This window comes from Staurois parvus, unplaced genomic scaffold, assembly GCF_062004578.1.
Source record: "Staurois parvus isolate SC_StPar_1 unplaced genomic scaffold, SC_StPar_1.0 ptg000445l, whole genome shotgun sequence".
NCBI classification, from domain to species: Eukaryota; Metazoa; Chordata; class Amphibia; order Anura; family Ranidae; genus Staurois; species Staurois parvus.
Genome location: NW_028318241.1, coordinates 8768587 through 8912765, shown reverse-complemented (window position 1 = coordinate 8912765; position 144179 = coordinate 8768587). Strand labels below are relative to the sequence as shown.

At 43.1% G+C, this 144179-nt stretch overlaps 1 protein-coding gene across 1 annotated transcript; it reads right to left on the bottom strand.

Annotated features, from left to right (window-relative positions):
- Positions 1 to 54721: 54721 nt before the first annotated feature.
- Positions 54722 to 127589, bottom strand: LOC149453929 (chondroitin sulfate proteoglycan 4-like). Its single transcript, XM_089688090.1, has 10 exons — positions 127366 to 127589; positions 100963 to 101126; positions 91996 to 95538; positions 89567 to 90034; positions 87201 to 87377; positions 76671 to 76869; positions 75256 to 75387; positions 71147 to 71319; positions 62794 to 62977; positions 54722 to 60613 (listed from the first exon to the last, which is right to left on the bottom strand). The coding sequence occupies exons 1-10, from the start codon at positions 127427 to 127429 to the stop codon at positions 58569 to 58571; spliced, it is 7149 nt and encodes a 2382-aa protein (XP_089544216.1). The 5' UTR covers positions 127430 to 127589; the 3' UTR covers positions 54722 to 58568.
- Positions 127590 to 144179: the final 16590 nt, after the last annotated feature.

The following is a 144179-nucleotide window of genomic DNA, read 5'->3' as shown; positions in this document are numbered from 1 at the left end:
AAAACCTAGAAAAATATTTAACTGAGGAGGTTATCAGAAATCTCTACTGAGGCTGACATTACAGGCTTCTTGTTCTAAACATGCTCATTGACTGGCTTTCACACAGAATCAGTGGCTTGTACTTGCCATCTGCCTGGAACAGGATTTCCAACTGTACTCAAACATACAGTGGAGAAAATAATTATTTGATCACCTGCAAGTTTTGTAAGTTTGCTTATTCAAAGAAATTAAGGGTCTACAATTTATATCATAGGTGTATTTTAAATGATAGAGACAGAATATAAGCCAAAAATACAGAAAAAAAAAAACACATGATACAAATTGAGTTGCAGTTATTTGATCCCCTACCAACAATAATTCTGGCTCCGACAGGCTGGCTATGTGCTCATGTGGTACACAAATTAGTTAGCACTTCTGCCTGGCAGTACTAGGGTCGCCGGTTCGAATCCCAGCCACGGCACCACCTGCCTGGAGTTTGCATGTTCTCCCTGTGCCTGCATGGGTTTCCTCCGGGTACTCCGGTTTCCTCCCACACTCCAAAGACATGCTGGTAGGTGAATTGGCTTCTGTCTAAAATTGTCCTTCGTATGTGTATGTATGAATGTAAGTTAGGGACTTTAGATTGTACACCCCTTGAGGGTTAGGGACCGATGTGAATGTACAATATATATGTAAAGCGCTGCGTAAATTGATGGCGCTATATAAGTACCTGTAATAAATAAGAAGGTGCGCCTAACAACAACTCGTTATGTGTAAAACACACTTGTCCACAGAATCTCTTTCTTGGGCACTACCATGGGCAAGACAAAAGAGCTGTCAAAGGATTTCAGGGACAAGATTGTAAACCTGCACAAGGCTGGAGCGGGCTACAAGACCATCAAGCAAGAAGCTTGGTGAGAAGGTGACAGCTGTTGGAATGGTTATTTGCAAATGGAAGAAAAACAAAATAACCATTGATCGCCCTTGGTCTGGATCTCCATGCAAGATATTGCTTCATGGGGTATGGATGACCACGAAAAAAGTGAGGGATGAGTCCAGAATTACACAGGAGTAGCTTGTGAATAATCTCAAGGCAGTTGGGACCACAGTCACTAAACAAACCATTGGTAACACAATACACCGCCATGAATTGAAATCCCGCAGTGCCCGCAAGGTTCCTTCTCCTCGAGAAGGCACATTTACAGGCTCATCTGAAGTTTGCCAATGAACATCTAAATGATTCAGAGAAGGATTGGGAGAAAGTGCTGTGGTCAGATGAGACCAAAATTGAGCTCTTTGGCATTAACTCAACTCGCTGTGTTTGGAGGAAGAAAAATGCTGACTATAACACTAATAACACCATCCCTATTATCAAGTATGGAGATGGAAACATTATGCTTTGAGGCTGTTTCTCTGCTAAAGGTACAGGCAGACTTTGCTGTATTGAGGGGCCAATGGACGGGGTCATGTATTGTAAAATCTTGGATGAGAACCTTCTTCCCTCAGCCAGAACACTGAAGATGGGTCGTGGATGGGTCTTCCAGCATGGCAATGACCCAAAACATACCGCCAAGGCAGCAAAGGAATGGCTCAAGAAGAAGCACATTAAGGTCATAAAGTGGCCTAGCCAGTCTCCAGACCTTAATCCTATAGAAAATTTATGGAAGGAGCTGAAACTTCGAGTTGACAAGCAACAGCCAAGAAACTTTAAGGGTTTTAGAAAAGATCTGCAAAGTAGAGTGGACCAAAATCCCTCCTCAGATGTGTGCAAACCTGGTAACCAACTACAAGAAACGTCTTACCTCTATGCTTGCCAACAAGGGTTTCTTCGTCAAGTACTAAGTCATGTTTTGCCTGGAGATTAAATACTTATTTTACTCACTGAACTGCAACTCAATTTTAAACATTTGTATCGTGTTTTTTCTGGATTTTTGGTAGATATTCTGTCTCTATTATTATTATTATACAGGATTTATATAGCACCAACAGTTTGCGCAGCGCTGTACAATACAAGGGAGACAGTACAATTACAATACATTTCAATACAGAAAGAATAGGGGGGGCCCTGCTCATGGAGCTTACAATCTAAAGGAAGGGGGAGGTGATACAAAAGGTGATGGCTGCGGGGGATGATCTGGCGGAGGTGATTCAAGTACAGTTCTTAGGTGGAGGTGGGGTAGGATTCCCTGAAGAAGTGAGTTTTTAAAGATCGCCTAAAGGCAGACAGGGTGGGGGCTGACTGGACATGCTGTGGTAGGGAGTTCCAGAGGATGGGAAAGGCTCTGGAGAAGTCCTGGAGGCGAGCGTGGGAGGAGGTGATGAGGGAGCTAGAGAGGAGGATATCATGGGAGGAGCGGAGTGGGCGATTTGGGCGGTATCTGTGGATGAGGTTGATGATGTAGCTAGGGGCAGTGTTGTGGATGGCTTTGTAAGCTGTGGTTAGTATTTTGAATTGTATACATTGGTGTTAGTGGAAGCCAGTGGAGGGATTGGCAGAGAGGGGCAGCGGTCGCTGATCAGTTGGAAAGGTGTATGAGGCTAGCAGCAGCATTCATAATAGACTGAAGGGGGGATAGCCTGTGTAACGGTAGACCAGTGAGGAGGGAGTTGCAGTAATCGAGGCAGGATATAACCAAGGCGTGGATAAATTGTTTTGTGGTGTCATTGGTCAGGGAGAGGTGGATTTTGGAAATGTTCCGGAGGTTGAGGCGGCAGGATTTAGCCAGTGAGTGGATGTGGGGCCCAAAGGAGAGGTCAGAGTCTAGGATTACGCCTAGCACCCTGGGATGAGGGGAAGGACTAATGGTTGTGCTGTTGATCTTAATGGTAAAGTCATGAGTGGGAGATCGGGGAGGAGGAAATATTACAAGCTCAGTTTTTGAAAGATTGAGTTTAAGGTAGTGATGTGACATCCATACTGATATGTCGCTTAGATTTGTGATAAGTGAGGAGGTTGAGGGGGTGAGCTGGGGAGTGGAGAGATAGATGTGAGTGTCATCAGCATCAGCATAGAGGTGGTATTGGAAGCCATGGGAGGTTATCAGTTGGCCCAGGGAGGAGGTATAGAGCGAGAAAAGGAGGGGCCCAAGGACAGAAGCGGAGCGGAGCAGGAGGAGTTGTATGTGACACTGAAAGTGCGCTGAGAAAGGTAAGAGGAGAACCAGGAGAGAGCAGAGTCATGGAGGCCGATGGAGTGGAGTTTACTGAGGAGGAGTGGGTGGTCAACTGTGTCAAAGGCAGCGGAAAGATCAAGGAGTATGAGTATGGAGTAATGGCCGTTGGTTTTAGCAGTTAGTAGGTCATTAGTGAGTTTTAGTAGGGCAGTTTCTGTGGAATGTTGTGGGCAGAAGCCAAACTGTTGGGGATCAAGAAGGTTGTGGTCGGTGAGGTAGCAGTTCATACGGATGTGAACAAGGCACTCGAGAAGCTTGGAGGCAAACGGGAGCAGGGAGATGGGTCTTAAGTTATTCAAACAGGTGGGGTCCAGCGAGGGTTTTTTGAGGATGGGGGTAACCAGTGCATGTTTGAGTGGGGAGGGAAAGGTGCCCATGGAGAGTGAGAGGTTGAAGATGTGGGTTAGAGAGTTTAGGATAGAGCAGGAAGGAGGCTGCAACAGTCGTGAGGGGACAGGATCCAGGGAACAGGTGGTGAAATGGGCCTTGGAAAGGAGTTCGGTAACTTCCTTGGTGGTAACAGGGTCGAAGGAGGAGAGTGTAGAGTTTGGTGTTGGGCCTGGTATGTTGGTTAGAGGAGGAAGCTTGACACTGGAGATCTCATCACGAATTGTGTCGATCTTCTTCTTGAAGTGACTAGCAATCTCCTGTGCAGTAAGTAAGTTGGTGGGTGGAGGCAGTGGGGGGTGGAGTAAGGAATTAAGGGTAGAGAAGAGTTGACGAGGATTGGATGAAAGGGTCTTGATGAGAGTGTTATAGTAGGTTTGCTTAGCAGCGTGGAGACTGGAGTTGTATTTGAGAAGAGCGGATTTGAAGAGGGTAAAGTTTTCCAGGGATTTATTTTTACGCCATGCTCGCTCAAGAGTGCGGCTGCGTCTCTTGAGACTTCTGGTGTCATCTGTTTGCCAGGGTTGTGAGGCGAGTCCAGGTTCTGTGTGTAGAAAGAGGAACAAGAGCGTCCAGGGAGGATGATAGATAGTTGTTGTAGGCAGATGTGGCCAGCTCTGGGCAGGACAGGGGTGCTATTTCATCATAGAGGCGCTCAGTAGCGGAGCGGAGAAGGTCAGGGCTGAGGTGATGGGGGTTTCTACAGGTAACGGTTTGCTGGTTGGAGGCATGGGAGGTAGGAGGCAGGGAGAGTGTGAAGCTGATAAAGTTGTGATCAGAGAAAGAAAAAGGGGTGTTAGAGAGGTTACAGGGAGTGCATAGGTGGGTGAATACAAGGTCAAGGGTGTTGCCATTGGAGTGGGTGGTGGATTGTGACCATTGTGTTAGGCTAAAAAAGGAGGTTAGGTTGAGTAGTTGAGAGGTGGCAGGGGTGTGAACACTGACTGGGATGTTAAAGTCACCGAGGATGTTGGCAAGCACCTCAGAGGAGAGAAAGTATGGTAGCCATGCTGAAAAGTCATTGAGAAAGCGTGAAACTGGGCCCAGGGACCGGTAGATGACAGCAATCCTCAGACAAACAGGAGAAAAGAGACGAATGCGGTGCACTTCAAAAGAGCGGAGGGACAGAGATGGAGGGGCAGGAAGAACCTGAAACATGCTTTGTAAGGAAAGAAGAAGTCCGACTCCGCCCCCTTTTCGTCCGCTGGGTCTGGGTGAGTGAGTCCAGAGGAGGCCGCCATGAGAGAGTGCAGCTGAGGAGACAGAGTTAGAATCCTGGAGCCAGGTTTCAGTAATAGCAAGAAGGTTGGGGGAGTGGGAGAGGAAGAGGTCATTGATAGTAGAGAGTTTTATCATTTAAAAATCATAGAGAGTCTCTATCATTTAAAATACACCTATGATAAAAATTATAGACCCTTAATTTCTTTGTAAGTGGGCAAACTTACATAATATGCAGGGGATCAAATAATGGGGATCAAATAATGATTTCCCCCACTGTAGCTGATCTGCATGACTTCCAGGACAGTAACTCAAAGTATAAAAGCCAGAATATCAGTATGACAAGGAAGCAGCAATTGCAAAAGGAGGGCAGCAATGCTCATCTTCATATTTCTCCACTAAAAGAAAGACTTGAGAAAACAAGATTTAGTAATTGGACTATCCAGAGTAGGCATTTTGTGTTTGGAAGAAATGTGAATGATAAACATTGGGCTTTGACCCATTATACAACTCTACTTATAACACATACTTCAAAGCCAATGCAATGACACGCTAATTAGAGTGTGTCCATTGGCCCACAACTACCTACATATTGAATGCTGTCAGTGCTGGGAGGTATTTCAGTCTATGCCATTTGTATAGCTGCCAAGTGTCCCGGATTCTGTCTGCCCTGCACTAATACCATGCAGTGCTAATGTCCTGCAGGATCCAGGACACTCTGCAGTGGGGGCAGCATGCTGGAAAGGTCTGCATACCAGCACTGGGTTTCCTCCAGGTACTCAGGTTTTCTCCCACACTTCAAAGAAATGCTGACAGGTTAATTGGCTCCTGTCTCAATTGGCCCTTGTCAGGAATCAAGGAATGACCAGAAAGGTGCGGACTGACACAGGGAAACGCAGGTCTCAGGTATAATATAATACAGGTTATTAGCCACCCAGATATATATATATATATAAAACGCACAGTGAACAAACTAACCTTCCACTAATCTTAGGAGGTGCAGGAACACAGGCGTAGTCAGGGCTGGAGAGGTGGAATGGTCAGGCCGGCCGTAGGGTTCTGTAACGACTGCCTGGTGGTACCTCTAGCGGTCCTCAGGGCAGGATTCCCCAGGGCGCGGAGTCTAAGTCCCAGTCTGCTATTCACCAGGGCCCCTGATGGTGGGGATGGACTTGGAGCAGACAGGAACCAGGTCGCGGCTCCTGAGTACACCTGCTAGTGATAGAGGGATCCGCCAGAGGTATGTGCAGGTACGGCTGGATCCGTGCAGGATGGATGGATGGCAGAGTAGTTAGCGTGGTCAGACGGGCCAAGTCAGCAACGTGCGGGCAGCAAGGTATCAAAGGAGCAGGCAGAGAATGGTCAAGGTCACAAGCCGGGTTCAGTAACTCACGGACAGCGCAGTACAGAGGATCAGGCAGAAGAATAGTCAGGGATGAGCCAGTAGTCAGAACAGGAGACGGTCAACAGGAATCAGGATCAGACAGGGTCGGCAACAAGGTATCTTCTCACAGGAACTAGGAACAGGATACAGGGGCACATGGGGGACATACACCAAGGCACAGAGCACAGGCCTGGTCATGCCTTATATACACCTTTCTGTAATCAGCCCCAGGTTTGGCTGATTGTGAGCTTCTGGCTGCTAAGAGCACCCGCTGGTCAGCTCTGGTACTGCAGCCCACACGGCAGGAGAGTCCCACCACCAGTGCTGAGAGCACCCGCTGGTCAGCTCTGGTACTGCAGCCCACACGGCAGGAGAGTCCCACCACCAGTGCTGAGAGCACCCGCTGGTCAGCTCTGGTACTGCAGCCCACACGGCAGGAGAGTCCCACCACCAGTGCTGAATCCATTCCTGACAGAACCCCCCCCTCAAGGAGCGGCCTCAGGACGCTCCAAACAGTCCTTAGTGGGCGAAATGTTCCACCGCCCGGGTCCGGTAACTGGCTGAATATCCTACTGCCGGAGTAAACCGGCTGGCTTGGTTTCCTGCTGGTAGACTTCTCTTTGTGTAGGAGAATCAAGGAAGGCAGATCACTGGGCACAGGATTTCCAGGAGCAGGCTGGGTATCAGTTATCGGCCAGTTTAACTGGACGTCAGGGGCTGGCATGTCGGGCTGTGTAGCGGGCAGAGGCATGTCAGCGGGCACCGAGTCATCTGGCACGACAGCGGGCACAGAGTCACCGGGCACGTCAGCGGGCACCAAGCCTTCTAGCAGAACCGCGGGTACCGGGTCACCAAGCTCGACAGCAGGCACCAAATTAACTGGCACGACAGCGGGCACTGAGTCAACTGGCATCGAGTCATCTGGCTCGACAGCGGGCACCGAGTCATCAAGCATCAAGTCATCCGGCTCGACAGCGGGCACTGCGTCAACTGGCACCGAGTCAACTGGTACGACAGCGGGCATCAAGGCAACTGGCACCGAATCATCAGGCATCAAGTCATCTGGCTCGACAGCGGGCACCGAGTCAACTGGCACCGAGTCAACTGGTACGACAGCGGGCATTGAGTCAATTGGCACGACAGCGGGCACCGAGTCAACTGGCACCGAGTCAACTGGTACGACAGCGGGCACCGAGTCAACTGGCACCGAGTCAACTGGTATGACAGCGGGCACCGAGTCAACTGGCACCGAGTCAACTGGTATGACAGCGGGCACCGAGTCATCAAGCATCAAGTCATCCGGCTCAACAGCGGGCACTGAGTCATCAAGCATCAAGTCATCCGGCTCAACAGCGGGCACTGAGTCAACTGGCACCGAGTCAACTGGTACGACAGCGGGCACCAAGTCAACTGGCACCGAATCATCAGGCATCAAGTCATCTGGCTCGACAGCGGGCACCGAGTCAACTGGTACGACAGCGGGCACCGAGTCAACTGGCACAGAGTCAACTGGCACGACAGCAGGCACCGAGTCAACCGGCATCAAGTCATCCAGCTCAACAGCGGGCACTGAGTCAACTGGCACCAAGTCAACCTGTACGACAGCAGGCACCAAGTCAACTGGCACCGAATCATCAGGCACCAAGTCATCTGGCTCGACAGCGGGTACCGAGTCAACTGGCACCAAGTCAACTGGTACGACAACGGGCACCGAGTCATCAGGCATCAAGTCATCTGGCTCAACAGCGGGCACTGAGTCAACTGGCACCGAGTCAACTGGTAGGATGGTACAGTGAGTGGGAGCAGGGTACCGACATGTGGCAGATTGCTGGGTATACTGGGCTGTCACTGGGGGGGCTGTCACTGGGGGTGCTGTCGGGAATGCAGGAAAAGAGCTTTGAGCAGAGGAATGATGAGAAACAGGACTGGTTCGTTGCAAGCTGACTGAGGCTGGGTGTAACAAGTCTGTCCATGTCTGCAGTAAGGGTTGGACAACGCTCAGCTTACACAAGGCCTGTCTGATCAAAGTTTGCACTGCGTTTATACACTTCTTTAGCACCTGTGGTGAATATGCTGAATAATGCTCCAAGAAGCAATCCGGATCATCCTCCAACAACCATACCAGTGATATTATTTGACTCGCCCTGAATGGAGGAAGAAATTCATCCCTGCTTTCAGGGGTACTAGATGAAGCCAACTCAATACAAGCCTGAATCAATGGCTGCACCTCAGAGAGCTCTAGGTCCTGACCTACTAGGGAATGAGCGACCCGTATGCACTCTAGTAGCTGATCCCTGGTATACTCCCGCAGAGTCTTATAGGCATATTCCCTGTCATCAAAGACTAGCATAGACAAATATACAACCTCATCAGGATGCATCCTTCACGACAAGTCAAGATGGCTTCCCTGTGCAGCCACTTCTGGTCAGGAAAGGCCTTGGTGTGATGTCAGGAATCAAGGAATGACCAGAAAGGTGCGGACTGACACAGGGAAACGCAGGTCTCAGGTATAATATAATACAGGTTATTAGCCACCCAGATATATATATATATATAAAACGCACAGTGAACAAACTAACCTTCCACTAATCTTAGGAGGTGCAGGAACACAGGCGTAGTCAGGGCTGGAGAGGTGGAATGGTCAGGCCGGCCGTAGGGTTCTGTAACGACTGCCTGGTGGTACCTCTAGCGGTCCTCAGGGCAGGATTCCCCAGGGCGCGGAGTCTAAGTCCCAGTCTGCTATTCACCAGGGCCCCTGATGGTGGGGATGGACTTGGAGCAGACAGGAACCAGGTCGCGGCCCCTGAGTACACCTGCTAGTGATAGAGGGATCCGCCAGAGGTATGTGCAGGTACGGCTGGATCCGTGCAGGATGGATGGATGGCAGAGTAGTTAGCGTGGTCAGACGGGCCAAGTCAGCAACGTGCGGGCAGCAAGGTATCAAAGGAGCAGGCAGAGAATGGTCAAGGTCACAAGCCGGGTTCAGTAACTCACGGACAGCGCAGTACAGAGGATCAGGCAGAAGAATAGTCAGGGATGAGCCAGTAGTCAGAACAGGAGACGGTCAACAGGAATCAGGATCAGACAGGGTCGGCAACAAGGTATCTTCTCACAGGAACTAGGAACAGGATACAGGGGCACATGGGGGACATACACCAAGGCACAGAGCACAGGCCTGGTCATGCCTTATATACACCTTTCTGTAATCAGCCCCAGGTTTGGCTGATTGTGAGCTTCTGGCTGCTAAGAGCACCCGCTGGTCAGCTCTGGTACTGCAGCCCACACGGCAGGAGAGTCCCACCACCAGTGCTGAGAGCACCCGCTGGTCAGCTCTGGTACTGCAGCCCACACGGCAGGAGAGTCCCACCACCAGTGCTGAGAGCACCCGCTGGTCAGCTCTGGTACTGCAGCCCACACGGCAGGAGAGTCCCACCACCAGTGCTGAATCCATTCCTGACAGCCCTAGTATATATACACAGTATGTATGAATGTGAGTTAGGGAACTTAGACTATAAGCTCCATGAGGGCAGGGGCTGATGTGAATGTAGAATATAAATGTAAAGCACTGTGTAAATTGAAGGCACTATATAAGTATCTGAAATAAATAAAATATGTCAAAGACATTAATACAGGACAATACAGGACACAGATGCTGGAGCTTATTTATCCTCCCACTATTAACATACTTTCACCCACTACCACTTACAGTATATTCAACCTTGTCAGTGCTCCCATGCTGCTCCTTCCTCTTTCATCAACAGCCGCAAAATACCCTATGTATAGCTCTGTCAGATGATGGTGGGAGGTCACATATGGTTGTGTCATGGAAATTTTGTATTGTTGGTCGAACTTTAAATGTGTCATATATTCGTGTTATTCATATGTCTCTCGTGTGGCTTAATTAAAGCTCTGAAGGCTGCAATTGGGCCATGCGCATGTACAATGTATGTATTACAGTACTCAGCTTGGTAATGGATGAGATGGCAGATCTGCGCTTATAGACCGGCGTGTATACCACCACGGCATTCCATGCGAATGCTGCTGTCAGTAGACCGTGGGCCTGTATCCACATATCAGCAGCATGGTACCACATGGGCTTCATAACGCAATGCGCAAGCGGTGTGAACTCCACGTGTAGGCTTATGCATATCTTACAACCCATTACTAATCTGAACTGTATCTCGGATGGATGTGTTTTAATAAAGATCGTATCGGGCCCATCCAGGTACAGACTGATATTTTTAGGGAGTGCTTGTGCAGAGAATTTTACATACCAATAGAAGCTAGTAGGACAGGAAATATGACCTCAGATGGCTCATAGGGGGGAAGGGGAGGAAGTCTGCTGACCTCAGAAGACTCATGGGGGAGGACCAGTGATAGATAATAGCAAAGGCTATGCTCCAATTGGAATGTACATCCTCTGTATAGGCAATCCCCATTGCATTGTTCGGTGGGAGGGGATTGACTTTATTCATGTGGGGGGCATGTGTGTATTTTTAATAAAACAGAGAGCTGGGTCTAAAATCAGCCCTTATGTGGATTGCAACCAGCCTTAGAGTGTCGTGTGATCATTCTAGGGTAACGGAGCTCCAATCACCCACAATTCAACAGAACCAAAGTATTTGGATGGGCAGGAATCGTGTAGTTTAGCTGCAGTCGTGGTAAGCGAGATTCGCACAGCTTTATGGGGGATTTCTGCGCATCCAACTGCGAGTACTCACGGTAAGGAGAAATTCGTTAAAGCGAATTTCCAAGACAGTTGTCACTCCCCTTCCTTTCTCTCATGACAGCATTTGGTCATGGTGATTGACCTCTAGGCTGGATCACTGCATTATAGGGTGGCCGTGACACAGGCAGAAGTCAGGAATATTAAAGAGAACAAGGTGATATAAAAGAGTGGTCTCCAAACTACAGACCTTTGCTAACCTTTATCTAGCCCTTGGAGCACTATTCCTCTCACTGATACAAGCCACTGTTAGTCCCATGGATACCAACAGTTGGGCATAATTCCTGTCACTGACACCAACAATTGGGCACTATTCCTCCCATTGACATCGATGGTGGGGCACTATTCTGCCCAATGACACCAATGATGGGGCACTATTCCTCTCCCTCTAAAACAAACAATAGGGCACTATTCCTGCACTGACACCAATGATTCATTGTTTACTCCTAATGGGACATTTTTTACCCAACTGGCCAAAGTCTGTCTCCTTCTAAAGTCTGAAGGACAGTATACTGGCCCATTGTTTAGAAACATTAGGGAGTCATTTACATTATTACAATAACATAACAAGATGCTAAAACCAAAAAATTTGCTTGCACGTTGATTGACTAATGATTAGATCACTTTAATATAAGGGGTTCATATATGGCCAGGCAGAGTTTTAATATGGTTTTAGGATGTTTGATAATAAGTGTTAGATAATAAATGTTAACCTTTTAGTATCCAACAAACTTATAGCTTGACTGTTTAATTTGATGGTAATTAAATACAATAATGATACATTGAATACTATTAGGAAGAAACCTGCAATTTAATAACATTAAGTGGCTGTTGTTTTTATGGAATTCTAGTTTGGTGTATCAAAATCACTAGATAGAGAGAAAACAGGTGGCGCACACACCTAGTGCATTATCCAAGGTTTATTGTAGGAATGAAATAATAAAAACATACTCGCAGACAAAGCATGTATCTAAAAAGCATAGAAAAATGACAATGACCACAACGGCGGGCAAGGTGTTCTCACTGTCAGTGCGGTCAAATGGCTGAGCTAGGGTCTTTCTTTCCATACATCATACATCAGCATCAGAGGTTGGTCATCAGCTCTGAGGAAAGGGATTCGTCCCCGAAACGCGTCAGCATTTTGACCGCACTGACAGTCAGAAGACCTTGCCCGCCGTTGTGGTCATTGTCATTTTTCTATGCTTTTTAGATACATGCTTCGTCTGTGAGTATGTTTTTATTATTTCATTCCTACAATAAAACTTGGATAATGCACTAGGTGTGTGCGCCACCTGTTTTCTCTTTATCCAGTGGCTGATTTCCCCATCTGAGGAGGGCTGCACCCCTAGAACATTTCCTCTGGTTGTCGCTGTCCTGGTACCCTTGGCTTCCCTTTTGGCTGTGCATATCCTGAGGCGCTGGAGAGTACATACGATATCAAAATCACTAATCTGCACTTATAGGAATCTTATCATTAAAAAAATTGCTGAAAACCTAATGGGGAAAACACTAATTAAAAATGGGCAAGAGCAGTAGGGGAAAGCTGAGAAGGGGAGTACTAGCAGGTCAGAGGGTGGGCTTTAAAAAGACAGTATCTTTCAAGCAAAACTGTGCATAAAGGAAATTTAAGGAAAAAAACAAGCAGAGCATAAGGATGCAGGCACCATGTGGCACCCATTCTTACCTTTACCTTGGTCCTGTAGCAGCAGCATCCACCAAAAGCCCATGCAAATATCTGGCATAGGACAGTATCCCAGCAGGCAAATGCTGGGCCCAAGTATTGGGCAAGTAGTGACCTTCTCATATACTTTATTTTCAACACTACTAAATAGCAGTTAAAAAAAAAGTACTTATGCCCCGTACACACTATAATAAAATCAGACAAACGTATTCGTCCGACGAGCAATCATGCAATTTTCTGGCGGTCTGTACATCATTTTCGACAGCCGATTCCGATCTTACGAACAAAAATTAACGATAGTGCAAACATCAACATTTTTGACGTTTGGGAACAGAACGAACGATTTTCGTTTAATGTGTACAGTTTTCGTACGAGAAGAATTGGATACAAAAGACCACGCATAATCGGAAGCTGCTTATGTCCCGGAAGAACCTGAAGAAAAACACCACGGAATATTCATAGCATTACATCCATTAATGTCATTAAGCAGTTTTCTTCACCCAACCCCCCCAAAAAAAAAAAAACAACATTACATATGTCACTGCATCACAATGAATGTGTGTGCTTGCATGTTGTTGTAAAAATAAAACCACAAATAAAAATTATATGTTTTCAACAAATATGGCACCGAAAGGCGTGGCTACAGGGTCACACGTACATTACAAAATTTCCACAGATACGCTACAACGTTCGTACGCAATGTCTTTATATCGTACAATATTCTCATGCATAAAAGCACATCCCTTTCGATCAGCAGCGTACAATCGATGATAACCAGACGATCGTTCATCCGATTTTCTTTTTTTTCCAAAAAAATTTTTTATTAGAAGAAAGAAGGCATAACAGTGCATATACAGTTATGGATGCAAATCTGGACACAACATAGCATTTTGCCTCCCGTTTCGCATACGGGTCAAAGCTTAAAAGGCAATACAGATCAGTACGGTATAAGACATTATGACAACATGATATTACAATCCAGTAAATATACAGAGTACAGGAGATAAGCAAGGAGATAGATTGTCTCCTGACCTATGAGCAGGATTCTATATCAAGGGAGCGTGAAGCGTGGAATGTTAAGTAAGAACAGCACATGATGCAGCTTTAATTCTGTTTCGTGTGTCCATGAATTGGATATGTGGGTTATGTGGAACATAGCACACCTGTTTGAAAGTCGATGATCTGTGTCGTTTATGATCTAAAAATGATAGGAGTTGAATACAGGTGTGAACTAAAGATCGGACAGAGAGGAGGTTAAATAGAAGAGGGTATGTAGTGTAGTATAGTGGTAAAGGTAAGTGTATACTATAGAAAGGAAGGGGAGAGAGAGAGAGAAAAAAAAAAGGGGGTGTGTGGGAGGGGAGGGCTTTGGGTAAGGTGAAATGGGGAAGTGGAGTGTATACTTGCGGATAACTGGCTCACGTCATGTTGAGAGTATCGCACTAGAAATATAGACCTATAGCTCAAGACGTGGTGTGTATCAAAACAGTCAACAGGGTAAAACGTGGATTGAGAGTCCAAGAGAATAAGCCGTGGTGAAAGACCAAGGCACGTCCAGACGTGTATCCAAAAGGTATCTCGGAAAACAGGGTACTTCCCAGCAGGGGTGGACTGACCATTTGGAAACTCGGGCACTGCCCGAGGGCCTGGGGTCAGTAAGGGGCCCCATGAGATGCCCCTGGTACCTTTTTCATAGGCTTTTTTTGAGTTTGGGCAAGGACACAGGGGCCCCATGATCCCCTATTGCCCGGGGGCCCCATGAGTTGTCAGTCCGCCCCTGCTCCCCAGTGTCATAATATGTCCAATCATTCAGTCCTGTACTAGTATGTGGTAAGTAGGGGTGGTTTTAAAATGCCTCCAACAAGCCCAGGTTACCCTGAATCTCTCGGGATGTTCCTTAGCAACAGAGATCAATTCCTCCATTTCCTCAATTTTATTGATCCTAGCAAACCATTCACGGATAGTGGGAATACGTGTTGAGCGCCAATGGACTGGGACACACTGTTTTGCAGCGTTAACCATATGCATGGCGAGTGATTTACGATATGTCTGGAATGGAAGGGAGGAGTGGTGCAGCAGGAATTGTGCAGGGGGAGAAGTCTAGATCCGATTTTCTGATAGTGTGTATGGGGCAATAGATGCTCTGCAGCATAAACACTTTTTTACAGATTTAAATAGCTTAAGCCCAAATTTGCACACACAAATGGGACATATCTCCTTGTGGGCTGGAAGACAATCACAGATAATGATGCATTACCAATACCACCACAGTTTTTTGTTGTTGCATGAAATGCACTTTAACCATTACTAATGTAAAACAGGTATTTAATGTTATCACTCTCAAAACAATTTTTGGGTTCCTCAATTGATAAAGTTTCAGATACAAGCCAAGAAAATGTCTGATCTAAACAAACAGGGATGAATTGAATGTGTGCGATGCAGTATCAGATTATATTTGGCATCTTTCTCTTGTACACTGCTGCTGTCAACATACATTGTGTGTTCTGTCATCACAATGCCTTTTCTATAGATAAACAGCTCTTACCATATCTTACATCCTGTCTAGACTACTGGAACACCCTTCTCTGTGCGGTTTTACTGAAGAGACTAGACCTTTTCATATATATAATGAAGACTGATGCCACTCTAGAAATGGAACTCCAGCCGAAGCATTTTTTTTTTTGGTTTGGTATGAGAAAGGGTTGGCTTATATTGCTGCCTGTACCCCTGCTTGGAAAATATCCCCTCAGATTTTATTCCAGGCACAATAGTCATCGACATAGGAAAGAGGAAATCACCTTAATGGTGACAGCAAAGTTAAAAAAAAAAAATTATCTCAACATCGGGTTTTAGCCTGGGTTCACATATATATGGTGGGGTATATTGCATGTGATTTGCACAGGAAATGCACCGAATTCCTGTGCAAATCACATGCGATTTGTGTGCAGTGTGATTGGAGCCATACATTTTGCATGGCTCTAATCGCACCGCACCAAGAACGTGCAGGACCCTTTTTCGGGTACGCACTAGAATCAGATCGCATGGGTATTCACACCTATGCAATCTGATTCTGCACATCGCACCACGTTTTGCGGACCGCTTTCGGGGTGTTGTTAACTTAACATACACACCCGCAGCGGTTCACATGAACAGAGTGCGATTCTGATGCGGTGCAGAATTCGCAAAGAAAATGCTGCAAATTCCTCACCGCATCAGTGTGAACCAGGGCTCAAAGTGTATGAAAACCTTCACCTTGTAAAACCCATTCAGTTTAAAATAGAAATGAAAGTCAAAACTATTGAGTATACATATTTAAAAAAAAAAAAAGAAAACCGTATAAATACAGAGCTCAGCATAAATGAGTACACCCCAACAGATGTATCAGAAAACCTTTACTTTCTGAATCAACATTTCCTATGGGACACTATACTACAAAATACTCCCATAAATGTCGGCCATTGATTACAAACAAGATTTGTTAATTTGCACACACAAAAAACATTTTTTTCCTAACAAATTTAAGACCATGTTGCAAAAATGAATACACCCCAATGAAAGTCTTAGGAGCAAAGCTAAATTTTAGGCAACAAAATCCTAATTAATAAGAATTCAACTACAGGTGTGTCTAATTATTCATTAAACAGGTATCCAGCAGACAGTGGATTATAAAAGAAAAACCTCTCCCCGTTTCATGCTGTTAGCAATGGCACCACATGGAAGAGAAATGTCACAAAATCTGAGAAAGGAAATCATTTCTTTACACGAGAAAAGTGAAGGTTACAAGGTCAGCAAAGCTTTACTTATCAGTCAGAATACTGTAGTAAAAGTGATACCAAAATTTAACAAAGATGGAATTTCAACTGTCCACAGAAGTTAACACCTCCACAGGAGCGTCTTCTGATGAGAAGGGTTGAAGAAATCGAAATGCAAGTTCACTGCAATTAGCTAAAGAAGTAGAAAGTCAAACTGGGGTGATTGTTTCTTGTGACACAATACGGCATACACTGCAGAGGAAAGGCATGCATGGGTGTTGTCCATGAAGGAAGTCTCTCCTAAAGCCCATGCACAAAAAAACCCTCCTAGAATTTGCCAGGGCCCATGCTGAAAAAAAAGACTACTGGGGCTCTATACTCTGGAGTGATGAGACCAAGATAAATGGTTTTGGAACAGATGGCTTAAAAACTGTATGGTGTTGCAAATGTGAGGAGTACAAAAGAAAAATTCATGGTGCCTACAGTGAAACATGGTGGTGGCAGTGTCCTCCTGTGGGGCTGCTGGTGTCAGGGAGCTGCATTTCATTGATGGTATCATGAATTCACAGATATACTGCTCTATATTGTAAGAGTAGATGATTCAGTAGCCAAGTACGTCTCCTGATCTGAACCCAGTCGAACATCTATGGGAAATTCTGAAGAGACAAGTTGAGCACCACTCTCCATCCAGCATCCAGGCTCTAAAAGAGTTCGTTCTTGCAGAATGGAGAAAGATAGATGTTGCAATATGTCACCAATTTGTTCATTCCATGCCTAGAAGACTTGGTGCTGTCCTTACAAATCATGGAGGTCATACAAAATACCAGATCAGTGGTGTCCTGAGGCAGGTGCGGGGGGTGCGTGCCGCACCGGGTGACACCGACTGCTTGGTGTGACACTGGACCCACTCCATGGAAAGGTAAGTTGTAAAGCAAGCCAACGATCCCTGCAGGAAAGATCCGATCCAGATTTCTTTATAACTTACCTTTTCGTGGAACAGGTCCGTTGTCCCCCCGTATAGGTTGAATGCCGACGATCCTCGCAGAATGGATCGGATCTGCAGACTGGGGAGCATAATGGATTGGACTCCAGTCTCCGATCCATTATGCTCAACCCGCAGATCCGAACCATCCTGCGGGGATCGTCGGCATTCAACCTATATGGGGGGACACCGGACCAGCTCCACAAAAAGGTAAGTTGTAAAGAAAGCCAACAATCCCCGCAGGATGGATCGAATCTGCGGATTGAGCATAATGGATCGGAGTCCAATCCATTATGCTCAATCCACAGATCCGATCCATTCTGCGGGGATCGTCTAAGGGGGTGTCACCAATTGTTATCATATTCGAGCGAAACCAACCCTAGGGATGCCTCTATACCAGATGTAGTAGTTTGTGTTGTGGAGTGGATTCATTTTTGCGTAATACTGAAGATTTTGTAATCTAAGTTATTTTATTAATCTTACTTTCATGTAATGAGCTAAAGCTAAACAAGTGTTCTATAAAACTCAGTTTTGTCAAAATTTTGGAAATTGTTCTTGCTCATTGAGATATTGATTAAAATATTACTTTTCAAAAGGGGTGTACTTATTTATGCTGAGCACTGTACCTTTCTTTCCTTTTTTTATAAGATATCACATACTCTATGTTTTGAGCTGCATAAGAGCTAGGGGAGAAGAAACAGCAGCACACTGAACTTCCCAGTAAATAGCTGAGCGGGGGGTTATCAGCAGAAATCTGATCATTGGATTAGCTCCCAGAAGAGCCATAAACCTGACCATGCTGTGCTCTCATGCCTAGTGTGCAAGCAAAGGGACTGGTAGTAACACCAGGGATTTCACACACAAAAAGCAATACAAAGAGAATCTTTTTTCATACCATACAAGTACATGGTACAGCAGAAACATATCAGGAATAACAAATGTTCGGTATACAAATTCTTTAAAAATTAAACCAATATACAGGTGTGGACCTGACAGCGGGAGGTCATACACACAATCCTGTGGCTGCAGCCACCAGGATTGTATCTAAAACTGACAAGCAGACTCCTGCCTCTCAGGTGGAAGCAGTTGGGTGTCTGCTCTGCCGCCTGATTGGTACCGGCGCCCCCCCGCCATGTATTCTGGGCTCTGCTTGCTCATCTGTGGAACCTGGGCTGACATGGCGGTCCTGGCAGGTGGAGGGGAGGGTGTGTCCACTCTCCTCCCCTTCTTACTGTGACCCCAAAGTGACATGTATAACATCACTTGTAGGCCACCCCTATCACTTTCATGGCTAGCACAGCTGAGAAGCAATGTATTGCCATGCAATATGCATGGCAATACATTGGGTGGAGCCCAGAGGAGACATGCAGGGTCTCTTAGACCCTGCATGTCTCATTAAAGAGAACCTTTCACCAAAAATCATCACATAGGGGTCGTTGTCCCCTATGTGATCAAAATAAAGCTAAGCAAAAAAAAAAAAAAAATTACACCTAAGCACAGAAATTTACCCCTCCCAAAAAAAGTTTTGAGGCCCCCCCACATACGAACGTAAACGCATGCATTAGGGGCGCCTATGCGTGAAAACGTTGATTGCAATACACGTTACATATTGCCACGCAAGACGGAGTGAAAGCAATAATTTCAGCACCAGACCTCCTCCGTTACACTAAGTTGATGACCTAGAGGGGATTTTTGAAGCGTTGCCTATAGAAAATACAGTGTACTGAAATTTGTCAGCATTTCTCAAGGCGCACACATGTTGGGTATCTATTTACTCGGTGCAACCTCCTCTTTTATATTTTACTAAAAATGTGGGTAATTTATTGCATTTGATTGCCCTAAAATTCACTTTGTGTTTTTTTGCATTTCCTAGACCTTTGCGGTAATATCACATGACATAAACAATTGAAACTACCACTATTTTATTCTCTAGGGAGTCTGTTTTCAGAAACCATATAATGTTTGGGGGTTTTGTGTAATCTTCAGGCCTGAAATAATTTTTTTAACCAGGTGTGAAAAAAAGGCTCTGGCAGCGAAAGGGTTAAAGGAGAGAAGGGGATTCCATAGTGTAATAATACCCAAAACCAAATCTTTAATATAGAAATGTGTTGGGCGGGGCTGAACACGTGACATCATCATGGACGCTGGTGGGAGACCCAGCAGTGCATACACTGTGTCATGCTGCTGTACCTACACACATTGTAAGTGTATTTACCTAATTAAAGAAGCAGTTTTGGGTATTACTACACTATGGCATCACCTTCTCTTCTGTAATCCCTTTTTGCTGAGTGCATCCATTTAGGATTTTGGATTCAGACCTTTGGGGCCAGAGTGTATGGTGCTGCAAGGCAATACATGATCTCTTTTGGGAATTTATTGTAAGGAGCCTATTTGACCTTTTGGTGGAGTGGTCTGGTGGCACCTTCCTTTCTCGTGGCACTACGTTCGGGTTTACCTCACCAAGAAGCTTGTTACCTTTGGGGACTTCTCTCATGAATTTGGAATATCTATATTTTTATATCACCTCACTATAATCATTTTTATGCATTGGAGAGTAATTTGCTGAATTTTGGACTTTTATTTATTCATGATTAAATATGTTTTCACTTTTTTGTTGCACTGATTCTTATGAATTGCACATTGCTAATTTCATGCATGTGAATTGTGGATGAATTGGAGTATTTATCACTTTTAGATTTATTTTATGTTGGTTAATTAGCGGTTGATATTTTAAAGGGGCAGCACACCTGTGTATTGGTTTAACCAGGGACTTTCCTCCTTTTCGGATGGATGTCATATGACTTCCTCCCGGTCTTGCCACACATGTGCGCCCCCGGGGGCATACAATGCAGCAATCGGAGGTAAGCTGTGTCCCTCAGACACAGCGATCAGGTAAAGGAGCCAATGAAAGTCCAATCATAGCATATCAAAAATGTTAACAAAGGCCGGAAACTTGCTGTTACCGTCCTCTTCTCCTCACACACAGGTCCCGTGTGAGGAGGAGAACCCAGGAACAGAGAGTTACCTATTTAACCCCTTACATACTGGGCCCTGATTACTGTAAAGCCTGTCACAGCAGCCATCAGTGTATCTGTCAGTGCATCAAATCAGTGTACCTGTCAGCGCATCCATCAGTGCAGCCTAATCAATGTACCTGTCACCACAGTCATCAGTGCTGCCTAATCAGTGTACCTGTCACAAAGCCCCCATCATTACTGCCAATCAGCAGTTTACCCGTCATCCAGATGCCCATCAGCAGTTTACCTATCCAGGTATCACCAGAGCCGCTATATCCAAAAAATGTGAGGTGGAATTTCAAATCCTCAGTATGACAGATGCAGAGGGAACTCTCACCATCTGATGTATCGGTGACCGAATCGGAGGAGAATGAAGTCCCACCTAAAAGAAAACAACCATCTGAAGACCAGGCAACCACCAGCAGTGCCATACACCCAAATGGTGAATCAGCAAACATCAACAGCGCTAAACCCCTGGATGAAAGGCCCAGTACTAGTACTGGAGTATCACATCAGTCCCCAAGAATTAGGGCCCAGATGCCCTGGCAAACCCATTATGCCTGCCTTCAAGCTCAGGATTAGCTCCCCCTTTTCACCGCACAGCCAGGTGCAGGCCAACACTGAAAATGTTTCAGAAATTGCTTAATTGATTTATCCCTGATAATTTACTTCAATTAACTGTGGACCAGACTAATCTTTTTGCCCAGCAATATACTGCAAACAACTCCAATTCCTGCTATGCCCGTACGTTTGAATGGAGCCGTCTCACAGTGGAGGAGTTTAAATTATTTTTGAGAGAGTTGCACATCCTGCCCACTATCCACAATGACACATTATATACCGTATTTTTCGCTCCATAAGACGCACCTGACCATAAGACGCACCTAGGTTTTAGAGGCAGAAAACAGGAAAAAAAATTCTGAACTAATGGACTGCAGACATAGTACAGGAGATGACCAGAGACTGTGGACACAGTACAGGAGATGACCAGAGACTGCGGCCACAGTTCAGGGGATGACCAGAGACTGCGGCCACAGTGCAGGAGATGACCAGAGACTGCGGACACAGTGCAGGAGATGACCAGAGACTGCGGTCACAGTGCAGGGGATGACCAGAGACTGCGGACACAGTACAGGGATGACCAGAGACTGCGGACACAGTACAGGGATGACCAGAGACTGCGGACAGCACAGGGATGACCAGAGACTGTGGATAGTACAGGGGATGACTGCTGACCTTTGGGGAGGGGGGGGAGCGGGTACCTGAATTTGACAGATGCCCGCTCTCACTTCCGCGGAGTTGTTCTTTCATCTTACCTGTTCCTCTATCCAGCCGCGCGCTGTCTTCCCGGCTTCTGTAATGGCGCTCGGCATGACAGCCGGGTGCCCAGTGCACATGAGCGAGAAGCACTTGCGCTTTGTGATTGGTCCGGCGGCTTCTGGGATCTGTCATGTGTCCCAGGTGCCGCCTTACCATTCACAAAAAGCACCGCTTCCTGCGCATGCGCACTTGGCACCCGGCTGTCATGCCCACACTACAGAAGCCGGGAAGACCGCGCCGCTGGATAGAGGAACGGGTAAGATGAAAGAACAACTCCACGGAAGTGGGAGCGGGTATCTGTCAAATTCAGGTACCCGCTCCCCCCCCTCCCCAAAGGTCAGCAGTCATCTCTATAAGGTCCCGCTGTAGAGCTGAGCGGCCGGCCCGGTATTCTGACACGGCGGCAGTGGAAATACCGGACCGGCCGCTCCATATTCGCTCCATAAGACGCACTGACATTTTCCCCCCTTTTTTTGGGGGAAAAAAGTGCGTCTTATGGTGCGAAAAATACGGTAATCGGCTCATGAGGGTTGGATGTAAATGATAAGATGCTACAGCCCTTTTTATCAACAAGAAAGTCCCTATACTGGTATAAAAAAGTTGCAAAGTATCTTTTCCATTTGGACATTTATAATGCGCATGTCACCTATTAAAATTCAAAGGAAAAACCCACCTTCCTCAAATTTATAGAAGATGTCACCATTGCCCTGATCTACCAGCAAGAATCTCCACCAGAAAGCATTTGCTCTGATTATCACTGTTCAACAGGTAAAACGTTTTGAGCATAAAATTAGCTAATCTTACATAATTTTGGGGTGCTGAAAACGAAAATGACCCTAAAAAATGTTGATTGGCTCTAGTTTCCATGATATATTCACCCATCTAATGACGTAAGCCATTCAAAATTATGATGCAACTTCAGCTGCATGTTGCGCAATTGATACTGGTGACCAATAGAAAATTGCATGTATACTGAGATGATGCAATATTAGCCTTTAATTGTATCACTTCACTGTATAAAAGCTGCAGTATCTGTAGCTGATTGTAGTTCGACAGCGTCTTTACATTTCGTTTTATGCTTATATAGGCTACTCAGTAATGCCTCGAACTTGTGTGAATAAAGCAGATAATTTCTGCTATATCTGCGGTGAAATAACTTTTATCTCACAAAAAAGGAGGATAACAGGAATGATTAAGAAAGCCTACAACTTGTATTTTGGCTGCAAGATAGGAGACCAGGACAAGAGCTGGGCACCACATATATGCTGCAATTCTTGTGGGACGGCACTGGAGCAATGGTTGAATGGAAAAAAGGCATCTATGCCTTTCGCTGTGCCAATGATTTGGAGAGAGCCAACAGATCATGTTAGTAATTGTTACTTTTGTATGGTGCCTCCAATTGTAAAAGGGCTAAATAAGAAGAAAAAGTTATCTGTGCACTATCCAAATATTCCATCGGCAATACGTCCAGTTCCTCATGGAGAGGGGCTACCAATTCCTAAAGCACCAGAATCCTTCGTGGTTGAGTCAAGTGAGGAAGAACCTGAAGCGTGTAGTCACGTGCAGTTGTAAGAGATAGCCCTTTCCTCGAATACAAGAGAAAAGCCAAGAGAAGCAAAACCGACACAAACTGAAGACAAAACTAGTGAGAATCCTAAGTATTAAAATGATTCAACTTAGCTTATGGCTATAATTTTTCTTGGTAATCCTATGCAATATATTATGCCATTTAGGCTTTGTTATGTAGTCAATATCACTTGCTTTATATTTATGGAAAGACATCTATCTATATAATTATTGTGCATTATGTAGTCATTACGCCTATAGTAGAAAACTTTCCGTTTACAGAAAAACTAGAGCCAATTGACAAATTTCATTGTTATATTTGAACTCAAAATGTGAAATTCATTAAGAAATGGATCCTTTTGTTTCCAAAACTGGCAAAAAATAAAAATTTGTTGAACAGTGTTATGTGAGTAGACTTCTTGAGTGACATTTTCCAGAGAACAATCCACCCACAGAAACAGGTCGGAGATGCCCAAAAAAAATGTTGGGTATAAAGCAGAGGGGGGATTAGGCAAAACACCAGTTATCATTGGGTCTATGCATCGGGTACTGCATCCGATGTTACTACAAGTCACAAAAATATTAGGTATAGTGCCCATATTTCTAATAGTCTGCCATTTACCCTAATATCTGTGCTGATCATTTGCCTGCTGCCTCGATTGACCACACCTCTGCCTCCCACCTGAATGGGCCCTGGCCTGTGTGGTTATTTCCTGTCATCTTGGGCCTACCCTGGCTACAGGGTCACAACCCACAGATTGACTGGAGTTCTGGTAGTTTTAAGTTCCTGTCATCATATTGCAAGAAACAATGCATGTCAGGATTATCTCTAGCACCTGCCACCTTTCTGTGTATGGACTTTCTGTGTAGTCCAGAATACTTACCATGAGTTCTTGGACATTTTCAGTAAATGTGGGCAGATATCCTTCCCTTACACAGGTCTTATAATTGTCCTAATGAGCTCCTTCCTGGAGCTGAAATTCCCTTTGGACGCCTCTTTCCCGTCTGATAGTGAACTAGGGAATTTGAAGGAGTTGGTATATCAATTAAAATCTCTAGAAGGGATTCATCCATCCTTCTACCTCACCAGCCACTGCAGGTATTTTATTGTGGGAAAAAAAAAATAATTCCCTTCTGCCCTGTGTGGACTATCGTGACTTGAATAAAATCACAGTAAAGAAACACTATCCTCTTCCCTTGGTACCTGAGCTTTTCCAAAGACCTAAATCTGCAACTATTTTTATAAAACTGTACTTGAGAGGGGTCTATAATTTGGTCTGCATTGAAGAAGGCAATGAGTGGAAGACTGCATTTTGTATTCGATTTGGCCATTTTGAGTACTTGGTCATGCTGTTTGGCCTATGCAACGCACCAGCCAGTACTTCATTAATGACATTTTCAGAGACTTCCTAGACATCTTCTTCATTGAAGAAACCTAAAGAACCCTAACACATATAAGCCTAATAGGATTTTGAAGGTAGCACACCAAGATTAAATATAAAAAGTTACATGTTTATTGTACAAAAATTCTATCAAAAAACATTTTAAACCATAGCAATCTAGCAATGTAGGTGTTTCAAAAGAGATTAGCAAACAGAGTTATAAGATGATCATGTTCATACAGATGACTCCAACGCATTTCACAGGAACAAAGCCTGCTTCTTCAAGAACTAATACAGAGTTCTATAAATAGTAAGCAAAGTTAAAAATCAGAAAAAAAATGTATATTCAAATATTCACCACATACATACATGAGCAAGTAAATATATTTACATAGTCATACAAATATATCAAGACAGAGTTGATACTGTTACCTGTCATGAATGCATTAGCCGCACATAGTCTGGACCAGAGAGTCAAAACCACAACCACTGTCTGACAAGAGTGCCACCCAACCATAGGGGTTTGAAAGGGAAACATAATATGTCCCTTAAATAAAAAGGAAAAAAATCAACATAATATATGGGAAACCACTGTGATATGAAGGTCGCCATACATATTTAACCCTCTATTATCTATCAGCCCAGGGGGTCCAAAGATGTAAAAAAGCATGTAAGCAAAAAATGTATCTGAAAAAGGGAAAAAAAAAAAAAAAAGTCCAAAAAGATCATGTATATATCTGAAAAGGGTTAGTTTAAAGTAGCCCATCCCATAGAATATCAAGCTTGTCTTATTGTTAGGTGGCGTAAAGAGTTTACAAGCTACACCCCTCCTCTCCAGATTTTTTTTTTTAATATAATGTTTGTACAATAAACATGTAACTTTTTATATATAATCTTAGTGTTGTACCTTCAAATTCCTATTAGGCTTATATGTGTTAGGGTTCTTTAGGTTTTCTTCAGTGTCTTATGTTAAAGGATGTGGTACCATTAAAACCATATAGACCAGGGGTGGGCAACTGTGGCCCTCCAGCTGTTGGTGAACTACAAGTCCCAACATGCCTCTGTCTTTAGGAGTCATGCTTGTAACTGTCAATATTGCAATGCCTCATGGGACTTGTAGTTCTACAACAGCTGGAGGGCCACAGTTGCCCACCCCTGATATAGACCTTATAGACATGGAGTCTGTTTTGGTAGCCTCCTTCCCAATCTTTCTCTTTATTTCTTTTTCGTTGACTATCTGGTTAATACCCCAATATTTTCTGTATCACTTGAAGTGCACCAGGGACATGTTGTGTCGATTTTGCCAACATGGACTCTATGCCAGGGCCGAAAAATGCAAGTTTGAGCAGCGGAGCATTCAGTTTCTGGGCTTGACCATTTCCACTGACAGAATTGAGATGGATCCACAGAAGGTCTCTGCAATCTTAGACTGGCCAGTTCCTACAAATAAAAAAAGGGATTCAATGGTTTGTGGGATTTGCCAATTTTTATCTCAGGTTCACAAAGAATTTCTAGACCACCATCACACCCAGCACACAACCTACCAAGCAAAGTATTTGTTTCCTCTGGACTTCTGAGGCACAAGCTGCTTTTGAAACTTTAAAAAAAGCTATTCACCGCTGCTCCTGTTTAGAGTCATCCAGGCTCCACTTTGTCCTATATTCTAGAAGTGAACGCATCGCAAAGTGCAGTTGGGGCAGTTTTGTCTCAGTGTCAAGGTCTCAAGGACCTTGATCCATTCAGTAGCATTTGATTCATGGAAACTTGCCTGAACAGAAAGGAATTACAATGTGAGAGATCAGGAGTTCCTGGTATTTAAAGCAGCTCTGGAGGAATGGTGATATCTGCTGGAGGGAACAGTTCACCAAATATTAAACATACACGGACCATAGGAACCTCGAATATTTAGGAACTGCAAAACGCCTGAAGCCGCGCCAAGCTCGCAGGGCACTCTTTTTCTCAAGATTTACTTTCCATATTACCTACAGACCAGGATTAAAGAATGTTAATCCTGATGCTCTGTAATGCATGTTTGAGGATCCTAAATACACAGCAGTACCAGACATTATCTTGCCACCAGAAAATGTTCTGTTGTTACAGACTGACCTCTTGTCACAGATGCAGCCAGCTTCTGCAGGTACACCCAGTCTTCCCAGAGTCACCTCGCAGGTAAAAGATGGACTGTTATGGAGAAGTAAGCAAATTTTTGTGCCAGAAAATGTTCGGGTAGCTGTCCTGGAGTTCTGTCATGATCATCCTTTGGCAGGCCACTTTGGGATTCACAAGACTATTGAACTGGTGCAACGCACATTCTGGTGGCCTGATCTGGAAAAGGATTGCAAGGCCTATGCAAAAGCATGTAACACATGTATCCAGAGTAAGAATACCCAAAATAGAGCCTGAGGATTGCGCAGACCTTTGCCTGTACTTGACAGACCATGGAAGACTATCTCTATGGACTTTATAGTAGAACTCAAACATTTGAAGGTTGTACTGCTGTTTTGTGGTAGTGGATTGGCTATTGAAAATGGCTTGCTTCTTGGCCCTGAAGAACACTCCATCTGCTATGTACACCACTCAGGTCTTTGTTAACCACTTCAAGTCCAGACACTTTCACCCCCTTCCTGTCCAGGCCAATTTTCAGCTTTCAGTGCTATCACACTTTGAATGACAATTGTGCGGTCATGCAACACTGTACCTATATGAATTTTTTTGCATTTCTTTTGAGACAGATAAAACTTTATTTTGGTGGTATTTATTCACCACTGGGATTTTTATTTTTTTTGCTATATAAATGAAAAAGTCCAAAAGTTTTGGAAAAAGTGTTTTTCTTAGAAAGTTTTGCAAATAAATAATCTTTCTTCATAAATTTTGGCCAAAATGTATTCAGTTATCTTTTTAGTAAAAAAAAAAAAAATAACCCAAATTAGTTTATAACCAAAAATTATAATTTTTCTAAAATTTTTTTACATTTTTATTGTTTTATTTGTCTTTTTTTTTTACATGCCGTCACCCTAGCAGTACAGTGTCACCATAGTGCTTTAACAATAAAGGCTGTAAGAGCAATCATTTCTCCTTCTCTATGGCTGCATTCTTGCAGCCATTGAGAAATACTGTGTAAGCTGTGATTGGTCACAGCTTGTCACATGGTAAAAGGCTGTTGTGAATAGCCTTGTACCATGTGACCTCTGTGATCATTCACAGATTTCACACGTAGTAAGCAATGATGTAAGCCCTTCCGCTGTTTCTCACAGAAGATTCATTGTGGGCCAAAGCAATTTTTGCACACAAAAAACCATGGCCACCTACCCAAATTCAGCTCTTGCCAGACAATTTGCATGGAAACCTATCATGGTTTCTGAATTTAAAACTTTTTTGGGGCTAATCCTCAACACAGGCATTACAAAAAAGAATGAATGAATTGCGGTCATATTGGTTCACAGACCCAATTCATCATATCCCCGTGTTCTCTGCTGTTACATATATGACAAAAAGGAACAAGCAACGTACTAATACATCGCTGGACTTTGAGTGGTTATACCGGGATGATGCCTGCAGCTACAGGCATCATCCTTGTAACGGTTTTTTTTCAGCTGGTGGTCGGCTTATATGTAAAAACAATCCTAGCGGCTAATTAGCTGCTAGATCATTTTTACATTTTATTCTTCAAGTGGTTAGAAGAGTGGATGCTGTGTGGCATAAGCTTTTAATGTTGGCCCTGAAATACCAGGATAGTAGAAGCACCCCCCCCCCCCCAAATGACTCCTCCTGACAGATTTGGAAGATTGGGCAAATATTGCCAAGTCAAGATGTGCCATGCTGATAGACTCATAACCAAAAAGACTGAGTGCTGTAATAAAATCAAAAGGTGCTTCAACGAAGTATTAGTTTAACCGTTTCAATACCATGTGATTTTACACCTTCCTGCCCATTTTTCAGGTTTCAGCGCTCTCACACTTGACAATTGCGCGGTCATACAACACTGTACCCAAACTAAAATTTTATCATTTTCTTCACACAACTAGAGCTTTCTTTTGGTGGTATTTAATCACCGCTGGGGTTTTTATTTTTTGCTAAATTAACAAAAAAAGACCAAAAATTTTGAAAAAAAAACCACATTTTTCTTTGTTTCTGTTATAAAAGTTTACAAATAAATAATTGTTCTTCATAAATTTAGGCCGAGATGTATTCTGCTACATGTCTTTGGTGAAAATAACCCAAATTAGGATGTATTTTTTAGTTTGTAGGAAAGGTATAGAGTTCACAAACTATGGTATAGATCTGAATATTGATCAATCCTGAAGTACTGACAGCCAATCTAATTTCTTGAAGGTCCAAGAATGTCAGAATAGTACAGATATCCCCAAATGACCCCTTTTTGCAGAGTAGACAGTCCGACGTACTTCATAAGAGGCATGGCGAGTGTTTTGAAGTTGTATTTTTTTGTCATAATTTTTCGGAAAATGAAAAAATTAAAAAAATTATTTTCACTATTTTTTTTTTTTACTTACTGTCACCAGTGCAGTACAGCATCTTCATATAACTGGCATGGCGGTGAACATGGACACTGACTGGTGACAGTATGAAAAAAAAAAAAAATATATATATTTTTTATTTTTTTTTATTTTTTTTATTATATTTAATTTTTTATTACATTTTTTTAAAGATTTTTTTTTCATATTTTACTATGACCAAAGTAGTACAATGCTACCATAGTAACATTGTACTACTTTGGGGGAGTGATCAGTATTTTTTTTTTTTTTTTTTTATACACAGTTTGCTTATAGCAAAGAATTACTTTGCTATAAGCAAGCATTTAGCTGAATGAAATCGATTCATTCAGCTTTTTTTTTTTTTTTTTTTTTTTTTTTTTGTGCTTAGCTGTGATTTGGTCACAGCTAATCACATGACATGTGCATGTGACCTGCTGTGACCATTCACAGCTAGGCACTAGTATACAATGGATGGCATCATGAATGAAGCCATCCATTGTATACAACTATCATGTGACCTGCTGTGATTGGTCACAGCAGGTCACATGGTACCAGCTACGGGAGCCGGTACTCGGATCTGTCATCGGCCGTGTCCGAGGTGCACGGCCCGTGACAGATCCCGCTGCTGCGCCGCTCTGCTGTGCCGCAAACTGCGCATGTGCGGGAGCACGCCAAATGGCGTGCACCCGGAATTTAGGAGCGCATTTCAAGCCGCCAAACGGCCATTGGCCGGGCGGCTAATGGTTAAGGATGTGCACACTTATGCAACTTATGTTAACTCCCCCCTCAAAAAAGATTTCAGTTTGTTTTTCAATTGAGTTGTACAGTTTATAGGTCACATTAAAAAGGTGGAAACAAAAATTCTGAAATTATTTATCTTTGTCTCATTTTTTTACATCACAGAAACCTGACATTTTAACAGGAGTGTGTAGCCTTTTTATATCCACTGTAGCTTTGGGACTATCAACCCTTCACAATGTTAGCAAGAAAAAATGTGAACAATAAATGTCTGTAACACACACTGTCACCACACACAGGTATATTCAGCAGATTATTATATACAGTAGCACTCTTCAAGAGAGAAGGATTCTTTAGTTTGCATTAAAAGCCTTAGAGATCATTTTAACACTTTTCAAAATAAGGTTTATAAATGAAAAGGTCAAATGGTGCAATTATAATATTTACAGAAAGGGATGTTACAAAGAAATAGAGAGAACAATAATGCAACAGAGAAATAAAAGAAAGTAGTTAAGAAGGCAGAATACTTGCAAAGTCCTGTTTTAGCAGAGTCCAGTTGTTCAAGTAAAACATTGCCTTGGCTCTCAAGTTCGTTAAGATGTTCCTTGGTTGATGTTAAACAAGAGCTCCCTCTTAACAAGTCCTGTCAGTCCCTTTTCTATGATATCAAGGGGGTGTGGACAGAGACCAACTGACCAATAATCCAGTTTAAGGGATGGGTGCTGGGAGATCACCAAATGTATGACCAAGTCCCAACACAGTTTCATACTAATATTAATAACTTCCAGTTTGTGCAGGTGGTATTCTAGCAACTGGCAGATTAATATTTAGAATTGTGTTTTGAACCCAGGGATACCAACCACAGCGTACCTTGTCACCCAGGAGGCAGGAGACTGCTTTCTCCCCCTTTCCTATGTGCTAACATAGTCATGCACAGGGGCGGACTGACCATTTGGAAACTCGGGCACTGCCCGAGGTCAGTAGGGTGCCCCATGAGATGCCCCTGGTACCTTTTTCATAGGCTTTTTTGAGTTTGGGCAAGGACACAGGGGCTCCATGATCCCCTATTGCCCGGGGGCCCCTTGAGTTGTCAGTCTGCCCCTGGTCATGCATGACCTTGATTTGTTTGGTATGATATTCCCTATTCAAATATATACCTAATATTAATGTGTCCTGTTCCTGTTGAATTCTATGAATTGTATGTGGAATTTTTACATTGTGAAATGGATGTTTTATGGCAGGCTCTGAATTCCTAAAACCTGAATGGCCTTACAGGCCATGTGTGATGGCTTGACTGAGTTATTATTGTTATACGATAGGGCAGAGGAAAGTGTTTGTTATGGTTCCTGGAAAGAGACATCCTGCCAAGACTAAGTATCTGTTTACAGCCCTGGCCAGCTCTGTGTTTTAACAAACTTCAAAAGAACCTCTTAATTCAAAGTTACAGCTACAAATTGCAGAGTTTGCAAGGGTGGGGGGTAGTAGGAACACTGCTCATGAGCCCCCCACAAGATGGCTGTCGCGATGTACAGCTTCCATGCCTCTATTGCGCACAGTTGTTACAGGGGGTTTGTACTGCCCTGGCATTTTAGCACCTCAAATGTGATATCCAGTCAGAACTTAAAAGCTCCGTAAATTCCAGTATATATACCATAGTTTGTAGATGCCATAACTTTCACACAAACAAAATAATACACATATATTGAGATTTTTTTTCTCTTTTTTACAAAAGGCATGTAGCAGAAAAAATTTTGGCCTAAATTTTTTATTGCATATTTTTTTATTATCGCAAGTAGAAAATATATTTTTTATTTAAAAATCTTCAGTCTTTTTCGTTTATATATCACAAAGAATAAAAAACCCAGTGGTGATCAAATACCTCCAAAAAAAAAAAGTGTGAAAAGAAACCTGCACTGTAAAATGTGGAAACTGCCATTGCTTTTTTTCTGAAAATGCCAATTGTCTGGTTGTCTTGCTTATTTAGGCCTTTGTAGTATGAGGGCTGGTACACATATCTGTTCGCTGCATTGCATTTATGTGGGTTTTACATTCATTTAGGCACGCTACCATTGTACCATATACGTTTTGAGGAAAGCACATCAAACGTGCAGCATGAAGGGCTTTATTTTAAACCATCCCACCTAAAAACACCCAGGGGTGAACGGTGTCCGAGTCACTGACTTGTAAAAACCACGAAGCAAATGCAGCCAGTTATTAAAAGCCATTATATCAGCATAAATAGGGAACTAGCAGTTTCAAAAGGAGAGGTCAGAAAGAGCAGAATTCACACTTTTAGTATCAGTTACTTTCAACCCCTCAGTCAGAATATTTTTTCTTCTTTCATGTAGCCTAGAAAGCAGAGCACAATACACATGCAGCAGATGGTATTGATTAACTTATTAATGCCGCAGTTGGTTTTGAAATGGAAGAATTTCAGAGTTACACATCCAATAGGAACTTTGAGGTCAACTGTTGCTGGGAGTGAGCAATATGAAGCAGTTTTATCCCATTACTACAACATGTAGGGGCAACATTCCTCCAATAATTACATTTCACTCCACACAAAAGCCTCTATTCAAGAAACAGACAATAAAACGAATCTCTTGATTAATCAACAATGAATTGGAATTCACAAAGTTCTGCTCCACTTGTAAATATTGCAGTAACCTAAACTAATAGAAGCAATGTGACTATGTGAACAGAAAACTCTGGACAGCATAAATGCATGTTATGGACATGGAATACACAACATGTGTCAGGGTATACATCACCACCACTCCAAAAACATAGTTGGTACAAATTCACACCTACTTGATTGTTGGAAAATCTGTGATCACAAGAGATTCATATGCTTGGAAACTTATTGGCTCTCTTATGTTAACTCCTACAGTGGATTTAAAAAAGTCTACACACCCGTTAAAATGTCAGGTTTCTGTGATGTAAAAAAGTGAGACATAAATAATTTCAGAACTTTTTTTTACCTTTAACCACTTGCCTACCGGGCACTTATACCCCCTTCCTGCCCAGGCCGATTTTCAGCTTTCAGTGCTGTCGCACTTTGAATGACAATTGCGTGGTCATGCAACACTTCACCCATATGATTTTTTTATCATTTGTTTCACACAAATAGAACTTTCTTTTGGTGGTATGTACTTGCCGCTGGGTGTTTTATTTTTTGCGTACAAACAAAAAAAAGCTAAATTTTGAAAAAAAAAGTTTTTCTTTGTTTCTATTATAAAATTTTGCAAACAGGCAATTTTTCTCCTTCAATGATGTGCGTTGATGAGGCTGCACTGATAGGCAGCACTGCTGGACACTGGCACTACTATGCACTGATGATCCGTCCTGATCCGTCCCGACAATTGCCGGTTATCGGCAGTACTTTCCTCACGCTGTGACAGCATGAGGAAAGTGCAGCCAATAACCGGCAACTGCATTTACTGGTGATCTGCTGTGTCATTGGACACAGCTGATCACGTGGTAAAAGACTGCTGTGATTGGCCTTTCACCACATCACGTGATCAGCTTTGTCTGTAGGACACAGCAATCACAAAGATCGCCAGGTGCGCACCCCGAGAGCACGCGTTCTGGGAGGACATCATATGACGCCCTCTCAGAACTGGCCAGCCACAGTGAGGCCATCATTCTGCTATCTGCGGTCGGCAAGTGGTTAATGTGACCAATAAACTGTACAACGCAGTTGAACAACATACTGAAATCTTTTAGGTGGAGGGAAGTAAAAACAAAAAAATAAAATTAGGGTGGCATAAGCGTGCACATCCTTATGCTAATACTTTGTTGAAGCACCTTTTGATTTAATTACAACGCTGTGTTTTTGGGTATGAGTATCAGCATGGCACATCTTGACTTGGTTGTATTTGCCCATTCTTCCTTGCAAAAACAAACACTCTTCAGATCACCCCACAAATTTTCCATCGGATTTAGGTCTGGGCTCTGGCTGGGCCTTTCCAAAACTTGAATCTTCTTCTGGTGAAGCCTTTCCTTTGTTGGTTTGGATGTATGCTTTGGATCGTTCTCATGCTGAAAGATGAAGTTCCTCTTCATGTTCAGCTTTCTAGGAGAAGCCTGAAGGTTTTGTGCCAATATTGACTGGTATTTGGAACTGTTCATAATTCCCTCTACCTTGACTAAGGCCCCAGTTCCAGCTGAAGAAAAACAGCCCCAAAGCATGATGCTGCCACCACCATGCTTCACTGTGGGTATGGCGTTCTTTTGGTGATGTGCAGTGTTGTTTTTGCTCCAAACATATCTTTTGGAATTATGGCCAAAAAGTTCAACCTTGGTTTCATCAGACTAGAACACATTTCCCACATGCTTTTGGGAGACTTCAGATATGTTTTTGCAAACTTTAGTCGGTCTTGGATGTTTTTCTTTGTAAGAAAAGGCTTCCATCTTGCCACTCTACCCCATAGCCCAGACATATTAAGAATAAGGGAGATTGTTATCACATGTATCACATAGCCAATACTTGCCAGATATTCTTGCAGCTCCTTTAATGTTGCTGTAGGCCTCTTGGAAGCCTCCCAGACTAATTTTATTTTCATCTTTTCATCAATTTTGGAGGGACGTCCAGTTCTTGGTAATGTCACTGTTGCGCCATATTTTCTCCACTTGATGATGACTGTTCACTGTGTTCCTGTCAGGGCTCTGGGAATGACCAGAGGTGTGTGGACCGACACAGGGAAACACAGTCTTCAGGTATAGCGTGTAAACAAGATAATTTATTAAGGACAACACAAACATAAACGCAGTGCAACAAACCAAACCCAAAACTAACACAAATACATACAACAAGGTGAACAAACCCAAACCTAAACTGATATATATATATATATATATATATATATATAGAGCACAATGTAGTCAGGCGAGCCGGGTCGGTAGCTAATGGGCAAACAGGGTACCAGGAGCGAGCGGAAGAGTGGTCAGTAGAGATGAGCGAATCGAACATGACGAAGTGGAATTCGTTCCGAAGATTTGGAAAAATTCTATTCGCGACGAATCCGAAGATTAGCAAACTTAGGATGCACGAATCGAATTTTCCCAAAAATGGCGGCGACATGTGTGGCCACGGAGAAAATGGACAGAGAAGATGGGGCGGGGATCTCTGGGAAGGCGCGCAGACAAGGCGCGCTGACCCATAATGCATTCATGACATGTGATCGCATTAGCCAATCAGCAGCCAGCCAGCACTATAAATCGCGGCCATCTTAGAATTCTCCATTAGCCTCCGGACATTCAAGAGAGACAGACCTGTGTGTATTAAGGGACAGAGTTAGGGCCACAGAATCGTTACTCAGGGACACAGAATCGTTACTCAGGGACACAGAATCGTTACTTAGGGCCACAGCTATCAAAGAATCGAAAATTTAAAGTGACATACACCCTTTTTTTTTTTGGTGGCTGTCGTGCACAGTTGGTGCTGCAGTTTGCCAATTGTGCAAAATAAACTGACTTTCTGCTTCACAACCACTATTGTACGTTCAAAGAGTTAAATCCATTTACACGCCGGCTGGCGGTAATATTTTTTGGGTGATTAGTGCATTCCAGTGACACAAACGTACAGTTTCCAGCCAACGGCAAGCTGCAATTGACCGATTGTGCTAAATAAACTGACTTTCTGCTTCACAACCACTATTGTACGTTCAAAGAGTTAGATCCATTTACACGTCGGGTGGCGGTAATATTTTTTGGGTGATTAGTGCATTCCAGTGACATAAACGTACAGTTTCCAGCCAACAGCAAGCTGCAATTGACCGATTTTGCTAAATAAACTGACTTTCTGCTTCACAACCACTATTGTACGTTCAAAGAGTTAAATCCATTTACACGCCGGGTGGCGGTAATATTTTTTGGGTGATTAGTGCATTCCAGTGACATAAACGTACAGTTTCCAGCCAACGGCAAGCTGCAATTGACCAATTGTGCTAAATAAACTGACTTTCTGCTTCACAACCACTATTGTACGTTCAAAGAGTTAGATCCATTTACACGCCGGGTGGCGGTAATATTTTTTGGGTGATTAGTGCATTCCAGTGACATAAACGTACAGTTTCCAGCCAACGGCAAGCTGCAATTGACCGATTGTGCTAAATAAACTGACTTTCTGCTTCACAACCACTATTGTACGTTCAAAGAGTTAAATCTGGTTTTATTTTTGGGGTGCTTATTGAATTAAAGAGTATGTCAGACAACACGCAGAGGAGTGGCAGAGGAGGCAATGTTTCAGGAGCGAGCAGACGTGGCAGCAGAGGAAGGGGTCGAGGCAGCACTAGTCGCAGCCAGAGGCCAGTGCTCCCGGTGTCATCCAGCGGTCGTGTCTCCACCGACAACCCTGCCGTCATCGATTGGTTGACTCGGTCGTTTTCCTCTTCCCAGGTCACCTCTGACACCTACAGCCAACGGTCGGTGGGTACGTCAGACACAACCGTTAGTTGGCATGGCCCGGGAGCAAGCCCAATGAAATCACGTGTCCTCTACCTGCCCCTGTCCTTTGGTGTTCCCTCACCAAGCGAAGTATCGCATGCTGTGGGCTCAGCCCCACTGTACAGTGAGGAAGAACTAACAGAGGGCGGTCAGGAACGGGGGGAGACATCCGCCTCTTCAGCAGCCAGGCGAAGAAGTACTGGCGAGGAGAGTGGCTCGGTAGCCGGTCTAGAGACAGGTCTGTCTCCTGACCCACACGCAGCCGAGGGGGCTAGTAGTGACGCGGAGACCCTAAATGATGATGATGAGGCTGATCGCACTTGGCAGCCTCGTCGTCATCAGGCTATTGCTTCCGCATCATCAGGAGAAGAGGGTGCCAGCTTGCCAGCGAGCAAAACAGTCGGTGGGTTGCCCAGGAGGCAGCAGGGTCGCAGCAGTGTCAGTGGAGCCAAACGGCCACGGAGTAGAGCACCAGCTCCACTGCAGCCTACCACCACGGCCAGTAGTGGTGCCGGTGTGCACGGAGGAAGTAGCAGTCAGCCAGTGAGGAGTAGCGGGGGCAAAGTTTCCAACTCGGCGGTGTGGCAATTTTTCGTCAAGACGCCCGAGGAAGTAAACGTAGCCGTATGTCGACTATGTGGCCAGAAAGTCAAGCGTGGCCAGGGGGCCAATGTTGGGACTACAGCGTTGCGTCAGCATATGCAGCGTCGCCATTCGGTGGACTGGGAAAACCGTGATAAAGATACGGCGGTTCTGCCTGCCCCAGCCCCCGCTCCATCACCCGCTCCGTTACTTGCTCCGTCACCCGACGTCAATCGCCCTCTATCAGCCAGTCAAGGCTCCAACACCTCTGCTGAGGGGAGTTGTCGCTCGTTGGCATCTTCCGCTCGTTCAGATGCTCCTTCTCCTGCTACTCCTCTTCACGGATTCTGTCAGCAGTCTTTCTTGGAATCCGTTTCCAAGAGACAACAGTTTGCGAGCACGCACCCGACGGTGCAGAAGCTGAACGTCCTCCTGTCCAAGTTGCTGGTGCTGCAGTCCCTCCCTTTCCAAGTGGTGGACTCAGCACCTTTCCGAGAAATGATGGCTTGTGCCGAGCCGCAGTGGAGAGTGCCAAGCCGGCATTTCTTCGCCAAAAAGGCAGTGTCAGCCCTGCATTCACATGTAGAAGAGATGGTGGGCCAGTCTTTGAGCATGTCGGTCTCTGCCAAAGTGCACGGCAGCGCCGACGTGTGGAGCTGTAACTACGGTCAGGGACAGTACATGTCATTTACGGCCCACTGGGTGAACGTGGTGCCGGCACAGCCGCACCAGCAACTTGGACAGGTCACGCCGCTTTTGCCTCCACGTTTGCACGTCCTTGGTCCAGCAAAGATGTCCGCCTCTACCACCTCTTCTTCCGCCGTGTCCTCAGCCGCCACCCTCGTGCCAAGTCCCATTACCCAACCGGCATATCACATGTGCAGGGCACAACGGTGTCACGCTGTGCTGCACCTGGTATGCCTTGGCGAACGTAGTCACACAGGGGAGGAACTTCTGAGTGTAATGAACACAGAAATCGACAGATGGCTGTCTCCGCGCAAACTGAAAATCAGAACCATGTTGACCGACAACGGAAAGAACATGGTGTCTGCTCTGCGTCAAGGAAGGTTGTGCCATGCGCCATGCATGGCTCACGTGTTCAATCTGGTTGTCAAGCGGTTCCTAAAATCCACCATCCCACTGCAAGACATCCTTAAAATGTCACGTAAACTTTGCATGCATTTCAGCCATTCCTACACCGCAAAGCACACCCTCCTTGAGTTGCAGCGGCAGAACGGAATTCCACAGCATCACCTGATCTGCGACGTTGCAACAAGGTGGAATTCAACCCTACATATGTTAGACCGCCTTTACGAACAGCGAAAGGCCATCACCGATTTCCTGATGTTACAAGCGGATAAAGGTACTCCCCTGTGTAACTTAGATGTCAGCCATTGGCAGCTCATGCGTGACACCTGCCGCTTGCTCAGGCCCTTTGAGGAGGCCACGCTATTCGTGAGTCGGCAGGACTATGGGATGAACGACGTCATTCCTCTGTTGCACGTCCTGGAACAAATGCTGTTAACAATGGCTGGTCAGGGTGCGGTAGACATGGCGCACAGATCTCAATGCCACATGACCCCTGTGGGGGCAGGACAGGAAGAAGAGGAGGAGGTAGAGGAGGACATTGGTGCTCAGGAATTATTGAGTGAAATGGGTGGTTTTTCCACTCAGCGGACAGGAGTGGAGGAGCAGGAGCATCTGGTAGAGGAGGAGGAGGAGACAGAGGACCCAGACGCACCGTGGCAGTATGCTGTGGAGATGGAGGCAGGGAGTCCCTCGCATTCCTTGGCACAAATGGCCCATAGCATGCTCGGTTGCTTGCGTAGCGACAGCCGAATAATAACCATCAGACAGAGGGATGACTTTTGGCTGTCCACCTTGTTGGACCCTCGCTACCGTTCAAAAATGGTGGCCTTTTTCACACCTGCTGAGAGGGAGGCCAAAATAACGTACTATAAAACCACCTATGTAGTCAGTTGGTCTCTGCCTTTCTGCGCCAACGTCCATCCTCAGACACTGTGGGCCCTGTGCGCTCGCGTTCCGCTGCCATGGCAGCAGGGGAGGGGTGGGGTGGTAGGAGCAGTGGCAGCTCCACCAGCAGCGGCTGCCTCAGTCTGCAGTCGATGATGAGTAGCTTTCTTCACCAGCGCAGTGAGGAAACTACTAACCAGCCGCAGCAGCAGCAGCATCAGGTGGACCTGGAGCAGGACCTCAAACAACAGGCTTGGGCCTACTTGGACAGCACCCTGCCAACCGAGGTAGACAATCCCCTTGACTACTGGGCAATGAAACTTGACCTTTGGCCCCAACTAGCTGAATTTTCCCTTGAAAGGCTGTCATGCCCGGCCAGTAGCGTGGCATCGGAGCGCGTGTTTAGTGCGGCAGGAGGTATTGTAACTCCGTGGAGGACATGACTGTCCACCCAAAGTGTGGAGAGACTCACGTTTGTGAAAATGAATCAGGCGTGGATTAGTCTGGATTTCAAACCACCAGTTCCTGACACAACTGACTAAATCCGCCATGAATCATGCCCCAAACATGTTATTAGGGACAAATGGAAGACCTCCACCTGATCCGTACATTTGTATATATATTTTATTGAGAGGCTGCTGGTCGGCCGACTCATGTTTTGCACATTTTTAATGACTTATACTCTGCAGGTCGGGCCCCTCATGAATTGGGGTTTTTAAATTATTTATACTTCGCTGGACGACCGTCACATAAATTGAACCTTTTTAATGACTTATACTCTGCTGGTCGGGCCCCTCATGAATTGGTGTTTTTAAATTATTTATACGTCGCTGGACGACTGTCACATGAATTTAAACTTTTTAATTATTTATAGTCGACCAGTTCCAGACCGATGGAATAGCAATTTTTTTAAATATTTGACACGTGTTGTCCATCTCATCAATGAGGTGGACTGTTTATTGGCCACGGTTTGGCCCCCTCCTGTTTCTTACATTGTTAACTTGTTGTATCGGTCACGGTTTGGCCACATGTTTGGTTGTCTTGTTAAGATTTTCTGTAATGTACACAGTTACGCTTGACTTGTCAACATTCCACAATCTACTAAGGTATAGCATCGCATCAAAGTTTTTTTTTTTTTTTGGTCTAAACCATTTCTTATAATGTCAATTTGTAGGATACGCCGCTGTAAGGCGACCTACTTTTTTGTCACTGTGTAGACATCTATTTATAGGCCGATGTTTGGCCAGAAAGATATATTTAGTAATAACCTAGCCGTTCAAGCCGCTCACTGAACACCTCGGGAATTGCTTTGTATATCTGTCGCCTTAGGGGCCGCTGTCTGGCGACATCATTTTTTGTCACTGTGTAGACATCTATTTGTAGGCCGATGTTTGGCCACAAAAATATATTTAGTAATAACCTAGCCGTTCAGGCCGCTCCCTGAACACCTCGGGAATTGCTTTGTATATCTGTCGCCTTAGAGGCCGCTGTCTGAACAGCTCATGAATTGCTTTCTATATGTGTCGCCTTTGAGGCCGCTGGCTGGACAGCTGATGAATTGATTTGTATATATGTACTTATTGTCCGCTGTCCGGACAGCTCATGAATTACTTTTTGTATATAGCCTTCCAAACCACTCTCAGAATAAGTCATGATATTCATGCTGTGTATAGCCTTATAGGCCAATGGTCAATCAAGTCATGATTGTTATAGTGTGTATAGCCTTATAGGCCGCTGTCTTTACAACTTTATAATTCCATGCAGTATATAGCCCTATCGGCCACTTTCTGACATCCAGTTGCTGTAGCCCCCATCACCACACTGTGCCACGGGCCCCTGTACCGCCTTCTCATACTGCTGCCAGATCCATCCTCTGCCATGTGCGTCTTTGTCGTCTGCTCACGCTGCTGGGTTCCAGTTTTAAACCTAGGCCTGTGTATGGCTTCCGAATACTGCTGCCTCCACCGCCACCCTGCGCCATGTGCCTCTGTCGTCTGCTCACGCTGCTGACGGCTTCCGCTTTTTAACCTAGGCCTGTGTATGGCTTCCGAATACTGCTGCCTCCACCGCCACCCTGCGCCATGTGCCTCTGTCGTCTGCTCACGCTGCTGACGGCTTCCGCTTTTTAAACTAGTCCTGTGTATGTCTTCCGAATACTGCTGCCTCCACCGCCACCCTGCGCCATGTGCCACTTTCGGGTCTCCTCACACTGCTGCCAGGTCCATACTGATTCATGGCCCCCTGTACCGGCTCCTCATGAACGTGGTTCAGCGGGTTTGCATCACTTAACGGCAAACCGTTGACAAATGCTGGGACGTTCAGTGTTGTGCGCATTAAGCCAGACACCAAAGGGCAGCACAGACCTGTTATTACTCGCTCAAGCATGGCTGAACAAAACCAGTCTCTACCACAAATTGGACCCAGACCTGCCCAGGGTCTCGTAACTAGATTGCACGGAGGAGTAGAGTCCGTTATCGGAATTAAATAGACAAAACGCCACACCAAAAAGAGTGGCCATTTCCAACACTTATTCCAGAAAGAGGAACAACCCGTTTCATATACGGCCCGTAGACGTTTCACGTCTGCCACATTCAGTCGATTTAAGACGCAAGCTCCACTTCCTGTGGTCTCTGACCGTCGATATACCTTTAAGTGTCAGCTTTGAAGCTATATTCCCTCCGGAGCACTGACACTGGTGCCCTTCCGTCAACATGCCTTTAAGTTTCAGTTTTCAACCATATTCCCCACAGAAGCCAAACTCTTGGGTATCCCAGAAGCTGCTCAGCGGGTCAGGGCAATAAAGCTCCCGGTTCGCAGGTTGTTCCGTCTTATGGATGGAAATACGACGGTATATGATCTTCTTCGCACCCACGACATTACCTCATAAAATTTCTGCATTGCATCTGCAATCACAACGCTGACTTCCCGGATCGCCACTCAGCCATTGGACTCTTGATAGTCGTCTCCCCACGCTGCTGCTGGGGGGACTTTTTAACATAGGCCTCTGTATGGCCTTTAATTGAAGCTGCTTACGCTCCGCCACTCTGCCATGGGCCTCTTGGGTATCCCAGAAGCTGCTCAGCGGGTCAGGGCAATAAAGCTCCCGGTTCGCAGGTTGTTCCGTCTTATGGATGGAAGTACGACGGTATATGATCTTCTTCGCACCCACGGCATTACCTCATAAAATCTCTGCATTGCATCTGCAATCACAACGCTGACTTCCCGGATCGCCACTCAGCCATTGGACTCTTGATAGTCGTCTCCCCACACTGCTGCTGGGGGGACTTTTTAACCTAGGCCTGTGTATGGCCTTCAATTGAAGCTGCTTCCGCTCCGCCACTCTGCCATTGGACTCTTGATAGTCGTCTCCCCACGCTGCTGCTGGGGGGACTTTTTAACATAGGCCTCTGTATGGCCTTTAATTGAAGCTGCTTACGCTCCGCCACTCTGCCATGGGCCTCTTGGGTATCCCAGAAGCTGCTCAGCGGGTCAGGGCAATAAAGCTCCCGGTTCGCAGGTTGTTCCGTCTTATGGATGGAAGTACGACGGTATATGATCTTCTTCGCACCCACGGCATCACCTCATAGAATCTCTGCATTGCATCTGCAATCACAATGCTGACTTCCCGGATCGCCACTCAGCCATTGGACTCTTGATAGTCGTCTCCCCACACTGCTGCTGGGGGGACTTTTTAACCTAGGCCTGTGTATGGCCTTCAATTGAAGCTGCTTCCGCTCCGCCACTCTGCCATTGGACTCTTGATAGTCGTCTCCCCACGCTGCTGCTGGGGGGACTTTTTAACCTAGGCCTGTGTATGGCCTTCAATTGAAGCTGCTTCTGCTCCGCCACTCTGCCATTGGACTCTTGATAGTCGTCTCCCCACACTGCTGCTGGGGGGACTTTTTAACATAGGCCTCTGTATGGCCTTCAATTTAAGCTGCTTACGCTTTGCCACTCTGCCATGGGCCCCTGTACCGCCTCCTCTTGCTGCTGCCAGGTCCAGAGTGTGTCATGGGTCCCTGTACGGCCTCCCATTGCTGCTGACTTCATCGCCAGACTCTGCCATGTGCCACTTTCAGGTCTCCTTACACTGTTGGTGGGTTCCATTTTGTGATAGGGTGCTGTATGGCCTTCCATTGCTGCTGCCTCCACCGCCACCCTGCGCCATGTGCCTCTGTCATCTGCTCACGCTGCTCACGGCTTCCGCTTTTTAACCGAGGCCTGTGTTTGGCTTCCGAATACTGCTGCATCCACCGCCACCCTGCGCCATGTGTCTCTGTCGTCTGCTCACGCTGCTGACGGCTTCCGCTTTTTAACCTAGGCCTGTGTATGGCTTCAGAATAATGCTGCCTACACCGCCACCCTGCGCCATGTGCCTCTGTTGTCTGCTCACGCTGCTGCCAGGTCCGTACTGATTCATGGCCCCCTGTACCGGCTCCTCATGAACGTGGTTCAGCGGGTTTGCATCACTTAATGGCAAATCGTTGACAAACGCTGGGACGTTCAGTGTTGTGCGCATTAAGCCAGACACCAAAGGGCAGCACAGACCTGTTATTACTCGCTCAAGCATGGCTGAACAAAACCAGTCTCTACCACAAATTGGACCCAGACCTGCCCAGGGTCTCGTAAGTAGATTGCACGGAGGAATAGAGTTCGTTATTGGAATTAACTGTGAGGGACTTTTAAACCTAGGCCTGTGTATGGCCTTCAATTGAAGCTGCTTCTGCTCCGCCACTCTGCCATTGGACTCTTGATAGTCGTCTCCCCACGCTGCTGCTGGGGGGACTTTTTAACATAGGCCTCTGTATGGCCTTCAATTTTAGCTGCTTACGCTCCGCCACTCTGCCATGGGCCCCTGTACCGCCTCCTCATGCTGCTGCCAGGCCCGTAATCTGCCATGGGCCCCCGTACCGACTCCTCATGCTGCTGCCAGGCCCGTAATCTGTCATGGGCCCCTGTACCGCCTCCTCATGCTGCTGCCAGGTCCAGAGTGTGTCATGGGTCCCTGTACGGCCTCCCATTGCTGCTGTCTCCATCGCCACACTCTGCCATGTGCCACTTTCAGGTCTCCTCACACTGCTGGTGGGTTCCATTTTGTCATAGGGTGCTGTATGGCCTCCCATTGCTGCTGCCTCCACCGCCACACTGTGGCTCCACACTCTGGTTTTGGCCCCGTGACTGCCCAAATGAGTGAAGTGTGCGGTGATTCTAAGATCAACGGCACTCATCTGCATGTCACACTGACTGACAGTATTATTTCTCTTCCCCAGCAGACTCCAAGGGCATTTAAATTAAAGGTACAGTGTTCTGCACTAATATAAAGGCTCTCTGAAGCCTAGAAACACCCTTTTTATAAGTTAAATTCGCAGCGAATATATTCGGCTCAAAGCGAATTTATTCGGCGAATCAGCCGAACCGAATTTTTGAATAATTCGCTCATCTCTAGTGGTCAGCAATAGCCGAGGTCAGGACAGGCGGAGTTCGTTCAGAGTCAGGATCAAAGCAGGATCAGGCAGGAAGCAGACAGGATGCAGGTACAGGGGCTCATGGGAAACATACACCAAGGCACTGATCACAGGCCTGGTCCTGCTTAAATACACCTCCTGCAATCAGCCTCAGGTGATGGCCTGATTGCAGGAGTGAGATTCTGGCTGCAGAGAGCACCCGCTGGCCAGCCTTGGTACTGCAGCCCACACAAGGCATGTGAGTCCCACCACCACCACCATTGGCGAGTCCATTCCTGACAGTTCCATGGTATAACTAATGTCTTGGAAATTCTTTTATACCCTTCTCCTGACTGATACCTTTTAACAATGACATCCCTCTGATGCTTTGGAAGCTCTCTGCGGACCATGGCTTTTGCTGTAGGATGCGACTAAGAAAATGTTAAGCAAGACCTACTAGAACAGCTGAACTTTATTTGGGGTTAATCAGAGGCACTTTAAATGATGGCAGGTGTGTACTGACTCCTATTTAACATATTGAGTGTGATTGCTTAATTCTGAACACAGCTACATCCCCAGTTATAAGATGGTGTGTACACTTATGCAACCACATTATTTTAGTTTTTTATGTTTACTCCCCCCCCTCCCCTAAAAGATTTCAGTTTGTTTTTCAATTGAGTTGTACAGTTTATAGGTCACATTAAAGGTGGAAAAAGGTCTGAAATGATTTAATCGGTGCATCATTTTTTTACATCACAGAAATCTGACATTTTAACAGGGGTGTGTAGACTTTTTATATCCACTGTACATGATTTATTCATTGCACAAAACATTTCTGCATTGCCTGCTTCTACCATCCCACACCCTTGAAGGGTTACTGCACTTTTGAGGAAAAAATATACAAATGAAAACAATAAAGCATATACAATTCCTAAGCAAGCCACATTGTAATATAAAGTAGTGTTAAACCCAAAAGCAAACATTTATTGCAGCTTACCAATTCTTAGATGTGATGGTCGCATTAGTTTTCTTTTTTAGTCAGTCTTTCCTCTATTATCATCTGGTGATCCAGCCAGTAAGTCTATTTTTCAAAAGAACTAGCTCTCTTGCAGATGTGTCAGTTACAGGGATGATAAACCATTTACCACTGGCAGGAGTGCTTACAATTGTCAGATTTTATGTAAATCCTTTATCCCAAAAAGAAAAAAATGTTGCTGTAACTGCTTCTAAAGTGTTAGCTGGAGTTTGGTTTCTTTTTTTTAATGTATTTAAATCTGCTGGTGCATCTAACTCTCCCCTCCCCCCCAGACAGGAACTGCTGCTGCCAAAAGGTGCCCCCTGGGTTCATTCATCCAGAGTGGGGGCACGCGAATACAAAAGGTGCATTTCTGGCCAAAACATCAGGTGAAAAAAAAAGAAATTAATGCAGCCACCACATCTGATTGGTAAACTGCAATATACAGTCATGGTCAAAAATATTGACACCCCTGCATTTCTGTCAGATAATGTACCCCTTTGCCCAGAAAATTGTTGCAATTACAAATGTTTAGGCATTCTCATGTTTCTTTTGTTTGTATTGGTATGACATAAAAAAGTAGAGAAACAAAAAACCAAATCTGACACGCAAAACCCCAAAAAATGGGCTGGACAAAATTATTGGCACCATCTCAAAATTGCAAGAAATAATTGCATTCTACTTTGTGATGCTCCTGTAATTTGTAATTAAACTTACTTGTATCAATTAACAGGTGCTGACAACAAAGAAATCACACTGGCAACTAGTTAAAATGGTGATAAATTTACTCGACCTTTCTGTATTGTGTCTGTGTGTGGCATATGGAGCATGGAGAAGAGAAAGAGCAGCAAAGAATTGTCTGAGGATTTGAGAACAAAAACTGTGGAAAAGCATGGACAATTTCAAGGTTACAAGTCCAGCTCTAGAGATCTTAATGTCCCTGTGTCCACTGCGCACAGCATTGTCAAGAAGTTTACAGCCCATGGCACTGTAGTTAATCTCCCTGGACCAGGACGAAAGAGAACAATTGATCAAAAATTGCAACAAAGGATTGTTCAAATGGTAGATAAAGAACAATCAACTTCCAGACAAATTCAAGCTGACCTTCAGGCACAGGGTACAACTGTATCAGCTCGTTCTCTATGTCACCATGTGAATGAAAAGGGACGCTGTGGTAGGAGGACCCCACTGCTGATACAGAAAAATAAAAAAGCCAGATTGGAGTTTGCCAAAACTTGCCTGAGGAAACCAAAATCCTTTTGGGAGAATGCGCTATGGCCAGAGGAAACAAAATTACAGCTTTTTGGTAAAGCCCATTATTCTACTGTTTTCAGAAAAAGAAATGAACCCTTTAAAGAAAAGAATACAGTCCCTACAGTCAAACATGGTGGAGGTTCACTGATGATTTGGGGTTGCTTTGCTGCTTCAGGCACTGGATGTCTTGACTATGTGCATGGTATAATGAAATCTAAAGATGACCTAAGAATTCTGGGGTGCAATGTAGAGCACAGTGTCCGAATGTTGGGTCTCTGTCAGAAGTCATGGGTCTTACAGCAGGACAATGACCCAAAGCACATGTCACACACCCAGAAATGGTTTAAGAAAAGTGCTGGAGAGTACTGAATGGGCCAGCAAGGAGTCCAGATCGCAATCCCATAGAGCAGCTGTGGAAAGATCTCAAAACAGAAGTTGGGAAAAGGAACCCTTCCAATCTGAGAGACCTGGAGCAGTTGCCGTTAAGAACAGTGGTCCAGAATTCCAGTAGAGAGGTGTAAGAATCTCATTGATGGTTACAGGAAGCAATTTATTTCAGTTATTTTTTCCAACGGGTGTGTCACCAAATATTAAATTAAGGGCGCCAATATTTTTGGACTGTATTCCATTTTTGATTTTGGGTTTAATACCACTTTAAAGTATTACTAAAGGCAAAACTTCTCTTTTTATTTCTGATAGACTAGAGAGGGATTAGGAATTTTTTTTACTGCTATCTCTACCTCGTTAGGGAGATTCAGTATATTTGCCCTGTTTGTCATTATCACTGAGAGTGGGAGTGAAAGTTGGGTTGTCCCCAGAACAGTAAGAGGAGAAATCTAGTTGCGACACCACTTCTGGTGACAACCAGGGATTTCCCCCCACTTCGTTTTAGTTGTGGGACAAGAAGAGAAAAGAAATCTCCACAATGGGACACAGATGGCAACAAAATTACAGATGTATAAGACCTTATCCAAAATTAAAAAAAAAATTGTCTTTAGTTTTACTTTACAATTATTAAAAATTATCTTTACTCTTCAATCTGCAGCCGCTGTGATTTTCTGCAAAATTCAATGCAATATGGCAACCTAGAGTCATTCAGTAATTGTTCATATACAGAACACCCCCAGAATTTAATTTCCTGCTTGTGTGATTGGCTCGCTGATTTTCCCAGAAGTCTGCACTAAGATACAAATCAGATTTTAGGCATCCTCTGCAACAAAAATGCAATTGTTGGTACTCCCTAAGCTTTCCTTCTACAGGGATACGGAGGCTACTGCCATATTAGATACAGTGAAGAAAATAAGTATTTGATGCCCAGCTGATTTTGAATGTTTGCCCACTCACAAAGAAATCAAATGGTAGGTGTATTGTAACACTGAGAGACAGAATAGTAACATAAAATTCAAAAGAAATGCATGTCTGACAAATTATGCACTGATTTACATGTTCATGAGGGAAATAAGTATTTGATCGTATATGATCCCCTATCATTCAGCAGGATTTCTGGCTACCAGGTGTCTTTCATACAGGTAACAAGCTGAGATTAGAAGCAGTCTCTTAAAGGGAGTGCTGCTAATCTCATTTTGTTACCTGTATAAAAGACACCTGTCCACAGGAGCAATGAAACCATCATATTCCAAACTCTCCACCATGGCAAAGACCAAAGAGCTGTCCAAGGATGTCAGGGACAAGATTGCAGACCTACACAAGGCTGGACTGGGCTACCAAACTATCTCCAAGCAGCTTGGTGAGAAGGTGACAACAGTTGGTGCAATCATTTGCATATGGAAGAAACAAAAAACAACTGTCAGTCTCCCTAGGTCTGGTGCACCATGCAAGATCTAACCTTGAGGAGTGTCAATGATCATGAGAACAGTGAGGAATCATCCCAGAACTACACATGAGGATCTTGTCAATGATCCCCAGGCAACTGGGACCACAGCTCTGAGTCTGCTGGGGCCTCTGACATCATACAGTGAAGGAAATAGGTATTTGATCCCTTGCTTGCAGTCACCAAGAAAACAATTGGTAACACACTACGCCAAGGATTGAAATCCTGCAGTGCCTGCGAGGTCCCTCTACTCGAGAAAGCACATGTCCAGGCCCGTCTGAAGTCTGCCACTGAACACCTGAATGATGTAGAGGAGGACTGGTTGAAAGTGTTGTGGTCAGATGAGACCAAAATCCAGCTCTTTGACATCAACTCAACTCACCGTGTTTGGAGGAGGAGGAATGCTGCCTATGACCCCAAGAACACCATCCCAACTGTCAAACATGGTGGTGGAAACATTCTGCTTTGAGGGTGGTTTTCTGCTAAGGGGACAGGACAACTGCACCGCATCAAAGGGACGATGGACGGGGCAATGTACTGTCAAATCTTGGGTGAGAACCTTCTTCCCTCACCCAAAGCATTGAAAATGGGTTGTGGATGGGTGTTCCAGCATGACAATGACCCAAAACACGTGGCCAAAGCAACAAAGGAGTGGCTCAAGAAGATGCACATTAAGGTCTTTGAGTGGCCTAGCCAGTCTCCAGACCTTAATGCAAATGGAAATCTGTGGAGGGAGCTGAACGTTCGAGTTGCCAAACGTCAGCCACCAAACCTTACTGACTTGGAGAGGATCTGCCAAGAGGAGTGGGCCAAAATCCCTCCTGAGATGTGTGCAACCCTGGTGTCCAACTACAGGGAACGTCTGGCCTCTGTGGGTGCCAACAAGGGATTTGCCACCAAGTACTAAGTCATGTTTTGTGAAGGGGATCAAATACTTATTTTCCTCATGAACATGCAAATCAGTACATAATTTTAGACATGCATTTCTTTTGAATTTTTTTGTTGCTATTCTGTCTCTTAGTCTTACATCTACCATTCGATTTTTAGACAGATCATTTCTTTGTGAGTGGGCAAACATTCAAAAGCAGCAGGGGATCAAATACCTATTTCCTTCACTGTATGATGTCAGAGGCCCCAGCAGACTCAGAGCTGGCACTCAAATGGTAATCTATAGTACTCCCCTTCGCTCCTCCCATGGCAGCAACATAAAAGGTTATTAATTTAGCTGAGAGGTGGAGGAGCTAGGGCAGGACAGAAAGCAATTACACTCACAGAAGAGGAGAAAGCATTTTTTCTAGCAAATTCAAAGATATTTTGCAAGTGAATAAAACAATTTGAGAAAGAAAAACACTGCAACTAAGCGTTTAATATTTTTGACAGTCTCTATAATTTATAACTGTGGAGATAATCAGCACAAGCTGCTCATAATGAAAACCAGGGCTGAAGAAAATGCAGATTGCCATTTTCTGCTCCCCTTTTGAACATTCTAGTTGCCTGGCAGTCATGCTGATCTTCTGTCCTTGTTTGTTTCCATTACAAGGAAAGAGAACCTGAATGCAGTCAGTGAAATCCGTGCAGGTGAGTGACTTTGAAGGAAGAATTAAATTCATTAAGTCCAGCCAGGCTACTAGTATTTTTAGGAAGGAGAGTTCAGCAATTGAAGCCTACAGATTTCTTTCAGCACAGATTCTACCTAAAACTCAACTCCAACTGATCATCAACACTTTTTTTAAGTTGCTGTAGACATGCTTTTAAACCTGCAGTCATTTATCCAGTCGAATGGTATCGCAGGTTCATCCCCCTCTTCTCTAGCACCAGTAGCCCTTCCTTTTGGACTGAACGGTGCTCTCTTAATGATATGGAATGTCTGCTCAATGCTCAATCCAGGAAAACTGTAAACCCAGGCTGTGTAATGATGACTCCCGGGGGGGGTCTCACAGAAAGTTCCACTTTCAACTGCCTATAATCTTAAAGGGAGAAATATATTTTCCTTTAGCACATATTTTCATTCATTATTGCATTTTTATACGATTCTTGCATTACTATGTGATTGTTCATTACCAATTTTGTTGAAAAGATCAAAACCCCCTTAGGATGGCAGTTAGCTTGTGAAGCCCTGTGTATTAAAAGATTGCCAAGTTTTTGTTTTTTTTTATAAATTCTGCTCTCACATTTTTTTCTGTCTACATGCACATCCTCAATTGTTTCCTGCACATCATCTCCCAGTAGGGTGACAATGAAGTACCATGCCTGCTCAATGTGTGACAGTACAATCACTTGCAGCCTCAACCAGGGGCAACCAGTGACAGGGTGACAACACAGAAGCACTGCTGAAGGCAGCGGTCACTCAATAACAGAAAGTGCCTAAAACAACAACTTTTATGGCATGTATTATTTTAAATAAATTTGTTGCTAAAATGAAAAGCTCCAGTAAAGAGTTTTTATTTACCGATCTCCCTGCTCATCCATGGAATCTTTGCTCTGCTACAGAGCTACGCCACCTGAAGGATCTTCAGCATCTGACACTTGCAGGAGTGTCTGATGCCTGCGTTCCCCCACCACACTCTGTGGTTTCTCCTGCCAGACCTTACCTCACCACCATGTCCTATCTTGAAATCAAGGCGTCAGCACAGTGAGAAATGGAGCATTTCCCATCGCAAATGTCCCTTTAGCCACTTCAATACCAGGCACTTATACCCCCTTCGTGCCCAGGCCAATTTTCAGCTTTCAGAGCTGTCGCACTTTTGAATGACAATTGCGCGGTCATGCAACACTGTACCCATATGACATTTTTATAATTTTTTTCACACAAATAGAGCTTTCTTTTGGTGGGATTTCATCACCAATTATTTTTTTTCATTTTTTGCTAAATAAAACAAAAACACCTGACGCATACTTTTCTTCGTTTGTTATTAACTTTTGCAAATAAATAGCATTTCTTCATAAATTTAGGTCTAAATGTATTCTGCTACATTTCTTTGATGAAAATAATTGAATTTGTATTTTTTTCAAATGTTTTATTTTTTTTATTAAATTCTTTTTTTTTTTTTATTTTATTTTTCAGCACACTGTGACCAAAGCAATACAATGTTACCATAGTAACACTGAACTACTCTGGGCAAGTGATCAGGATTTTTTTCTTTTTTTTTTTTTTACACATTATGATTGCTAATACCAATGTATTTCATTGATATTTGCAATCATTGTTACTGAATGAAACTGATTCATTCAGTCTTTTGTGATTAGCTGTGATTGGGCAAAGCTGATCACATGATACAGATGGGCTGTGATTGGCCCTGTCTGTATCATGTGACTGCTTTGACCAGTCACAGCTAACAACATAATTGTATATATTGGATGGCATGACAGGAAGCCATTCATTGTATACAATCGACATGTGATCGGTCATAGTGGTCACGTGACACTGGTAACAGCTGTGCGGCCCAGCGGTCGCATGAGTGGCTTGTTTTGACAGGATGTCATATGACGCCCAGTCACAACGGCGATTGTCCCTGCCCAGCCGTCAATCTGCTATAGGCCGGGTGTAAACCTGTTAGTTACCAATGAACTCTTATTTGCCCTTTTATTGTGTTAACTATACCATTGGAAGCATTTTGTTATATTTGAAGTAGAAAAAAAAAGAAAGTTTTTATCTTAAAGAGAAGTGTTTAAAAGAACTTTAGAGCTGTCCTTTGTACACATCTTGTTCTTATGAAATACAGAATGATTAGCTTTTAGCCCTGGTTCACACGATTTGGGATGGTTGCGGGTATCGCATCTGTCCCCGCACCCACAGCCAAATCGCACTGCTCTTATGCGATGCGCAGAGCTTCCATTCATTCTGAATGGCAGTCCCACGCATCTCAGCCTGCATTGCGTTTGCGGGTACGGGAACCACAGATACATCGCATGGTCAAAAACACCATGCAATTAACCCAAAGCTGAATTTTTAAAAAGGTGCATGCACATTTTTTTTGCAGAAAACACAGGCATGGCATCTCATTCAAAGGAATGGGCTGCCATTCCTGGAGCAAATGCGTGCCGGACAGCCCTCTCAAGTGTGAACTAGGGCTTATGATGTAGAGATCTATGATTGGGAGTGGTTGAGTAGGTAATAAAAGACACTGGGCAGGGCTGACACCACAGCAGAGTAAAAGCGTTACTAAACCCAAAACAGTAAAATTAGTCTGTATATGCAGCCTAGCTCGCTTGTTGTACTCACTATGGAATCTAAGAGGGTTAATACTCTGCACTGTGTAAACAGGCTGCTTTATTCTGTTTCCTTTGAACCTCCCCTTCTTTCGCAGTCCCCAATCCATCTGCCCTAGTTTGAGCATGTGTAGACTTGCCACTGCTACTCTGTTTGGTGTGTACTGCTAGGGAGTTTATTTTTTTTTTGGGGGGGGGGGGGTTATGCAGCCTCATAGGACAGCCAGAAGAGAATGAAAACTCCTCAGCTGGACACTGATAGAAGTCACAAGACTTCTATATACTGCTGATGAGAAAAGGTATTTAGCAGTTTATTTAGGTATTTACTAAAATAATTTCCATTTTCGGTGTACTGCAGAAGACCGAATATAGTGACTGCAGGGTTATGAGTTTAGTAACACTTTAGGTGCATTTCTGACAGATGAATAGATACTTTTTTGCCCACCAGCCTCTTGACAACGTTCCTTGTGACTGTGTCAGGTAGAACCTAGTGGTGACGTCATCTCGCCAGCTCACCTGGAACTGCTTTTTATGCTGTCTCTACCTTATTGTTTGTGAGTACCTCTCTTTTATATAAAATGTTGGTGTTTTAACTATTACAATATGGAACTTCTTTTTTTATCCTCTCTACTAGATACTGTTTAACCTGGCTGAGAAACCCTTAAAGGCGGTTTGATTCATGTAACAGTTTGGATTTTGATTCATTCCTGCATGCATTCATGTCAGACTTCCTAATCCTTTGGGTCTAATCATCTAGTAAACAGTGGAAGTGTGTATTGGTGGTGGAGCAAGGAATTAGTAAGAATAGTGTGAAACACTGCATCTTTATCAGCTATTTATTTTTGGTTGGACTTTTGTGGACACTTTTTGTATATTACCCGATTGGTTTTACACTACATTTATCACTTTGTGGGCTGTTTATCACTTGTTATTTTACCGCCCACTTTATTTTATTGTTATGTATAGGGATGCATCAAAATTTCGGCCACCGAAACACATCGGCCGAAAATAGCCCTATCGGCATTTTGGCGATAGGAAAAATTTAGCCGATACAGGAGACTGTGTGTACTGCAGATGTGTGTGTGTGTAGGGGGGGGGGGGGTACGGGACGGCTGAGAAAGGCAGGAGAAGATCAGTGTATACAGTGGCTGGCTGTCACTATAGGTCAGTGCTGGTTTTTAAATGTACTTACCGGCTTTTTTTTTCTTCACTATAGCTCACAGAATTAGCTGTCACTTTCCCCCCAGCTAAAAGAAAGAAATAGTTTCCTTTTAGTTTATTTCCTGAGATAAAAGAAATGTTCCTTTAGCTCCAGGGAAAGTGACAGCTAATTCTGTGAGCTATAGTGAAGAAAATAAAAGCTGGAAATTGCATTTAAAAACCGGCACCGCCATATAGTGACAGCCAGTGAGGTAGCCTCTCTGTATACACTGCTCCTCTCCTTGTACACACTGCCCCCCACCCCCTCCCCCCTACAAAGAGGGCCTATCACTCATATGCTATGACATAGGGGACCAGCAGTCCTCTATCATAGCAATAAAATCATAAGTTACAAAAAAAAAATATATATATACATGAAAGTAGAAAACAAAAAATACAAAAAAAAATTTGGAGCCTCCCCACCCCCACATACACTTCAGTTTCGGTTTTCGGCTACATGCATTCTGAATTTTTGGTATCTGTTTCGGCACCAGAATTTTCATTTCAGTGCACTACTAGCTGTGTATTATGCACAATTGCTTTATTATTATTATTAAATATGTCTTAATGGGGACAGCGCAACATTATTCACTTTATGGTTTAATTTTTTTGTACTTGTAGGGTCTTTAAAGGGGAAGAAGTGCATTACTGCATTACAAAACATATAAATTCCAAAAAACCAAAACACAACTCATAGAAACACCACATACCATGAAACTTCTTACACAAGTATAACAAGTGGTGCTACAAAGGAAATTCTACTATAATTGTTTTGTTGGGGAATAGACAAATGAATATAAGAGTTCCAATTGGGCTCAGCCATTGTGGCATACTATTCCCATGACTCACAATCACAAGTCTTAATCCACAGGCATCTCTACTAGATTTCATATAGGCAGGCAGGGTATCCTGTAAAATAAGATGTGGGCTCCATCTGCTGTTTGCTGGAAGAAATGACAAACACAACTGAAGGTTTTTTTCTTTTTTTTTTTAAAGAGAACACAATAAAAATTTACATTATTCTGCATAAATAATTTAAGGCTGAAACTGTTTTAAGGCTGATAAGTTACAGTTTACACTGAAAGAAAAGTGTTAAAATAAACACCTACAAAAGAATAATAATTCAATAGCACAGAATACATAATGGTCTTTACACCAGTGCTAAGAAAAGTTACATGATTACAAACATCATAAAAGTACACTGCTCAAAAAAATTAAAGGAACACTTTGAAAACACATCAAATCTCAATGGGGAAAAATATCATGTCGGATATCTATACTGATGTGGACTGGGTAATGTGTTAGTAAAGTAAGGATGCCCCATTGTTTGATGGAAATGAAAGTGATCAATCTACAGAGGACTGAATTCAAAGACACCCCGAAAATCAAAGTGAAAAAATGATGCAGCAGGCTAGTCCATTTTGCTGAAATTTCATTGCAGCAACTCAGAATGGTACTCAGTAGTTTGTATGGCCCCCACGTGCTTGTATGCATGCCTGACAATGTCAGGGCATGATCCCAATGAGACAATGGATGGTGTCCTGGGGTATTTCCTCCCAGAACTGCCTGCATACTCTCACCACATGAGGCCGGGCATTGTCGTGCACGAGGAGGAGCCAAGGACCCACTGCATCATTGGGTCTGACAATGGGTCCAAGGATTTCATCCCGATACCTAATGGCAGTCAGGGTGCCATTGTCTAGCCTGTAGAGTTCTGTCTGTCTCTCTATGGATATGGCTCCCCAGGCCACTGGTGGACCTGCCAATTCTAGTGTTTAATGGCAAATGCCAACCGAGCTCTATGGTGCCTGGCAGTGAGCACAGGGCCCACTAGAGGATGTTGGGCCCTCAGGCCACCCTCATGATTTCTGTTTCTGATTGTTTTGTCAGTGACAGACATTTCACACCAATGGTCTGGTGGAGGTAATTTTGTAGGGCTCTGGAAGTGCTCATCCTGTTCCTCCTTGCACAAAGGAGCAGATACCGGTCCTGATGATGGGTTAAGGACCTATCTACGGCTCTGTCCAGCTCTCCTAGAGTAACTGCCTGTCTCCTGGAATCTCCTCCTTGCTCTTGAGACTGTGCTGGAAGACAAAACATACCTTCTGGCAATGGCACATATTGATGTGCCATCCTGGAGGAGTTGGACTGCCTGTGCAACCTCTGTAGGGTCCAGGTATCACCTCATTCTACCATTAGTGACACGGAAGCCAAATGCAAAACTAGTGAAAAAACTGAAAAGATAATAAATGTCAGTGGCCTCCACATGTAAAATCATTCCTGTTTTGGGGGTCATCTCATTGTTTCCCATCTAGTCCACCTGTTAATTTCATTAACACCAAAGCAGCTGAAACTGATTAACAACCCCTTCTGCTACTTAACTGACCAGATCAATATCCCAGGAGTTTCATTGACTTGTTGCTATATTCTGATTAAAAAGTGTTCCTTTATTTTTTTGAGCTGTGTATAAACAGGAGAAGATATGAGGGAATGACAATGGCACTTGGCTCACTGGGTGTCCCCAGTGCAGAAATCTCTATGCCTCCTTTACATGGCCAGTTATCTGCATTCTACAGGTTCCAGGGTAGATTCCTGCAGGTAGAATGACCAAGTCATGAGAATAGCGACAGCCTGTCAGCCTACATAAACTGATGACAGGCTGACAGCAGCCAACGCTGTTCACATGTAGCCGCACACTGTGTGTCTACCTGGAGATGTCCAAGCATGGACACAGTCGTCAGTGGTGTCCAGGCTCGGATGTCAGCAGAAAAATGCATGGAGTGCAGCTACATGTGAACAGTGGCGGCTACTGTCAGCCTGTCGTTAGTTTATACAGGTTGACTGGCCATTGTTATTCGTATAACCTGTTCTTTCCACCTGCAAGAATTTTCCACTGTAATCCAGGGAATGCAGATAACTGGCCATGTAAAAAGAGGCTTATTGGTCACTTTCCTCACTTTGTGGTAATTTAAGGTACCTGCAGGCAAACATCCCAAACTTCCAATATTTTATTTTATGCAAAAACACTGAAAACATACTGACGGACCACATGTTTACTGGAAACCTCACAATAATCCTTATCACATACCAATCCACCAATATTACTTGTACCTCATTCAGATATCCCTTATAGAGATTTTTCCTAAATTACTCTCCCAGTGACAAAGGTTTTTCCAGACAGGGAGTAATGGGAAATCTGCAACAGGGACATAAATAGTAAAAGAATTTCATTTTATCAGTGTTGGAGACATTTCTTTTGTTCTTGTCCATCAAAACTACTGTCACTTGGACAATAGGGGAGGAGAAATCTCTTTAACATAGACCCAAATAGCAGTAAAACCAGACAGGGGTTCTCATCTTTCCTCACTCTATGCTCAACTAAAAAAAAAAAATTTAGACTGACATTGAAAACATGTAAATGCTACCAAAGGGTATGTTGCTATTTTACCATGGCTTTTTAAAGAGACCACCAACATGCTGTGAGAAACAACTAGAGACAACAGACACGCTGCGTGAAACAAACTGAGACCGGTCATGCTGCATGAGACAAATGGAAACCATGGACATTCTGCATCAGACAAATGGAGACCACAGCCATGCTGCACGAGACAAATGGAGAGCAATGACAAGTGCAGCATTTGTGAATCAATATTAAAGTGACAGTGCTAAATATATCAGTCTTCTGCAATAGATGTTTACCAGGCATTGAAGCAGCTTGCTCAGGACATATTGAGGATGGATACACAAATGTCTGAATTCTACACACTCAGTCTAACACTCTTGTTAGGAAGTGTTCAAATCTAGTTTACAACTGATATTGGAGATGTGCCAGCACAGTACAGAGAGAGTTAAATACGGTACACATTTACTCCTTTAACTCCCTTGTATTACACTGGAAATTATGGTTTACAAATAAAATGTAAGTCAAAAAGCTAAGCAGCAATTATTTTAAATGTTTTAACGTTATACTATGTGAATGAGAACATGTAACATAGGTGTTATCTCAATATGGTTACAAAAGTGGGAATATACTTTAAGGCCACTAACACCTTACTAATAACCAGATGATCTTTCAACAAAATAAAATACAATAAGACATGCTTTGATCTTCTTATTCGTTAAACTCGCATGATTACCAGACAGATAATTTAAGTACAGCACAGAATATTTTTGTGCAGTAGAGCTGTCCAATTCGGTTGTTTGATTAGTCAATTGGTATTCAAGACTTAAAAAACATGATGATTATGGCCCGATAGCCATTGAAAGTCATGCAATCACATTAGGACCATAAATAAATAAATACATGTCACTAGTACAACTTTCCAGCTATCAAACCAAACATTTTAAAACCTTCATGTGAAACATCACCACAAAACATGTCAGTAGTGGCATTAAAATGCTTGTCAACCTGGCACAAATATTTATCAGCGATGTGCAGTCTGTTACATTAAACAGTCATTAAACATAGAGGTAGCATAAAAATGACTGCTAATCTAATACATACACACACACCAGTATACAGACATCTTTTTTTCACAGCGTAAAGACAAATACATGATATCAAAGCTAGAAAACTTCAAGAAACTCGACAGCCGACACATTTAAAAAGGCACAGCTGACTAACTCTAGTCAAGGCAAATACATGATGCTGAGTGGCCTACAAAAATCTATTGGCTCATGGAGTGGACTGTCTGCCCCTAACAACTACATTAATGTGTGCACCTTGTGAATATAATGGCTGTTTTGGTAAATACCAAAAATATACATATTTATAAAATATATTAGCATATAAACGTTTACGCGAGTACGGTTTGTTACACCCAATACTGATTTTTTCTAAGTGCGGGATTCGTTTTTCGGCAATGTTGCATCATTTCTGCATCTATATGCAACCAGGTCTTCTGATCAGCGTTGGCATCAAACGATGGAGCAGAATTCACAAGTAGATGACCATGCTTGGGTGGCAACAGGGGGCTGGCAGAGCAAAAATCATTGGGTTTTTGTAGCGGGGTTACAGTCACAGTTGGCACAGTTGTACTTCTCTCAGTGTATGGAGAAGGAACCTGAGGAACCATGCTGTAGGAATGACTTCTAACATGTGGTGGAGCCTTTTTTGCTCTTCGTTTCTTAAGAAGAAACCACACAATAAAAATGATGGCCAGCAGCAGGATAGAAAGAACTACCAATGGAATTATGATTGAAAGAGGATTGGTTTGGCTAGATTCTGCTTTAGGACCATCAGTAGTTAGTTTAATAGTGGTTTCTTGAACGGAAGAGCTTGTGGTTATTATGTCCAACGAAAGAGTTGGCTCATCATTTCTTTGATTTCCCCATCGATTTCGATTGCCGAATCTCCTTATGGGAGCTTCTGTAACATTTCTGTTCAGCCAGTGACTGGTTGTCCTCTTCTCATGGCTTAGGCTGGTGTATAATAGATCAGTTGTGGTAAATGAAAAAGATTCCACAGTTGTCGAAGAGTCCACAAGCATTGGATCATACGGAACCACAGAATAAGTGAAGTATCCTAGAGCAGGAGGTACATTATTCGCTTTTAACATGAAAACAAATGAATCATTGATCATTTCGTGATCAGTCACATTGGCGTCAACATCCAACAGTATTTGTCTAGATTCAATGTCACGATGTGTGAACTTTTCAATGTCCTCATACTCATCTTTTTTAGACCTCTTTCTTCTTACAAGTTTACCATATGCTGGTGCATCAACAATATAGTATTCTGGGTCACTGCTGGTCAAATTTGCCAGTTCTGTTGCATCCAGGTCCCTAGTTTTTAGGTTGTACTTTAAGCCCGTTGGTATTTTTAGTCCAACAGCAACATTTACCAGAGGCTCCACAGTGATGTTCAGAACCTGCCCTGTGAGATTACTTTCTGAAGTAAAGACAATTATTTCTAAACTGTCTTGAGATGCAGTAAAGTTGTTCATGTGGTAGGTTACCTTGCCAGACTCTATTTCTTTCTGATCAAAGTTAGTCACAGGTGCATTGTTAACTAAAATACTGCCAAATATTGGTGGCTGTGATATCTCAAAATTAATCACCGTGCTCTTTCCATCTGTGGTAGCTGCTAGATTTTTAGTTGTAATTATTGCAAAGGTCTGTCCTTGGACAAGGACTACATTTGTTTTGTTAACTAAAGTTATGGAAACAGGTGTAACATCCAAATTAAACAGTTTATATAATGGTTTATGTTTGCCATCTGTCACACTGAAGTAGAACACACCTGAGCTTGGGCTTCCATCTTGTACAAACCAGAGGTTTCCTTTATTAATATCTGCTTGTGTAAAATGCTGGACTGATTCATTTAGATTGCCCAATTTGGCCAAGAAGCCATTATTTGGTGCACTTATAACAGTGTATGTTATATTCTCTGGTGGATTATCCAGATCTTCAACGTTCAGGTTTTCTGGCCCAAATGCAATCATTTTTCCTTGCAGAACTCGCAAATTGGGTTGTTTTGTTTTAAGCTCTGGTGGTTGGTCATTAACAGGTATTACAGTGATATTAAACATCTCCACTATAACATCAAAGTCTGGTTTCACAGCAGATTTACTTTTTAAATTGAGCCATGTGGCAAAGGTGAAGTTATCTGTAGGGGACTCTGCTCCGTTGTGTGCATAGGTAATTCCAAACTTATTGATGATATACTGGGAAAAGTTGGGCTTTTCTTTAGTGATATTCCTGTCTCCAACTATGATCACACCATGTTTGGGTAACATGGTCACCTGGAACCAGACTTCATATGCAGATCGTTGAGATTCTGGCAGCCTGACTAGAAGGTTGGAGGCATCCAGCTTTCTTTTGCTTATTTGAACTTTTTCTCCTTCCAAAACAGAAGCACCTAAACAAAATAATAACAAAGAATTATAAGGTAGACAGCTTAACCACTTGACCTCTGGATGATTTACCCCCCTTCAAGGCCAGGCCATTTTTTGCTATACGTCTCTACCTTACTTTGACAATTGCGTGGTCATGCAACGCTGTACATAAATTAAATTTGTCATTTGTTTTGCCATAAATAGCTTTCTTTTGGTGGTATTTAATCAAAACTGGGGTTTTTAGCTCTTGTGCTATAAACAAAAAAAAGACTGACAATTTTGGGGGAAAAAAAACAAAACACAAAAAAACAACTTTCTGTGATAAAATACATCCAATAAAAAAAAAAAATTTTAAAAATCTTATTTCTTCATACATTTAGGTCAGTATGTATTCGGATATATATTTTTGGTGAAAAAAAGAAAATCCCAATCAGTTTATATTGCTTTACAGAGAAACAAAATCCAGCACATCGCCACTGACAGGACACAGCTCTGCCTTGTTTATATAGGCAGAGCTGTGTTCTGTCTTTCTCCTTGCCGATCAACGTGTGCCAGCGGTCATCCATCGGCTGGCACCCACTGATCGGCTTCTGCTGTGACTAATCACAGCAGAAGCGGTGCGCACCCTCCCTACCAGCAAGTGCAGTATCAGGTATATATAAGTGATTTTGCACAGAGCAGCCGCCTTTTAGCAGTAAAGCTGCTATAGGTCGGTTGGCAACTGGTTAAAGAAAACACCTACAAAAGGTCATATTCACTCTGCTACACAGGCAGTACAATGCAGTTAACAGGGATGTTCACAGAATTGAGAAGTTAACCAATGTCTTTAATATAAGGTAATTGGTTATCAAAGGATGACTCAACAATATTCCAGTCCCATTTGTCATATGAGCAACCCCTGATATACAGTAACTAACACATTTTGTGCAAATAAATATTGCTAACCAAAATAAGGGCAAAGAAAGTGCAGGGCTAGCAGAAGACAGTAACACAGTTCTTGCTTTGAGCTGCATACCCAATTATTTTCAACCTCTGTACCTATTTTGTGATCTTATTAACCACTTGCCGTCCTGAGGATTTACCCCCCCTTCCTGACCAGGCCATTTTTTGCAGTACAGAGCTGCATTACTGTAACTGACAATTGTGCGGTCATACAACGCTGCACCCAAATTAAATTTATGTCTTTTTTTCCCCACAAATAGAGCTTTCATTCGGTGGTATTTGATAGCCTGTGCATTTTTTATTTTTTGCATTATAAACAAAACAAATACCGACAACTTTTAGAAAAAAAAACAATATTTTTGACTTTCTGCTATTAAACATGTCCAATAAAAATAAAGAAAAAAAATCAAATTTTGTCATAAATTTAGGCCAAAATATATTTTGCTACATGTCTTTGAAAATCCCAAATACGTGTAAATTAATTGGTTTACGTGAAAGTTATAGCGTTTACAAATGGTGGTATATATACTGGAATTTTATTTATTGATTTACTTACTAGTAATGGCAGCAATCAGCGATTTATAGCGGGACTGTGGCAGGTATTCTGACACTGGGGGGAACTGATTTGGTGTCACTGACAACAATACAGTGATCAGCGCTAATAAAAACCACTGACACTGTACTAATGGCACTGGGCAGGAAGGGGTTAATGTGTGGGCGATCAAAGGGTTAACTGTGTGCTGTTTCACAGTATGCGGTATGTGTGCTTTCCACTGTAAGCACACCACTTTGTATGGCTCTGCTATGCAGAGCCATACAAAGCAGTGTGCAGGAGCTGACTGGAGAGATCAGTGATGTTTATACACAGGTATCTCCCCTGTCGCAGATAAAACGGCAATCACCGGGTGCTAGTGTGTAATCACCGACCAGGACCCGGTGATTGACAGCCGAGACAGCGAATGGCGGCGTGGGTAGGGCTCACACGCCCCCTAGCCGGAATTGCAAAATCATGTATGTATGTGATTTTGCACACCCCTGCCGCCCTGTAGCAGTATTTCTGCTATAGGGTGGAGGGGAAGTGGTTAATTAAGCAAAATAGAGAGAGGCCATGGAAATTTCACAAATCAACAACATAAAGGTTTGCCGCGGGGGGGGGGGGGGGGTGATTCCTAGACACAAGATGTTAAAAAATATATTTTTTTTTTTTTTGGTTGGAGAATACCTTTTATTATTTGAAAAAATATGAAACATAACAAGTTACCAGTATTTGCAATGAGACGCGTTGGCCTGTTAGGATCATCAATCTCATATGATATAGTGATGAGAAACTTCTGATTTTCTAGCACAGCCGGAGGTGAAGAGACTGTGAAAGAGAAGGAATCCAGTGTACTCCACACCAGAGCTTCCGTATCTGTATGTTTATAGAAGATCGTGGCCTCATTCACCTGTACAAGATAGAAAACATTTTCTTTTCAAATGAATGGTAACTGTAGCAGCATTGTCATAGAAAATCATGGTTAGGCAACAATACTTTGTCAAATGACAGTAAACAAATGCTCACAATGCAGGACTTTATGTGTATGTGACTATGAGCACTAGAAAAACTTGCTTGCAGCACAGCTAGGATTCAAGCGGCATTCTTTATGGGGCCTGTGACTCAAATGTTCACATACAGTACCTTCACGTGTACAGAAGAAAAGTGAAAAGCAATTGATACAGGTGTAGTTCTAAATACTGCTGTACCAAGTCATTGGTTGTGTTGTGAAGACTCGCCATACATATTTGTATACCTACAAGCAACGGTACTAATTTCATGAAATTACCTGGCCATTTTTGAGCATACAATAGCTCGCTGTGTACGCATTCGTGATTGGAATGCCAATGATTTTAAATGGTACTTCAATGCATTTCTAGAGTGCAGCTGTGCTTCACAACACACAATCAAGGGAATTCAATAAAGTCATAACATCACCTTTTCTGGCAGCAGTTTTCTCAAAGAGTAGCTTCACTTTTATTGGGAAAAAATCCCCTGGGTGATCAATTAAACTTTCATGCAGATTCCTGCTCGTTTCTGTTCTGAAGGAATAGCTTTTGCCAAGTCATGTCCCATGCACAGTGATTCTGAATGGGAGAGACTTACCGTATTCTATTCAGCTGATGCATATTGAGTGTTCTGATGAGAAAAATTGCAGTATCTGCATCCCCTTAGAAGTGATTAACCCTTAGGGAGTTTCTCACCATTTTTGTTGCAGAGGATGCCTAAAACCTGATGTATCTTAGTGCAGAGTTCTTCACCCAAGTAGGAAATCACACTTTTGGAGGTGATCTATACACAAATTACAACATGGCTTGTGCAGCAATTGTATATGTTAAATTAATTTTGTTTTTATTTGCCATTTTTCCCCACAAATGTGAAGTTACCCTTTAAGAACTGCCTGTGTCCAATTCAGGCAAGCATTCACACTAGTGTCGGCAAAATTACCAATATGTATGGCAAATTTAGGTAGTTTTCACTACGGCCACTTTAAGAACTTGTCACTATGGCAATGAAAGATTGTTAAAGAATTTCGTACTTACATTAAGAAACTTGTGGTAATTAAGATCAGCTTGCAGCTGGTGTACAGAGGTGGGGCACGTTTGTGCTGGAAACTGTCATGTATGTGGCAGCTTCCATTACAGTGCATCCCAGGCCCCCATTTGGCTGTTGGCCAGGGGGGTTCTCAGCCGAAAACCACATGTAATGTAAAAAAGGGGCTTGAGGATAGTGGCAACCTATTCAAAAGAGATGCCTCAACTTAAAGCACATTAACACATGACACTACTCGTGTGTGTTAATGAACAGCTAAGTATGAATTGGTCTTATATAACCAGGAAAAAATGCCAATTAAAGCGGAGCTCCACCCAAAAGGGGAAGTTCCGCTTTAAGGACTGCTCCCCATTAAGGATTGGCACCTTTGGGGGGGGGGGGGGGGTGACACATGACAGGTCCCACAAAACTACAGGACCATTCATGAAGCGCAGCGCTACTCGCGCATACGCAGTGGGTACCTGGCTGTGAATCTGCAAGCTATCACGGCCGGGTGCCCACAATGAAGATGCCGGCCTCCTGGAATACAGGACGGCCGGTGAAGCGGCCTGCGGGGGGACACACCGCTGGATCCAGGGACAGGGAAGTGGTTGTTTTTTAAAAGTCAGCAGCTACAGTTTTTGTAGCTGCTGACTTTTATTTTTTGACAGGGTGAGTGGAACTCCGCTTTAAACAAATGTTGGTGGGCGGCATCCTCCAGCACCACAATGTACCCATACAGTGGCCAGGGTATCGTGTGATCGCTATGAGCATTCATAGCGATCACAGGATTACATGTAAGCAAAACTCATGAATGGCTTCCATTCATAGCAGCTTGCTTACTATTGTGATGCTGGGATTGGACTACAGCTATCACATGGTACATGGGCCACTCACAGCATCCTGTACCAAGTAATCAGCTGTAGCCAATCACAGCATCACAATAGTAAGCGAGCTGTATGAATGAAAGCCATTCATGACAGTTTATACTATTGCTTATAACAGTGATCATCACTGTTATATGAAGTGTTTAAAAACAAAAACCTGATTAACACCCCAGAGTAGTATATTGTTACTATGGTGACACTGAACTACTCTGATGACAGTATGTAAAAAAAACAAAACCGTAAAAAAAAAAAAAAAGGAAAAAATATATTTAAAAAAAATTGAATAAACCAGTCATGTGACTCTGTACTGTACTGGTAACAGTATGTAAAAAAAAAAAGTTGTGAAAAGATTTGATTTCTTTATTTTCTAAAAACTTGTGACAAAAAATCTATAACTTCAAAAAAACTTGCCATGCCTCTTACTAAATACCCTGGACTGTCTATTTTCCAAAAAGGAGGCATTTGGGGGTATTTGTACTGTCCTGGCATTTTAGGGCCTCAAAAAATAAAGATAGAGATAGACCATAAGCACAAGAGAATTGATCAATTTTCAAATATACTTCATATACCATAGTTTGTAGATTCTAACCTTCACACAGACTAAATATATACTGAAGTAAATTACTTTTCTTCACCAAAGAAATGTGGCACACTACATTTTGTCCTAAAGGTATGAAGAAAGATTATTTGTTTGCACAATTTTAGAACAGAAACAAAGAAAAACATGTTCTTTCAAAATTTGTGGTATTTTTTTTGTTTATATAACTAAAAAAAAAAAAAAAATAGTGATGACTAAATACCATCAACAGAAAGCTCTATTTGTGTGAAAACAAATTATAGCAATTTCATTTAGGTACAGTGTAGCATGACCGCGTTAAGTGCCAGTTAAAGTAGCGCAGTGCCAAATAGCAAAAAATGCCCTTGTCATGAAGGGGGTAAAATTATGTGGTTAAAATAAGGAGTTTCTCACCAATTATTAATATTTAATATTCTATTTACAACTCACTGATCATACAACATACTGTAACCTATAGATACATTTTCTGCACAGGTTATCTCAACCTAAAAATTGCCTCCACCAGTAGTCTACAACTGGAGTGGGCGGAGTAACTGGGTGGAGTGACTGGAGTAACTGTTGTGTGGTTGGAGTGGCTGGAGTAACTGTTCCTATGGCAACTCACTCTACAGCAAGGGCAGAGAAGAGCGGTTAAAAACAAACTGCTCCAACTTGCTCACTTCACTGGCGGTTGCCATATTCAAATGGTTGTAGTTTAAAAATTATAAATCTTACACCGAATAGCTTTATATTGTGAGAATCACAAGACCCAGACCTACATTTTGATGCATAGTATGTCCCTGAAATATTAAAAATGAAGGCACAGTTGCAGTTTAGAAATTGCCCTTCAAATTTGAGGTGGCTAGAGTGGAGTTTCAATGAATGTCAATGGGCGGTGTGAGTTGCAAACAAATGGTCATATTGTGAAAACTATCAGGACTATGGCTTAGCCGTGGACATTTTTAGTGGCAGCAGGGATAGCTGAACGTTTTGATATACGATTTGTGTAGGTGGGCTTGAAAATGAGGGAGTGATGGCAGTTTAGAAATCATGTCCTGATTTTTCAGCTCACACTCTAGCTTTTGTCAGCTCCCACTCTAGTTTTGAACATTCCGCCATTCATTCCTATGGGATCAATTTCACCACAAAAACGCCGATATTTCGTGAACCATTCGGCGAAACGTTCCACAAAGTAATAGCACACCAATCGGGAACAATCTGCACGTTTCAGTATATTATAGGGTGGTAAATTTGGCTATAATAATAAGAATATATATGTGAGATAACAGTAAGTGGCCTTGCCATGCAAGAACACTTAACAAAAGAATACAGATTGAAATAACAGTACAATCCAGGACATTTGACAGTTTGCCCATGACAGGTAAAGCAGAATAACCCCATTGGTTTAACAGTTTCAAAAAACAGTTACATTGCCGGGAATGTAACTGTCACATCTGCTTGTGTTCTCAGGGCCAGTTCACACTACATGCGTTTCAGTGTGCTCTTTTTTACCGTATACAAAACACACAAAAAGTAGGTTATATGGTCGTCAATGTCATAGTTCACATTAGTGCTTGCAGTTCCAGTGCATTCCAGTTACATAAAAAATAGAACAGGCTGCATTTTTCCTGCACAGAACTGTACTGGAACATGGTAAACCACATCAAAAAGGCACTGGACTGAACATGTTCCCATTTAAATTAAAGAAAAATAAAAGGGAAAAAAATGAACCGGAACGCATCACAAACACACCTGAACATGTTTTTTTGTGCATTTTGATGCGTTTTTGACATGTCCATAACGAGCATTGCGGAAATGTATCTGGACTGCATTTCTGTGGTTTGAACAGGCCCTCGACCAAATTGTCAAACTATTAAATGGCTGGTGTCATAAATGATGCAGCATCCGGGCAATTGAGGATTAAACAGAGCCCAATATGGCAGCTTCCTTTACTGAAAGAGGTGGTTTTAGTTCTGCTTTAAGGGCCGGTTCACACCAAGCCCGCAATAAGTTTGAATGGGCTAAAATCACAACGCACAGAAAGTCGTGCATGCACTACTTTTTAAAACGCACTGTAACCGAATCGGATGGCGCAAAAGTATGTGATCCGGGGCAAGCAGACACATTGGGGTTTATTTACTAAAGCTGGAGAGTCCAAAATCAGACTCCCTTCTGCATAGAAACCAATCAGCTTCCAGGTTTCATTGCCAAAGCTTCATTGAACAAGCTGAGCTTAGAAGCTGATTGGTTTCTATGCAGAAGGGAGTCTGATTTTGGACTCTCCAGCTTTAGTAAATAAACCCCATTGTGTTTGGGGTGTTTTAGACACACACTGCAGATCGCAATGTGGATTTAATCGCAATTCAGATGTGGGCATGGTGTGAACCAGCCCTTAACCACTTGCCCTCCAGAGGATTTACCCCCCTTCCTGACCAGGCCATTTTTTGCAATACGGCGCTGCATTACTTTGCATGGTCATGCAACACTGCACCCAAATGAAATTTATATCCTTTTTTTCCCCACAAATGGACATTTCTTTCAGTGGTGTTTGATCACCTGTGCATTTATTTTTTGAGAAAAAAAAACAACAATATTTTTGACTTTTTGTTATTAACCGCCTCCCGACCGCCCTATAGCAGAAACACTGCTACAGGGCGGCATAGGTGTGCAAAATCACGTATATATACACATGATTGCACATTTCCGGGTAGGGGGCACGCACACCCTACCCGCGCCGCCATTCGCGGCTGTCAATCACCGGGTCCCGGCCAGTGATTACCGAGCATCTCCAACAGGGAGGAGGACTGTTCTGTTTACTAACCGTTCTCCTCCATGTCAGCTCGGGCACACTGCTTTGGATGGCTGTGCACAGCACAGCTATTCAAGGCAGTGTGATTACAGTGAAGCACACTGACAGGTCCCCTAGTAAAACACTCCCTGCACACAGTCAACCCTTTGATCACCCCAGATGTTAACCCCTTCTTGCCCAGTGCCATTAGTACAGCGTCAGTGCTTTTATTTAGCACTGACCATTGTATTGGTTTCACTGGGGATGTCAGTGACACCAAGTCAGTTCCCCCAGTGTCAAAATGTCCGCTGTAGTCCTGCTATAAGTTGCTGATCGCGGCCATTACTAATAAAATAAAAAAAATTCCAGCATCTATACCGCCCTTTGTAAACGCTATAACTTTCACGTAAACCAAGTTATTTACATGTATTGGGATTTTTTTTTTTTTCAGCAAAGACATGTAGCAGAATACATTTTGGCCTAAAGTTATGATGAAATTTGCCTTTTTAAAAATTTTTTACTGGACATGTTTAATAGCAAAAAGTCAAAAATACTATTTTTTCTCAATAAAGTCGATATTTTTGTTTTTTAATAGCACAAAAAAAAAAAAAAAAAAAAAACGCACAGACGATCAAATACCACCGAAAGAAAGCTCAATTCGTGGGAAAAAAAAAGGACAAATTTCATTTGGGTGCAGCATTGCATGGCCACGCAATTGTCAGTTAAAGTAACGCAAAAAATGGCCTGGTCAGGAAGGGGGGTAAATCCACAGGAGGGCAAGTGGTTAAACACGTCCATTAAAATTTTTTTTAAAAAAAATCAAATTTCATCATAAATTTACACCACAATGTATTCTGTGACACGTCTTTGCTAAAAAAAAAAAAAAAATCACAATATGTGTAAACTAATTGTTTTACGTGAAAGTTACAGCGTTACAAATGGCGGTATATATATGCGGTATACCTCTATGCCGACGACACACAAATCCATCTCTCAAACCCCCACCTCACCCCCTTGGTCTCCGCCCGAATCACACACCTGGTGAGCGACATATCAGACTGGATGTCGCTCCACTTCCTTTAACTGAACCTCTCCAAAACCGAGTTTCTTGTCTTCCCCCCCAGCCCGGACACCACCCCCCATTGACTTCTCCATCACATCCAACAACGCTACCATCAAACCCGCCCTGTAGGCCAGAGTACTTGGTGTCATTCTGGACTCCAACCTATCCTTCCAGCCCCAAGTCCAATCTTTAACAAACTCGTGCAGACTCCACCTCCGCAACATCGCCAAAATACGCACGTTCCTAACTCCAGAAACCACTAAACAGCTCATCCACTCCCTCATCATATCACGACTCGATTACTGCAACTCCCTCCTCACTGGCCTGCCTCGCCGCTGGCTATCCCCGCTTCAGTCCATCCTGAATACGGCTGCCAGACTCATTCACCTTTCCAAACGCTCTGTTTCCGCCACCCCCCTCTGCCAATCCCTCCACTGGCTTCCGATTGCGCAACGGATCAAATTCAAAATCCTAATACTGACGTACAAAGCTGTCCACCATACTGCCCCAAACTACATCACTGACCTAATATCCAAGTACTGCCCAGCACGCACACGCCGCTCCTCACAAGACCTCCTTCTCTCTAGTTCCCTGGTCTCCACCTCCCATGCCCGCCTCCAGGACTTCTCCAGGGTGTCATCCATCCTCTGGAACTCCCTGCCCCAACCCATCAGATTATCACCTACTCTCCTCTCCTTTAGGCGCACGCTGAAAACCCATCTCTCCAGGGAAGCCTACCTCACCCCCTGCTAACTTGCCGACCTCCTCCACTCTTCCTACCACTCCATCCCCCACAGCTATCTCCTCCTGTGCCACCATCCCCTCCCTCCTAGATTGTAAGCTCCAAAGAGCAGGGCCCTCAATCCCCTCATGTTTTGCATGGTATTGGTATTGTTCTGTCACATGTTCTGTCCCCCTTTGTAATGTACAGCGCTGAGCGAACTATTGGCGCTTTATAAATACTGTATAATAATAATACTGGAATTTTTTAATATTAGTAATAGCGACGATCAGTGACTTATAGCGGGACTCCAGCGGGCATTCTGACACTGGTGGGGGGGACTGACTGTCACTGACATCCCCAGTGACACTAATACAGAGATCAGTGCTAATAGAAATCACTAACACTGTACTAATGACACTGGGCAGCAAGGGGTTAACATCTGGGGCGATCAAAGGGTTAACGGTGTGCTGTTTTACAGTGTCAGCACATTGTTCTATATTGCTCTGCTATGCAGAGAAGAGATCTGTATTGTTTACATACAGACATCTCCCCTGTCAGTGATACTCGGCGGTCATCAGGTGCTGGTGGGGAATCACCGGCCGGGACCTGGTGATCGACAGCTGAAGCCCCAATGGCGGTGCAGGTAGGGTGATGTGCGCGCCCCCTACCCAGAAATGCAAAATTGCCTATATATACACATGTGATTTTGTGCAGCCCTGCCACTATGTAGCAGTATTTCTGCTATAGGGCGGCGGGCGCAAGCGGATAATTGAGCTATCTTGTAATATCTAGACTCCACAAGTGAAAACACAGCTAAAATTGGATAGGCTTATTTCAGCAGAACAAACTTTTCAAAGGAATCTGACTACTACTAGCAACAGTTACATTTCTGCTGTAATTTATTTTACTTAGGTTCTCAAAAAATCAGCTCCATGGCCTCATGTGTTTTCTGCTATGCTTTGTATTTTAGGACAGCTATCGCCCCCACAATAATGTTTTTAGTAGAAATTGCATAAAAACCGTCACTTACCATCAACTGGGTAAAGGTTGACACTTCTGCTGTTGCATTTTCCTGTTCCAGTTTTAGGATTTGTCCGTGTTTTGGAGGGCTGGACACCTGGAATGTTATTGTCCTGTTATTTATGTCACTCTGGTCATTGGTTACAGCTTTTAAAATCTCCGAAGAAATGACCCTCCACGTTCCTGGACAATGAAAAGATATATAGGAATCCATACAGTAGTAGATAAAAAAGTAGATAAAGACTCAAATAGCAAACAGAAGAAACACAAAAGGTAAATAAACACAAAGAACGTCTAATGTAACCATTTCATGATCATATGTCATTAAAGTTTGGACACACAGACCAAATTAAGCAGCATCAGTTAGCTTGACTATAGCTTTATGGCTCCATCAAGCTTAGACTCTAATTTATCAAATAAATGTTAGGGCCAACCTGGATATAGCCAAGATAATGTGATTATTATTGCATGATGAAATTAATGCAAATCACTGGGAGAACGTGCTTACCCCAAACACAGTACATACCAGGATGCCACAATGCTGCATACAATGCTGGCAAGAAAAAGTATGTGAACTGCTTTGATTATTCTGCAGTAATTTGTCATAAAAATGTGATGTGACCCTCATCTGAAGCTGGCCATACCATGGTTGGAAATTTGGCCAGTCGAATGATCAGTGCCCCTGGTTTAGTGCCTCTGGCAACACTGATCATTGTATTGTGATGGCGGGGAAGGTGCCCCACTGTCAGATTACAATACCATAGTGGGAAGGTTTTTCCTATGCTCCTCAAGTGAGTGGGTGGGAGAATTTTTTTTTCTGTTCAACCCCGATTGAAAAAACAAAAACAAAAAAAAAAAAACACGATCTATGTATGGGCTGCCTAAGTCACAATAATAGACAAACACAGAGTGCTTAAAGCATAGTTCCACTCAAAAGCAGAAGCTCCACTCATTTGCCTCCTCCACTGCCATATTTGGCACCTTTTGGGGGGGAGCGGATACCTGTTTTTGACAGTTACCAGCTCCCACTTCCGGCTCAGTTCACCACGGTGAAGTGAGCTGGATGTTCGGCCCCCTCCTTCGTCCCACAGTCTCCTGGGAACCTTCATGGGTCCCAGAAGACTACCAGACTATGAGAATGCACAGCGTGACTCACGCATGCCCAGTGGGCACCCGGCTGTGAAGCTGCAAGCAATAACAGCCTAGTGCCCAGTTGTGATGCCAGCACTGGGGGAGAAAAGAGGCAGAGAAGGGACAGCACGGATGAGGACAGCACTGAACCGAGGGACAGGTAAGTGTGCGTTTATTAAAAGTCAGCAGCTACAGTTTTTGTAGTTGCTGACTTTCAATAAACACAAAACTGAATGGAACTCCACTTTAGGCTGACAGGACAAAAATAGGCATGATTCTGTGATTTTTCGTGTCTTTATACACATTAAACACTCACAATGTGGGAGGAAACAGTAAATGAACCCTTGGTTTTTAATAGCTGGTTGAACCTCCTTTGGCAGCAATGAGTTCAACACAGAGGACATTTTGTAGCTCTGGATTAGACCTGCACAGTGTTCAGGAGGATGTTTTGACCATTCCTCTTTACAGGAGGTAGGTGCAGTATGTGGTATAGCGTTGCCCAGCTGAAATATGCAAGGCCTTCCCTGAAAAAGATGTCATCTGGATGGGACAATATGCTGCGCCCATGGTTATGTTCAGATATAGCTTCTTTGCATGATAGAGCGTTACCTTGCATTTTTGGATGGCATGGCAAACTGTTTCATAGACAATGATTTTTTAAAGTATTCCAGAGCCCATGCAGTGAAGTCCATCACATAATCATGCCTTTTTTTTTTCTTCCATGCAGTGCCATCGGAGGGCCTGAAGATTATGGACATCCAATATTGCGCTTCAGCCTTGTCCCTTGCACACAGAAATTTCTCCAGATTCTCAAAATCTTCTGATGACATTATGTACTGTAGATGATGATATAATGTATTTAACCAGTTCCCTACCGCACTATAGCCGAAGGACGGCTACAGTGTGGTTGTCTGGTTCTGGGATGACATCCATGGATGTCATTCCAGAACATGTCCCCTGCACGCCCCCAGTGCTGCCGGTGATCGGTGTCCTAAGGACACAGCTGATCATGGGATACGCTAAACGGCCAATCACAGCAACCTTTTACCACATGATCAGCTGTGTCCAATGACACAACAGATCACTGGGTTGCTGGTGATCACCTGGTTATCGGCTCCACTTTCCTCACACTGTTACAGCGTGAGGAAAGTACTGCCGAGAACCGGCAATTGTCAGCAAAGGGATCGGCACTGATCATCAGTGCTCAGCAGTACCACCCACCTGTGCCCTGCAGTGCCACCCACCTGTGCCCATCAGTACAACCCACCTGTGCCCAAAAGTGCTTCCCAGTGCCAGCTCATCAGTGGCGCCTATTAGTGCCCACAAGTGCTGCCTATCTGTGCCACCTCATCAGAGCCCATCAGTGCTGCCTATCAGTGCAGCCTCATCAATGCACATCAGTGAAGGATAAAAATTACCTGTTTGCAAAAAAATTTTTTTTTCAAATTTTTTGCTTTTTTTTTTTGTTTATAGCGCAAAAAATAAAACACCCAGCAGCAATTAAATACCACCAAAAGAAAGCTCTATTTGTGTGAAAAAAATTATACATATTTCATTTGGGTACAGTGTCGCATGACCACGCAATTGTCATTCAAAGTCCGACAGCACTGAAAGCTGAAAATTGGCCTGGGCAGGAAGGGGGTATAAGTGCCCAGTAGGCAAGTGGTTAAAGTCTTTGCAATTATACATTGGGGAACATGATCCTGAAATTGTTTGACAATGTTTGCATTCAACTATTCACAGATTGGTGAACCTCTGCCCATCTTTACATCTGAGACATTCTGACTCTAAGATGCCCTTTTTATACCCAATTGTGTTACGGACCTGTTGCCAATTAACCTAATTAGTTGCAACATGCTCTTCCAGCTGTTCCTTCTTAGTGCCACTTAATAATGTTCCCCAATGTATAATTGCAAAGACTTTAACCACTTTGCCAGCTTTCTGCCCTGTTCCAACTTTTTTGAGATGTGCTGCTGCCATCAATTAGAAAAAATACCTTATTAACTCTAACCTCCTTACTGTTAGTACAATAGGAGAAGTTTATTCTATAAAATGTATAACCTCTATATATCATAATTATGTAGTATGAAGGACTATATAATCTTACTGTGAGGAAGGTTTCAATTCAAGGCTAATGGCAGTAGGCCCTCTAAAACATGTGATTTGGTCATCAACATACTACAGATAAAGGAGGAGTGCAACTGCAGTGTCATAGTACTGCGATATAAATACAGACAGTCTATGTTGCTGTTGGTAATTCAAACATCTTTAAGCCAACAGCCTACTAATGCTAACCATATACTGTAAGATTTTAAAGATCTAAAAGATTACTCTATCTATGCTTACAGCATGGATGGATGAATCCTTCATGCCAGGCTTCTGTATTCTGACAACTGTCAGAATACCTGAACAGCCGCTGCTTGGCTGACAACTTTCAATGCAGCAGCTTTGATTTTAAAAGTATGGGAGGGTGGGTGGGAGGGGGCCAACAGGACCACCCACATAGAAAGTTTCAGGAGATTTATCAGGAACTGACCAAAGTTCACACAGTGTATGGTTTTTAATATCAACAGATATCAAACCGGACTGAAAGATCTACCTCTCCAGTGCCTCAACGTGGTCAATGCCAGGAAGAAACCAGGGAATCAGATGCATTAGTGGCCTTGGAGTAAAGTCTTGGTGATGCAGCCCTCCTTTGACTTGGAGATCAAACCAAAACTGGAAAAATGTCACATTAACTTTGTCGGCTCTAGCTCTGAGGAAGGGGACACATCCCTGGAAAGCGTCAGCAGGCCGACCTCACCACCAGTCGGAGACACTGCCATCACGTTGGGCCATCCCAGTGGTTTTATAAGCTTTTATATGCACCTTAATATGTGAGTATGTTTTTACATTTTTAATAAACCTTGGACAATGCACCACCTATCAACAGATATCAGCATGTTTATTTGGAGGAGGTCATTGATAAAAGATGGTTGCAGTACTTACCTGGAAATACACCAAGACCTTTATTTACTTCCAGATTTATAACTAGGGTTCTTGCAGTGATGCTAAAAATTTGTCTAGGTGCAAAATTCAAACCATCTGTAACTTGAAAGTTGAATCCCCCAGACATTGGTCCTAAAACAAGACCAGCAAAGAACACAACATCACCAAGGGTACCACACTTCCAGTTTAGTTCCAAGACAGGATATAGTAGATCATGAGGTTGGTTTACTAAAGGCAAATAGACTGCAAAAGTGCAGTTGCTTCAGAGCTTAGTAAATGAGGGGAAGCTCCCCTGACTTCCATCTTCCAACCACGTGCAAGCAAAAATATATATATAGATTTTTTTTTCCTTGCATATGATTGGGTATTCTTTGCAAAATGAATAGTCACCTTTTACTAAGCTCTGGAGCAACTGCACTTGCAGTCTATTTGCTCTTTAGTAAATCAACCCCCATTAATATTTCTACACTGTAAAAGGGACTGTTATAATCTGTTACAATGTTCCTAATTGGGTCATGTAAAATATTTCAACCGGGCCGCCAGTTTGACATCCCTGCGTTACATTGAATAATATTCATCTTTCAGAAATGTATCAAAAGTGAAAATATTTAAAGCTAAAGAGTGTTTGTTTTTCAAAAAAGTTCATAACCTAGAAGTTGACCCCCCCCCCCCCAAAAAAAAGAACGCAGCTTAAAGTTCCACTAAAATATCTTTAAATCTACAAAAATATTTTCTACACAGGCAGGCCATACATTATACTTTTTTTTTGTTCAACTAGCAGGTTGAGTGGGAAAAAAGGTGGATGGGGAATCACACCTAAAGCGTTAATTGTGTTCCCAGGTGGGGAACCTTCCCGCTGGCAGAATATAGTGATTGGTGTTGCTGGCTACAGCCAGCAGCACTGATCGCTCAGGAAAAGCCCCACAGGGTGGCTGTACACAAGTTGATCAATTTGTGAACAACCAGCTAGCTCATACCGGCCAAATATAAATCCATGTATGGCCAGCTTAACTCATTAATTGGCCCTGCAATCTCTTTTTCATGAAATAGTTTCTTACCATGTTTTTTTTACTACCTTGTAACATTCTCTGCGAGGTCTTGAACCTTTGGTTTTCACCGTTCACTCCCCCTCCTTTGCTTGGAACAAGCAATACAGATTAGTTGCACTGCTGTATGAACAATAAAAATCCCATAGTCCCTAGTACATCTTGGAAACGTGCAAAGGAGGGTGGCCCTGTTACTACATACAGTGGGACCATAGAGAACAAATGTAAATATATGCACTCAGTTGCAGCTCAGCTGGCTCTCCCCAAATGCTACTATGCTTTTGTGAACAAACATTTCAGAGTATACCAGATGCAAGTCCCTGGAAATCCAACATAAACTAGAAATCATTTAGATCTTCATTTGCTCACCATTGTGCACAAACACAAGCTGTCCATTATTTATGTGCTGCTGGGTGAAATTGAGAATACTCCGATCTGGGTGGGATTTCAGTGAGAGGTGGCCATTGCTGGGTGGTGTGATGAAGTACACCAGATCAGCTGGAGAGGTGTCCTTATCTTCAGCCAACAGATCGTTAGAAGTCACTTCTGTCAAAGAGCCGACCCAGACCTAAAAGACACATGAAATAGGTGCTTTAATGCAAGGTCAGTCTTCATGGATCAATGGCATGGAGCTTTATAACCTACTGAGCAGGGCCCTCGGTTTCCTCTTGTACCAAATTGTATTGTAATTGTAATTTTCTAAAGTGCTGCGCAAACTGTTGGTGCTATATAAATCCTGTATAATAATAATACTGTACCCTTCGTATTACCAGATGGCTACCTTTGTACAAAGCACTAAATTGAAACCATTCCCGACATCTACACATTATTGTCAGTACTGCAAATTCACAAATTTCCTATAAACAGCTTGCAAAGGGATTAATATCAATTATGTTTCAAAAATTGCCTTGATAAACCCCATTGCATGGCACCACCATTTTAACCATCAGAAGATTTACCCCCCTTGTTGACCAGGCCATTTTTTGCGATATGGCGCTGAGTTACTTTAACGGTCATGCAACGCTGTACAAAAAAAAATGTGTCTTTTTTGCTCCACAAATAGAGTTTTCTTTTGGTTGTATTTGATCACCTCTGCATTTTTTACTTTTTGCGTTATAAACAAAAAAAAAAAAGACCAACAATTTTGAAAAAAACAAAACAAAAAAACTTTTTTATTTTCTGTTATAAAACATATCCAATATAAAAATGCTAAAAAATCTAATTTCTTCACAAACTTAGGCCAACGTGTATTCTGCTACATATTTTTGGTATAAAAAAAACCCCCAAAACGTGTATATTGATTAGTTTGCGCAAAAGTTATAGCATCTACAAACTATGGGACATAGACTGGAATTTTTTTTTTTAATACTAGTAATGGCGGTGGTCAGCGACTTATAACAGGACTGTGATATTGCGGCGGACATTTTTGCACTAAAATGACATTTTGTGGGAACCAGTGACACGAATACAGCGATCAGTGCTAAAAATATGTACCGACACTGTACTAATGACACTGGCTGGGAAGGGGTAAACAACTAGGGTGATCAAAGGGTTAACTGTGTGCTTGGTGTACACTAGGTCATGCTTTTAATAGGGGAAGTGAAGGATCATGTTCCCACCTTTGCTAGAACAGAACAGAGCTCTTGTCTACATAGGCAGAGCTCTGTTCTGGCTGAAGATCGGTGGGTGCCGGCAGACATCATTTTATCAGCACTCGCAGATCGGCTTCTACTGTGAGTATTCACAGAGGTCACAGATGTTGGGGCCTTCACCCATCCAGATAGTAGTGGGCTTAGAGCTTTGAGCTCTACAGTATGTAAAGGAACTGATGGTTTAGGCAACAAAAGAGGGTAAGGAATTAGAGGTGGACAGCATTGGAAGGGTGCCTGCAGTAGGACTAAGCAGGGGAGCAGGTTTATTACAAAAAACATCTTGGAAGGCTTGATATTGTTGAGGAAGCACCAGAGAGGTGGTGACCTCAGCCACAGGTACAGAGTGAGGTGGAAGAACTTTAGAGAGACAAGTCTTATGGCATTGTGACCCCCATGACAATACTTGGCCAGAGTTCCAGTCTAGGTAGGGTGAGTGTTTCTGCAACCATGGAAGTCCAAGAATGATGGGACTTGAAGACTTAGGAAGGATCAGAAAGGAGATTTCCTCACGATGAAGAACACCAACATGCATAGTTACAGAGTTAGTTTGGCACCATAGGGGGTCCTATGGCCAAGGTAGAGCCATCAACTAAAGATACTGATAGGAGTGTCATCAAGAGGACAAGAGGAATGCCCAATTCAGTGGCCAATGATAGCTCGATGAAGTTCCCGGCTGCCCCAGAGTTCACATATGCAGAAACCTGATACGAGTTCAGGGCCCAAAGAGTGGAGACAGGTATGATAAATAGAGGGAAGGTAGCGAAATTCAGGTTCTGGTCTAGATCACCTCCCTCAGAGTGACCTAGACCCGAGAGTTTCCCGGACGGACAGAACAGGACTTTATTATAGGACCTTCAGCCCCACAGTAAAGGCATAGGCCAAGTCTTAGGCTATGCGATCGCTCTTGTGGAGTGGGGAGTGTTTGGCCTAACTGCATAGGCTCTTCAGATGCCGGTACAGTTGCAGAGGTGGATTGATCAAGGGATTTCTGGAAAACAGGAGCTAAACAACCCACGGGGGCGACGTGGACCAGCCCTTTCCAGATCTCACAGCGGAGATCGATTTGAATGCCAACAGCAATCAAGTCATCCAGGGTGGTGGGTATGTTTCTTCCAGCTAGTTCATCCTTAATATGGTCCACTAGACTCTGCCAAAAGGTTGCAGAAAGGGCCTCATTATTCCATGCCAGTCCCAAAGATAAGGTGCGAAACTGAACTGCATATTGACCAAGTCATGCCACCTTGATGAAGAAGAGCTCGCGCAGCAAATGAAGTTCTGCCGGGCACATTGAAGGTTTTACTGAATGCTTGCTGGAAGGCTGAGAAACTGAAAATAGTAGGATCTTAACGCTCCCACAGTGGCAAGGCCCAAGCCAGAGCTTCACCACAAAGGAGTGAAATCATGTACGCCACCTTGGACCGGTCAGTAGGAAAATGGTGGGCTTCTAGCTCAAAGTGAATTAAGCACTGATTGATGAAGCTCCGACCAGCTTTGGGATCACAAGAGAAGCGAGACGGTGGAGGCAGCTGGAGTTTTGAAGGACTGAAGCTGGAGTTTTGAAGTGGACACAACCTACAGCTGATTAAAACGGGAGGAAAGTTCCTGCAGACACTGCATAATTTGTTCTTGATAGGCCTTCTGGACATCGACTGTCAGGGATCCGGGTATGACCAGAGATGTGTGGACCAACACAGGGAAACACAAACTTCAGGTATAGTATAAAACAATACAATTTATTAAAGGCTAAACAATACATAAATGCAGTGCAAGGCTAAACATAAACACAGTGCAAACAAAACCAAACCTCCAACAGATAACAATATGTACAACACCAAACAAAGTTGGGCAGGCCGGGTCGGTAGCTAATGGGCAGACAAGGTACAAGGAGCAGGCAGGAGAGTGGTCAGGAGTAGCCGAGGTCGCTACAGGCAGATTTCATGCGGAGTCAGGATCAAAGCAGAGAGTCAGGCAGGCAGGATGCAGGATCAGGATACAGGGCACAAGGGAGCAATACACCAAGGCACTGACTGCAGGCCTGGTCCTGCTTAAATATACCTCCTGCAAACAGCCTCAGGTGATGGCCTGATTGCAGGAGTGAGACACTGGATGCTGAGAGCACCCGCTGGCCAGCACTGGTACTGCAGCCCACAAGGCAGGTAAGCCCCAGCACTACCAGAGATAAGACCATTCCTGACATCGACTCTCTGCGCCAAACACTGAAGTTGTTCCAGAAGAGACTGCGGTGTCTCAGAGTATCTCACGGCCTGAGCAAACTGTCAAGTGTTTGTGGTAGTGAGCCCCTGTAGATCGCCAACTCAGGGTTTTCCAGAGCACGAAGTCTAAGCCCCAGCCTGCTTCTTCACCAGGACCCCTGATGGTGGGGATGGACTTGCAGCAAGCAGGAACCAGGTTGTGGCTCCCAGGTAAGCCCAGCTGAGGATGCGGAGACTGCTCACGTGAGCAGAGTACTATAGCAGGAGAAAGCAGGAAATCCGGTAGACGTGCCAAGGTCAGGATGGGCGGAGAACAAGCAAAGTCGGTGGATGAAGCTGGGATAGGTACACGGGTAGCCAGATACAGTTGCAAGAAAAAGTATGTGAACCCCTTGGGATTACGTGGAGTTTTGCATGAATTGGGCATAAAATGTGCTCTGAACGTCATCTAAGTCACAACAATAGAAAAACACAGTCTGCTGAACATAATACTACACAAACATTAGATATTGCCATGGTTTAATTGCACATGACATGTAAACATTCACAGTGCAGGGAGGAAAAAGTATGTGAGGCCCTAGCTTAAGGACTTCTCCCAGAGCTAATTGGAGCCAGGAGTGAGCCAACTTTGACACCAATCAGTGTGATGATATTGGATGTGTTGCTGACAGCTGTCCTGTCCTTAAAAAACACACACCTTTTTTGGGTTTACTGGTTTCAAGAAGCACGGTCTGATGTGAACCATGCCTCGCAGAAAAGAGCTCTCAGAAGACCTACGATCAAGAATTGTTGACTTGCATGAAGCTGGAAAGGGTTACAAAAGTATCTCCAAAAGCCTTGATGTTCATGTGTCCATGGTAAAACAGACTGTCTACAAATGGAGAAAGTTTAGCACTGTTGCTACTCTCCCTAGGAATGGTCATCCTGTAAAAATGACTGCAAGAGCACAGCGCAGAATGCTGCATGAGGTAAAGAAGAATCCCAGAGTGTCAGCTAAAGACCTACAGAAATCTCTGGCACATGCTAACATTTTTGTTGACACATCTACAATAATGAAAACATTAAACAAGAATGGAGTACATGGGAGGACACCACGGAGGAAGCCATTGCTGTCCAAAAAGAATATTGCAGCACGTTTGAAGTTTGCAAAAGAGCACCTGGATGTTCCACAGCACTACTGGCAAAATATACTGTGGACAGATGAAACCAAGATTGAGTTGTTTGGGAAGAAAACACAACACTATGTGTGGAGAAAAAAAGGCACAGCACACCAACATCAAAACCTCATCCCCACTGTAAAACATAGCGGATGGAGCATCATGGTTTGGGGCTGCTTTGCTGCCTCAGGGCCTGGACGGATTGTTGTCATTGATGGGAAAATGAATTCCAGAGTTTATCAAGGCATTTTGCAGGAAAACGTACGACCATTTGTCCGCCAACTGAAGCTCCGCAGAGGATGGGTGATGCAACAGGACAATGACCCAAAGCATACAAGTAATTCAACAAAACAATGGCTGCAACAGCACAGAATACGCCTTCTGGAGTGGCCCAGTCAGAGTCCTGACCTCAACCCGATTGAAATGCTGTGGCATGACCTTAAGAGAGCGATTCACACCAGACATCCCAAGAATATTGCTACACTGAAACAGTTTTGTGAAGAGGAGTGGTCCAAAATTACTCCAGATCGATGTGCAGGTCTGATCTGCAACTACAGGAAACGTTTGGTTGAGGTTATTGCTGCCAAAGAAGGGTCAACCAGTTATTAAGTCCAAAGGTTCACATACTTTTTCCTCCCTGCACTGTGAATGTTTACAGGTTATGTGCAATTAAACCATGGCAACATCTAATGTTTGTGTAGTATTATGTTCAGCAGACTGTGTTCTTCTATTGTTGTGACTTAGATGACGTTCAGAGCACATTTTATGCCCAATTCATGCAAAACTCCATGTAATCCCAAGGGGTTCACATACTTTTTTTTGCAACTGTACAAGAGTAGCAATAAATGGGAGCTCAGAGAACTAAGAGGTTGCTCTGTGGGCTAGACTGAGCATGTCTTATATAGACAAGCAAACTAGGAGGCGGGCCAGGTAGTGATGGAAGGGAAGAAAATAAAACTCAGAAAATAGGAGGCGATGCCCATAGGTGAGCACAGACAAACCACACATGTGAAAGGAATCAGGGTAGGAAAAGCACTGCAGCAAGGAGGTAAGAATACACAAACAAGAAACTGCAGGCTAACTTGTGACAGCTAGTCTCATATCAAAAATGAAGCAATTACTGAAGATACAAAAATTCTCAAAAGACAAAATAAAACTTTGGAAATGATGTAGTGTATTATATTCTCTCTTTTCTGAGCATGCGTGGTCTTCTGATGTTTTTTTTGAATGAATGCTGTACTGATTAAACAAAAATCGCTCCTTCTGGTATCGTACGAGAAAAGTTTTTGTGTTTGTTCCTTCAAACAATTTAGCATGAACTCTCATGATTGGCTCTTGAAACCTGTGTACTAATAATCAGATGTTTGAACGCTTGCTTCGAAAGCGGTATTTTTCGTCCGATTTTCTTATCATTTGTACTAGGCATTAAGCTTTGTTGGATAAAAAGTGAATACTCATTGATCCTACTGACGAGATAAAATAAAGCTTTATTGACTTCAACAAATCACATGCTAGAAATGTATTTTTTTTAAATACGCATATGAGTAGTGAGAACAGGTTCACCCTAGTTGGTAAAGCACTCACATGTATCCCCAGTAACAATCACCTTTCACCACATGCTATGGGTATACTGCATGGTATACTGGGTGTAGCAAGATGGCCGCTGCCGGAACTGAGTCTCCACATACCGGAAATGACGTACTGTCACGTGGCAGCGGCCATCTTGCTACACCCAGTATACCATGCAGTACACCCATAGCATGTGGTGAAAGGCGATTGTTACTGGGGATACATGTGAGTGCTTTACCAACTTTTATCTGCAATTTAAATAAAAAGATACTGCACCATGGAAGGTTTCTTGCTTTATACCCTATATATGTTACCTTGAGTGGAGGAGGAGTGAATAAGGTGTGCTGAGCAGAGGTCTTTTTCCTATCCCATGGTCCCTGTGATGTGATGAGGAGTGGAGTGGAGAGGATCTGTTACTGTTTATTATAGCCCTGTGTGGGTCAATGTGTGGAGGTGAGCAGGCATTGCTGCCATTTGAGGATTTCTGTTCATTTTTCACTGGAGTGAAGATCACATCAGCACAGATTCACTTGCATGGACTTTATGTTCTCAATTAACACATATATAATTTGATTGGTTTGACGTTTGTATATACACAGTGTGTTTTTAGAGATATTGATAAATAGCACGGGAATTTTTTCTTCTTAAAGAATCACTTCACAATTATCTGTAGTTTGTCACATATTCAAGGTCATGTTTCACTTATACTTGTGGAAAAAGATATTTATTTGTTTGCAATTATTTGTCACTGAGCACTATTGTGTGTGCACGGCTAGTAATATATAATATTTATCTGTATTTAATAGATAGGATTTATAGCGCTTCACTATTTACAGTTACTTAGTACATTAGTGTGATGGTCACTGGGAAGAATGCTCCTTACATTTGTGGCCTTAGGGAAGAATCTCTCCTTACAGATGGCTAAAAAGATCATTGGTGTCAGTGGTTACTTATCTAAGAGGCAGGAATTGCACAAGGAACCCCTAGCAGCCTCTGGAGGAACCCTGGTTGAGACTGGTTAAATTTGTCAACATATAGGAATCCTTGAAATAACTTTCCAGTCCCAGGGAACCACTTTTAAAAATTAATATATCTACAACTCATGATATATTAGTGTGATGCTCAGTAGGAAGAATGTTCGTTACACTTGGAACATGTGGTCATTGGAAAGAATTACCCCCTTACAAACAGCGAAAAAGATCAATGGTGTCAGTGGGAACTTATCTGAGAGGAAGAAACTGCTCATTGTATAAGGAACCCCTAGCAAGCGCTGGAGGAACCATAGGGGTTCCATGGAACCATGGTTGAAAAACATACACTGGCTGTCACAGCAATATGTCAATGGACTATTTTTGGTGTTTATTTAATTTCCATTCTCTCTTTTCAATTATGTCCTCCCTATAAACTTAACAATATATGCATGGACGCTCTAAATGCATTTGCATTTCTACTAGTACTATGGATGGGTTAATGCACCCAGTGTATGTTTACATTCCTGTCTTCCATACCATATAAAACAGGCACTGGAAGGAGAATCTATAATTCCAAACTAAAATCATTAAAATATGGAACAGCACTTAAGCAAAATGTCAGTCACATAAAAATGCTTTCAGGAAAAAGTGAAGTGAATTTGTGTTTTACCCAAACAAAAAATAGGAAATGTATTTAATATCTTGCATGGCAAGCAAGCTGTGGTACCAATAGCAACTGGATTCTAGTGTTAAAACTATAAATGTGGGTTCTGATAGCTTACTACAGGAAAGGCTTTTGAACTAGGGTTCTTCTAGAGACTGCCAGGAGTTCCTTGATCAGTGAAAAATGACTACCGATCTCCTACCTACTATGATTACCAATATAAGGGGCGATTTCCCTCTGACGTTTAATGTACGTGATCACTTCTCTACGTTGTGCAAGAGGGCTTGTTCTTAACTCATCCCCAATGTAAAGCAACATTTCTCCACTGACCACTAATGAAGGGGGCACTTTAACCCTGACAACTAGAGTACAAGGACTTTTTTTCTTTTTTTTTTTTTTTAACAGCTGATATTTCTTTCTGGTTGTTAATAATTTATTTTAATGATTACTCAGGTATAGAGCAAGGGAAGGTTGGCTCTGGGCATCAAATATTCTAGGTATGCCAATTGCTTTATTCTTTTATTTAAATATTTCAACAGCTTACTAATCCCGAGCGTTACAATGAAATATAGCAAGAATAGTTTTTAGCAGGCATTCCCTGGGACCTCAAAATTAGTTCAAGGGTTCTTCCAGGGTAAAAGGGTTCAGAAAAGCTGCTATAGGAAAAACCCAGTTTTTCTTTAAGTCCTGGTTTACACCGAATGCAGCTTTGAAATCATGCTACTACAGCTGAAGTAGTGAAATTTCATATGCTGGCTTGTCAACATCTGTTTGCCTTCATGCACAGATGTCAATGCACGCCACACATCAAATCAACATACACCTTGTTCCAAATTATTATGCAAATTCTATTTAAGTGTCACAAAGATTAAATATTTTGTTTTTCAGCATTGTGTCTCGGGGCTCTTTTGATCACTGAAAACAATCTCGGACACCTGTGATAATTAGATTGGCCGGTGAGTCCAATTTAAGGAAAAACTACTAAAGGACGGTGTTCCACATTATTAAGCAGAGCACCATTTTCAAGCAATATGGGGAAGAAAAAGGATCTCTCTGCTGCCGAAAAGAGTGAAATAGTTCAATGCCTTGGACGAGGTATGAAAACATTAGATATTTCACGAAAACTTAAGCGTGATCATCACACTATTAAGAGATTTGTGGCTGATTCAGAGCACAGACGGGTTCCTGCAGATAAAGGCACATTGAGGAAGATTTCTGACAGATCCATGCATCGGATCAAGAGAGCAGCTGCTAAAATACCATTACATAGCAGCAAACAGATATTTGAAGCTGCTGGTGCCTCTGGAATCCCACGGACATCAAGGTGTAGAGTCCTCCAGAGTCTTGCAACTGTGCATAAACCTTCTATTCGGCCACCAATAACCAATGCTCACAAGCAGAAACGGCTGCATTGGGCAGAAAAATACATGAAGACTAATTTTCAAATAGTCCTGTTCACTGATGAGTGCCGTGCAACCCTGGATGGTCCAGATGGATAGAGTAGTGGATGGTTGGTGGACGGCCACCCTGTTCCAACAATGCTGCAACATCAGCAAGGTGGTGGTGGAGTCATGTTTTGGGCCGGAATCATGGGAACAGAGCTGGTCAGCCCCTTTAGGGGCCCCAAAGGTGTAAAGATGACCTCTGCAAAGTATGTGGAGTTTATGACTAACCACTTTCTTCCCTGGTATAGAAGGAAGAACTATGCTTTCCGTAATAAAATCATCTTCATGCATAACAATGCACCATCTCATGCTGCAAATAATACCTCTGCATCAATGGCTGTTATGGGGATAAAAGGAGAGAAAGTCATGGTGTGACCTCCATCCTCCCCTGACCTCAATCCTATTGAGAACCTTTGGAGCATACTCAAGCAAAAGATCTATGAGGGTGGGAGGCAGTTTACATCCAAACAGCAGCTCTGGGAGGCTATTCTGACATCTTGCAAACAAATTCAAGCAGAAACTGTCCAAAAACTCACAAGTTCAATGGATGCAAGACTTGTGAAGCTGCTATCAAATAAGGGGTCCTATGTTAAAATGTAACGTGACCTGTTAAAATGTTTAAAAAGTTAAAATGTTGTTAAAAGTTTGATTGAAATAGCTTTTGATTTCAGTAAATATGCTGCAAACACAACAAATGACAATTTTCAGTTCTTTACAACCTATAAAGTGTTTTGAAATTTACTGTGCGTTATAATTTGGAACAGTGCATTGTAAGTTTTTTATGTTTAAAAAAAATACTGTTATCATTAGGAGGTTTGTTCTATAAAATTTGAATTGTACTCTTAATAGTTCATAACATGAGAATTATGCTGACTGTTATTTACATCAATTATTTAGGTAAATGAGAAAAATATAATTTGCATAATAAATTTGGAACATGGTGTAAATAGCGCAAGAACAATTTTCAAAATCGGTGCAAGTCGGAGTTGCACTGTTTGAACGGTTCCATAGGCACAAATAGGGTGCAACTTTGAACTATCAAACCAGGTGACAAAACGCATTGGTGTGAACAGGGGCTCAATGTTAAAACAAACTTGTGTGTGTTCCTCTACAAACACATGCTTGAGTGAAATTCACTGGAACACAACAAATGAAGAATAAAAGGCTGTGGGACAATACACACAGTTTAGTATTAGGGTGTGGTCTCTTTTCTATTCTACATACTTACTCGAAAAATGTTGTTGGATGTTATGACTGGGTATTCATCATTTATGGGTAGAACAGACACAAATATGGACTGTGGGAGACTTTGTTTGGAGACCTCTGTATTATTCAAAATTATCGTAAAATTATCCTCCAAGGTTTCACTACCATCATGGATATAATAGATCAATTCCTGTTCCACCTTAAAATACATAAATAAAAAAAGAAATTACAGGTGTACATATACTATTGGCATACTACACATTCAATTTGAGTTAAGTAAAAAAGTAAACCATTGTCCAGTAATTTATTCCTTCAAAATGATTCAATATTTTTTAAAAAGGGCACAAGTTTATTAGCTTTCGAGGTGTTTGCGTGTCTTTACCGTGGTGTAATTAGTTTCCTACAGATTTTAGACAGCTGTAGGATAGTTTTGTTTTTTAAGAATATAACAGCTCCTGCTGTAACTACGGTCTTCTATGGACATGAGCAGTGCAGCTCTCTTCCCTTCTCTAAATGCAGTGTCGCTGACTGTTGTGTGCCAGCAAGATGCATTGGAGTACTATTCAAAATTAAATGATATTGCTATGCACCATTATTATTATACAGTATTTATAGAGCGCCAAAAGGTTTGCTCAGCGCTGTACATTAGCGAGGGGGACAGAACATGAGACAATCCAGTAACAATACAATACACGAGGGGTTCGAGGGCCCTGCTCTTTCGAGCTTACAATCTAGGAAATCAAATGCAACACACTTCAGTGCATCCGGCCTTAAGGGTTTAACAAGAATGGGGCCTTATGTAATCTTGCAGCTCAATACTTCAGGGTAATGTTTTACTGTAAAGAGGAATTCCAGGTATGGATATTTTATAGTTATATTGGTCCAGCTTGGATCAATGTAACAATACATATACCATATCTAGCCAATGCCCCTGGAAGCGGGGGAATTGCTGAAGTAGACTCTGATACTCCAGTGATCTCCACTAGCTTACAGTTCCTGCACTGAGCAGCTGCCTTGTTGCGTTCTGAAAACAGGAGGTTGGCCACTCAGCACAGGCACCACCCAGAGAATGCTTTGCATTTTCTGTATGAATAAAAATCATTCTCGGATTAGATGAGGTGGACAGCGTGACGTCACCTCCTCACCTCTCAAAAACAAGTTGCAGATTTACTAATATGCTAAGAACTGAAATCTATAATCTTATTTTTAAAATTAAGTAGGCATTGCACTCTTAGCCACCAATAGGAATACTTTAACTGTTGGAGACTCTGGTAAACTAAAGTCTGATCGATTGTTGTAGGTTAGGCTGGTTCACGTTTACATTTTAAAATGAATGGTAATTTATTACATTTTTCTCTTGCATTATTTACCCATCACTGCATTTATTACTTACGAACTCACTGCATTTGCAGGTTGCACTAGTCAATGACCAACATCTTTCAAGTCAGTGACTCAAGTAATATTGAATTGTGTTGCGTATGTGTACCGATTTCCTCAGACTACAGGGAAGAATCTGGTTGTTTGTGTTAGAAACAGAAATCATGTTACATGGTATTGAAAACCATTTATACAAGCTCTCTTCTAAACAATGAGAACTTAGACACTATTGCATTTTGGGCTAAAGTAATTTGGTAGTTAAATACTTCTATTGTGTTTTAAGGTATTCTGATTATACAATGCTTATAGGAAAATAATGGTCAACAATAGGGTGACCTTTTAAAATATTTGACCCAAGGCATGTATGATACAACCATGCCATCTAGAGGTTAAATTGGAGAATATTACATCAGTGTAATAAGGTAGAAAAGGATGCGCCCATGTGGGATTGGCTACCCAAAACTTTCCAAATAACAAGTCGTTAGATTAAAGCTGACAGGAGGACTCTATGATGATTTAACACCAAGGAAGATCTCTGCCAGAACCTAAAGACTTTTAGCCCAATCTCCTGCAACTGTTTTAAAGCAAGCCTGGGGTCTGTGTTGCCTATGGAGATTGTGATGCCTCTATAAATCGGAGCCAAGTAACTTTTCAGCGTATTACTATTGTACACAGAACATAGTTTCGCTAGGAAGTAGGTACCATTTTGCTTGTTATAGGTATATCTGTCTGTCTTGTATTGTATTCCTATAACTGTAGTATGTTGTATATACAGCATTTTTGTTTAGTAAAAGCACATTATTACATTACAGAGGTCTAAGCTTCCTTGCTTATAACGCAAAGTAACTTTTATTAAACACAAAGCGAAACAGGAATCCACTGCATTGGCTTGATAGCTAAGAAACTACCAGAAGCAGAGGTCAGTAATGGAAGCCTCCATATTTATTTCTATGCATTTTGTTTTTAATTACACCAAAAACTTAACCTTAGGAGTTTTAATATGGAAATTACCTGTTTTTTGGTAAAGCTGGACAACCTTATTCCAGGAAATCTTGTGTTTTCAATGTAACCATGAGCAGGAGGATAAAGAAGAACAAACTCAGAATTGAAATTCTGGAAGTGTTTGCTAGGTACATGCAGGAATTCCTGTATCAAGGCCTTAGATGCCCCTTCCTTGACAGTAATATTTTGAACCTCCAGTGGAATCTGGATTGGGATTATATCTACAGATACAGTTATGCCCATTATCTCCCTTACACCATTGGTCACATCTAATGTAAAGTTGTCTTGCAACCGGCCAGCCTCTGTTTGCACATACTGAATGTCATCATTGTTAATATCTTGCTGCGTAAACACCATCACAGACAGATCATCAGGAAAACGGTGTACCAGGGAATCAAGTCTGCGTATATATCCATATTTCGGAGGCGTGGCCACAGTGAAAATGATTTCACCAGGTGTGTTATCCTCATGGACAACCTGAATTAGAAAAAGTAAAAATAAAACATAAATAAGAGCTACAAATGTTTATAAAATGTACTTCAAGTTTAAGTTTTCAATTTAGAATTATGATAAAAAGACTTAAAATAATTACTGTTAAGTATGGTCTATGCCAATGGGATTTGAGCTTCTGCCAATGCGGTTTACTTTCAGATACGTCTTGCATTTGATATCAGTTTCAGAAACTTCTGTGATCATTCAGAATTCATTGACAGGGGAACTGGACCTACAATTGATCACCTTCTGAACTGCATTTTACCTCCTCAAAAGAAGCATCAACTGCAATCTCATTGATTTTGAGAAAATCAGTTTTGGCAGGAACAAAAACCCAGTGAAAAAAGTGCTAAAAGGAATAACTAAGAACCACAAACAGAGGACCATGGCTTGAGATAAATCACTGGCTCTTTGAATGGTATATATTGTTTTATTAATGTAGAACTATAGGCAAAACTTTTTTTTTCTGTTTTTACTTTCACTTTTGATCACAGCAGTAAACAGGACAATTGGAGAGGGTGAATTTCCCTAACGGACACACACAGGAATAAAAAGCTGACAGGTGTTTTAATCCCTCCCCACTCTATCCAAAACTAAAAAATGTTTTGCCTTTAGTTATACTTTATTCTAATCCCCACTTCACAGTACCACTTCAACCTAACGTGTCTGTGTTAAATAACATTGCATGTTAAAAACATAAATATCCCTAATGCTTTTTTAATCAAGATCTGAAATTAAGTTTACACCCAGCTACGTTGTTCTTTTCCACAATGTGATACACAGGCCCACACTTCCCAGAAGTTTACATATGTATATACTGTACAATGCAGAACCCCCACTCCTATTTCAGGAGAACAGCAGCTTACTGGGGAGACAACACTTGGCTATTAGCCAAGATTTTGTGGCACCATACTGCTTAAAGTAAAAATGCAAAGTGACATGCCATGAACAGATTTATTGTAAACCAAGCAACAACAATCAGCAGATACCACATCAAGCCTTTGTGCAATGTCTGCTGATGCTTGTGGTTTGATCTATAATAAACCTCCTTTTCTTATCACATGACTTTTGTGGACCATTTTCCCTTATTTCACTGTGTTATCTACAGCCAGGTTAGACAGAGGCCCTGCAAATTCTTTGCAAACTGGATGATGGCCAAGTATCTTGGCGGTAGCACTAAATATATTTTACACAAGTACTGCTTCAGGGCAGTTAGCCCAAGATAAGTGCAAAATATTGGAAGTGAAAGTATGCTGCAGGTACTTATTCAGATGCACAAAGCTGTTCACCTAGAACTGATAGTATAACTACAATATGTAAGAAGAGGAAAAATTACCCACACCTTTCATTTATCTCCGGAAGCCTTTAGCAGAGAGATCTCTGTATCAGAGTTCCTAGCTCTACCAACCCACTCATGTCATTGCAAAAGGATCTTATTTAATAATGCAGTAAGACCACATAAGTGGAAATGTTGGGAGGACATGTAGAGGAAGAAGAGTTAGGCAAAACCAGCTGTGGGTGTTCTATTCCATCAACATCTGTTTTGGGGAAGGGGGTTAACAACCATTTATTTATTTTTAGGTCTTTAGTCAATGGGTAACTTAATACTATCTAGAAACCAATAGGTTTATCTTCATCTAAAACGATGTTGGGTACAAATATACCCCCCAAAACATAAAAGTAGCAAAGTCAACTTACAACTCCTTTAACATGACAGTACAGTATGCAAATGTCTTACACCTGACATTTTAAGATGGATTTAATCAGTACCATTTCCTCCCACAGCTATAACCACAGTGCTTCTTGCAGGGTAGGATTTTACTGCCTCAATTCGAGCAACCACTAAATGAAAGGAATTCAGAGGCAATAAATTGACTTTAGGCCACTATACAATCACCACCCACATATTTTATGTATTTCCAAAAGTCTTTAGAAAATATACTTACTTGCAGCTTGTCTTTGTCTATTTTACCTGGCCTTCCTTCTTCAACCATAAGGGCCTTGAGATTTTGTACTGTTGGAAGTCGCTGATGACTTTCCAAATAGACTCGAACTTTAATTTCAACTTCTACAGACACAGTATCAATTTTCACAGTGACCGTAAATGTGTCAGACAGATGATTGCCGTTATCATGCTTATAAGTCACATGTCCGTTTTTTAAATCTTCACGTGTGAACAATGTTGAAATCTGTTTTTTTGTATTAATCTTTCCATGTTTTGGTGGCAGACTTATGAAATAAATAATGTCACTCTCACTTTTTACATACATGTTTGTTGCAATGCTAAAGTTGGCTGCTGTAATTACTTTCTCCTTTCCTTTCTGGACCAACAAACCAGTATTGTTTATAATTTTAATGAAGGGCTCAGATGCTGTAACTTCTAGCAGCGATGATGTGTAATGTTTTCCATCAGTTACGAACAAGACAAAACGGCCATAGGATCCACCATGGTGAATGAAAAGGATGCGTTTATTCTCCAAGTCATCCTGGGTGAACTGGTAAAGCTTTTTAGAAGTATCATCAGATGAAACAAGATCTCCATTTGGAATACCACGCCTGGTATATAATAACTGCCTATCATCAAAATCAGTGTCAGGATCATGATAGCACAAGTCTTCAAGTGTTAGCAACCTCTGACCAGATCTGACTACATGAAAAAGCTTATCAACCACACGGATAGGCTTCTCATCATTCATCAATTCAATGGATATGTTAAAAGTAAATTCAGTCTGAATTGGATTAGCACCCAGGTCAGGGTATTCTGATTCAGAAGTCACAGAAGAAGCAAGGACAACAAATGCATCTGACAAGGTTTCTGAATTGTCATGGACATACATGAGGCGTTCACCTAAGATATCTTGTGTGGAAAAGGCAGTGATGTTATCATTGCTTGTTAAAGAAGTAGAAAAATTAATCAATTTTAGTTTACCACTAAGCGGACTCCTCAAAACATTGAAGAAAAACGTTTTGTTGTTTAAAGTTTGTGCAAACAGCTCATTTTTTGTTATAAGTTTTGTCTCACCCTCTCCTAATGACAATCCTTTGTTTGTCAGAATGATGCTATTCAAGTCTGCCTTAATAAGTATCCTAAAATTATATGACTGAGATTGGGCATATTTTGTAAATATAAGGAACTTGAAAGAATCTTGGGCATCTTCATGAGGTTGGTCATTTAATTTGTATTCAATGTTTCCCTCTATAATATCAATTTGGCTGAACTCACCATTTCTGCTTAAAACCTTATTTTTACTTAGAATATTTCCTTTAGTGGGCACGGATTCTAATTTAAAAAATATATCTTTCTCTTCTAAACTAATTCTCTCTACTATGACGTGTAGGTTGTCAACTCTAAAAATAGTCTTCTCTGTGTTCTCAATATTCAAAGGAATATTTTTAAGTAATGTATATTTAAGCCACTGTACTTTAATTGGAAATACCAGTTCTTCACTAGACTTATTAGCTATGGTGATTTTAAATTTAAAATTTTCAATCACATCAACTTCTTGGATCTCATTGTATGTATTAAGGTATCGTATTCTGTCTCGTTCCAAAGAACGCTGAGTAAATGAAAATGCTGGCTTCCATTCATTTGCAGAACTACGTCTCTGGATTTGACCAAACTTTGGCATTTCTGTAACATCATACTTAATTTCTACATCCTGGTTTACTGCATTGGTTTCCACTGCCAAATTGCTTGGTTGCAGTAAAACACTTCCCCCTTGAATCACCTCAATACCTGTGTTATTTGCTACTTTAAATTCTAGCGGTATGGCCAAAATTCTCAGCACGACCGTATTACTCACTTTACCACCATCACTAACTCTTAATACAAGTCTTGAATTCTTGACTCCATGGTGGACATAATAGATGTGGCCTTCAAGCAAATCAGAATAAGAAAACATACTTATACCCTTTTCTGGATCTTTAATGTTTTCTAAAAATCCAGCATCTACATTCAAGTTACCAAGAATTACCAGATGTAGGTTCTGTGGCTCAGAGTCCACATCAGAAATTTTGATCAGGTTTCCAGTAAGACGTTTTTTGGAGTTTTCCAGTAGAGTGAACAAATTTCCTTCTGGCAAAGAAAGCTCTGGGGCATCATTAGAGGGTGTCACAGTTATGTTGAGAACATACAATGTTTCCCCTCGAAGATAGGGAGGCATCTTATTCTTGCTATTCGTAGTAACAGAAAAGCTAAACTGATCACTTGATCCTTCGGTGCCATCATGAGTATAAGTAATTCTTCCATGCCACAGATCTAGCATGGTAAACATACTCTTTTCTTGTTGTGAAGAAATATCAAACGTCAACTGGCCATGTAGTGGGTACTCAACTACCTTAAATAAAATTTGAGACTGACGAATACCAAGCTCCTTAAAATTTAAATTTAGTTTTATGTGTTTAGACTGAAGAGTACCTTTACTACCTTCCTGTACCACCAAGTTATTCAGGGTGAGAAAGACATCATTTTCATTTTTCTTGGTTGCCACTGTAGGGACATGAGAAGTAGTAGAAGCTAGGGTTAGGAGAACAGTTTTCACTTCCAGTGTTGGAACAGTGCTCAGTGCAGCTTCAGTTTTGCAACCGGGTGAAATATCTTTAGTGGATAAAACACTTCTGAATCCAAGCTTAACTGAATTCACCCTTATATTTTTAATACAGCCTTTAAATGATCCTCCTTTTGAATTCTTCCCAGTAAGTGATGTCAGACCCAAACGCTTTGCCTGGTCACGTAAAACATCATTGACACCACCCACATACATGGGACCATAAGTTTTAACACGTGATGGGAGCAAAGCTTTCTCAGTCTTCTCCCCCACCGTAAGATGAAAATGTCTTGATGTGATTTTGAGTTTGATGTAATGCCATTTATTCTCCATGATTGAACTTGGAAAATCAAGATGTGCTATATTTTTCCCCTTTCCAATACTTGCTCTTACATCCCAGTCTATTATTTCTAAAGAAACAAAATCTTCACCTTTTCCAGACTGATACATTAACAAACCTCTTCCAACTGTGGGCTGAAGAAAACATTCCCAGACAGCATTATCCTCAATATTCCAGTGTGGGAAAGCCAAGAATGATTTGGAACTAAATAAACTGATAGGGTCCTCTTCATTTATAAAGAACTCATCACTGCATCCTAGAGATACCTCATGAACATTCTTCAGACCAGCATACGGTCTAAGGTTAGACAGTAGATCATATTCATTGAATATAACATCATCCAGACATCCTCTGAAATAAGTATGCATATCTTTTGCATAAGGGACTTTAAGGCTACCAAATCCACCAACATAGAGGCCATGCTGTATATTGAATGTATTGAATCCACCAGCAATAATATCAGATTTGACATGTTTATCCACTGTAAGGGTAACATCTGTGTCTTCATGGCTTAGTTTAATAAAGTGCCACTCCAAGTCATCTAAACGAAGACCTTGGTCAAAAGAAAGTACTAGTTCACCCTTTCCAAAATTCATTTTAACCTGCAAAACATAAGGATATTGTTACTTAATATAATTAACCATAACCAATCTCTGGTCAATGCATGGATCACAAAGCACAAAAGAATTAAAAATGTATGGATCACAATGCTCTGATTAATAGAACATATTCTGAGAACAGTCAATAAATAGAAAAGCAAGAACTGTACCACTGAGGAAAAAAAAATCCACAAAAAGGCATCTTAAAAAGGCAGGTATAATACATTGAAAGCTATCACTGTATAATTTTAATGCATTGTCACAGGTAAATTGAGACTGCAGCCAAGCTATGGAAATTAGGTTATTATATTATTCTTAACAAAATGTGTATATGCTTTAAAACAAGCCCTTATAGGCCTCTGTAGCTGCAGGCATTGTGTAAAAATTTCTCAAAATTTACATCAGAAGCATTTAACTCCTTCTATACGCCAGCTCAGCTCCCTGTGCTCCCCTCCCAGCAGTGACTTGACAGCCTTCCAGTTTTCCAATCCCTAAATAAGAATGCAGAGAAAGGGGGAAGCAAGATTCAATGAAATGCTGAGACAACTTGAACAACTTTTGCTTTGAACTTTGAGAAATTGTACCACAGTGCCTGCTGCTACAAAGGTCAGGGAGGACTTATTTTCTAATTATTAATAAAAAAAAAAACGGAAACACAGAAAGTTCTTTTTAGCACTAAAGGCTTTTTCCCTTACTGTATGCAATCTTCCATAATATGCAAACTGAGCTGTGCATGTGTAAAATCCTGGCTTCTGCGAAGTGTAGGGATGAATAAACTCCTGTGTGCATGCATCATCCTGACTGGCAATCAAAATGGCTTAAGATGCCGAACCCAGAAGAAGCCGGGTAGAAGAGATGTCAACGCAGGAGATGGGGCATACTAATAAAGAGGAGGTAAATATAGTTATGCTTTAAGGTTAATTTACTGCAAGTAAAGTGTGCAAATACTTTAATGTTCATAGCTTGGCTATTATAAGAGCACTGTAAGGTACAGAAAAATATCACTTCACCAAGCTGTGCAAGTTGTTATAGCTAAGTTCAAAATTTTACATGATTGTAATTTTATTCATCAAAATGTTAGATTAATATTAGATACAATTGGGTTTTCTTTGCATTTTTTTTCAGTTATTTAAATGTTGCATTAATTTATCACAAGTCAACATTTAAGCTTGCAAAAAGTTTACTCTAGGTCAGCAATGGGCAAACTACGGCCCGCGGGCCGTATACGGCCCGGCGGACCTTTTAATCCGGCCCGCGGAGCGTGGCAAACATTGGCTGTCAGGATGTAGGCAGGGCAGCGTGACGAACTCCTCTCCTCGCACAGTCCACCCTGAAGACCAGAACGGCGCGGGAACACGGTGAGAGGAACGCGCGGAGCAAAGGTAAGTGAATTGACACAATATGGGGAATTAATTACTATAGGGGGGATGAATTACTATAGGGGGGATGAATTACTATATGGGGGATGAATTACTATATGGGGGATGAATTACTATATGGGGGATGAATTACTATATGGGGGATGAATTACTATGGGGGATGAATTACTATGGGGGGGATGAATTACTATATGGGGATGAATTACTATGGGGGATGAATTACTATATGGGGGATGAATTACTATATGGGGGATGAATTACTATATGGGGGATGAATTACTATATGGGGGATGAATTACTATATGGGGGATTAATTACTATATGGGGGATTAATTACTATGCTTACTATGGGGGAATATTACTATACTTACTATGGATGGCATGGTAGTGGCTGGGCCGGCCAGCAGCTAGTCCGGCCCCCGGTTTCAATATATGAACCCATTGCGGCCCTCAAGTCAAAAAGTTTGCCCACCCCTGCTCTAGGTCTTAGACAGCGAGCAATAACCACTTGCTGTCTGGAAAATGTTCTCCCTTTCATGACAAGGCCATTTTTGCGATACGGCGCTGTTACTTTAACTGACAATTGCACGGTCATGCAATGGTGTATATAAATGAAATTTATGTCATTTTTCCCACAGAATAGAGCTTTCTTTTGGTGGCATTTGATCACCTCTGCAGCTTTTATTTTATAAACAAACAAAAAATAACAACATTTTGAAAACACAAAAAAAAATTTGATATCCAATGAATATGTATTCTGCTATATGTTTTTGGTAAAAAAAATAAATCCCAATAAGTGCATATTAATTGGTTTACATTAAAGTTATAGTGTCTACAAATGGCGGCACATATACTGTAATTCTGCAGTGGGCATTCTGACACTAAATGACACTGGTTGGGAACTGCCACTGACATCTCCAGTGACACAAATACAGTGATCAATGCTAATAAAAAGCACCAACACTGTAGTAATGACACTGGGCAGGAAGGGGTTAACATCTGGGGTGATCAAAGGGTTAATTGTATACTGCTTTGCGATTACTGTGATTTACTAGGGGGATGTGCTGCTTTCTATCACTCTGCTTTGCATGGAGATAGAAAGCAGCACATCCCCACTGACAGGGGAAAGATCCGTGTTGTTTATGCACAGATCTCTCCCGTCAGCTGCTATGCTGATCACCGAGTTCTGGCCATGAATCGCTGGCCAGAACCCACTGATTGACATTTCCGGGAGCCAATGACAGTGTAGTTAGAGTGGCACACACGCACGCCCTACCTGCAAATGCAAAATCACGTATGTGTACAGTGCATCCAGAATGTATTCACAGCGCTTAACTTTTGCCACATTTTGTTATGTTACAGGATTGTTCCAAAATGGACTAAATTCATTTTTTTCCCCTCAACATTCTACAAACAATACCCCATAATAAAAACCTGAAAGAAGTTCATTTTGAAATCTTTGCAATTTATTTAAAAAAAAAAAAACTAAAAAAAAAAAAAAAAACACATGTACATAAGTATTCACAGCCTTTGCCATGACACTCAGAATTGAGCTCTGGTGCATCCTGTTCCCACTGATCATCCTTGAGATGTTTCCACAACTAGATTGGAGTCCACCTGTGGAAAATTCAGTTGATTGGACATGATTAGGAAAGGCATAAACCTGTCTATATAAGGTCCCACAGTTAATAGTGGATGTCAGAGCACAAACCAAGCCATGAAGTGCAAGGAATTATCCATAGACCTCCAAGACAGGATTGTATCAAGGCACAGATCTGGGGAAGGGTACAGAAAAATTTCTGCAGCATTGAAGGTCCCAATAAGCACAGTGGCCTCCATCATCCGTAAATGGAAGAAGTTTGGAACCACCAGAAATCTTCCTAGAGCAGGCCACCCAGCCAAAATGAGCGATAACCAAGCACCCGATGGTCACTCTGAAAGAGCTCCAGCGTTTCTCTGTGGAGAGGAGAACCTTCCAGAAAAACAACCATCTTTGCAGCACTCCACCAATCAGGCCTGTATTTGTAGAGTGGCCAGATGGAAGCCACTCCTCAGTAAAAGGCAAATGGCAGCCTACCCTGAGTTTATCAAAAGGCACCTGAGGGACTCTCAGATCATGAGAAACAAAACTCTCTGGTCTGATGAAACAAAGATTGAACTCTTTGGCCTGAATGCCAAGCGTCATGTCTGGAGGAAGCCAGGCACTGCTCAACACCTGGTCAATACTATTCCTATAGTGAAGCATGGTGGTGGCATCTTCATGCTGTGGGGATGTTTTTCAGTGGCAGAAACTGGGAGACTAGTCAGAATCGAAGGAAAGATGAATGTAGCAATGTACAGAGACATCCTTGATGAAAACCTGTTCCAGAGCACTCTGGACCTTAGACTGGTCCGACAGTTCATCTTTCAACAGGACAATGACCCTAAACACACAGCCCACATAACAAAGGAATGACTAGAGGCAAACTCTGTCAATGTCCTGGAGTGGCCCAGCCAGAGCCCATACTTGAACCCGATTGAACATCTCTGGAAAGATCTGAAAATGGCTGTGCACCGACGCTCCCCATCCAACCTGATAGAGCTTGAGAGGTACTGCAAAGAGGAATGGGAGAAATTGCCCAAAAATAGGTGTGCCAAGCTTGTAGCATCATACTCAAAACGACTTGAGGCTGTAACTGGTGCTAAAAGGGCTTCAAAAAGTATTGAGCAAAGGCTGTGAATACTTATGTACATGTGGGTTTTTTTTTTCGTTTTTTATTTTTAATAAACTGCAAAGATTTCAAAACAAACTTCTTTCACATTGTCATTATGGGTATAGTTTTTAGAATGTTAGGAAAAAAAATGAATTGAATCCATTTTGGAAGAAAGCTGTAACATAACAAAATGTGGCAAAAGTTAAGCGCTTTGAATACTTTCTGGATGCACTGTACATGATTTTGCACAGTATGCCCGCCCTGTAGCAGCACATCTGCTATGGGGCGGTCAGCAAGTGGTTAAGTGGCTCCATTTTCTCTTTATCATGTCAGACAGTCCAAGCCCCCATTTTCACCAATGCGATTTCACAGTTCAAAATTGCATGACAAGTCACACCCCATTTCTGCCTATAGAACCATTCAAATTGGTGCAACTCCCACTTGGACTGATTTTGAAAGGAGGTTCCTGCACTATTTTTGGTGACTTTATGTGTGACTTGCATGGACATCCGTTCATGAAGTTGCACAGATGTCAGCAAGCCGCACATGAAATCTCGCTACTTTAGCTGAAGCTGTGCAATTTCAAAGCCGCATCCAGTGTGAACCAGGGCTAACAGTTAACATCAATAATATAACAAGGAATAAAATGCATGCTGTAAATAAATCTGACTGTATAACCTGTGTGAGTGGACAGAAGAAATAATATAGAATTGTACTTTCACAAATATTTGTAGAGAATCAAATCGCTCCCATTCAAAACACATGAAGCTGGACAGGTGTCCCACCAGAGAATGTCTGTAAAACTCTCCTTTATAAATATACCTTTATGTCATAGCTGGCAATGAGATCACAATTGGGAGTCACTTTGATTGGCTCCAAATCTTTGTTCAGGACCGGAGATGACAGTGACAGCTGGATCTCAGAGCCATGCACATTGTGAATAAGCAATGTAGGTTTATATACCATCAGCCCAGGGCACTGTGCACAGAAATGTTGATCTACAGATTGTGGAAAGGAAGGGGTTAATTCAGTTATGTATTCATAGCAAATATAAATATTTACATTTTACTGTATGTAGTAAATTATAGGTTTTTATATTATCTTCCTGTGATCCCCGTTGCAGCACTTATACTGGGCGAGAGGGCTGAAGCAGTATCAGCAGGCTAAGAAGGGATAGTTTGCTAGGGAAGCAGATCAACAGCCATTTTATTTTGAGTCAATCACTGGATGGATGAACAAAACTACTATATATGACAAACGTATAAAGAATAAAAGTAATAAAACACTTTTCAGCAACACAAAATACCATGTACTTGAATATGAAATATAAAATCAGTGAGGTTTATATATCTTACCTGTACATGACCTGCATGCAACCCAACCAAGTAATAATCATCCTTCCCAGCTGCCAGAAAAAGTAGCCCATCAGCCTTGCTGGTTCGGAAACGTAACTGAAGCGATATCTTTGAGAACGATTCTACTGTCTTCACTTCAACATAACTTTCACCATAAAAAGAAGCTATGAGAGCAGAGAAAAAAAAACAAAAAAAAAAAACGGATGGTCAATCCAAGACATCACCAGAGACACATAATCGAGAGTCAATACAGTGCCTTGAAAAAGTATTCATTATGTGATAGACTAACACAAAGAGGCACATAATTGTGAAGTGGAAGGAAAATGATAAATGGTTTCAAGATTTTTCACAAATAAATATCTGAAAAGTGTGGCGTGCATTTGTATTCAGCCCCTTTACTCGAATACCCCTAACTAAAATCTAGTGGAACCATTTGCCTTCAGAAGTCACCTTATTGGAAAATAGAATTCACCTGTGTGTAATTTAATCTCAGTATAAATACAGCTGTTCTGTGAAGCCCTCAGAGGTTTGTTAGAAAACATTAGTGAACAAACTGCATCATGAAGACCAAGGAACACACCAGACAGGTCGGGGGATCCAGTTGTGGAGAAGTTTAAAGCAGGGTTAGGTTATAAAAAAAATAAATCCCAGGCTTTGAACATCTCATGGAGCACTGTTCAATCCATCATCCAAAAATGGGGGAAAAAAAAAAAAAAAAAAAAAAAAAAAAAAAAGAGTATGGCTCAACTGCAAACCTAACAATACATGGTCGTCCACCTAAACTGACCTGAAAATTTCAAAGGGTATGAATACTTCAAGGCTCTGTAGATATTAAACGAAAGCTGCAGGAGCGTTGTAATCCCAGATGTGCTGCAGAGCTCATTATGAGTACATTCCTAGAATGAATGGGTCAAAAATTTACAGTAATTTTGTCAAGAATTGTGCAGGTTAAAAGTTGAATGTGAGAGTTTTGGAAATGAAAGTGCTCCCTCATAGCATATTGCAGAGGTGCCAACAGATGGTACCACTCAACTTACCTTTCACGCACTCCTTCCAATTTAAAACGCATTTGTGTTTAGGCTATGAATAACATTTTTTACAAAACTTTTTTGGTTTTAATTGTAGTTAATGAAGTCCAGACTTAAACCATTATCTATAGCAGGGTTTCCCAACTAGGGTTTGTAGGGCTTCCTTGAGCAATTAGAAATTTCTGCTCATCAGATAAGTTCCCACTGACTGATATTTTTAGCCATCTGTAGGGAGCAATTCTTCTCAGTGACCACAGGTTTAACCACTTGCCAACTGCGCTATAGCCAAACAATGGCTACAGAGCGGTTGTCGAGTTCTGGGAGGGCGTCATATGACATCCTTCCAGAATGCGCCCTCCCACATGCCCCCAGCAGCGCGCAACTGGCAACTGTATTTATTCGGTGATCTGCTGTGTCCTACGGACGCAGCTGATCATGTGATGAGGTAAAAGGCCAATCACAGCTGCCTTTTACCACGTGATCAGCTGTGTCCAATGACACAGCAAATCACTGAGTAAATAACAGTGCTTCACTGTCACAGCGTGAACTGATAACCAGCAACTTTCACAGAGCAGATCAGCACTGATCACCAGGGCATGGATGATCAGTGCTCTGATGATCAGTGCCCAGCAGTGCCAGCCACCAGTGTCTGCCACCAGTGCCCAGCAGTCAGTGCTGCCCATCAGTGCCCATTATTGCTGCATACCAATGCAGCATCATAAGTGCCTCCTCATTAATGCCCACCAGTGCCACCTAATCGGTGCAGCCTATCAGTGCAGCCTCATCAACGCACATCAGTGAAGGAGCAAAATTACCTGTTGGCAAAATTTTATAATAGAAACAAAGAAAAACTTTTTTTTTTGTTTATAGTGCAAAACATAAAAAAACACCAAGTGGCAATGAAATACCACCAAAATAAATCTCTATTTGTGTGAAAAAAATTATAAACATTTCATATGGGTACAGTGTTGCATGACCGTGCAATTGTCATTCAAAGTTTGAGAGCACTTAAAGCTGAAAATTGGCCTGGGCACGAAGGGGGTAAAAGTGCCCGGTAGGCAAGTGGTTAAGGAGCATTCTTCCCACTGACCATCACACTTATGTATCAGGAGTTGTAGATATAGTCATTTTTAGCAGAAGTTCTCCGAGACCAGAATTTATTTCAAGGATACTCTGTGTTGAAAAAGGCTGATCTTTAGCCTTTTTCCTGGATTGTGTTTGTCTGGTCAGTCCCTGAACTGCTGCCCTTGCCTCCCTGTGTACCAGGGTCTCCTTTAGATAGCTAGCTGCTAAGGAGACACCCGTGTGTCCACACACTGGGTGGGGCTCTATGTGACCATTTAAACATACAGCACCCAGTAAGCCACTCCTGCTTCCTCCTTCCAGAAAAATGACAGACAGCTGCAGGAGCCAATTGCATCCCCACCTTCATTGTTGCCTCTACAACCCAGAAGATCAGGGAATGGCATGGATTGGATTGTCCCGGACCCAGCAGTGAGACAAGGGAGGCAGGTAAGTGTTTGAGGATGGGGGGGGGGGGTTGTAAACATACTAGGTCATTTTTTACCTTAAAAGATCAGTTCTCCTTATTGGCCAGAAGTTTCACTTTTCCAACCACCCCAGTGAGCTTTTCTCTGACCTCATCCATAGGATGTTTAATTTTTTGTCAGTTTATGTGAGATTTTGAACAGATTTTAGATTCCATCATTTCCTGTAGATGATATCTCAGCATTCACTTCTTGCAGGCCACCTCCCAGAAGCCTTCACTTCCTTGTTGCATCACAGAAGAGGGTGCGATAGGGAGTGTTCACCACTCAGACCACACCTCCTTCATTACAATATTGTCTTCCTATACAAACCGATTGTACAATATCCTTTACATCTCCCATCAGCTATGTAATACAAGGGCCGGTCTGATTTGATACTAGCTGAATAGATTGTTCAGGGGTGTCCTCCTATTCCATAGTTCTGGTAAATCTAAAGAAAGTTGTACAATCAGATTGCATAGTGTATGGCCATCTTTATACAAGTACATAGGAGGGAGTGGGTGGAGACATTCAGTTGTCAGACTCATATTCCCACATGCGGTTGTTTTGCAGCGTTTTCACTCATCACGCATAGGGCAGTCCATTCACTTGAACGGGCTGCCATACACGCAACAATCACCCCAGAAAAGCTCCAGAACTTTTCTGGAGTAGAGCACGGTGCATTACCACAGTTTTGGATGTTTCTGCCGCACTTGGGTGCCTTTAACCACTTGCCTTCCAGAGGATTTATCCCCCTTCCTGACCAGGCCATATTTTGCGTTGCGGCGCTGCGTTACTCTTTTGCGCGGTCATGCAATGCTGCACCCAAATTATATTTACGCCCTTTTTTCCCCCCCACAAATTGAGCCTTCTTTTGGTGGTATTTGAGCGTGTGGTTTTTTTTATAGTGATTAAAAAAAAAAAAAAGACAATTCTGTGAAAAAAAAAAATATTTTTGACTTTTTGCTATTAAACATATCCAGTAAAAATTTTTTTACAAAATCAAATTTTGTCAAATATAGGGTAAAATGTATTCTGCTACATGTGTTTGCTCAAAAAATAAAAATTTGCAAAACAGTAAACAGTAATGGCGGCAATCAGCGACTTATAGCGGGACTGTGGCAGGCATTCTGACACTGGGGGGGCACAGACTTGGTGTCAATGACATGATCAGTGCTAATAAAAAGCAACGACACTGTACTAATGGCACTGTGCAGGAAGGGGTTAACATGTGGGGCGATCAAAAGGTTAACTGCGTGCTTTTTACATGTGGTGCTGTGTTAGTGCGTCACTGTAAGCACACTTCTTTGTATGGCTGTGCTATGTAGAGCCATGCAAAGCAGTGTGCAAGAGCTGATATGGAGAGAACTGTATTGTTTACTAACAGTTCCCCCACGTCAGATGCTCGGTAATCACCGGGCACCGATGAGTAATCACCAGTCAGGACAAGCTGATTGACAGCCGAGGCCGTGAATGGCAGCAAGGGTAGGACAAGTGCACACCCCCTACACGAAACTACAAACAACCACTAATTTTGTGGGCCCGTGCCGCCCTGTAGCGCTACTTCTGCTATTTGGCAGACGGGAAGTGGTTAACATGCAATGACAACACAAACACAACACACATTTGCAGCGTGTTTCTGAAACGCATGGCAAAGCGCACATTTTCCGTGCAGTCTGCCATGTGTTCAGAAACACACAGATTTGAATGGAGCCTCATTGTTCTTGTGTAAAAGACTAATTTCACTTTCAGGCCCCATTCACACCTAGAGTAATGGCTCGTTTTTCCAGTGACACATGTAGGGCAGCCCGTTTTGCTGCATTTGTCTTCCATTTTTTTCATGTGACAAAACATGTGCATGTTTCTGTGTTTGGTGTCCCATTAACAATTAATGACACAAAGTGCAACTAGTTAATTTTAAGTGTAAAAAGGTGCCATACACTATACAATCTGATCGTACAACCTCTACACAATCTCCATTAGATCTATCAAAACTATAGAATAGGAGGACACACCATCTATCAAATCACTATATCCAATTAAACAGGTCCTTGCACTACTTCAGGGATGTCCCGTGGGCTGCATGTAGTCCCTGGGAATATAGCATGTAGCCTGAGCCCATCTGTAGCAGGGGCAGACTGACAACTCATGGGGCCCCCGGGCAATAGGGGATCATGAGGCCCCTGTGTCCTTGCCCAAACTCAAAAAAGGCTATGAAAAAGGTACCAGGCAGGGGCGGACTGACAACTCATGGGGCCCCCAGGCAATAGGGGATCATGGGACCCCTGTGTCCTTGCCCAAACTCAAAAAAGGCTATGAAAAAGGTACCAGGCAGGGGCGGACTGACAACTCATGGGGCCCCCAGGCAATAGGGGATCATGGGACCCCTGTGTCCTTGCCCAAACTCAAAAAAGCCTTTGAAAAAGGTACCAGGGGCATCCTAAGGGGCCCCCTACTGACCCCGGGCCCTCGGGCAGTGTCCGAGTTTCCAAATGGTCAGTCCGCCCCTGGTCTGTAGAGATACTGGGGTATGCAAGCAAATGCACGTGGGGAGAGATCCCAGGGACGCTATGGAAAAAAAAAAAAAAAAAAAAGATGGGTGAAGGGTGTGTACAAATGAGGTCAGTGCAGGATTTGTGTGCTAATGAGATCAGCTGGTAATCTGCTTCCTGGTGATACTGGCTCCCCTGCCCTCTGTCTAGATTCCAGGAAGTGAAAACGCTTTCTAAGAAATATAGCCACAGCTAAAGCGAGCCCTTGTTCGCAAAATCAAAAAGAGCTTGTATAATTTTGCAACTGAGGTATAATAATGGTATATTGGTGCATAGGGGAGCTGGATTTGAAATTAAAAAAAAAAAAAAGGAACTTAGCCTTTAACCACCTCCCGCCCGCCATATAGTACAATGACAAGCGCAAGGCGGTTCTTTCGTTCTGGGAGGACATCATATGACGTTGTCCCATTCTAACCGCGCATGCGCGGCTCCGGGAGCACGCAGCGATCGGTGGTGCGATATGTCCTTTGGCCCGGTCATGTGATCAGCTGTGTCCAATCACAGCTAATCTCATGTAAATAGGGAAATGCCAGTTATCGGCATTTCCCTCCTCACGAGCTATCACGCTGACAGCTCAAGAGGAGAGGAGAGCCGGTAATCGGCATCCCTCAGAAGGGACATTGTGCCCTGATGATTTGTGTAGCCCCAGCAGTGCCACCTGTGAGTGTCCATCAGTGCCAGCTGTCAGTGCTCATCCATGCCACCTGCCAGCGCCACATCAATGCCACATATCAGTGCCTACCAGTGCACATCAATGCCACATATCAGTGCCCATCTGAGCTGCCTTTCAGTGTCAGCCATCAGTGCCAGTCAGTGCCACCTAACAGTGCCTGTCAGTGCCGCCTGTCAGTGCCATATATGTGTGCTGCCTTTCAGTGCCCATCAGTGATGCCTGTCAATGCCCATCAGTGCCACCTACCAGTGCCTCCTCATCAGTGCCACCTTTCAGTGTCCATCAGTGCAGCCTATCAGTGCCCATCACTGCAGCCTCATTAGCGTACATCAGTGAAGGAGAAAAATCACTTATTTACAAAAGTTTATAACAAAAACTAAGAAAAATGTTTTTTTCTCACAATTTTCAGTGGTTTTTGGTTTAAGAAAAAATAAAAAAAAACCCAGAGGTGATTAAATACCAACAAAATAAAGCTCTATCTCTCTCACAAAAATGATACAAATTTCATATGGGTACAGTGTTGCATGACCGTGCAATTGTCAAAATGTGACAGCGCTGAAAGCTGGAAATTGGCCTGGGCAGGAAGGGGGTATAAGTGCCCTGTAGGCAAGTGGTTAATGATGTGAATGCATTAAGGCAAAATGCTTGGCCTTTTAGTATTACTTTAAAACAATTTAAAAATGAGTAAAATTGCTTTAAAACTAGCCCTCACTGACCTCTTGAGCTTCAAGTACTGTGAAGTAGTTCAATCTAAAATATCTTAAACACTGAGTGTGGGTTTCAGTCTGTTTCTAACAGCTTACAAGCACTTGCGGTTTGTTTAATTTAGAAGGCTGTCAATGTCTTGCTCTCCATATAAAATGAGCCCTGGTTAACACCAGTGCGACTTCAGGTGCGACGTGATTTACAAATCGCACCTGAAGTCACATCTAAACATATTTATATGGCACGGTCTTAATCCGTGCAATTTGAAGTAGCGCAATTTCAAAAATAGTTACTGCACTACTTTTTTCAGATTTTGTTTCAACTTACATTGATTTCTGTTAAATGAAGTCGCAAGCCGCAGTGAAATCGTAGGCACATATCTCACTGATCTGCGGCTTTGAGATTGCACTACTTCAAGTGAAGTAGCTTCATATCAAAGTCGCATTCAGTTTGAACCAGGGCTAAAAGAAGGAATTGTGATTTCAGTACCTCTGTTGCAAACTTTGAAGATTAATTTATTCACAATGTGTACAGCTACAGAGGTCTGTGAGGGCTTATTTTAAAATGCTCTTCTGTGCAAAACCAACCACTGAAGAGAAATAATGGGAGATTCTAGCCTAAGCTGGTTTTCTATTCTGTTGGGAAAAGCAGAATCCTAAAAACAAATTTCTCTTTTAAAAATGATATCAATACAAAATGACAGCTTTGCAAAAAGACAGACTAAATGATGTTTACTGCAGTCCTTGCAGTCAAAAGTGCAAATGATTAGAAATAACCAATTACTCTTTAATGCCAGGGAGTTGCATACAACTACAAAATGTGGTCCCATTATTCACTTATGATCTTTGTATATTCTTTATACTTTCAGAGAGGATTTGTTGAATCTTCCAGAAATGGCCCCGTCTATATCCAACCACTATCAGGCACCTGAATCAGCTGGCGGGATCCTAAACCCAAACAGCTGCCCTCAGTTTGTGTGTAGGCTGTCCATAGGGGAGGAGGTGGAATGTGCAGATAACTTCCAGAGAATACAACATCAATAAGACTAGATTCTCAAACCTGTCCAGAAAAGCTTGGCCAGTGATGTTTGTGGGTCCTGAACAAAAATAGGAATGTTGAAAATGGATGGATGAGGGGAGTGTCATCGCAGGTTCATGGGTTTTTTAAAGCACAACTCCAGACAAATTTTTCTTTGTTCCCACAAGAAAAAAAAAGGAAGAAGCAGCTTAGGCTGCAATATTTTTATTTATTACAGGTACTTATATAGTGCTGTTGATTTTTTTTCCCCTTTTTTGGTTGAACTAGATGGACTTATGTCTTTTTTTTCAGCCAGAGTAATCACTGTTCAACAAATTTTTATTTTTTGCCAGTTTTGGAAACAAAAGGATCCATTTCTTAATGAATTTCACATTCTGAGTTCAAATATAACAATGAAATTTGTCAATTGGCTCTAGTTTTTCTGTAAACGGAAAGTTTTCTACTATAGGCGTAATGACTACATAATGCACAATAATTATATAGATAGATGTCTTTCCACAAATATAAAGCAAGTGATATTGACTACATAACAAAGCCTAAATGGCAGAATATATTGCATAGGATTACCAAGAAAAATTTTAGCCATAAGCTAAGTTGAATCATTTTAATACTTAGGATTCTCACTAGTTTTGTCTTCAGTTTGTGTCGGTTTTGCTTCTCTTGGCTTTTCTCTTGTATTCGAGGAAAGGGCTATCTCTTACAACTGTCCAGCAATAGTCAGCAAGCATTGATGGGCTCCATTTACCTTGATATCTTCTTTCCATAGCTGCAATGTCTTGATGGAAGCGCTCTCCGTGTTCATCACTCACTGCTCCACAGTTTGGTGGGAAAAAAATCCAGATGCGAATGTAGAAAATGAATTTTTAGAGACATGTTGCAACCCAGATTTCTGTAAGTCTGGATGAGTTTTTCTACCACTTTCTTGTAGTCTGGTGTTTTATTGTTTCCAAGAAAATTTGATGTCACTGATACAAATGCTGTCCAGGCAGCCTTTTCCTTTCCACGCAACAGAGAAAGAAACTCATCATCATGAATAAGTTTACGAATCTGTGGCCCAACAAAGACTCCTTCATTTATTTTTGCAGCACTAAGTGCTGGAAATTTGCTAATCGGGTACTTGAAACCTGCTTTATTCTTGTCCATTGCCTTAACAAAGTTTTTCATTAATCCCAACTTGATGTGTAATGGAGGTAATAAGATCTTATTGCTGTCTACAAGTGCTGGATAGTTAACATTTTTTTCTCCAGGCTGCAATGACTGGCGTAATGGCCAGTCTCTTTTGGCATAGTGCATTTCTCTCGCACGACTGTCCCACTCACAGAGGAAGCAGCAGTACTTAGTATATCCACCTTGAAGTCCAAGTAGGATAGCAATCACCTTCAGGTCACCACAAATCGACCATTGATGTTCATCATAGTTGATGCACCTTAAAAGCTCTTTCAAGTTTTCATACGTTTCTTTCATTGAAACTGCGTAAGCAACTGGAACTGACGGCAGCTGATTGCCATTATGGAGCAAAACAGCTTTAAGACTCGCCTTTGAAGCATCAATGAACAGCCTCCACTCATCGGGATCATAGCATACGCCGATGGCTGAGATTAAACCATGAACATTGTTACATACAGCAATATCACCTTCCTGGACGAAGAATGGGATCAGATCTTTCTGACGATGACGGTAGAAAGACGTACGAACATCACTTGCTAGGAGATTCCACTGTTGTAGTCTTGACCCCAAAAGCTCTGCCTTGTTCTTCGGAAGATCCAGGTCTCTGATAAGATCGCTCAATTACACTTGTGTAATGAGGTGTGGTTCAGCGGGTGTGGATGGAAGAAAGTCTGGGTCATGTGAGGTTGACGGTTGATGACTACACGCTTCAGGTTCTTCCTCACTTGACTCAACCACGAAGGATTCTGGTGCTTTAGGAATTGGTAGCCCCTCTCCATGAGGAACTGGACGTATTGCCGATGGAATATTTGGATAGTGCACAGATAACTTTTTCTTCTTATTTAGCCCTTTTGTTGGAGGCACCATACAAAAGTAACAATTACTAACATGATCTGTTGGCTCTCTCCAAATCATTGGCACAGTGAAAGGCATAGATGCCTTTTTTCCATTCAACCATTGCTCCAGTGCCGTCCCACAAGAATTGCAGCATATATGTGGTGCCCAGCTCTTGTCCTGGTCTCCTATCTTGCAGCCAAAATACAAGTTGTAGGCTTTCTTAATCATTCCTGTTATCCTCCTTTTTTGTGAGATAAAAGTTATTTCACCGCAGATATAGCAGAAATTATCTGCTTTATTCACACAAGTTCGAGGCATTACTGAGTAGCCTATATAAGCATAAAACGAAATGTAAAGACGCTGTCGAACTACAATCAGCTACAGATACTGCAGCTTTTATGCAGTGAAGTGATGCAATTAAAGGCTAATATTGCATCATCTCAGTATACATGCAATTTTCTATTGGTCACCAGTATCAATTGCGCAATATGCAGCTGAAGTTGCATCATAATTTTGAATGGCTTACGTCATTAGATGGGTGAATATATCATGGAAACTAGAGCCAATCAACATTTTTTAGGGTCATTTTCGTTTTCAGCACCCCAAAATTATGTAAGATTAGCTAATTTTATGCCCAAAACTTTTTACCTGTTGAACAGTGTTACACTTCTCAAAAAATTAAAGGAACACTTCGAAAAACACATCAGATCTCAATGGAGAAAAATATCATGCTGGATATCTAAACCTATTGTAAGTCAAGGCACCCTTTAAAATTCTGAATAATATCAAGGCACCCCATTCTAAAATATAAAAAACTATTCTACACACATCCAGGATACCCAACATTAGAGGTGATCTAGATTTCCAAAGCAAATATACCTTTGCACACTGGTACTGACTAGTATTCCAGTGTGTCTCTCTCTCTTTCCCTCACTCTGCTAATGTCACTCCAGTGCTGATGGAGAGGGGCAGGTGAGGGGCAAACAAGGATGATGTCATGCACCCCACGTCCTCCTTATCAACTGATGTCATTGGTTGTTAGGATGCAGGCCACTAGAAGGTGATAAAAGTGCACAATGAAAACCTGTGTCTTTGTGTACTAAAAGGCAGGATTGATCCACCTGCCAGCTTGTATACAATTTTTGGGCATTTTGCCAAGGCACACCTGAAGACGCCTGAAGGCACACCTGAAGAAGCCTGAAGGCACACCTGAAGACGCCTGAAGGCACACCTGAAGAAGCCTGAAGGCACACCTGAAGACGCCTGAAGGCACACCTGAAGACGCCTGAAGGCACACCTGAAGAAGCCTGAAGGCACACCTGAAGAAGCCTGAAGGCACACCTGAAGAAGCCTGAAGGCACACCACAGTGCCTGGGCACCCTGGTTGAGAAAGGCTGATCTATAATGATATGGACTGGGTAATGTGTTAGGAACGTAATGATGCCCCACCTTTGATGGAAATGAAAATTATCAACCTACAGAGAACCCTGGACAGTCTGAAGTGCAACCTGGCGACGTCAGATGGACCAAAACATGATATCCCAGAGGTGTTCTATTGGATTTAGGTCAGGCTAGCGTGGGAGCCATTCAATGGTATCAATTCTCCATCAAGATCAACAACACTATCATCAGTCCCACCCCTCACGCCAGAGTACTAGGTGTAATCCTAGACTCCAATCTGTCCTTACAGCCCCAGGTCCAATCGCTGAAAAACTCATGTAGACTTCACCTCCGCAACATCTCCAAGATACGACTGTTCCTAACCTCGGAAACCACTAAGCAACTCATTCACTCCCTTGTTATATCAAGCCTTGACTACTGTAACTCCCTCCTCACTGGCCTACCTCATCGCAGGCTATCCCCACTCCAGTCCATCATGAATGCTGCTGCCAGACTCATTCACCTTACTAACCGTTCTGTATCTGCCACCCCTCTCTGCCAATCCCTCCACTGGCTCCCAATTGCCCAACGGATAAAATTCAAAACACTACACTGACGTATAAAGCCGTTCATAACACTGCCCCTAATTATATCAACAACCTGGTCTCTAAATATCACCCAAACCATACTCTCCGCTCCTTGCAAGACCTCCTACTCTCTAGCTCCCTTGTCTCCTCCTCTCATGCCCATCTCCAGGATTTCTCAAGGGCTTCACCCATCCTCTGGAAGTCTCTACCCCAATCTATCAGGCTCACCTACTCTGCTCACCTTTAGGCGCACTCTGAAAACCCATCTCTTCAGGGAAGCCTACCTCAACCCCAGCTAATACTGGAATCCTCTACTCTTCCTACTACTCCATCACCCACAGCTAATTACCTCTTGTACCACTATCCCCTCCCTCCTAGATTGTAAGTTCCAAGGAGCAGGGCCCTCGAATCCCTCTTGAATTGAACTGTATTGTTACTGTACTGTCTCCCTCCATAATTTAAAGCGCTGAGCAAACTGTCCGCGCTATATAAGTCCTGTATAATAATAATTCCTTCATCCTGCAGAAACTGCCTGCATACTCTAGCCACATGAGGCCGGGTATTGTCATGTACTAGGAGGAACCCAGGACCCACTGCACCAGTGTAGGGTCTGACAATGGGTTTAAAGATTTCATTCCGATACCTATTGACAGTTAGGGTGCCATTGTCTAGCCTGTAGAGGTCTGTGCGTCCCTTCCATGGATATGCCTCCCCAGACCATCACTGATCCACCACCAAAATCGTCATGGTGACGATGTTACTCCATGGCTTCTCCAGACCCCATCATGTCTGTCACATGTGCTCTGGGTGAACCTGTTCTCATCTCTGAAAATCAGAGGGCGCCACTGGCGGACCTACCAATTCTGGTGTTCAATGGCAAATGCCAATAGAGCTCTATGGTACCGGGCAGTGAGCACAGGGCCCACTAAAGGATATCGAGCCCTCAGGCCACACTCATGAATTCCGTTTCTGATTGTTTGGTCAGAAAGATTCACACCAGTGGCCTGCTGTAGGTCATTTTGTAGGGCTCTGGCAGTACTCATCCTGTTCCTCTTTGCACAAAGGAGCAGATACTGGTCCTGCTGATGGGTTAAGGACCATCTACGGTCGTGTCCAGCTCTCTTAGAGTAACTGCCTATCTCCTGGAATCTCCTCCATGCTCTTGTGACTGATTGATGTGCCATACTGGAGGATTTGGACTTCCTGTGCAACCTCTGTAGGGTCCAGGTATCGCCTCATGCTACCAGTAGTGACAATGACCCTAGCCAAAAGCAAAACTTGTGAGAACCAGTCAGAAAAGAGGAAAAATGTCAGTGGCCTCCACCTGTAAAACCATTCCTGTTTTGGGGGTCGTCTCCTTGTTGCCCATCTAGTGTACCTCTTAGCTACTTAACTGACCAGATCAATATCCTAGGAGTTTAACTGTCTTGATGCTATACTCTGATTAAAAAGTGCTCCTTTCATTTTTTTTTTGAGCAGTGTATGTAACTGTTTAACATACATTGCACAATCACATCAGTCCCTACTCTCAAGGAGCTTACAATCTAAAAAGGTCTCTAAATAACACTCATACAAACACATACTAGGGCCAATTTAGACAGGAGCCAACTAACCTACTAGCATGTCTTTGGAGTGTGGGAGAAAACAAATTCCCAGAAGAAACTCACACAGGCACAGGTAGAACATGCAAACTCCAGGCAGGTAATGCCGTGGTATTTGTTGGTGCTTTCCTCCACATGACTTCTTTTCTGCCACAGGTTGTCCTCTGCACTGAATGACACCCAGCATCGCTCAACCCTGAGGACAAACTGAACACTGGAATCATTGGCCTGCCCCAAGAAAATATCATCATGAGACCCTGCAATCACTTACATAATCATGCTGGAGAAGTTTGCGGAAGTTTGAGGGCCCAAAGGATTACGTGATCAGATAAAAGACAACAAAAAAGGCAGGTATATAAGAAAAAAAAAAGCAGACAGTAATAATAACCTAAAGGATGTAACCCTTCATATTACCAAAATGTTTTAAATTTTTTTTTGCACAGGAGAGATTTCCCACCAATTCCTGTCCTGACAAAAGTGAGGGAGAATCGCAACAGTGGGGACATAAATACTAATGAAAATCTGCGATCTAGGACTTCCCCACTTACTGTTAAAAAAAAAAGGTTTTGGCTGGAGTTGTGCTTTTACTATAAAATATTTAATAATCCAATGATCAGTGCTATACAGTTTGATATCACCTGTTCCCATTACTGTACAAGTTTCTCAAAAGGTTTCTGGATATTATGTCAATCATTTGATATTCTGTGCTGCAAAAACATCCTGTTATGCTCCAGTATGTGTGTCTACATGGGGCTTAGGAATCTAGATAGGGCTGTAACCATGTAACCACATAATTCATTAGGCTGAAACTTCACAGGGTTGTCAGCACCTGGGACAAGGCAACTTTTGACGACAATGCAATTTGACGTATGATAATCATGGCAAAACTATTCCATGTTTTAGATGCCATCAAAATGAATGGCATCTGAACCTGTGTTTTGCGATCACAGCGATTCTGCCACGATCCCAAAACACCCAAATGTGAATGGAGCTGCCCTGGTTTACAATTCTGGATGTGTTTGCAAACCAGGGTGGATAAAAATCAATGAACAAAAAAAAAAAAAAAAACAAAATCAGATTTTTTTTATTTAAATCTGATTTTTTTAAATAAAATGCTTTTTGAGGAAAATATATTACCATCCAAAGGTTATTCCATCATGAAATAAAGATTAGTTTTTTAATTATGTAGAATAAGGCTGTATATGTTTAATTCTTTTGGTAAATAAATTCCATGAATCCATTCACAATGTCATGCTCTTCCAGAGGTTTTTGTAAGATTATTGGGCAGTTTCTCTGCCTACAAGATATTATCACAGATGTTGGTTTACTTTTGCAGTTCTCAAAACTGAATTTGACTCAGCGGAGATCACATGCCTCTTCTTCACAGCAAAAATGTTATAACATGAACAGAGTTAAGAAAAAGACCTTAATCCTAACTTCTACAAACCTATGAATACAGAATCAACCCCTTCAGTGCTAAATTTCAAGAAGTTCAGTGAATAGAATAAAAACAATATTTTTCTGATTGTTTGGAGTGGAATAGATCTGCACAAGAAGAAAGTGAAACTAAGTGTGAGGAGGAAGGGGCCGACAGTCTAAGTTTCTTAAAATATATATATTTTGTTTAGCCAAATTAGTTAACAAACATGGATGTTTAAGCAAATAACATATGCTGGAATGTTATTGTTTCAGTTGAATAAATCTATTTAAATTGTTATTATTAAGGTAATGATTATTTTTCTCCTTCCTAAATACAACAGAAAAGTTGTCCAAATATGAATGATTAACCTATTAAACTGGGGATAAAAAAACTAATATGAAAAGTTGTTATTCAAATCTTCATCTACTTGTATATTAAAGTTATACCAGCAACTTTATTTATGTAGAAACTTTGTTTATGTAGAAAACTATGATTTAAATCAAGCCTTACTGACTAGTGATTTAAATCAGTTTGATTTAAATCAAATCCACCCTGTTGCAAACTCACAGATTCGCATGACAGGCTAGATATTTTATGTTTCTACTGATGAGGTTCACACAGAAGCAATCCACATGTACTGTTTTGAATGCCACTACAAAAAGGTGTTCTGTGCAAGTTTGTTGTGGTGCATTCTAGACTCATATGTGATACAGTAAAGTCACATGAGGAGATGTGCTCAGATAGGATTGCTACTGACAGGAGTTTTGCGTGAAAGCACTGGGAGGTGTTTTGCACTGAAGTCAATGGGAGGCAGTGTGTGAACCCTGGCGCCAGAATGAAATTTATAGTTGACCTGGCGCCTGGGATATGTCAAGCCCTGTTCTAACCTATCTGTACTCTGTCCAAAATTAGAAAAAAAAGTTTTGCCTTTATTTATACTGTAATATTCAAAGCAAACGCACTCATCCATCCAAATCCCCATGCTTTATCCTGTGGAGGAGAAATCACTTTGAAAAACATCCTTCTAGCATTTCTAGCCACCATTATCTTGAGTAGGGGCAGATGATTCATGTAGCATTTATTTCCTGAAATCCATCTGCCCTCAGCTGAGGCATGTAGACAGAAGGGTGTGCTTAACTGAGAAAGCCCCTCCTACAGATGAAAGAAAGAATACCAATGAAGACTTATTAAAAATGTTTAACACAAGTAAATATACTTTACCTTCCTATCTATTTACCAAGACTACAGCAGTGAAAGGCTTAAAAATGAGAAAGTAACGTTCTACTTTAACTGAAGTCGCATTTAACTATGAAACACAGCTGCTCAATAAACTATTGAATGAAAAACTCTAAGAAAGATTTAGGCTCAGGTCCATGTGGCACATTTTTAAAAAAGGTGCTGGGGCTTCCTTCTCTACATTTCTCACAAGTACAGCAGTCCATTCAAATGAAGAGACTGCTGCACCCGCAACATGTGCACAAACGTCCACACACACACACACACACACACACACGTGAATCTAGGCTTAGGGGAAAAAAACGACATTATTTGGTCTACTAGACAAATGTTTGAAGCCTTTAAAACATGATTTTTCAGATTTGTACTTTTCATTTTATAAAAATGTGTTATTGTTCCTAAATTAAAAAACATTAATATAGAGGAGTTGGTATTGATGTATCTATAAAAGTAAAATTCCTACATGTAGTAAAGTGAAACAGTGAGAAAATAAACAGGTGATATCCACATTCCAGGTACTACTTGCTGTGGCATGCATACAGTTATCTCAGCTTCCTGTAGTAAGACACACAGAGAAAACTCATTAAAGTTTTCTCCTTTTTCTTTTTTTAAACTTTGTGTTTACTGCACCATATGGTTGTGAAATTGTCAAATATGATTTAAGCTCTATTCAAACTGTCTGGAAAAGAAGAAATACAGACACACAGGCCAAAGCAGGAAATTCCCATCAGGGTCCAGTGTGGTGTGTTAACGTGTTATGTTACATGTTAACATGCCTTTTGTTAAAGCCCAATTCTGGGTATATTTTTTTTTCATGTAGTGGGGCTGTGCCAGCACTGCATGGGTTAACTGCTCACTTTCTCAAGGGGTGAACACAGAGCCTATACTCACCCAATCCTTCGGAAAACGTTGTTCCCCACATCCAGCAGTGGACTGTTCCAGAGGTCCAGAGCTGTTCTATGGATATGATGATGTCAAGAACAGTCCTCCACACAAGACCGCTGACCGGTCTTCCGCTGGGAGGATTATGCGAGTATATCTCACACACACACGTGTGTGAGATATACCCTAGACCAAAGAGAAGTTAACCCATGCAGTATGAGCACAGCCCCACTGCCCACAGTTCTACTTTGAAGGCTAACTTCACTTTTTAGACATATTTAGGAAGTACCATGTAGCGTGGTTGCACCCCCACCCCAAATCTGACAACATGCGGGTTCTTCTTCCTTGCAGAACCTGCCACTATTGAGTGGCTCTGCCTACACAGCTGCCGCATCCCTTCCTCCACCATGGCAGATCGGCTTGTAGTTCTCAATGGAACAATAGTACTGTCATTACTATACTTGTAGTCCATTGACACTTCTTCCGGCTCTTGAACTGAAAATCCATACCTTGGTACAGACATAGAGCTGGGAAAAGACTCTGCAGGAGCCTGTGCATTGCACCTTTAATCCACTGATCGTGGATGCAATGCTTTGCAGGTTCAGTTGCAAAGAAATAATAAAAGCACTTTTCTTGTGGTAATTATGGGTGCATTTATAATTTTTTACAAAAGGTGGAGTTAGCATTTAAAGCAGGCCACTCATTTTAACCACTTGTCTACAGGGCACTTTCACCCCCTTCTTGCCCAGGCCAATTTTCAGCTTTCAGTGCTGTTGCACTTTGAATGACAATTGACCGGTCATGCAACACTGTACCCATATGAAATTTTTCTCTTTTGAGACAGATAGAGCTTTCTTTTGGTGGTGTTTAATCACCACTGGGTTTTTTATTTTTTGATAAACAAACCAAAAACAACTGAAAATTAAAAAAAAAAATGTTTTTCTTAGTTTCCTTTATAAAATTTTGTAAGAGTAATTTTTCTCCTTCTCTGATGTGCACTAATGAGGCTGCAGTGATGGGCACTGATAGGTGGCACTGGTAGGTGACACTGATGGGCATTGACAGGCATCACTGGTGGGCATTGACAGATATCACTGATAGGAAGTACTCATATTGCACTGTTAGGAGGAACTGATTGGCAGCACTCATAGGCAACACTGACAGGTGACAGTGACAGGCAGCATTGATGGGCAATGGCATGTGGCATTGATGGGCAATGACGGGTGGCACTGATGGGGCTACACTGATCATCGGGGCACTGATCAGTAGATGTCCCCTCTGAGGAATGACGATTACCGTCTCTCCTCTCCTCACAAGCTATCAGCGTGACAGCTCGTGAGGAAAGAAATGCCGATAACCAGGATTTCCTTATTTACATACGATCAGCTGCGATTGGACACAGCTGATCACATGACAGAGCCGAAGTCATCGGCTTTCTGCTGATCGGTGATCCGCTGTGTCCCAGGTACACAGCGCACCACCAATCGCTGTGCTGCGCACCCCTGGGGGGCGCATCCGCGGTTAGAGTGGGAGGATGTCCTCCCAGAATGAGAGAACCACCTTGCTCCCGTCATTTCCTTAAATGGTGGGTGTGAGGCGGTTAATGAACTGCCAAAAAGAAAAAAGGAGTGGGCGCCAATTCACACCAGGACAAGCCATGGTGGTGCATTAATTCATAGAAAAAAAAAAAGAAAAAATTTGACCAAAGTTTGGCTAGCTCAACATATAGTAGTGTGTTACCACACAGAGCAGTGCGCTGGAACACAGGAGCATTAGGTTGCCACCACTGAATAAAAGGTGCTGCAGCATACTATCGCATGCAACAATTATGACATTTCATTACATGTATCGGTAAGGCAGCGCACTGGCGTTAATTGGCCCTAAGAAGAATGCGCACCTGGACCCATAGGGGTTAAATTATTAAAACTGAAGAGTGCAAAATCTAGTGCAGCTCTGAACAGAATCCCATAAGCTTCCCAGTTTTATTGTCAAAGATTAATTGAACAGCTGAAGTTAGAATTTGGTGCAGTTGTGCATGGTAGCCAATCAGCTTCTAAGTGCACCAATTATAGTAAGGCCCCTTTTCACATGGATACACTAACAGGTCCGCCTGTACATATTTCAGGCAGACATGATCAGAACCTCTATTCTCCTCTATGGAGCAACCCATCTGATCCAATCTGCCAAAAACAGAAAGATGGGAACGTCCAGTAGATCGAATGGCAGTCAAGTGTAAATGGACAGGCAGTCCGTTTATAACCAACTGCCCATAGAGGAGAGCAGGCTGTCTCCGTCTCTGCATAAGCAGAGCGGACATGGACCTGTCATGTGCCTGCTCAGCAGGGGATCAGTGGACAAATCTCCTGCTGAGCAAATTAATGGCAGCCAGAATCCAACCCATGTGAAAGGGGCCTAAATCTCCCCCAAAGATGAATAGGTAGAAAGGCAGACTCTTCAATTAACACAAAGGATGACTCAGATAAACAAACAAGAAAGCAAAAAAGTTGAAAGAAAAAAGGACAAAAAAAAAAAAAAAAAGAAGAGAACAGAACTTTTTGTGGTGTTGTTCTGGCACAGAATGTGTTAAGTTTGCTGAGTACAAATGAACCATTGCAGACCTGCACTTCTGTATATTTTAAGGGGGTGAATGGGTCTCAGCTGTTGGTATTTAAAGTAGTAAATGACATCTGCTTTCTAATCCTGAACACTCCTCCACGCATAACTGCTTTCCCAACATCGTGGAGGAACCGCAGTAGCCCTAGCCCCAATGTCTGCAGATAATCATATATTTAGGAAAGCAATGGCCATGTCACCTATGAGCATACTCGTGTTTAGAACGATGAAGAATATATAGGAATACTGCACCAGAATATAGATTTAGAATGAATTAAAGAGCTGCTGTATTGCACAATTTAATATGTTTTAGAAACTTTCCAAACAAATGTGGAGCAGTGAGGTTTTGGCTTTCTTAGGCATGTGTTACATACACATATATACATATACATACACATATACACACACACACACACCTATTTGGCAACTGTTAGTGTGCAGAATTATTATGCAGCTAAATGAAAAATTGTCCCATCTCACTTGTTTATTTTCACCTGTTAAAGTGAGAATAAACAACTCAAAGTATACTAATAAATATTTCTAACAGTTCATAGTTACATAGTTAGTCTGGCTGAAAAAAGACAAAAGTCCATCCAATTCAACCATTACAAAAAAAAATAAATAAAAGTTATAATCCTACACCCACAGTTTATCCAGAGGAAGGCAGAAAAACCCAGCAAAGCACGATCCAATTTGCTCCTGCAGGGGAAAAACTTCCTTCCTGATCCCCTGAGAGGCAATCAGATATTCCCTGGATAAACTTTACCTATAAATGTTAGTATCCAGTTATATTCTGTGTATCTAAGAAATAATCCAGGCCTTTTTTAAAGCAATCCATTGAGCTGGCCAGAACCAACTCTTGAGGGAGTCTATTCCACATTTTCACAGCTCTTACTGTGAAGAAACCTTTCCATAGTTGGAGATTACATTTCTTTTCCTCCACATGTAAAGAGTGCCCCCTTGTCCTCTGTGATGACCTCATGGTGAATAACTCTACACCGAGTTCACTATATGAACCACTGATGTATTTATACATGTTAATCATATCCCCCCTTAATCTCCTCAAAGTAAAAAAAAAAAAATCAGTGACTAATGTAGCCACTCTTCTTTTCATTAACAGCCATAAGCCTTACAGTCATGGAGCCTGTCAGTTTCTTGATCTGTTAACGATCAACTTTTTGTGCAGCAGCAACCACAGCCTCCCAGACACTGTTCAGAGAGGTGCACTGTTTTCACCGTAAATCTTCCATTTTACCACTTGCCTACTGGGCACTAATACCCCCTTCCTTACCTGGCCAATTTTCAGCTTTCAGCGCTGTTGCAATTTGAATGACAATTGCGCAGACATGCAAGATTGTACCCATATGAAATTTTATCATTTTTTTCTCATAAATAGAGCTTTCTTTTGGTGGTATTTAATTGTCGCTGGGCGTTTTACTTTTTGCCCTATAAACAAAAAAAGTGCACAAAATTTAAAAAAAAAAAAAGTTTGTTTCTATTATAACATTTTGCAAACAGGTAATTTTTCTCCTTCACTGATGTGAGTTGATGAGGCAGCAGTGATGGGCACTGATAGGCGGCACTAATGAGGTGGCACGGATAGGCAGCACTGATGGGCACTGATAGGCAGCACGGATAGGCGGCACTGATGATGGGTACTGATAGTCAGCACTGATAGGCAGTACTGACTGGCGCAACTGCTGGGTAGCACTGGTGGGCGGCACTGCTGGGCACCAATCATCAGGGCACTGATCAGCAGTGCCCTGATGATCGGCAGTACTTTCCTCATGCTCTGACAGCGTGAGGAAACTGCAGCCGAGAACCGGCAATTGCATTTCCCTGTGATCAGTGTGACATTGGACACGGCTGATCATGTAGAAAAAGGCCACTGTGATTGGCCTTTTACCACATCCTGTGATCAGCTGTGTCCGTAGGACACAGCAATCACGGAGATCGCCGGGTGCGCGCAGGAGGGCGCGTTCTGGGAGGACGTCACAGTCTGGCTCATAATCTCCACTCTAATTCATCCCAAATGTGTTCTATGGGGTTGAGGTCAGGACTCTGTGCAGGCCAGTCAAGTTCCTCCACCCCAAACTCGCTAATCAATGTCTTTATGGACCTTGCTTTGTGCACTGGTGTGCAGTCATGTTGGAACAGGAAGGGACCATCCCCAAACTGTTCCCACAAAGTTGGGAGCATTAAATTGTCTAAAATGTCTTGGTATACCAATGGCTTAAGAGTTCCCTTCACTGGAAATAAGGGGCCAACCCAACCCCTGAAAAACACCATAATCCCCCCTCCACCAAACTTTACACATGGCACAATGCAGTTAGCTAAGTACTGTTCTCCTGGCAACCACCAAACCCAGACACATCCATCAGATTGCCAGACAGAGAAGCGTGATTGGTGACTCCAGAAGTCCAGTGGCGGCGTGCTTTACACCACTGCATCCGATGCTTTGCACAGTACTTGGTGATGTAAGGCTTGGATGCAGCTATTCGGTCATAGAAACCCATTCCATGAAGCTCTCTACACACTGTTGTTGTGCTAATCTGAAGGCCACATGAAGTTTGGAGGTCTTTAGCTATTGGCTCTGCAGACAGTTGGTGGCTTCAGCTTGCGATGACCCCACTTTATCATTTTACATGGTCTACCACTTGGTGGCTGAGTTGCTGTTGTTCCCAGTTGCTTCCACTTTGTTATAATACCACTAACAGTTGACCGTGGAATATTTAGTAGCAAGGAAATGTCATGGATGGACGTATTACACAGGTGACAACCTATCACGGTACCACGCTTGGAGTCACTGAGCTCCTGAGAGCGACCCATTCTTTCACAAATGTTTGCAGAAACAGTCTGCATGCCTAGGTGCTTGATTTTATACACCTGTGGCCATGGAGGTGATTGGAACACCTGAATCCAATGATTTGGAGGGTGGCCCAATACGCTTGGCAATATATAGTGTATGTTCCCTGCTATAGAACAATATTTTTTATCAAGTTGTTATGGGTAAAGTTTTGCTTTACCCTTGTGCTGACACTCGCTGTACAAAGCAAAGGCAGTGCAATTGGAATGTGTTGTGGGAAACGCACATGGATCACAGGTTTCCTGCAGCACGTTGTAGTGTAAATGCCAATTGCCAATCCCTCCACTGGCTTCCGATTGCGCAACGGATCAAATTCAAAATCCTAACACTGACGTACAAAGCTGTCCATCATACTGCCCTGAACTACATCACCGTCCTAATATCCAAGTACCACCCAGCACGCACACTCCGCTCCTCACAAGACCTCCTTCTCTCTAGTTCCCTGGTCTCCTCCCATGCCCGCCTCCAGGACTTCTCCAGAGTGTCACCCATCCTCTGGAACTCCCTGCCCCAACCCATCAGATATCACCTACTCTCCTCTCCTTTAGGCACACCCTGAAAACCCATCTCTACAGGGAAGCCTACCCCACCCCCTGCTAACTTGCCGACCTCCTCCACTCTTCCTACCACTCCATCCCCCACAGCTATCTCCTCCTGTGCCACCATCCCCTCCCTCCTAGATTGTAAGCTCGAAAGAGCAGGGCCCTCGATCCCCTCATGTTTTGCATTGTATTGTATTGTTATTGTTCTGTCCCCCATTGTAATGTACAGCGCTGAGCTAACTATTGGCGCTTTATAAATACTGTATAATAATAATAATAATAATAATAATAAATGGGCCCTAAAACTAAAAGAAAAAGGTAAAACAAAAACAAAAAAAAAAAAAAACACCCCCAAACACAAAAGATAAATAATTCATTCAAACAGAGGAGACCAAAATATCAGCACCAGGTTCACCCAGAATACATCTCAATTACCAACATGCTGCAACTTATGTCATAGACCAGGGTTTCTCAACCAAGGCAGGGTGGATAAAAATCAATTTAGAAAAAAAAAAAAAAAAAAAAAAAAAAAAAAAAAAAAAAAAAAAAAAAAAAAATCGGGTTTTTTAAGGTCTGATTTTTTTTTATTTTTATCAAATTTTTTTCATAAAATGCTTTTGGAGTAAAAATCTATCTAAAGATAGTTTTCTATTTGAGATACATTAATAGTTGAGTTTCTTCAGCATGAAATGGAGGTTAGTTATATAGCATGAGGCTGTATATTCTGCAATATTTACATTTTTGGTAAACGCATTCTATGAATCCAAGCTCTGCAAGCTGAGAGAACATGCACTGCATTGATGCATTCACACAATTTCACAGTAACCATGAGAAAAGACATGAAATAAAAGAATTGGAGTCGTTCTCCAGCTATGTGTGATTAACCTATTAACCTAAAATCGGTTCTGATATAATCGCCGTTTTACTAACCCGACAGCTTATTATTCTAAAATGGAAACCTTCATTTGGTTTGCAAATATTAAAGATTGTAACTACCAGCAAAAATTAGTCGGATTCCTTACATTTAAAGAGCACCTGTCATTTTAGATCCATTATGGCAGAACTTGTTAGCGGGCATCCACTCCCCTGCTGCCGCCACGTCCCTCACCTTGCTGTGTCACTGCCGCATCACCAGCCATCCCATTAAAGTGAATGGGACTGTCAGTGAGTCAACAGCGGGTCAGAGGAGGAGCTGCTGCCGGACAGAGATGACAGTTGCTCTTTGAAATCACTAGTGAAAAGGCTCAATTCAAATCATAATTTGAATCAAATCTACCCTGAATCAAGGCACCATTTAAAATTATAGACATTTTCAAGGCACTTTCAAGGCAATTCTAAAATGTAAAAAACGAAACTAATAGTTTTACATAATGCAGCATCATCCATTAACGAAGGATACTCAACGTTAGAGGTGATTTATTCTTACAAAGCAAATACACCTCTGCATACCGACTAGTATACCAATGTTTCTCTTCTCCCTCACTCCACTAATGTGACCCCAGTGCTGATGGAGAGGGGCGGGGGAGGGTAAACAAGAATGCAGTTCAGGTTCACAACATCCTCCTTACCAGCCGATAACATCATTGGTTAGTAGGACACTGGCAGATTGTAATGGTGCACAGCGACGACCTGTGGCTTTGTGTACGTAAAAGGCAGGATTTCGCCACCTGCAGGCTTGCATACAATTTTTCGGCATTTTGACAAGGCACCGCTGAAGAAATCTGACGGCACCCTTGTTGAAAAAGACTGTCAGAGAATCCCCCTCACTGCTGCCGACATCAATATTATTATCACTGACACATGGGACCAACAGAGCAGAGCAGAAGATGACTGCACATCATGGATCACATGTATATGGATACACAGAACGCACACACCTGACCGCATGGAGGAGACATCTGAGATAACTGAGCCACACAGCAGTGCCCTGTCATTGTGTATATGGGGGGGGGGGGGGGGGCACTGATATCTGCATTGTACACAGATAGAGCTACACTGGTAGTTGGTACAAGAGGGGCAAGTAATTAAATGGTGTGGAGGGGGGGGGGGGGGCAAAGATCTGTACACTGTTAGAGAGGTTGGTGATGGGTAAGGAGTTGTGTACACTGTTAGAAGTTGATGGAGTGTTCAGGGTGAGGGGGGTAGTAGAGCTGTGCACACTGTTAGTTGTCAAGGGGGGGGGGGGTAGAAGAGCGGCGCACACGGATGTTGGTCACAGGTAGGGGGCAGGGTGGTGCACACTGCTATCACTGGTGGTCACAGGTAGGGGGCAGAGCGGCGCACACTGCTATCACTGGTGGTCACAGGTAGGGGGCAGAGCGGCGCACACTGCTATCACTGGTGGTCACAGGTAGGGGGCAGAGCGGCGCACACTGCTATCACTGGTGGTCACAGGTAGGGGGCAGAGCGGCGCACACTGCTATCACTGGTGGTCACAGGTAGGGGGCAGAGTGGCGCACACTGCTATCACTGGTGGTCACAGGTAGGGGGCAGAGTGGCGCACACTGCTATCACTGGTGGTCACAGGTAGGGGGCAGAGTGGCGCACACTGCTATCACTGGTGGTCACAGGTAGGGGGCAGAGCGGCGCACACTGCTATCACTGGTGGTCACAGGTAGGGGGCAGAGTGGCGCACACTGCTATCACTGGTGGTCACAGGTAGGGGGCAGAGCGGCACACTGCCATCACTGGTGGTCACAGGGAGGGGGCAGAGTGGCGCACACTGCTATCACTGGTGGTCACAGGGAGGGGGCAGAGCGACACACTGCCATCACTGGTGGTCACAGGGAGGGGGCAGAGCGACACACTGCCATCACTGGTGGTCACAGGTAAGGGGCAGAGCGGCGCACACTGTTATCAGTGGTGGTCACAGGTAGGGGGCAGAGCGGCGCACACTGCTGTCGGTCACAGGTAGGGGGCAGAGCGGCGCACACTGCTATCACTGGTGGTCACAGGTAGGGGGCAGAGCGGCTCACACTGCTATCACTGGTGGTGACAGGTAGGGGGCAGAGCGGCGCACACTGCTATCACTGGTGGTCACAGGTAGGAGGCAGAGCGGCGCACACTGCTATCACTGGTGGTCACAGGTAGGGGGCAGAGCGGCGCACACTATCACTGGTGGTCACAGGTAGGGGGCAGAGCGGCGCACACTGCCGTTGGTCACAGGTAGGGGGCAGAGCGGCGCACAATGCCGTTGGTCACAGGTAGGGGGCAGAGCGGCGCACAATGCCGTTGGTCACAGGTAGGGGGCAGAGCGGCGCACAATGCCGTTGGTCACAGGTAGGGGGCAGAGCGGCGCACAATGCCGTTGGTCACAGGTAGGGGGCAGAGCGGCGCACAATGCCGTTGGTCACAGGTAGGGGGCAGAGCGGCGCACACTGCCGTTGGTCACAGGTAGGGGGCAGAGCGGCGCACACTGCCGTTGGTCACAGGTAGGGGGCAGAGCGGCGCACACTATCACTGGTGGTCACAGGTAGGAGGCAGAGCGGCGCACACTGCTATCACTGGTGGTCACAGGTAGGGGGCAGAGCGGCGCACACTGCTATCACCGGTGGTCACAGGTAAGGGGCAGAGCGGCGCACACTGCTGTCACCGGTGGTCACAGGTAGGGGGCAGAGCGGCGCACACTGCTATCACCGGTGGTCACAGGTAGGGGGCAGAGCGGCGCACACTGCTATCACCGGTGGTCACAGGTAGGGGGCAGAGCGGCGCACACTGCTGTCACAGGTGAAGTCTCGGTGTTGCTCTTACCGGCTCGGACGTGTAGTAGGGCTCCCAGTACACACAGTGCGGTGAAGGGGACACCCGGGGCCATGTCTGCTCGGTGTGAACCATGGAGCTCCGTCTATAGTCCGCTCACCCCGAACACAGATCTATCCCCCGAGCGACCCCGACAGGACGCAGAGCGGGGTGACGTCACGGGGGGGTGTTAGAGAGGCAGAAAGTTTCCTCAGTCTGAGCCGAACTCTCCTGAGATGTCATTCCTCCCGGGGGGGCGGCTGGAGGGCGGGGCATGGGGGAGGAGGAGAGATGTGGGAACATAGCCAGGATGAGTCCCTCAGGAGAGCCGTGTGTTCCCGCACTGCATGTCTGCCCTGTACACACAACATTGTATGTGATATATACACATGTACGCATGTCAACACACGAGGCCATAGAGAACATCTCTGATCCAGTGCTGGGTGTGGAGGGATCCTGCAGCGGCTAACGAATGTGCTATGTACATATATACAGTTACAGTCACAGGGAGGCGCTTTACCTGAATGCACCCTCACCCCGAGCAGTGTTCCTGGTCATTGTGTGCTACTATACAGGTTGTGTTAGGCCTCGTTCACACGGGGTGTACTGTGCTGTACATGTATGCCGGTGTCCATAAAGCCCGCCCTATTCATCACATCCATGTGGTGTCCCTGATCACATGGCCCTGGAATTCATGAAGACTGGCAGAGTGGTCTCTCGGGCTTGGTTCCCCCCAGTGTGCAGACTCCCATTATTCTGCACATGTTCTGCAAGAGCACAGAGTAAACAATTGTTCTCTATGAGCCCTGTTCACACCACACCGCTGGTATCGTGCACATTTCATTCTGCATAGGAATCTGGAATGTGTATAAAACTCTGAAACACACATCAAAACTTATATAAACTTTATGGGCCGCTGGATTTGTGTTGGGTCCCCTTTGCTCTGCACAGCCAGGCAACATACATTTCCCACACTTTTCACACTGGAGTCAAAGAACAGTCCTTAAGCTTGGTATTGTGATTTTATTAATGGGGTTAAGAACTTGGATGGGGTCTAGGGTTATATGCAGGCCTAGACCGGGACAAAAAATAGGCCTGGGGATTTTGGACTGAGCAGCCCCAAGGGACCCTGTACTCGGAGCCTGAGGGTGGAGCACCAGGGCCCAGTCACAGGAGCAACATTTGCGACCCTGGAAGTTCAGTCACTAAGTTTTTATTTAATTTATTACAATTTTTTTTTTTTTTTTGTAGGAGACAGAGAAAGAAAGAAGGGACTGAAAGAGGGATAAAAAGAGGGAAGGGAAAGAGGGATAAAAAGAGGGAAGGGAAAGAGGGAAAGAAAGACGGGAAGGGAAAGAGGGAAAGAAAGACGGGAAGGGAAAGAGGGAAAGAAAGACGGGAAGGGAAAGAGGGAAAGAAAGACGGGAAGGAGGGATAAAAATAGGAAAAGAGGGAAAGAGAGGGAAAGAAAGAAGGGAAGGAAAAAGGGGAGTGAAAGAAAGAAGGGAAGGGGGGAAAGAAAGAAGAGAAGGGAAGGGGGAAAAGAAAGAGGGAAAGAAAGAAGGGAAGGAGGGAAAGAAAGAAGGGAAACAGGAGACAGGGAAAGAAGGAGAGAAAGACAGAAGGGAAACAGGAGACAGGGAAAGAAGGAGAGAAAGACAGAAGGGAAAGAAAGAAGGAGGGAAATGAGAGAGAGATAAAGAAGAGAAACAGGAGACAGAAAAAAAAGAAGGGGGGGAGAAGACACAAGGCTGGCAGGGAGTGTGGGTGGAGCAGACACAGGAGGAGAGGGCAGGAGGAGGAGGGGCAGCCTTCTCTCTTCTCTCCCTTCTGTGGTGGTGGTGGTGGTGGTGGGGGCTGTCAGCACTGGGGACAGAATATGCTGACAGATCCCCCGCAGCGCTGTTGCAAGAGGGAAAGAAAGAAGGGAAGGAAAGAGGGAAAGAAGGACATGAAGGAAAAAAAGAAGGGAAGGAGGGAAATAAAGAAGAGAAGGGAAGGAGGGAAAGAAAGAGGGAAGAAAAGAAAGGAGAGAACAAGGAGGGAAAGAAAGAAGGGAAACAGGAGACAGAGAAAGAAGGGAAAGAAAGAGAGAAAGACAGAAGGGAAAGAAAGAAGAAAGGAGGGAAACAGGAGACAGAGAGAAAGAAAAAAATAAAGGAGAGAAACAGGAGACAGAGAAAGGAAAAAAGAAGAAACGGGGAGAGAAGACACAAGACTGGCAGGGAGTGTGGGTGGGGCAGACACAGGAGGAGGAGGGGCAGCCTTCTCCTCTCCCTTCTGTGGTGGTGGGGGGGGGGGGGGGGACTGTTAGCACTGGGGACAGAATATGCTGATAGATCCCTCGCAGCACTCCTGCAAGAGATGGGGGGGGGGGCATACAGGAGCCCAGGGCATGCAGGAGATGGATAGGAGGGGCGGCACATAGAGGAACCGAGAAATGCACGGTCGGGTTCCTGTATGTGCCGCCCAGCTGCCCCTCCTATCCCGGTGGGCCCTATGGCCAATCGGGGGGCCTAGTTATATGGGATGCCAGAGGAATTGTAGAACTCAAGGACAAACTTAGCAACTATGTACAAAAAGGGGGGACTGGCAAAAATAAAGCACTGTCCCATTTGCGGTGTACATTCTTAGACCCTGGTTGAATTCTCTTCAACCAACTATGCTGAGAGTTATCCCTGAGCAAGGGGGTCCCAAGAGCTTGCAGTTAAGCAGTCCCAGGTGAAGACTAGTTGGGTCTTGCACATGACCACCCTCTCCCCTTATCCGGCCCAGGGGGTGTAGGAGTATTCACACTGCCCTGTCAGCATGGTGGGATGGTAGCTGCTTTCAGGCCTTTCACTGGGCTGGCTCCTTCCCTGCTGCTAAGGATGTCCTCCCCAGGAGACTTTAGGCAGAGGAGAGCCTCCTGTCAAGCAACCATGCTGTAGGTAGGCTCCCCTCCCTGGAGCCCCCTCTCAGGTTCCACACTCCAACCTTCTCTTAATCCATCTTCCGCTCAACTCCCCTCTCTCCCCAGGCTCGTTGACCTGGTCGCCATGTTCAGCCTCCTGCCAGGGTATTGGCCAAGGTCCCTCAAACATGCAGATCTGGGCCTCCTCCACCCTTCTTCCAGAAAGCTCTCAGGTTTCTGGAAGGGTGGGAGGGCTCCAGAAGCCCTGACCTGATAGAGCCTCCCAGCCTGTCCTGAGGAAACCTCACCACCTCACTCCCCAGGCTGCTACTCTGCCTATATCTAAAAAAAAGCTACCTAACTAACCTGGAGGGTGGTACACACATATGGTGTGAACAAGGACTTATACCTTCTAAAAGTAGTGCAGAATGCACCAAATTCATGTTCCTATCCTGAACTTGTACTTGAATTTGGCGCACACTGAGCCCCTTTTTAGAATGGATGTGACACGTTCATAAAATCTGTCTGCTCCAGTCTCTCTCTCTGTAGGGCTAAAGAATGTTGGTCTTAATTAGTTCCACTTTAAGAAACAAACTGTCGGTATTTTATTTTGAATTTGGCACATTCATTGCAGTACAATGTAAAAGTGGCACATTTTAGAACTACCAGAATTTGGTACAGGAGTCCCTGTCCGTACCAAAAGTGTTGCCTAAGCTTCATAGATTTAGCACAATACATTATTATCAGTTTACAGAATTTATATAGTGCCAACAGTTAGCACAGCGCTGCACAATATAAAGGGAGACACAACAGTTATAATACAGTAGGAATAGAAGGGCCCTGCATCTGGTACCTACACACTAAAGGGAGCCGGAAAAGTGGCACAACAACTTTATCGAATTCCCCTCACTGTTTGCATTTGTGCACCCACACCCGCACAGATGTCATATTGGGGTACAGCCACTGTGCCCCAACTGATAAGAATGGGACATCTCCACATGTGGGTAAACACAGCCCTGCACAGGCTGCAGTGTGTTTAGTATTTGTGCTGCCCTAGGCAACACAAAAAAATCTGACGGCAGCACTACACAGAGAGAGAGAGGAACTCCCTCTCTGTGACCGCAGAAACCATGAGGATTTTGTCGCTTCGAGTTTCACATCTTTATTTACAAGGCTGGAAAACAGCTGATCAGACCGGTCTGTGTCTGGTCAGCTGCATTGGAGGCTAGATGAGATATTTGGGGTCTAAAAGAACCTGTCGTGGCCCATGCTCTTCATTCCTTGTTATAGAAATACAGTTAATTAAAAAGAGACAGTATAACAAAAAAAAAAAAGTTTTAGATAAAATATATAATAAAAAAATATATATGCGCCTCTATCTCTCCATGCATACGCGCAAATGTTATTCAGACCTGCATGCATATCTAAACGGTGATCGCACCACATCTGTGAGGTATCATCGCACACATCAGACAGAGAGAGCAATATTTCTAGCAGCAGACTTCCTGTGTAACTCTAAACTGGTAACCTGTAAAAGGTGCTGAAAGCATTGCCTAAGGAGAATTTTAAGTACCATAGTTTGGTGCCATTCCCCAGGTGTACACAATTTTAAAGCGTGACATGTTAGGTATTTATATACTCGGCAACATCATCTTTTACCCAAAAATTTGGTTATATATTGTGTTTATATGCAATAAAATAGTGTTTGAAAAACTGCTGTGTATGAATCTCTACACACTTGATATTTTGGTTCTTGCTGTGTACAGCTTACTTTGTCACTACTTTTTTGGAGCTACTGATTGCTTATGTGCCTCTTGTAACTTTTGTTAAAACTAAATAAACACTTCTTAAAAAAAAAAAAAAAAAGAAGTGGGCAAGGTGGCAACTATGATTTTTTCAACAGGGGTTTCTATCCCAGAGAATATTTATTAATCTGAAGATGAAATCCAACTTGTGGTAGTGGACAAGCTCTCAAAATCTTTAAAACCATTGCCAGCTTGGCCCCATCTCCTAGACCAGGGGTCTGCAACCTTTAAGACATAAAGAGCCACTTGGACCCGTTTCCGAGAGGGAAAAAAAGACTGGGAGCCGCAAAACCATTGCAACATTTAAAACAAATCCGACACTGCATATATTGCAAATAGCGCTCTGGTCATGAAGGGGGTTTAAGGGCCCAGTAAGCAAAGGGTTAATCAGGGCCACAGTGTATTGTCATAATCACAATCATAGCCTTAGGTCAGTGGTGGGCAACCTTTTTTTTCAACTAAGCCAAATCTCGCCAAAACCACGATTGAAATTTATTTTGAGAGCCACATTTTTAAAACTGAAAATACATCCCCCATATAGTAATTCATCCCCCATAGTAATTCATCCCCCATATAGTAATTCATCCCCCCTATAAATTCATCCCCCATATTAATTCATCCCCCATATTAAGTCCCCAAGTCCCCACTGTGTCAATTCACTTACCTTTGCTCTGCGTGTTCCTCTCGCCGTGTTCCCGCGCCGTTCCGGTGTAGCATGAAAATCTGTCTCCTATGAGGATCTGTCCCCCTCGACGTATCTGCGCATGTGCCAGTTTCAGGCATTAGCAGCCGATCGGCGATCTCCGGCACATGCGCAGATACGTCGAGGGGGACAGATCCTCATAGGAGACAGATTTTCATGCTACACCGGTCTTCAGGGCGGACTGTGATAGGAGCCTAGCGGGAGCCTAGCTCCGCGGGCCGGATTAAAAGGTCCGCCGGGCCGTAGTTTGCCCATTGCTGCCCTATTGCCTGTCACCTGGTGGGCAGTGTGCTCCGGAGCCGCAGCCAAGGTGAAAAAGAGCCGCATGCGGCTCTGGAGCTGCGGGTTGCCGACACCCGTCCTAGACCATTCTTACATTCGCCACAAGTCTGTTTAGCTGGAGCACCCATTGCATTATATGTCCTTTTCCATTTCTATAAAGTTCCATTACCTTGTTACGCAGGACTTTTGACCGTTTTTTTTCTCTGATCTCCATGGCTCAGTATCTAGCCTAGTCAGTGCTTCCAGGTAAGAGCTAACAAACTCATTGACTATTTATACACTGACACTAATTGCAATTTAAAACACAACAGATGTGGGACATGAACCTCTAATTGGCATTTTAACCAGTGTTTGTCTGTACCAAGGCCAAACATTCCAAGGTATGTAAACTTTTGATCATGGCCATTTGGGTGATTTCTGTTATCATTATGATTTATAAAAGGAGCCAAACAACTATTTGATAATAAATGGCTTCATATGATCATCATCCTTCAATAACAGAGCATTTTTTGGCATGATCAGTCATATTTTCAATATCAATGCCAAAATTTTCACAATTACTGCCAGGGTATGCAAACTTTTGAGCACAACTGTATGTGAGCATTTTATTCCTGCAAGAATGTGCTATACCACACACAATTCATTATGGGACTTTTGCAAAAGACTGGACAGTCTTTGATTTTCTGAGCCACCCCAGTAACTTTGTTTTTTTACCCATTGATACTGCTGTTATTTTGTGATTTCCCTAAACAGTCCAAGGTGCCTAGCAAATACGGAAGTTAGAGGGTTAAAGTGGTTTTAGACCATTACATATACCCAGTGACTGGTCTCGAGTGATACAGAGATGAAATAAATCATCCTACAATAGTTTTATCTGTTTATCTGCAGTCTTGTGTTCTCTACATCTGTTCAAAGTCCAGACTTTATAAAGCTTGTCTGAGATGTCAGAAAAAGGGGGCAGAGAGCTGAGATAACACATTGCAGAGCTCAGTGAGGAGAGCTCTGAGAGCTGATTGAAGGGAAGAGACAACCCCCCCCCCCCTCCACACAGCACACAGGAACACAGCTGAGGCCATCAATCTACTGGAGGTCTCTCCCGTCACCATTTTTCTCTCAGGAAAACGTATCAGAAGTGATTCATGCTGATCGCAGAAGAACAAGGCAGCAGACAAAAATGACACTTAGTGCTCTTAACTGAATAAAGTACACATTATAGAGGGATATACTTTGTTCATATTTCTTGTCTGAGGTTTACAACCACTTTAGGACACACCATTTACCACTGACAGTGTCAGGACCTGGATCACCTGCTGGTGGCACTGTGGTTATAGCCACTGGCAGTAATCACATGCAGAAAAATCTGACAGGCTAGTTGTACCGAAGTTGATCGGTGGATTGATTTACAATCAGCCTGCCCATACATGGTTGGAAATTCGTCCCTGCTAAACTGGACAGATTTCGATCCATGTATGGCTGGCTTTAAATAGCTGAGGAGAACTTTATTTTCAGAAAAGAGCAAGCAAAATGTAAGCAGCAATTTTAAAATATTCTTTATAAGTTATGCTGTGTGAAGAAAAGAAAACGTGAAAAGAAATATAAAGTAGGTGTTATCTCAGTATAGCTGCAAAAAGGAACGCTTTAAATGCTGTTACTCTATCACAAATGAGCAAGGAGACAGCGTCTGTTTAACCTCCCTAGCGGTATTCCGGAGTGTAGCTCGGGGTTACCGCTTTTGGCACTGACATTTTACCCTGAGCTACACTCGGGAATACCGCTAGGGAGGTTAAACAGACGGAGGGGTAAAATGTCAGTGCCAAAAGCGGTAACCCCGAGCTACACTCGGGCTTACCATGCGGCGCTGCATAGGGAGTCCCTGCAGAGCTTACCTTGTTCTTCGCTCCCGCAATGTGTCCCCTGCAGCGTCCCCAGCCATCTCCTCCGGCCGATGCTGGCATCCGGCTTCTGTGTTCCGGTCCCTCTGACGTCGGGACGTACGGGCGCCGCCGCAGGCGGCGGGAAATTTGAAAATTTTAAAAAATGTCATTTTTTTTCCAAACAAATTTTACATAGCAAAACATTGCTGTTTCAACCCATTTCACTTACATTTTGTCCCTAGTGCTTTGTCCGGCGCCCTGCCTGCATTTTGTCTGTTCTTTCTGCCTGGAAACTGAGAAAAGTCCATAGCGTCCAAAAAGTGTCCCTTTAGGTCAAAAGCAGGTTTAGATCAGCTAGAGAACAGCGATAGTAAATCAGAACCACTTGCAGAATTGAGTGATAATGATTCGTGGGGAAATTCGTCATCAGACACTGAAAACGATTTTGCGACTGCTCAGCAATGTGCGAACTTGGTGCTATATTTCAAATTTCAGTGTTTTTGGTTTTATTATATTATTGAATTAAATGTATTATTATATTATAATTTTTTATGATTATTTATTAAATTATAATTTATGATTTCGTGTTTCAAATTTTATCATACCCGGGATGTTTACTAGACTCTTGTTCGGACAGATTTCAGTGAGTTATTCCTAAAAATTACAGCCTACAATAAAAAAACTACATATTTCCATGCAAAATAATGGTACCGCTTTCAGCACCAAAAATCTGAAATAATCAGACCGCTAGGGAGGTTAAAGTGCTAACACATCGCAATGGTGTGCATAGGCCCTTAGCATTTGTTGAATGTAATGTACCGTTTTACTGAGGCTCAAAATCTAGACTTCTCTGTAATTGTACAAATGTTTGACAAACAAAAGGCCAAGAACATGTAAAACCGCAGACAGACTGAACTGCTCATCTCCAATTACAAAGAAGGGACACTTAGCTTCTACAGACAGTGATTTCAACTCACCTCCACATTGTAGCCTGGAAATCAATAAGGAAAGATTTTACAATGTACTGTAGGTTGGTGTTTCAAGCTGAGACAAAAGCATTGTAATTACCTGGTTATAGCACTGAAACAGGAGTCACCATTCTTCCTACAACTACTAATCAGATTTAAGTGGTGAAAAAAAATGGAGTTCTCAAATACAAAATTATAGAAATTATTGTATGTCACTGCAGTTGTTCAAATACCAGTGAAAAAAAACCTCACTTTAAAGTTTCTTGGCACTGATGGGAATTGTGCCCAAACTGTTAATTTAATATGGGGTTGGAGGTGATGCAAGATTTTGTATATTTAGGCTTAGATACCAAACTCTGTTGTAAAGATCTACAACTATGAAGTACCTCTATCAGTATTATCACCTGATTATGTGACAGTATGCTAGAAAACTCTGCTCTTACTAACACATTAATCCCTGTCTATAAAATGGTGAGCCATGTAGAAGTATCACTGAACTAAATAACTTATGATTATCACCATAAATCAGTTAGCCAACAATCTAACCATGCAGTCCAACGGATACTGCCATCATTCTAGAATTCGAACATAACATTTCTGTACTACACTGCAAGATTCCAGAGAGCGTCTCACTGGGTCATTGGAAGTGTACTACCTAAAGCCTGTGTTGTGTAACTTCTGTTCTCTCGGCTTATTGTATTATTTATTAGACAAGTCTGAATCTCATTGATGATTGCTATAAACTTCTTAATACATATATTTGTTCTATATTAGGCCATTTGTATGTAGGAGAAAACTGAGGCTGCATTGGCTTAGGAATAGCACTACTGAATTAAAACAGGGGTTCTTAGGTCACCAAACTGTGCACAAATGGGGCTGGGGTGGGCTGGTGTTCTATAGCAAAGCCTGAATGAAAACCTTAAAGTGATTCTAAAGGTTTATTTTTAAGAAAAAAATAACAAACATGTGTAGCAGAGGAAATTAATCCTATCTGTGACTGCTGTAACCTGCTGACTTGCATCTCCTCTGAACCTTGACACTTGCACAGTGAGGGATTTCAGCCCCTCCCTTCTCCTCTCAGACTGTAATAAAGAGAGAGCCAATCAAAAGAGCCATTAAAGGGACTTTCTCAAGCAGGAGGTGCAGCTGCAAAGCATTGTGAAATATGTAGTCTTGAACAGAAATGGCCTGATAGGCTTATATAGAAATGGAACTGCAAAGACCAGCTTGCTTAGCGAGAGCAGAGTGAAGGACTCCATCTTGTTTCTCCTGAGGGGAGGCAGTCTGCATGTGGCAAGGTAACAGTCTGGACCTAGCAGAGAAGTGCTTAGGGTCAGTTCACAGCATGCTGAGTTATCTGCATCAGTCAGGGGAACATCCAAACTGAGAGATGTGGACCTACAATACAGAAGTGCTCATAGTGAGGTGACCAGAGGAGCCTGTTATTTCCAGGACGATCGTTTGGGCCTTTGTCACAGGATCTGGTGAGAGGGATTTTGCCCACTGGCAGATGACAGGAACACTGCACATATACAGAGACATCATACTTTGCCCATATTCACCAGGCACTGGGTTGTATAGATGGCCCTGCTAAACAGACACAGTATTTGCTATGCTATACAAATACTGCCACTGGATTACAATTACGCATACTTTACCATAGGAGTTTAAGTGCACCAACGAAAGTGGCTAGCTGAAGATCCCAAGATTCATCCTGTTACCAAGAGACTGACGTTACTGGTGCCATACGGGCACACGCATGTGTTTTCAGGTCTCTATATTGCATGGTGTGTGAGGGAATAGCTTTACCTTGGAAAGTAGCTATTAAGCATCAGTTGGGTACAGTGTTGGTACAGTGTTTGCCTACTGGGCTTGTGGTGTCAGGGGTTAGAACGGAGAAGTCTGACACAACAGAGATTCATTCTTCTGCTCTCCTCCTGCTTGGACATCATAGAGCCAAATTTATGTAAAGAGGTTTAGACCCACTTTGAGGTTGCCATTTAAGTGTTTGCCTCTGCTCTTGTGGTTATTCATGGTTGGAATCCCCTGAAAGCAGCCTGAGTGTAAAAGTGAGCTATATTGCTTTCGGTCTCAGTATTTGTTGTTCTCTTGATTCACCTAATGTATACCTGTTGTTAATGTTTATTACTTCCCACAGAGGTCTTACAGTAAAGCTGATCTCTGTGTTTTATTATAAAGTGTGTGCTTTTCATTGATCCTCACACTATTGCCAGGTGTGTCAGTTGGGGCCGAGACAGTTCTTGGGGTTGAGAGGCAGAGTGGTGGAGTGAACAAACGTAAGCAGCCCCTTCCGGGGTTTTGCACAGAGCAGCTTGGATCCTTCTCTTCTCAGTTCCCCAGCAGGCTCTCCTGGCCCCTCCCTCCTGTCAGGAGAACTTGCACAATTGGTGGCTGACTAAATACTTTTTTGCCCCACTGTATATATATTGGTTACATCTTCTTTCTGTAAATATTTTTACTGCACCCTTTTGACCTTTTGGTAATAAATCTTACTTTCTGAAATTGTTGAACTGTTTCTATAGCTCTTGAATGTAACTTACCGTCGAAGAATGCTACTATGAGTATTTAACCCTCTGTATAACCGGTCTGTAGAGATAGCGGGATACTGACAGTTAACCAATCATCCTAGTGTATTGCTGAGTTTCCTCTTTTTCTGTATAAAAAGGAGGTGGTGGCAGTGTGAAGGGTTAATTGCGTAATTAACCTGACCCAGTAACAATCGCATTCAGGCTGCCGGTACGTTGATCGTGGTCCAATTAGCTGGAACATCGGTGTGCAGGGTGCAGCTGGGTGTGGCATTGTTACGCACGTGACAGCACGGTTTTAGATTGGCTAGTCCTTCGGTCACGAGTTTGGTGAGAAGGGCTGGGGTCTGACGCCGCGCCTGTCACATATTGGTGGCAGCAGTGGGATAGTTGCATTAAGAGCTTCAGTGCAGTGTAAAAAATTAGCTCTGCACTGAAGGATTGTAACCTTTGTGGAAGCAGTCCTTAGAAAACAAGCGGTGCATATTTTTATATATATATACAGTTGTGACCAAAATTATTCAACCCCCAATGCTGTAAAGGGGTTTAGGGACTATAGTGTACATTTGGAATTGTATTCAGAATCAAATCCTACAAGGACGTTGTAACTACCCAAATGCAACTAAAATGACATCAATTGTTTATGTAATACAGTAGTAAATGGTTCTTATGTGGTTTCTTCATTGCCACAATTATTCAACCCCTTAAAGACTACCACTCTGAAGAACAGAGGTTCATACAGGTGCTTTCCATCAGGTATTGAAAACACCTGTGGATGTCACCGAGCAGCAATCAAGCATAATAAGCACCAATTAGGCAGCTTTAAAATGACTGTGATACTCAGCTCCTTCTAGACATTTACTGGTGTGGTTACAAACATGGTGAAGGCAAGAGAATGGTCCAGGAAGACAAGAGAAGAGGTGATTTCTCTTCACAGGAAGGGCAATGGCTATAAGAAGATTGCAAAGATGTTAAACATACCAAGAGACACCTTAGGAAGCATCATTCGCAAATTCAAGGCAAAGGGCACTGTTGAAACGCTACCTGGTCGTGGCAGAAAGAAGATGCTGACTTCGACTGCTGTGCGCTACCTGAAGCGTAGAGTGGAGAGAAGTCCCCGTGTGACTGCTGAGGAACTGAGAAAAGATTTGTCAGATGTGGGTACAGAAGTTTCAGCCCAGACAATAAGACGCACACTGCGTAATGAAGGCCTCCGTGCCAGAACTCCCAGGCGTACCCCCTTGCTGTCTCCAAAGAATAAGAAGAGTCGACTGCAGTATGCCAAAAGCCATGTGGACAAACCACAAAAGTTGTGGGATAGTGTTCTGTGGACTGATGAAACAAAATTAGAACTGTTTGGGCCCATGGATCAACGCTATGTTTGGAGGAGGAAGAACAAGGCCTATGATGAAAAGAACACCTTGCCTACTGTGAAGCATGGTGGAGGGTCAATCATGCTTTGGGGCTGTTTTGCTTCTGCAGGTACAGGGAAGCTTCAGCGTGTGCAAGGTACCATGAATTCTCTTCAGTACCAGGAGATATTGGATGGAAACGTGATGCAGTCCGTCACACACCTGAGGCTTGGGAGACGTTGGACCTTTCAACAGGACAATGATCCCAAGCATACCTCCAAGTCCACTAGAGCATGGTTGCAGAGGAAAGGCTGGAACATTTTGGAGTGGCCATCGCAGTCACCAGACTTAAATCCGATTGAGAACCTCTGGTGGGACTTAAAGAAAGCAGTTGCAGTGCGCAAGCCTAAGAATGTGACTGAACTGGAGGCCTTTGCCCATGAAGAATGGGCGAAGATACCCGTAGATCGCTGCAAGACACTTGTGTCAAGCTATGCTTCACGTTTAAAAGCTGTTATAACTGTAAAAGGATGCTGTACTAAGTACTAAGATTGAATGTCACTTGGGGGTTGAATAAAACTGATAATGCTGTGAGCACAGAAAAGACATTTGTGGTTATTTCATTATAACTGTTATGTTATATTTGTCTGACCTACAAGTGCCTCTTTAATGTAAATGTAAGCAAGATGACTGAATGATCAAAAGCAATGTCAAACTGGCCAAAACACTCAATTTCAGTGGGGGTTGAATAATTTTGGTCACAACTGTATATATATATATATATATATATATATATATATATAAATAGAGACATATAGCAACAGCTTCTTCCTTTTTCTACTTTCTATTCTATCTTTGCTTGCAATTATGCCTGGTGCAGCAGAATACGAGAAAATGAGCAAAAGTGATTTGAAGGCGGAATGTACCTCACGAGGACTGGATGTCGGTCGCAAAAATTGTGAAGATTTGATTCAGGATCTAGTGGAGTATGATATCCGAGCAGATCTGAACTCGGGGAAACTTGACCATGATGGGGTTCTCGCTATCTCCGATCCCAGTGGCTCAGAGACGGCCTCGCAGGATAGGCATACAGAAACTGACACTGGAGGATCACCGAATGTTATCATCACACCACCGCCTGAGCGGGCCAGCACCGGAGTGCCTGTAACCAGCAGAGACTCTCCTCAGATGTAGGAAGCCCTGAAACGCATCAAGGAGACAGATCTTGAGGCATACCTGTGGTTCATGGAACGCCAGGCTGACAGAAGCTGCGGAACGCCAGGCTGAGAGAGAGGAACGCCAGGCTGAGAGAGAGGCTGCGGAACGCCAAGCTGAAAGAGCGGCTGAGAGAGAGACAGTGCAGAGGGAAGCTGATCGTCGGCACGAGCTGGAGATGGCAAGGCTCCAGCCACAGCGACAGGTGCAGAACCCTGGGTCCCTAGAGCATAGGGATGCCACTCTGGCTGTGGGCACAGCCGCCAAGTTTCCAGTGATGGACAAAGATAGTGACATTGACACGTATTTACTGTCATTTGAAAAAACATGCTGTCAGTACCATGTGCCCCAACTCAATGGGCTCGGTACCTGACCCCAGGGCTACGAGGCAAGGCCCTGGATGCGTTTGTTGAAATGCCAGAGGGGCAGGACGACGATTATGAAGCTTTAAAAAATGCCATCATCCGGAAGTACCAGATGACCCCGGAGGTGTACCGCAAGAGGTTCAGGTCCATGCAAAAGGGACCTGGGGACTCTTACACGGATGTGGTGAGTCGCTTATGCACCACATTCCGACAGTGGACTAAAGGACTGAAAGCTGACTCCTACGAGTCTTTGGAAGATGTCATGATACGAGATCAGCTCCTGCATATCTGCCCGGCAGACGTCAGACAGTTTGTTTTAGAAAGAGAACCAGCCTCTGCTAAAGCTGCAGCCGATTTGGCAGATACCTTGGTCCACACATGGGTGTCTGACCCTCGCAAGGCTCCTCCAAATGGCTGGAAAGGAGGGAAATCGCCCATAGCAACCCCTCCTACGCCGGTGAGTCAAGATCTCCCTCAACCTCAGAAAATTAGAATATTACATGCAATCAATAAAACAAGGATTGTACATAGAACAATATCGGACCTCTGAAAAGTATAAGCATGCATATGTACTCAGTACTTGGTTTGGGCCCCTTTTGCAGCAATTACTGCCTCAATGTGGCGTGGCATGGAAGCTATCAGCCTGTGGCGCTGCTGAGGTGTTAAGGAAGACCAGGATGCTTCCATAGCGGCCTTCAGCTCTTCTGCATTGTTCGGTTTCATGTCTCTCATCTTTCTCTTGGCAATGCCCCATAGATTCTCTATGGGGTTCAGGTCAGACGAGTTTGCTGGCCAATCAAGCACAGTAATCCCACGGTCATTGAACCATGTTTTGGTGCTTTTGGCAGTGTGGGCAGGTGCCAAGTCCTGCTGGAAAATGAATTTAGCATCCCCATAAAGCTCATCTGCGGAAGGAAGCATGAAGTGCTCCAAAATCTCCTGGTAGACGGCTGCTTTGACCCTGGACTTAGTGAAGCACAGTGGACCAACACCAGGAGATGACATGGCTCCCCAAATCAACACAGACTGGAAACTTCACACTGGACTTCAACCATCTTGCAGTGTGTGCCTCTCCATTCTTCCTCCATACTCTGGGTCCTTGGTTTCCAAAAGTTGCTCTCATCAGAAAAGAGGACTTTGGACCTCTGAGCAACAGACCAGGTCTGTTTCTTTAGCCCAGGTAAGATGCTTCTGACGTTGTTTGTTGTTCAGGAGCGGCTTGACAAGAGGAATACGACATTTGAAGCCCATGTCCAGGATTCGTCTGTGTGTGGTGGCTCTTGATGCACTGACTCCAGCCTCAGTCCACTCCTTGTGAAAGTCCAACACTTTTGAATGGCCTTTTCCTGACAATCCTCTCCAGGCTGCGGTCATCCCTGCTGCTTGTATACCTTTTTCTTCCACACTTTTCCCTTCCACATAACTTTCTATTAATGTGCTGTGATACAGCACTTTGGGAACATCCAACTTCTTTTGCAATTACCTTTTGAGGCTTTCCCTCCTTATGGAGGGTGTCAATGATGGTTTTCTGCACAACTGTCAGGTCAGCAGTCTTTCCAATGATTGTGATTCCTACTGAACCAGACTGAGATACCATTTAAAGGCTCAGGAACCCTTTGCAGGTGTTATGGCTTAATTGGCTGATTAGAGTGGGACACTTTGAGCCTAGAATATTGCACCTTTTCACAATATTCTAATTTTCTGAGATTGTGGATTTGGGGTTTTCATGAGCTGTAAGCCAAAATCATCACAATCATGACAAATCACGGCTTGAACTATCTTGCTTTGCATGTAATGAGTCTATCTCATATATTAGTTTCACCTTTTAAGTTGCATTACTGAAATAAATGAACTTTTGCACAATATTCAAATTTTTTGAGTTTCCCCTGTATATATATATATTGGTTACATCTTCTTTCTGTAACTATTTTTATTGCACCCTTTTGACCTTTTGGTAATAAATCTTACTTTCTGAAAGTGTTGAACTGTTTCTATAGCTCTTGAATGTAACTTACGAGTCCCTGCCGCTGAAGAACGCTACTATGAGTATTTAACCTTCTGTATAACCGGTCTGTAGAGATAGCGGGATACTGACGGTTAACCAATCATCCTAGTGTATTGCTGAGTTTCCTCTTTCTCTGTATAAAAAGGAGGTGGTGGCAGTGTGAAGGGTTAATTATGTAATTAACCTGACCCAGTAACAAATCGCATTCAGGCTGCCGGTACGTCGATCGTGGTCCAATTAGCTGGAACATCGGTGTGCAGGGTGCAGCTGGGTGTGGCATTGTGATGCACGTGACAGCATGGTTTTAGATTGGCTAGTCCTTCGGTCACGAGTTTGGTGAGAAGGGCTGGGGTCTGACGCCGCGCCCGTCACAGTACTGACACTACTTGAAACCTGTCCAGAGAGCGTCCAGCGGTCCTGCGATGGTGGAGTTTGGAACGGCAGCTGCGGGCCTTCCACCTGGCCAGCCTGGTGAGTGTTCTGCTTTCCTTTCTCCTTCCCTTCAGCCTGCTATATATACTATGCCTTGTTTGAGGGCGGGGCGGGGCCGGAGTTGGATTCTAGTCTTGGGTGTCCTTGGCCTGGGGTTTCGTTGACCCCCGCTCCTCACACAGCGGAACCTGAGTCCACTGCATCTGGGGCGGTCTCGAGTCTGTGTGAGTTCCTGGCGGGCTTGCGTACGCTGGTTCAGCATTTTGTGATATGTGTCCACTGGCTGGTTCCACCCCTGTGGCTGCTTGGGTGCCGGCGGCCCCGACCGTCACGGCCAGTGGGGTTATTGCATTGCCCGGTCATGTTGAGGATTTGTCTACTAGTCC

Bases quoted from the DNA above. Each gene is read 5' to 3' on its own strand.
- LOC149453929 (XM_089688090.1), bottom strand. From the start codon at position 127,429: ATGGCCCCGGGTGTCCCCTTCACCGCACTGTGTGTACTGGGAGCCCTA. The intron at 90,035-91,995 runs GTAAGTATATTT...TTTCTAATTCAG, and splicing joins TAGACAAAGACAAGCTGCAA to GTTGTCCATGAGGATAACAC. The intron at 87,378-89,566 runs GTAATTTCCATA...ATGTATTTTAAG, and splicing joins CCAGCTTTACCAAAAAACAG to GTGGAACAGGAATTGATCTA.